Below are 140097 nucleotides of genomic sequence, written 5' to 3'. Positions count from 1 at the left end.
CATGTCACTTTTTGCGTTTTCAGGCCCCGAAAAGCATTTTGAGAGCATGTTGTAACTGAGGCTGTTAGAATTGACCAAAAGCACTCAGAAACAAGTTTCCAAGCCAGAAACATGTTGTTTGGTGAATTCAATAGCAGTAATGCAGTTTCCTCTGGTTTTCCTCACTAGTGGGTTAGATAACAGCATCATGTCACTTTTTGCGTTTTCAGGCCCCGAAAAGCATTTTGAGAGCATGTTGTAACTGAGACTGTTAGAATTGACCAAAAGCACTCAGAAACAAGTTTCCAAGCCAGAAACATGTTGTTTGGTGAATTCAATAGCAGTAATGCAGTTTCCTCTGGTTTCCCTCACTAGTTGGTCAGAAAACAGCATCATGTCACTTTTAGCGTTTTCAGGCCCCGAAAAGCATTTTGAGAGCATGTTGTAACTGAGACTGTTAGAATTGACCAAAAGCACTCAGAAACAAGTTTCCAAGCCAGAAACATGTTGTTTGGTGAATTCAATAGCAGTAATGCAGTTTCCTCTGGTTGTCCTCACTAGTTGGTCAGAAATCAGCATCATGTCACTTTTAGCATTTCAGGCCCGAAAAGCATTTTGAGAGCATGTTGTAACTGAGACTGTTAGAATTGACCAGAAGCACTCAGAAACAAGTTTCCAAGCCAGAAACATGTTGTTTGGTGAATTCAATAGCAGTAATGCAGTTTCCTCTGGTTTCCCTCACTAGTTGGTCAGAAAACAGCATCATGTCACTTTTAGCTTTTTCAGGCCCCGAAAAGCATTTTGAGAGCATGTTGTAACTGAGGCTCTTACTTCTGACCAGAAGCACTCAGAAATACATTTCCAAGCCAGAGCCATGTGGTTTGGTGATATCAATAGCAGCAATGCAGTTTTCTCTGGTTTTCCTCACTAGTGGGTTAGATAACAGCATCATGTCACTTTTTGCGTTTTCAGGCCCCGAAAAGCATTTTGAGAGCATGTTGTAACTGAGACTGTTAGAATTGACCAAAAGCACTCAGAAACAAGTTTCCAAGCCAGAAACCTGTTGTTTGGTGAATTCAATAGCAGTAATGCAGTTTCCTCTGGTTTTCCTCACTAGTGGGTTAGATAACAGCATCATGTCACTTTTTGCGTTTTCAGGCCCCGAAAAGCATTTTGAGAGCATGTTGTAACTGAGACTGTTAGAATTGACCAAAAGCACTCAGAAACAAGTTTCCAAGCCAGAAACATGTTGTTTGGTGAATTCAATAGCAGTAATGCAGTTTCCTCTGGTTTCCCTCACTAGTTGGTCAGAAAACAGCATCATGTCACTTTTAGCGTTTTCAGGCCCCGAAAAGCATTTTGAGAGCATGTTGTTACTGAGGCTCTTACTTCTGACCAGAAGCATTCAGAAACAAGTTTCCAAGCCAGAAACATGTTGTTTGGTGAATTCAATAGCAGTAATGCAGTTTCCTCTAGTTGTCCTCACTAGTTGGTCAGAAATCAGCATCATGTCACTTTTAGCATTTCAGGCCCCGAAAAGCATTTTGAGAGCATGTTGTAACTGAGACTGTTAGAATTGACCAGAAGCACTCAGAAACAAGTTTCCAAGCCAGAAACATGTTGTTTGGTGAATTCAATAGCAGTAATGCAGTTTCCTCTGGTTTCCCTCACTAGTTGGTCAGAAAACAGCATCATGTCACTTTTAGCATTTCAGGCCCCGAAAAGCATTTTGAGAGCATGTTGTAACTGAGGCTGTTACTTTTGACCAGATGAACTGAGAAGCAAGTTTCCAAGCCAGAAACATGTCATTTGATAATATCTATGGTAGACATCCTCTGGTATCTCTCAATAGTTGGTCAGAAATCAGCATCATGTCACTTTTAGCATTTCAGGCCCCGAAAAGCATTTTGAGAGCATGTTGTAACTGAGACTGTTAGAATTGACCAGAAGCACTCAGAAACAAGTTTCCAAGCCAGAAACATGTTGTTTGGTGAATTCAATAGCAGTAATGCAGTTTCCTCTGGTTGTCCTCACTAGTTGGTCAGAAAACAGCATCATGTCACTTTTAGCATTTCAGGCCCCGAAAAGCATTTTGAGAGCATGTTGTAACTGAGGCTCTTACTTCTGACCAGAAGCACTCAGAAATACATTTCCAAGCCAGAGCCATGTGGTTTGGTGATATCAATAGCAGCAATGCAGTTTTCTCTGGTTGTCCTCACTAGTTGGTCAGAAAACAGCATCATGTCACTTTTAGCATTTCAGGCCCCGAAAAGCATTTTGAGAGCATGTTGTAACTGAGGCTCTTACTTCTGACCAGAAGCACTCAGAAATACATTTCCAAGCCAGAGCCATGTGGTTTGGTGATATCAATAGCAGCAATGCAGTTTTCTCTGGTTGTCCTCACTAGTTGGTCAGAAAACAGCATCATGTCACTTTTAGCGTTTTCAGGCCCCGAAAAGCATTTTGAGAGCATGTTGTTACTGAGGCTCTTACTTCTGACCAGAAGCATTCAGAAACAAGTTTCCAAGCCAGAAACATGTTGTTTGGTGAATTCAATAGCAGTAATGCAGTTTCCTCTGGTTTCCCTCACTAGTTGGTCAGAAATCAGCATCATGTCACTTTTAGCATTTCAGGCCCCGAAAAGCATTTTGAGAGCATGTTGTAACTGAGACTGTTAGAATTGACCAGAAGCACTCAGAAACAAGTTTCCAAGCCAGAAACATGTTGTTTGGTGAATTCAATAGCAGTAATGCAGTTTCCTCTGGTTTCCCTCACTAGTTGGTCAGAAAACAGCATCATGTCACTTTTAGCATTTCAGGCCCCGAAAAGCATTTTGAGAGCATGTTGTAACTGAGGCTGTTACTTTTGACCAGATGAACTCAGAAGCAAGTTTCCAAGCCAGAAACATGTGATTTGATAATATCTATGGTAGACATCCTCTGGTATCTCTCAATAGTTGGTCAGAAAATAGCATCATGTCACTTTTTGCGTTTTCAGGCCCTGAAAAGCATTTTGAGAGCATGTTGTAACTGAGACTGTTAGAATTGACCAGAAGCACTCAGAAACAAGTTTCCAAGCCAGAAACATGTTGTTTGGTGAATTCAATAGCAGTAATGCAGTTTCCTCTGGTTTCCCTCACTAGTTGGTCAGAAAACAGCATCATGTCACTTTTAGCGTTTTCAGGCCCCGAAAAGCATTTTGAGAGCATGTTGTTACTGAGGCTCTTACTTCTGACCAGAAGCATTCAGAAACGAATTTCCAAGCCAGAAACATTTGGTTTGGTGACATCTATAGCAGCAATGCAGTTTTCTCTGGTTGTCCTCACTAGTTGGTCAGAAATCAGCATCATGTCACTTTTAGCATTTCAGGCCCCGAAAAGCATTTTGAGAGCATGTTGTAACTGAGGCTCTTACTTCTGACCAGAAGCATTCAGAAACAAGTTTCCAAGCCAGAAACATGTTGTTTGGTGAATTCAATAGCAGTAATGCAGTTTCCTCTGGTTGTCCTCACTAGTTGGTCAGAAATCAGCATCATGTCACTTTTAGCATTTCAGGCCCCGAAAAGCATTTTGAGAGCATGTTGTAACTGAGACTGTTAGAATTGACCAGAAGCACTCAGAAACAAGTTTCCAAGCCAGAAACATGTTGTTTGGTGAATTCAATAGCAGTAATGCAGTTTCCTCTGGTTTCCCTCACTAGTTGGTCAGAAAACAGCATCATGTCACTTTTAGCTTTTTCAGGCCCCGAAAAGCATTTTGAGAGCATGTTGTAACTGAGGCTGTTACTTTTGACCAGATGAACTGAGAAGCAAGTTTCCAAGCCAGAAACATGTGATTTGATAATATCTATGGTAGACATCCTCTGGTATCTCTCAATAATTGGTCAGAAAACAGCATCATGTCACTTTTAGCATTTCAGGCCCCGAAAAGCATTTTGAGAGCATGTTGTAACTGAGACTGTTAGAATTGACCAGAAGCACTCAGAAACAAGTTTCCAAGCCAGAAACATGTGGTTTGGTGATATCTATAGCAGCAATGCAGTTTTCTCTGGTTGTCCTCACTAGTTGGTCAGAAATCAGCATCATGTCACTTTTAGCATTTCAGGCCCCGAAAAGCATTTTGAGAGCATGTTGTAACTGAGGCTCTTACTTCTGACCAGAAGCACTCAGAAATACATTTCCAAGCCAGAGCCATGTGGTTTGGTGATATCAATAGCAGCAATGCAGTTTTCTCTGGTTGTCCTCACTAGTTGGTCAGAAAACAGCATCATGTCACTTTTAGCGTTTTCAGGCCCCGAAAAGCATTTTGAGAGCATGTTGTAACTGAGACTGTTAGAATTGACCAGAAGCACTCAGAAACAAGTTTCCAAGCCAGAAACATGTTGTTTGGTGAATTCAATAGCAGTAATGCAGTTTCCTCTAGTTGTCCTCACTAGTTGGTCAGAAATCAGCATCATGTCACTTTTAGCATTTCAGGCCCCGAAAAGCATTTTGAGAGCATGTTGTAACTGAGACTGTTAGAATTGACCAGAAGCACTCAGAAACAAGTTTCCAAGCCAGAAACATGTTGTTTGGTGAATTCAATAGCAGTAATGCAGTTTCCTCTGGTTTCCCTCACTAGTTGGTCAGAAAACAGCATCATGTCACTTTTAGCTTTTTCAGGCCCCGAAAAGCATTTTGAGAGCATGTTGTAACTGAGGCTGTTACTTTTGACCAGATGAACTCAGAAGCAAGTTTCCAAGCCAGAAACATGTGATATGATAATATCTATGGTAGACATCCTCTGGTATCTCTCATTAGTTGGTCAGAAAACAGCATCATGTCACTTTTTGCGTTTTCAGGCCCTGAAAAGCATTTTGAGAGCATGTTGTAACTGAGACTGTTAGAATTGACCAGAAGCACTCAGAAACAAGTTTCCAAGCCAGAAACATGTTGTTTGGTGAATTCAATAGCAGTAATGCAGTTTCCTCTGGTTTCCCTCACTAGTTGGTCAGAAAACAGCATCATGTCACTTTTAGCGTTTTCAGGCCCCGAAAAGCATTTTGAGAGCATGTTGTTACTGAGGCTCTTACTTCTGACCAGAAGCATTCAGAAACGAATTTCCAAGCCAGAAACATGTGGTTTGGTGATATCTATAGCAGCAATGCAGTTTTCTCTGGTTGTCCTCACTAGTTGGTCAGAAATCAGCATCATGTCACTTTTAGCATTTCAGGCCCCGAAAAGCATTTTGAGAGCATGTTGTAACTGAGACTGTTAGAATTGACCAGAAGCACTCAGAAACAAGTTTCCAAGCCAGAAACATGTTGTTTGGTGAATTCAATAGCAGTAATGCAGTTTCCTCTGGTTTCCCTCACTAGTTGGTCAGAAAACAGCATCATGTCACTTTTTGCGTTTTCAGGCCCCGAAAAGCATTTTGAGAGCATGTTGTAACTGAGGCTCTTACTTCTGACCAGAAGCACTCAGAAATACATTTCCAAGCCAGAGCCATGTGGTTTGGTGATATCAATAGCAGCAATGCAGTTTTCTCTGGTTGTCCTCACTAGTTGGTCAGAAAACAGCATCATGTCACTTTTAGCGTTTCAGGCCCCGAAAAGCATTTTGAGAGCATGTTGTTACTGAGGCTCTTACTTCTGACCAGAAGCATTCAGAAACGAATTTCCAAGCCAGAAACATGTTGTTTGGTGATATCTATAGCAGTAATGCAGTTTCCTCTGGTTTCCCTCACTAGTTGGTCAGAAAACAGCATCATGTCACTTTTAGCGTTTTCAGGCCCCGAAAAGCATTTTGAGAGCATGTTGTAACTGAGACTGTTAGAATTGACCAAAAGCACTCAGAAACAAGTTTCCAAGCCAGAAACCTGTTGTTTGGTGAATTCAATAGCAGTAATGCAGTTTCCTCTGGTTTTCCTCACTAGTGGGTTAGATAACAGCATCATGTCACTTTTTGCGTTTTCAGGCCCCGAAAAGCATTTTGAGAGCATGTTGTAACTGAGACTGTTAGAATTGACCAAAAGCACTCAGAAACAAGTTTCCAAGCCAGAAACATGTTGTTTGGTGAATTCAATAGCAGTAATGCAGTTTCCTCTGGTTTCCCTCACTAGTTGGTCAGAAAACAGCATCATGTCACTTTTAGCGTTTTCAGGCCCCGAAAAGCATTTTGAGAGCATGTTGTAACTGAGGCTCTTACTTCTGACCAGAAGCATTCAGAAACGAATTTCCAAGCCAGAAACATGTGGTTTGGTGATATCTATAGCAGCAATGCAGTTTTCTCTGGTTGTCCTCACTAGTTGGTCAGAAATCAGCATCATGTCACTTTTAGCGTTTTCAGGCCCCGAAAAGCATTTTGAGAGCATGTTGTTACTGAGGCTCTTACTTCTGACCAGAAGCATTCAGAAACGAATTTCCAAGCCAGAAACATGTTGTTTGGTGAATTCAATAGCAGTAATGCAGTTTCCTCTGGTTTCCCTCACTAGTTGGTCAGAAAACAGCATCATGTCACTTTTAGCATTTCAGGCCCCGAAAAGCATTTTGAGAGCATGTTGTAACTGAGACTGTTAGAATTGACCAGAAGCACTCAGAAACAAGTTTCCAAGCCAGAAACATGTTGTTTGGTGAATTCAATAGCAGTAATGCAGTTTCCTCTGGTTGTCCTCACTAGTTGGTCAGAAAACAGCATCATGTCACTTTTAGCTTTTTCAGGCCCCGAAAAGCATTTTGAGAGCATGTTGTAACTGAGGCTGTTACTTTTGACCAGATGAACTGAGAAGCAAGTTTCCAAGCCAGAAACATGTCATTTGATAATATCTATGGTAGACATCCTCTGGTATCTCTCAATAGTTGGTCAGAAAGCAGCATCATGTCACTTTTAGCATTTCAGGCCCCGAAAAGCATTTTGAGAGCATGTTGTAACTGAGACTGTTAGAATTGACCAGAAGCACTCAGAAACAAGTTTCCAAGCCAGAAACATGTTGTTTGGTGAATTCAATAGCAGTAATGCAGTTTCCTCTGGTTTCCCTCACTAGTGGGTCAGAAAACAGCATCATGTCACTTTTAGCGTTTTCAGGCCCCGAAAAGCATTTTGAGAGCATGTTGTAACTGAGGCTCTTACTTCTGACCAGAAGCACTCAGAAATACATTTCCAAGCCAGAGCCATGTGGTTTGGTGATATCAATAGCAGCAATGCAGTTTTCTCTGGTTGTCCTCACTAGTTGGTCAGAAAACAGCATCATGTCACTTTTAGCATTTCAGGCCCCGAAAAGCATTTTGAGAGCATGTTGTAACTGAGGCTCTTACTTCTGACCAGAAGCACTCAGAAATACATTTCCAAGCCAGAGCCATGTGGTTTGGTGATATCAATAGCAGCAATGCAGTTTTCTCTGGTTGTCCTCACTAGTTGGTCAGAAAACAGCATCATGTCACTTTTAGCTTTTTCAGGCCCCGAAAAGCATTTTGAGAGCATGTTGTAACTGAGGCTGTTACTTTTGACCAGATGAACTCAGAAGCAAGTTTCCAAGCCAGAAACATGTGATTTGATAATATCTATGGTAGACATCCTCTGGTATCTCTCAATAGTTGGTCAGAAATCAGCATCATGTCACTTTTAGCATTTCAGGCCCCGAAAAGCATTTTGAGAGCATGTTGTAACTGAGACTGTTAGAATTGACCAGAAGCACTCAGAAACAAGTTTCCAAGCCAGAAACATGTTGTTTGGTGAATTCAATAGCAGTAATGCAGTTTCCTCTGGTTTCCCTCACTAGTGGGTCAGAAAACAGCATCATGTCACTTTTAGCGTTTTCAGGCCCCGAAAAGCATTTTGAGAGCATGTTGTAACTGAGGCTCTTACTTCTGACCAGAAGCACTCAGAAATACATTTCCAAGCCAGAGCCATGTGGTTTGGTGATATCAATAGCAGCAATGCAGTTTTCTCTGGTTGTCCTCACTAGTTGGTCAGAAAACAGCATCATGTCACTTTTAGTGTTTTCATGGCCCGAAAAGCATTTTGAGAGCATGTTGTAACTGAGGCTCTTACTTCTGACCAGAAGCACTCAGAAATACATTTCCAAGCCAGAGCCATGTGGTTTGGTGATATCAATAGCAGCAATGCAGTTTTCTCTGGTTGTCCTCACTAGTTGGTCAGAAAACAGCATCATGTCACTTTTAGCGTTTTCAGGCCCCGAAAAGCATTTTGAGAGCATGTTGTTACTGAGGCTCTTACTTCTGACCAGAAGCATTCAGAAACAAGTTTCCAAGCCAGAAACATGTTGTTTGGTGAATTCAATAGCAGTAATGCAGTTTCCTCTAGTTGTCCTCACTAGTTGGTCAGAAATCAGCATCATGTCACTTTTAGCATTTCAGGCCCCGAAAAGCATTTTGAGAGCATGTTGTAACTGAGACTGTTAGAATTGACCAGAAGCACTCAGAAACAAGTTTCCAAGCGAGAAACATGTTGTTTGGTGAATTCAATAGCAGTAATGCAGTTTCCTCTGGTTTCCCTCACTAGTTGGTCAGAAAACAGCATCACGTCACTTTTAGCTTTTTCAGGCCCCGAAAAGCATTTTGAGAGCATGTTGTAACTGAGGCTGTTACTTTTGACCAGATGAACTCAGAAGCAAGTTTCCAAGCCAGAAACATGTGATTTGATAATATCTATGGTAGACATCCTCTGGTATCTCTCAATAGTTGGTCAGAAAACAGCATCATGTCACTTTTTGCGTTTTCAGGCCCCGAAAAGCATTTTGAGAGCATGTTGTAACTGAGACTGTTAGAATTGACCAAAAGCACTCAGAAACAAGTTTCCAAGCCAGAAACATGTTGTTTGGTGAATTCAATAGCAGTAATGCAGTTTCCTCTGGTTTCCCTCACTAGTTGGTCAGAAAACAGCATCATGTCACTTTTAGCGTTTTCAGGCCCCGAAAAGCATTTTGAGAGCATGTTGTAACTGAGGCTCTTACTTCTGACCAGAAGCATTCAGAAACGAATTTCCAAGCCAGAAACATGTGGTTTGGTGATATCTATAGCAGCAATGCAGTTTCCTCTGGTTTCCCTCACTAGTTGGTCAGAAATCAGCATCATGTCACTTTTAGCATTTCAGGCCCCGAAAAGCATTTTGAGAGCATGTTGTAACTGAGACTGTTAGAATTGACCAGAAGCACTCAGAAACAAGTTTCCAAGCCAGAAACATGTTGTTTGGTGAATTCAATAGCAGTAATGCAGTTTCCTCTGGTTTCCATCACTAGTTGGTCAGAAAACAGCATCATGTCACTTTTAGCGTTTTCAGGCCCCGAAAAGCATTTTGAGAGCATGTTGTAACTGAGGCTCTTACTTCTGACCAGAAGCACTCAGAAACGAATTTCCAAGCCAGAAACATGTGGTTTGGTGATATCAATAGCAGCAATGCAGTTTTCTCTGGTTGTCCTCACTAGTTGGTCAGAAAACAGCATCATGTCACTTTTAGCATTTCAGGCCCCGAAAAGCATTTTGAGAGCATGTTGTAACTGAGGCTCTTACTTCTGACCAGAAGCACTCAGAAATACATTTCCAAGCCAGAGCCATGTGGTTTGGTGATATCAATAGCAGCAATGCAGTTTTCTCTGGTTGTCCTCACTAGTTGGTCAGAAAACAGCATCATGTCACTTTTAGCGTTTCCGGCCCCGAAAAGCATTTTGAGAGCATGTTGTAACTGAGACTGTTAGAATTGACCAAAAGCACTCAGAAACAAGTTTCCAAGCCAGAAACCTGTTGTTTGGTGAATTCAATAGCAGTAATGCAGTTTCCTCTGGTTTTCCTCACTAGTGGGTTAGATAACAGCATCATGTCACTTTTTGCGTTTTCAGGCCCCGAAAAGCATTTTGAGAGCATGTTGTAACTGAGACTGTTAGAATTGACCAAAAGCACTCAGAAACAAGTTTCCAAGCCAGAAACATGTTGTTTGGTGAATTCAATAGCAGTAATGCAGTTTCCTCTGGTTTCCCTCACTAGTTGGTCAGAAAACAGCATCATGTCACTTTTAGCGTTTTCAGGCCCCGAAAAGCATTTTGAGAGCATGTTGTAACTGAGGCTCTTACTTCTGACCAGAAGCATTCAGAAACGAATTTCCAAGCCAGAAACATGTGGTTTGGTGATATCTATAGCAGCAATGCAGTTTTCTCTGGTTGTCCTCACTAGTTGGTCAGAAATCAGCATCATGTCACTTTTAGCTTTTTCAGGCCCCGAAAAGCATTTTGAGAGCATGTTGTTACTGAGGCTCTTACTTCTGACCAGAAGCATTCAGAAACGAATTTCCAAGCCAGAAACATGTTGTTTGGTGAATTCAATAGCAGTAATGCAGTTTCCTCTGGTTTCCCTCACTAGTGGGTTAGATAACAGCATCATGTCACTTTTAGCATTTCAGGCCCGAAAAGCATTTTGAGAGCATGTTGTACCTGAGACTGTTACTTTTGACCAGATGAACTCAGAAGCAAGTTTACAAGCCAGAAACATGTGATATGATAATATCTATGGTAGACATCCTCTGGTATCTCTCACTAGTTGGTCAGAAAACAGCATCATGTCACTTTTTGCGTTTTCAGGCCCCGAAAAGCATTTTGAGAGCATGTTGTAACTGAGACTGTTAGAATTGACCAGAAGCACTCAGAAACAAGTTTCCAAGCCAGAAACATGTTGTTTGGTGAATTCAATAGCAGTAATGCAGTTTCCTCTGGTTTCCCTCACTAGTTGGTCAGAAAACAGCATCATGTCACTTTTAGCTTTTTCAGGGCCCGAAAAGCATTTTGAGAGCATGTTGTCACTTAGGCTGTTACTTTTGACCAGATGAACTCAGAAGCAAGTTTCCAAGCCAGAAACATGTGATATGATAATATCTATGGTAGACATCCTCTGGTATCTCTCACTAGTTGGTCAGAAAACAGCATCATGTCACTTTTTGCGTTTTCAGGCCCCGAAAAGCATTTTGAGAGCATGTTGTAACTGAGACTGTTAGAATTGACCAGAAGCACTCAGAAACAAGTTTCCAAGCCAGAAACATGTTGTTTGGTGAATTCAATAGCAGTAATGCAGTTTCCTCTGGTTTCCCTCACTAGTTGGTCAGAAAACAGCATCATGTCACTTTTAGCGTTTTCAGGCCCCGACAAGCATTTTGAGAGCATATTGTAACTTAGGCTGTTACTTTAGACCAGTAGCTCTCAGAAACAAGTTTCCAAGCCAGAAACAGTGATTTGATAATATTTATGGTATTCATCCTCTGGTATCGCTCACTAGTTGGTCAGAAAACAGCATCATGTCACTTTTAGCATTTCAGGCCCCGAAAAGCATTTTGAGAGCATGTTGTAACTGAGGCTGTTACTTTTGACCAGATGAACTCAGAAGCAAGTTTCCAAGCCAGAAACATGTTGTTTGGTGAATTCAATAGCAGTAATGCAGTTTCCTCTGGTTTCCATCACTAGTTGGTCAGAAAACAGCATCATGTCACTTTTAGCGTTTTCAGGCCCCGAAAAGCATTTTCAGAGCATGTTGTAACTGAGGCTCTTACTTCTGACCAGAAGCACTCAGAAATACATTTCCAAGCCAGAGCCATGTGGTTTGGTGATATCAATAGCAGCAATGCAGTTTTCTCTGGTTGTCCTCACTAGTTGGTCAGAAAACAGCATCATGTCACTTTTAGCATTTCAGGCCCCGAAAAGCATTTTGAGAGCATGTTGTAACTGAGGCTCTTACTTCTGACCAGAAGCACTCAGAAATACATTTCCAAGCCAGAGCCATGTGGTTTGGTGATATCAATAGCAGCAATGCAGTTTTCTCTGGTTGTCCTCACTAGTTGGTCAGAAAACAGCATCATGTCACTTTTAGCGTTTCCGGCCCCGAAAAGCATTTTGAGAGCATGTTGTAACTGAGACTGTTAGAATTGACCAAAAGCACTCAGAAACAAGTTTCCAAGCCAGAAACCTGTTGTTTGGTGAATTCAATAGCAGTAATGCAGTTTCCTCTGGTTTCCCTCACTAGTTGGTCAGAAAACAGCATCATGTCACTTTTAGCTTTTTCAGGCCCCGAAAAGCATTTTGAGAGCATGTTGTAACTGAGGCTGTTACTTTTGACCAGATGAACTCAGAAGCAAGTTTCCAAGCCAGAAACATGTGATATGATAATATCTATGGTAGACATCCTCTGGTATCTCTCACTAGTTGGTCAGAAAACAGCATCATGTCACTTTTTGCGTTTTCAGGCCCCGAAAAGCATTTTGAGAGCATGTTGTAACTGAGACTGTTAGAATTGACCAGAAGCACTCAGAAACAAGTTTCCAAGCCAGAAACATGTTGTTTGGTGAATTCAATAGCAGTAATGCAGTTTCCTCTGGTTTCCCTCACTAGTTGGTCAGAAAACAGCATCATGTCACTTTTAGCTTTTTCAGGCCCCGAAAAGCATTTTGAGAGCATGTTGTAACTGAGGCTGTTACTTTTGACCAGATGAACTGAGAAGCAAGTTTCCAAGCCAGAAACATGTGATTTGATAATATCTATGGTAGACATCCTCTGGTATCGCTCACTAGTTGGTCAGAAAACAGCATCATGTCACTTTTAGCGTTTTCAGGCCCCGAAAAGCATTTTGAGAGCATGTTGTAACTGAGGCTGTTAGAATTGACCAAAAGCACTCAGAAACAAGTTTCCAAGCCAGAAACATGTTGTTTGGTGAATTCAATAGCAGTAATGCAGTTTCCTCTGGTTTCCCTCACTAGTTGGTCAGAAAACAGCATCATGTCACTTTTAGCGTTTTCAGGCCCCGACAAGCATTTTGAGAGCATATTGTAACTTAGGCTGTTACTTTAGACCAGTAGCTCTCAGAAACAAGTTTCCAAGCCAGAAACAGTGATTTGATAATATTTATGGTATTCATCCTCTGGTATCGCTCACTAGTTGGTCAGAAAACAGCATCATGTCACTTTTAGCGTTTTCAGGCCCCGAAAAGCATTTTGAGAGCATGTTGTAACTGAGGCTGTTACTTTTGACCAGATGAACTGAGAAGCAAGTTTCCAAGCCAGAAACATGTTGTTTGGTGAATTCAATAGCAGTAATGCAGTTTCCTCTGGTTTCCCTCACTAGTTGGTCAGAAAACAGCATCATGTCACTTTTAGCGTTTTCAGGCCCCGAAAAGCATTTTGAGAGCATGTTGTAACTGAGGCTCTTACTTCTGACCAGAAGCACTCAGAAACGAATTTCCAAGCCAGAAACATGTGGTTTGGTGATATCTATAGCAGCAATGCAGTTTTCTCTGGTTGTCCTCACTAGTTGGTCAGAAATCAGCATCATGTCACTTTTAGCATTTCAGGCCCCGAAAAGCATTTTGAGAGCATGTTGTAACTGAGGCTCTTACTTCTGACCAGAAGCACTCAGAAATACATTTCCAAGCCAGAGCCATGTGGTTTGGTGATATCAATAGCAGCAATGCAGTTTTCTCTGGTTGTCCTCACTAGTTGGTCAGAAAACAGCATCATGTCACTTTTAGCGTTTCAGGCCCCGAAAAGCATTTTGAGAGCATGTTGTAACTGAGGCTGTTACTTTTGACCAGATGAACTCAGAAGCAAGTTTCCAAGCCAGAAACATGTGATTTGATAATATCTATGGTAGACATCCTCTGGTATCTCTCAATAGTGGGTTAGATAACAGCATCATGTCACTTTTTGCGTTTTCAGGCCCCGAAAAGCATTTTGAGAGCATGTTGTAACTGAGACTGTTAGAATTGACCAAAAGCACTCAGAAACAAGTTTCCAAGCCAGAAACCTGTTGTTTGGTGAATTCAATAGCAGTAATGCAGTTTCCTCTGGTTTTCCTCACTAGTGGGTTAGATAACAGCATCATGTCACTTTTAGCGTTTTCAGGCCCCGAAAAGCATTTTGAGAGCATGTTGTAACTGAGACTGTTAGAATTGACCAAAAGCACTCAGAAACAAGTTTCCAAGCCAGAAACATGTTGTTTGGTGAATTCAATAGCAGTAATGCAGTTTCCTCTGGTTTCCCTCACTAGTTGGTCAGAAAACAGCATCATGTCACTTTTAGCGTTTTCAGGCCCCGACAAGTATTTTGAGAGCATGTTGTAACTTAGGCTGTTACTTTAGACCAGTAGCTCTCAGAAACAAGTTTCCAAGCCAGAAACATGTTGTTTGGTGAATTCAATAGCAGTAATGCAGTTTCCTCTGGTTGTCCTCACTAGTTGGTCAGAAATCAGCATCATGTCACTTTTAGCATTTCAGGCCCCGAAAAGCATTTTGAGAGCATGTTGTAACTGAGACTGTTAGAATTGACCAGAAGCACTCAGAAACAAGTTTCCAAGCCAGAAACATGTTGTTTGGTGAATTCAATAGCAGTAATGCAGTTTCCTCTGGTTTCCCTCACTAGTTGGTCAGAAAACAGCATCATGTCACTTTTAGCTTTTTCAGGCCCCGAAAAGCATTTTGAGAGCATGTTGTAACTGAGGCTGTTACTTTTGACCAGATGAACTCAGAAGCAAGTTTCCAAGCCAGAAACATGTGATATGATAATATCTATGGTAGACATCCTCTGGTATCTCTCACTAGTTGGTCAGAAAACAGCATCATGTCACTTTTAGCATTTCAGGCCCCGAAAAACATTTTGAGAGCATGTTGTAACTCAGGCTCTTACTTCTGACCAGAAGCACTCAGAAACAAGTTTCCAAGCCAGAAACATGTGGTTTGGTGAATTCTATGGCAGCAATCCTCTGGTTTCCATCACTAGTTGGTCAGAAAACAGCATCATGTCACTTTTAGCGTTTTCAGGCCCCGAAAAGCATTTTGAGAGCATGTTGTAACTGAGGCTCTTACTTCTGACCAGAAGCATTCAGAAACGAATTTCCAAGCCAGAAACATGTGGTTTGGTGATATCTATAGCAGCAATGCAGTTTCCTCTGGTTTTCCTCACTAGTGGGTTAGATAACAGCATCATGTCACTTTTTGCGTTTTCAGGCCCCGAAAAGCATTTTGAGAGCATGTTGTAACTGAGGCTGTTACTTTTGACCAGATGAACTGAGAAGCAAGTTTCCAAGCCAGAAACATGTGGTTTGGTGATATCTATGGCAGCAATGCAGTTTCCTCTGGTTTCCCTCACTAGTTGGTCAGAAAACAGCATCATGTCACTTTTAGCGTTTTCAGGCCCCGAAAAGCATTTTGAGAGCATGTTGTCACTTAGGCTGTTACTTTTGACCAGAAGCACTCAGAAACAAGTTTCCAAGCCAGAGCCATGTTGTTTGGTGATATCTAAAGCAGCAATGCAGTTTCCTCTGGTTTCCCTCACTAGTTGGTCAAAAAACAGCATCATGTCACTTTTAGCATTTCAGGCCCCGAAAAGCATTTTGAGAGCATGTTGTAACTGAGGCTGTTACTTTTGACCAGATGAACTGAGAAGCAAGTTTCCAAGCCAGAAACATGTGATTTGATAATATCTATGGTAGACATCCTCTGGTATCTCTCAATAGTTGGTCAGAAAACAGCATCATGTCACTTTTAGCGTTTTCAGGCCCCGAAAAGCATTTTGAGAGCATGTTGTAACTGAGGCTCTTACTTCTGACCAGAAGCATTCAGAAACGAATTTCCAAGCCAGAAACATGTGGTTTGGTGATATCTATAGCAGCAATGCAGTTTTCTCTGGTTGTCCTCACTAGTTGGTCAGAAATCAGCATCATGTCACTTTTAGCATTTCAGGCCCCGAAAAGCATTTTGAGAGCATGTTGTAACTGAGGCTGTTACTTTTGACCAGAATCACACAGAAGAGAATTTAGAAGCCAGAAACATGTGGTTTGGTAATATCTATAGCAGTGATGCAGTTTTCTCTGGTTTTCCTCACTAGTGGGTTAGAAAACAGCATCATGTCACTTTTAGCGTTTTCAGGCCCCGAAAAGCATTTTGAGAGCATGTTGTAACTGAGGCTGTTACTTTTGACCAGAAGCATTCAGAAACAAGTTTCCAAGCCAGAACCATGTGGTTTAGTCATATCTATAGTAGCAGTCCTCTGGTTTCCATCACTAGTTGGTCAGAAAACAGCATCATGTCACTTTTAGTGTTTTCGGGCCCCGAAGAGCATTTTGAGAGGATGTTGTAAATGAGGCTGTTACTTTTGACCAGAAGCACTCAGAAACAAGTTTCCAAGCCAGAAACATGTGGTTTGGTGAATTCTATGGCAGCAATGCAGTTTCCTCTGCTTTCCCTACTCGTGAGTCAGAAAACAGCATCTTGTCACTTTCAGCGTTTTTAGGCCCCGAAAAGCATTTTGAGAGCACTTAGGCTGTTACTTTTGACCAGAAGCACTCAGAAACATGTTTCCAAGCCAGACCCATGTGGTTTGGTGATATCTAAAGCAGCAATGCAGTTTCCTCTGGTTTTCCTCACTAGTTGGTTAGAAAACAGCATCATGTCACTTTTAGCGTTTTCAGGCCTCGAAAAGCATTTTGAGAGCATGTTGTCACTTAGGCTGTTACTTTTGACCAGAAGCACTCAGAAACAAGATTCCAAGCCAGAAACATGTGGTTTGGTGATATCTATAGCAGCAATGCAGTTTTCTCTGGTTTCCCTCACTAGTTGGTCAGAAAACAGCATCATGTCACTTTTAGCTTTTTCAGGCCCCGAAAAGCATTTTGAGAGCATGTTGTAACTGAGGCTGTTACTTTTGACCAGATGAACTGAGAAGCAAGTTTCCAAGCCAGAAACATGTGATTTGATAATATCTATGGTAGACATCCTCTGGTATCTCTCAATAGTTGGTCAGAAAGCAGCATCATGTCACTTTTTGCGTTTTCAGGCCCCGAAAAGCATTTTGAGAGCACTTAGGCTGTTACTTTTGACCAGAAGCACTCAGAAACAAGTTTCCAAGCCAGAAACATGTGGTTTGGTGAATTCTACAGTAGCAAGGCAGTTTCCTCTGGTTTCCATCACTAGTTGGTCAGAAAACAGCATCATGTCACTTTTAGTGTTTTCAGGCCCCGAAAAGCATTTTGAGAGCAAGTTGTCACTTAGGCTGTTGCTTTTGACCAGAAGCACTCAGAAACAAGTTTCCAATTCAGAAACGTGTGGTTTGGTGAATTCTACAGTAGCAAGGCAGTTTCCTCTGGTTTCCATCACTAGTTGGTCAGTGTAGTGTAAAAAGTTAACTCCTAATCCTGCTAATCAAGTAGAATGATTATACTGCATAAGTTGAATAAGAAAACAACGTCATATGACCATCATATAACCATGTTTTATGCATAAGTTCTTATAAGACTGAGTGAGATGCATCTATATGTGTTAAAACACTGTCATACATGTCAAAGTAGTCACAATATGAGTTCACATTGTATCCATACACTAAAGAACACACACATTCAAATATAACCTAACATGCTTTATATAATGATAACACACACACACACACACACACACATTCAAATGTTTGTATTACCTGATGCCCATTAAAGGTTCATATTGTATGAAAGCACATAAGAGCACAAGGGCTGCATAAAGAAAGTCCCTAAAATTCACGTTTTTCAAAAATAAAGTGAAAGCGAATCCGGAGCTAAGGGTGGAAAACTTGGGAAATTCCAGGCTCAAAACGAAAGCATTACACCATTAAAAACAGGCCTGCTCACGATTGGACAAAAAGAAGGAGGGTTCCACCAATAGAAATGGGTTAAAGTGGGATGGATTAGCAGAAAGAGGTGGAGACACTACCCAGTCTCCACCAGCATAAAAGCAGAGGTGCAGAGAAGCGGTTTTCAGTCCGGCTCCGGGACAACTCATGAGTTGTATGTGTTGAAACTTGTGAACACATTAAACTCGATTGCATCGGACTCTGCCTGTCTCCAGTGTTTCTTTAAGTATTAACTAGGATGAACCCAAGGTAGTAGGTTGACACCAGAGGACAACTGAGAAGCAACGCTGAGGACAAGGTCGGGAGCCTCCAGGCCCAAGTCCAGGCACCGATATTTGCCTCGTCAGTATTCCTTAAAGACGGCTCCAGCACACTGTCTCATTCATTGCTGAATGGTTTATTGAGTGTCACACAACGTTTCGGTCTGGACGACCTACATCAGGTATAATAAACAGACAGCATCACACCACTTGCGCATATATATATATATATATATATATATATATATATATATGTATATATATATATACACATAGGCTGTCTCATGTCAACCAGTCAGAGCACTGGAGGAATTAATTGGACTGATGAGCATCAGCCTCAAAGGAAATGATATAACAATAAATTAGAAAAAAATAGAAAAAAGTATACATCATGATAAATCTGAACATCCATGAAGGCCCTTTTAACTCTACAAATGATAAAACAATCGAGAGTAAAACATATATCTAAAGGGATCAAGGGGAAGGATGTATAAATATTCTAAATAAGGGCATCTAATGCCAGTTCAGTGAGTCAGTACACAATTTCTATAAATATATACGATCATGAGGTTTATTTAAAGTGTACAAAGAAGTAAAAAAATATTTAAATATTTAAATAGTGATAAGGACCACATATAAATGGGAAAATCATGTCAGACAAGGGAGAATATTTTACAATGTTTTTGCCAGCTCCAGAATGCACCAACTGGGTCAGGCAGAAAAACAATAAAATAGTGCTCTGATCCTATTTTAACAAACAAAAAACATCCAGTAGGCCTATAGAAAAAATACTAAGAATAATTTACAGCATAACATTGAGTAGCAGTTCATCATTTAGTCCTTTGGGAGACAGAGTCTGTAATGTGAAGATCCAGAATGCCTCCCTTCGTTTTAAGAGCAAGTCATGGTCTCCACCCCTGGGTGGTAACGAAACTTGTTCAATCCCACAGAAGCGGAGGGAGACCACGTCATGACTCATTTCATTAAAATGGACGGCTACTGGATATTCAACATATAAACAACATGAGTGGACGCACATGTTATCACACTTTTTATCGGAAACTTTTTTCCAGGAAGAGGGTGACAAAGATGTACTGTTTTAAAAGTGTTATGGCACTGAGCGCAATTCCCACATCTGTAGTTACCATTAGGTAGAGGACTTAAAAGAGTTTGGTGAAGCTGGTTTCAGGTTCTTTTACTGGAGAAATTTGCATGAACCAGATGGTCTTTTAAATTTTGTCCTCATTTAAAAACAAATAAAGGTGGATCTTTAAAAACAGAGACTAGTTCGGGGTCTGATTTCAATAAGTGCCAGTGTTTCATAAATATAGATTTTACAGCATGACTTTGAGGAGAGTAGGTAGTGACACACGTGACTGAAAAGTTTTTTTCTGGCTCTTATTTAACAAATCGGGACAAGATTTTTCCAGAGCTGAATTGTACGCTTGCTCTATCCATTCATTGGGGTACCCTCGTGAAAGGAATTTAGATTTCATGTCCATTGATTTGTCTATGAAATCTTGCGTGGTCTGGCATACTCTCTTCAGTCTATAGAACTGGCTTTTAGGCAAACCTTTTTTAAGTGGCATGGGATGTGCGCTAGTGGCCGATAAAGTGTTTCTGTCACGGTACAGAGTAGTAGCCAATCCCCCATCGTTAACCATTACCCACATGTCAAGAAAAGGTACTCTCTCTTTGCTGAATTCACAGGTGAATTTTAGATTATTCTTAAAACCGTTAAGCAAGTTAACAAAGTTGTTGAGTTCCTCCAGATCACCTTGAAAGATGCAGAATATATCATCAATGAATCTGTAGTATTTCAACAGTTTGGGAAAATACCTATTTTTTTCCGGGTTGAAAATAAAATTTGTTAAAAAAAAAAAAAATCAGATATAAATTGGCATAATTAGGAGCACAGATTGTGCCTATACTTGTCCCTAAGTCTGTTGAAAAAAGTCGTTATCAAAACTGAAGTAATTATATTTCATTACAAAATTGGCTGCATCAATGATAAACTGATTGGGAGGGTTTTGTGCATGGTCTCGATTTTCTAGATAAAAACTCAATGACTGTAAACCTTCATCATGTGGTATGTTGGTATAAAGGCTAGACACATCTAAGGTGAATAGATATACATTCTCAGGCAGATCAGTTATGGAGGAGATTTTGTTTATAAAATCTGTCGAGTCTTTTATATATGCTGGTAGTGTCTGCACAGCTGGTTTAATAAAAAAAATCAACAAATTCTGACAAAGGAGCTAGTAATGAATTTATCTGTGCAACTACGGGGCGGCCAGGGGGATTTGTTAACAATTTATGCAATTTTGGAAGTGTGTAAAACACTGGTCTAATTGGATGTTGGCAGAAAAGGAAATCAAACTCAGATTTAGAAATCCAACCTCATTCTTTGGCATCTAATAAAAAGACGTGAATTTCTTTTTAGGAATGATACAGTCGTATCTGCAGAGAGTTTTTTATAATAAGTCTAATCATTTATAATCAGTTCGACAATTGGCTTAAAATATCTTGTCTATATTTTTCAGCATCTTGTATACAGATGGCTTCTCCTTTGTCTGCAGATTTAATCACTATATCTTCATCGTTAATTAATTCTTTCAGTGCAATTTTTTCACATTTAGTTAAATTATCAGTGAAACGGTAGGGATTTTTGTGCATTTTTATGACTTTCTGCTCCACAATTCTACAAAATGTGTTTATTGAAGAATTAGTCACATTAGGGCAAAAATTACTCTTAGGTTTAAAGGGCCAGTGTGTAATATTTGGCATGGTTTATTGTCAATCTGAATCTGAATCTGAATATTCTACCCATTAATATGCGATTATACAAGTGTATCATCGCTATAAAATAAAATTCGTTTGGTTTTCGTAGCCTTATAATTATGTTTATATATATATATATATATATATATATATATATATATATATATAGCAAGGGCCTTGCTTTAGAGAGATCGCCATCTTGCGCCGCCATGTATATACGGCAGACCGAGCGGACAATCCAGCCAGCCAGAGAACACGTTTCGCGTGTATAAACCAACAAAGACAGCGGAAGGAAGGAAGGAAGAAGGAGGAGGAAACAGCAGTGTGTGTTAGTAGTTCGTTGATAGAGAGTAGTGAAAAGTTTTTTTAGTTATAAAGTCTGGGAATGGACCACACTTACCACGCAACAGGAGAGAATGAACCCGAACCGTCATCTGCGAGGAAAAGAAGACGCAACTTCACTCCTTGTGATGCACTCTCTGCGGCGCTTTTCCTCCTGATGATATATCTCCCCAACGATGGTAGCACCGAATCCCATTCTGTGCATTCAGCCTCTCTTCTCACCCACTCAGCATCAAACACATGGAGTTCCTCATCTGTATGCTCCGGCTCAAACAGGTATGGCTCTGGGTCTGTGTCCGCTACAAGAAACTCTTCAAAATCGCGTTCAGAGTCGTCCATTGCAGCTACTATAGTCCGGAGATATTGCTAGTCTAAATAAACAGCTGAGCTCTGTTTACAGGCTACGCTGTCAGTCAGTGTACAGGCTGGAGATTGGCGGAGCAGAGAGGGGAGAGGGGTCCCCACTCGGTATGGTAAACGAGTATGTGTGTATGAAGTGTGTCTGTTACGCTAGAAGAGTCAGAGTTTGGGATGGAGTCTTTTACACCCTGGAGTGTTACTGGAGTTTATGGAATGCTCAAATAAACTGGCCTTTTTCCCCGAACGCTCCTCTGGTCTCCTGCTTGTGAGATTCATTACAATATCGTAACATGGTTTAGATTTCTAAATAAATATTCACCTCCTCACTAGATAGACCTACTCCTGAAAAACTCGTGTGCAAGGCTTTTTGTCCCTACGAGGCCACCGTCATTTACCCGACGGGAGGGGTGAGCGAGTGAGCCCTGCAATCTAGAATTTGACCACTGATGTCACTGTTTTCAACCCATTTCACACACTGGCCCTTTAAATGGGGTATAAGATGTAGTCTTGAGAGCGAGGTCATTGTGCGCTCTAAAAAAATATTTTAACTTAATTTGTCTAAAACATTTAAATAATTCCACTTTTAAGCCAAATACATTAGTGCCTCCATTAGGTACAAAAGATAGTGCTTTAGACAAAAGAGATAAATGTTCATCAGAGAGTTATTGTGGTTGTCCAAAAAAGAGCCTCTGGAGGACTGAGGTGTGCTGGAGTTGCTGTCAAAGGTGAAGTCGCTGTCTCTGCAGGAATTCTCTCTTGCTCGTTCCCTCCAGTTTTTCCTGTTTTTTTTTTTGGGATGCCGCTGCTGAGGTCGGGTCTCTTGTGCGTAATGACGCACTTGCCGTCGCTTCAGGGTGATGTTGTTTCTTTGTTTCCCAGTTGTATATTTCATTTCTTTGACAATCTTCAGTGTCACTTCTGTATTTTTTTTTATTTTGGTAGCTTGTAATTTCTCTTTGTACTTGGCTACAGTGTCTTTTATTGGCTTTTCAATCTCCTTGAAGGAATCACCTAACTTTTGTTTCATCGATTCTTCCTGTGCAAGGATTTGGCTTTTAAATTCTTTAGCCTCAGTGGTGACTTGTTCAACAATTAACAGCATTAAGTCTAGTGAGCATTTATTGAGGATTTCTCCCCAACGTTTCACAAAATCCGGGTTGGACTTGCCAATCATCGGAGCTTTCTGAATGCGTAGTCCTCTGGGAATCTTTTTGTTTCTCCAGTTCTCACTCAACGTAGACCCATGCATCAACAGGCGTGTCTCTTTTAGCCATAGTTTCTCCAATTTGAGAGCGCTCAGGGTGCCAGAGAAAAAGCAGTATTCTTCAAAAAGTGGAAAAATCTCTGCACACCCGAACAACGGCAGGTGCGTAGGAGTAAGGCGCCACCCCAAAATATATAAATTAATGAAGGCTCCCGCACACTGTCTCACTCACTGCTGAATGGTTTTTTGAGTGTCACACAACGTTTCGGTCTGGAAGACCTTCATCAGGTATAATAAACAGACAGCTCTCGATTGTTTTATCATTTGTAGAGTTAAAAGGGCTTTCATGGATGTTCAGATTGATCATGATATACAGTACAGGCCAAAAGTTTGGACACACCTTCTCATTCAATGTGTTTTCTTTATTTTCATGACTATTTACATTGTAGATTCTCACTGAAGGCATCAAAACTATGAATGAACACATGTGGAGTTATGTACTTAACAAAAAAGGTGAAATAACTGAAAACATGTTTTATATTCTAGTTTCTTCAAAATAGCCACCCTTTGCTCTGATTACTGCTTTGCACACTCTTGGCATTCTCTCCATGAGCTTCAAGAGGTAGTCACCTGAAATGGTTTTCCAACAGTCTTGAAGGAGTTCCCAGAGGTGTTTAGCACTTGTTGGACCCTTTGCCTTCACTCTACGGTCCAGCTCACCCCAAACCATCTCGATTGGGTTCAGGTCCGGTGACTGTGGAGGCCAGGTCATCTGCCACAGCACTCCATCACTCTCCTTCTTGGTCAAATAGCCCTTACACAGCCTGGAGGTGTGTTTGGGGTCATTGTCCTGTTGAAAAATAAATGATCGTCCAACTAAACGCAAACCGGATGGGATGGCATGTCGCTGCAGGATGCTGTGGTAGCCATGCTGGTTCAGTGTGCCTTCAATTTTGAATAAATCCCCAACAGTGTCACCAGCAAAACACCCCCACACCATCACACCTCCTCCTCCATTCTTCACAGTGGGAACCAGGCATGTGGAATCCATCCGTTCACCTTTTCTGCGTCTCACAAAGACACGGCGGTTGGAACCAAAGATCTCAAATTTGGACTCATCAGACCAAAGCACAGATTTCCACTGGTCTAATGTCCATTCCTTGTGTTTCTTGGCCCAAACAAATCTCTTCTGCTTGTTGCCTCTCCTTAGCAGTGGTTTCCTAGCAGCTATTTGACCATGAAGGCCTGATTCGCGCAGTCTCCTCTTAACGGTTGTTCTAGAGATGGGTCTGCTGCCAGAACTCTGTGTGGCATTCATCTGGTCTCTGATCTGAGCTGCTGTTAACTTGCGATTTCTGAGGCTGGTGACTCGGATGAACTTATCCTCAGAAGCAGAGGTGACTCTTGGTCTTCCTTTCCTGGCTCAGTCCTCATGTGTGCCAGTTTCGTTGTAGTGCTTGATGGTTTTTGCGACTCCACTTGGGGACACATTTAAAGTTTTTGCAATTTTCCGGACTGACTGACCTTCATTTCTTAAAGTAATGATGGCCACTCGTTTTTCTTTAGTTAGCTGATTGGTTCTTGCTATAATATGAATTTTAACAGTTGTCCAATAGGGCTGTCAGCTGTGTGTTAACCTGACTTCTGCACAACACAACTGATGGTCCCAACCCCATTGATAAAGCAAGAAATTCCACTAATTAACCCTGATAAGGCACACCTGTGAAGTGGAAACCATTTCAGGTGACTACCTCTTGAAGCTCATCGAGAGAATGCCAAGAGTGTGCAAAGCAGTAATCAGAGCAAAGGGTGGCTATTTTGAAGAAACTAGAATATAAAACATGTTTTCAGTAATTTCACCTTTTTTTGTTAAGTACATAACTCCACATGTGTTCATTCATAGTTTTGATGCCTTCAGTGAGAATCTACAATGTAAATAGTCATGAAAATAAAGAAAACGCATTGAATGAGAAGGTGTGTCCAAACTTTTGGCCTGTACTGTATACTGTTTTCTATTTTTTTCTAATTTATTGTTATATCATATCCTGACAGATGAGGCTGATGCTAATCAGTCCAATTAATTCCTCCAGTGCTGATTGGTTGACATGAGACAGCCTATGTATATATATGCAAGTGGTGTGATGCTGTCTGTTTATTATACCTGATGAAGGTCGTCCAGACAGAAACGTTGTGTGACACTCAATAAACCATTCAGCAGTGAGTGAGACAGTGTGCGGGAGCCTTCTTTAATTCATATATTTTGGGGTGGTGCCTTCCTCTTACGCACCTGCCGTTGTTCGGGCATGCAGAGATTTTTCCACTTTTTTTGTGTGTGTATTCCTGACAAATAATATGGGACTGGATAAACAATATTGTTTATCCAGTCCCATATTATTTGCCATATGGGAATACTTATAAAACCATCCATAAATATATGCTGATTACTAGTGAATATTAATATGATTAAAATTGTCATTAATCCGGTGCACTGTTTAACATACAATTTGAAAAATATGTGAATAATATTAATGATACTGAGTTATGGCAGTGCAATACCTGTTACAGGTGGCATTGTTCCTGGACATTGATGGCAAATGCAGCTGCACGTCTGGTAAGATCCCCAGTTAATGCACCAGCTCCTCCCTGTGGACACCATATGTTAAAATACAATTAGTGGCAATGCTTATTAACACAATGTTACATTTATCTGTATGTAGGATACATCTGTATTTCATTTTCATTTGAAACAAACAGGCAGTACTGGGTTGGTGTTAACACAACATGCTGTCATAAAAATTTACCTGGTCAAATGGGAGCAGATCAGAAAACAAGGTGACTTTGTGCTAACATATGATCAAATATGCTTAATAAGGTAGTTGTGCAATATTATCATGCAAGATAGCCAACATTAGCATCAGCTTACCTGATGACCAGTACATTGAATCTGAAAATCCTGAGGCTCTTGGTGTAGCATTTCATTTGGAAGGATAGTTGTGTTGACTCCACTGGTGGTCCTTTGTATCCCTCTTGTTTGAGTGGCACAGTCAGAAAAAATTGGTATGTCAAAATGTCCTCCTTCAACCCGAGATGGCTCAGATGTGGCGACTGTCTTTCAACCAGCAGGCAGGTGCCAAGAGGGCAAGCAGATGGAAGCGGACGGTGTTAGCCTATTGGAAATTGCAACTAACGGCAAAATCAAGTTTTGTAAGCACAGCGAGACAAAAATTAAATATACTTGCAAACTAGACGTAGCGCAAACAGAGAGTGTTAATTCCACACTACCACTACCTGGTGCCCTCTGGTCTGCTGTGCTAACGGCCTGGCTCATTGGCGTGGTCAAATATTATAATATATTACAATATAATAATATATTACAAATATTAATGCCAATCCAGAATTTTAAACGGGTATTTAACAACTAACATGTATTTTGTGGTTATAATACCCACAGATGATTTGTTTTATTATCATCATTTAAACTTAGACTGATACGTTGTGCACATACTTCCCCTGTCTGTACTCCTATGGTCGCGTCTGTCACGGTTGGAAGAAGAAGCTGGCCGCCTCTTTGGACTGGATCCCGCAGAGAAAAGGTATGTTTCCTCATGAAAATATATATTGAACTGTTGACTAACCATGTAACTTTGGTGGAAATTTGACAGCAGAAGTTTAGTCCTTGCGACAGCTGTGACCTGGTGCAGCACTAATTTGGCCTCTTGAGCCGATAGGCCAGCTAACTTAGCTAACGTCAGCTTACGTTTTGGTGTTGCACAATGCAATGAGAAGTTTTGCTAATGCTAATTAGCACCAATGCTAACTGTCATACAGTGGAGCTAAAATTGTATAAAGATAGACAGCTAATTTCACTTAGCTAGCGTTAGCTCACACAAAGTCAACATTATTGCACTAGTGAAGGGGGAAACGTTAGCCTTCCCACACCCTGTGGGAAAACCGCTTGTTAGCCCTAACTCAACGTCACTGACTCAAGATCGTCTCCTCCAGTCTGACACTGACGCTGTACACTGTGGTCAAGTGTAGTGTAATGTACTGATTTACTGAAGACATATACTGTACCTTTTATTTGACCTTTAAAAGATATGTGTTGAAGCAATATAATCTGTGCAACTGACAAATTACACACCGGTTTAATATTTCATGTATTCCTATGACACACACACTCATTGCGCACTTAAGCATTGTGGTGGAGAAGTACCTAGGACTCACTGTGAATCATTTCTAAAAATAGCATGAGGATGGGTTCAGGAAACACTAGTGGAAAATTAGGGGAATTACAGCTTGTCCTGAGAATGACCCTAGTAAGAGGAGGCGGTCTTAGATTTAGGAAAAACATTACTCAGCAGAAATATGACACCATTATGGTGGAGAAAAAGTGACTCAGCAGAGGTGGGATATCGTTATGATCAGAGCCAAGTGGGAAGGAGATGACTCAGCAGAAATTCTACGATAAAAGAGCGAGCGCAAACAAAGAAATTCCAGCCTTGCTCCGGAGCTGGGCTCATTTGGGTTGTGATGTGTTTGTTGCCTGCGAGCACATTAAACTCAGTTGCATCTGATTCTACGTGTCTCCAGTGATTTTTTTGACCTCTGAGTATTTGAGTTTTTGATATCTAATGGAAGACAAAGAAAGTCCGTTTGACAAGAGAAGAGCGAGGTCGCGAGCTAACTGGCCCGGCTCGGGACCTTGACTTTTTTGCCACTACACAAGCCAGCCATGGTTCGCTTTTGCTTGGTCAAATCAGCCGCACGTTTTTTTCTAGTGCGCGAATCTACTAACACTTACGGTAATCGTAATGACACGGCTCTGAAGAGCTGCTGGTAGTGACTGTGGGTCAGACTGCAGAGGAGAATTTGAAGGATATTTTCCTGAACTTTGACGTAGAATAAAAAAACGTATTTTCCATAAGTAGTCCATGATTCATATACCGCTGAACTAAGTACTTCCTAGACTACGTGCATGCATAATATGAAGTACTTTTACTGTGTACTTTTTGAGTAATCCTGTGTCAAAATCCTTAACAGATCACAAGATCAAGGATATTTTGCCTAACTTTGACATAGAATAAAACACTTATTTTCCATAAGTAGTCCAAGTAAAAGTACAGTAAAAGTACTTCATATTTTTCATGCATAGATACATGTACACACTCATTTAACTTCATATAACACAACTTACATCGTCAGTGACTGCTGTACCACTGTAAACATGTTGTCTCTCGGCAAACATGAAGCAGGAAGAGAGCGGTTTTCAGAATAAAACAACCTCCTTCAAAATAAAAGCATGAATAACTAACATAACCAACTTGAAGAATTCTTAACAGCCGCCCCCACATTTGCCTTGTAAATGTGTAAAACCAGGGATTCTTCAAGTGTCTTTAGTGTCATCCTGAAGTACAGGAAGCTCAATGAGTCGAGCAACTGGTCTCATGTAGACTTTGTCTTTGACTTTGACCTCCGCTGTTCTGATACATCCATCTGGGCTAGCAATGGCCTTGACGACTCTCCCGATGGGCCACTGGGCTCTCGGAAGTGACGGGTCAATGATCAGCACAACAGAGTCCACGGTGAGGTTCTTTGATGACCTTTGCCACTTTTGCCACGTCTGAAGATTTGGCAAGTAGTTCCTTGTGAACTGAAGCCAAAACTGATCCACCAATGTCTGGCAGTGTCGCCACCTGCGCCGTCCCATACCTGCTGGAGTGTAAACCACCTGAGGCAGAGCCGCATCCCGCCGCCCCATCAGGAGGATATTTGGAGTGATGAGGTCCAGGTCGGCAACATCAGCTGACACGTATCCTAGTGGCTTCGAGTTCAAGATTCCCTCTACTTCCACCAGAGCTGTGTACAGGACATCTTCGGATACAGACTGACTGCCCACTGCGACTTGGAGGCCAGATTTGATGGAACGTACCTCTCTCTCCCATGTGCCACCGAAGTGGGGAGCGTTCGGTGGGTTGAACTTGAAGTCGATCTGGTATTCTGTCAGTTGCTCTGTCAGTTGTGGTTCCATGGCTGCAAAAGCCTCCCTGAGCTCCCGCTCAGCGCCGCGGAAGTTTGTGCCACAGTCTGAGAGCACTTTCTTTGGACGACCCCGTCTGGCGATGAAACAACGAAGAGCAAAGAGGAAGGCGTCCACATCCATCGAGTTCAGAAGCTCTATGTGCACTGCTCGTATTGTGAGGCACTTGAAGATCACACCCCAGCGCTTCTCTGTCCTCCTACCTATCTTCACCAGATAAAGGCCGAAACAGTCAACGCCGGTTGAATAGAAGGGGGGACAGAGGAGTCTGAGGCGCTGTGGGGGCAGATCTGACATCTGCGGAATCTTTGGCTGAGCTCTCCAACACTGACAGGTGGAGCAGTTGAGTTGGTGATGTCGTATAGCCTGTCATCCCCGCAAGATCCAATACTGTCTCCGTAATTCAGCGTAGACCCGTTCTGTGCCCGGGTGCAGTAGACGTTCATCCGTGTCTTTGATGAGAAGTTTCACTGCTGGGTGCCTTGGGTCGAGCACGATGGGGTTGATCTCTTCAATGCTTGCATTCTGCAATCTGCGCAGCCTTCCCCCCACACGGATGAGACATGTTGCAGCGTCCCACTCTGGAGCCAGGCTGAGCAGCTGACTGTGATTTGACACCGGTTTCTGTGTCTTGAGGGCAGCGACTTCTCCTGGGAAGCTATGTGCTTGACATCCTCTCAGCAGCAAGACCTCTGCATCACGATGACTGAGTTGGTCGTGTGTTGGATCTGTCGTTGCCGCCCCATGAGCTTGTCGCGTTGCCTCCACCAGCTCTCTCCATGACCTGTACTGCGTGGCATCAGGGATATTGTCACTGGGCTCCACGGCGGTGAAGCAGCAGAAGGTGATACTTTTCAGTTCAGATGAGCCCACTGTTGGAGCTTGCTCGGGTTTCTTCGGCCAGTGCTCTGCGCTCTGTTTAAGGTATAGGGGCCCTTGACTCCAGCGACCAGGTCCTGCTAGCTCCAACAGTGATTTTCCCCTTGTTATATCGTCGGCCGGATTGGTCGGGCTGTCGATGTATCGCCAAACCTGTCGGTCGGTTAATTCTTGGATCTCCGACACGCGGGTTCCAACAAACACCTTATATCTACAGGAGTCTGATTGAAGCCACTCCAATACTGTGGTGGAGTCAGACCACAGCACCGTTTGTCGGATGGGGAGCATCATCTCAGTTTGTATGAGCTTGAACAGTTGAGCTCCAGTTAGTGCTGCACAGAGTTCGAGGCGGGGTATGGACTGTTGCCGTTTGGGAGCAACCCTGGACCTCGCCATCACAAAGGAGGTGTGGATGGTGTCTCCTGCATCGACTGCCAGGTAAGCCACTGCTCCGTATGCTCGCTCCAAAGCGTCACAAAAGATATGGAGATCATACTTTGCATCTGCACCTTCGGCAGGAAGTGGTGAGTAACAGCGAGGGATGGATACACTGTTGAGATGTTTCAGCTCACTCTCCCAGGCTTCCCAGGCTTCTCGGAGGGCAGGAGGTGTAGTGTAAGATTTAACCACAAATCAGGTAAATGTTTCATTTTGCATAAGTTGATTAAGGTTGGAGTTCATGTAACCATGTTGTATATATCCATGTATGGCAAAGCACTTTTACACAAGTTTGTGTATTCATATATTGAAAACACACACATACCATACCATATATTGCCTGGAAGTGTGATAGTAGACAGTAGTAGTAGGCCGGGAGAAAAAGATTACACCATTAGGACATGCCTGGGCATGTCTGGGCATGTCTGGGCATGTCCAGACGTGTCTGAACAAAGGCAAAAAGGCCTGCCACTAGAGGGGGAAGGCCTAAAAAGTGCTGAGTCAGCAGAAATGTGACACCGATATGGTGGGAAGGACTAAAACTCAGCAGAAATGTGACACCTTTATGATCAGCGCCCAGTGGAAAAGTTTAAGGAAAAGAGATGACTCAGCAGAAATTCTACGATAAAAGAGCGAGCGCAAACAAAGAAACTTCAGTCTCGCTCCGGAGCTTGACTCATTGAGTTGTGATGTGTTTGTTGCCTGCGAGCACATTAAACTCAGTTGCATCTGATTCTACGTGTCTCCAGTGATTTTTTGACCTCTGAGTATTTGAGTTTTTGATATCTAATGGAAGACAAAGAAAGTCCGTTTGAGAGGAGAAGAGCGAGGTCGCGAGCTTTCTGGCACGGCTCGGGACCTTGACTTTTTTGCTTCTACAGAGGTAGGTCAGGATCGTCCCAGCCCCTTTGTTTCGACCAAAGCTGTTGGATCAACACTTTGGCACGCGTTGTGAATGGCACCATGAATCCGAGAGGATCATATTGACTTGCTAACACTTGATAGGCCGTCCTCATTGTCAGTGTAGAGTGCTCAATGATCCGATACTTGTAGCCAAGGGTGTCAGCCGCGCAGTTCCATCTCAGGCCTAAGGTGGGTTCAAATGGGTCAGTACGGCTCTGGCTCAGCCACTGCTCTGTACTTGAAGATCTGGCTTCAGCAGGAAGATGTGCTACCACCGTTGGTTGGTTACTGGCCCACTGCCTGAGGTCAAACCCTCCTTCTGCCAGTAGGGTGCGCAGCTGGTCGACTCTTAGCTTGGCTGCAGTTGCAGAGGGAAAACTTTCGAGGCAGTTGTCGACGTAGAAGCTCTGCTGCACTGATTGTAGCACCTCAGGATGGCTGTCTTGGTGGTTACGAGCATGCTGCTGCACGGCGAAGATAGCACAGCACGGGCTGCTTGTTGTACCAAATGGCAGCACCTGCCATTCGTACACATCTGGTGGATCTTCACAGCTCATGTCCCTCCAAATGAACCGAAGGAGTGGTCTGTCTTCAGGCAGTAGGCGGATTTGATGAAACATTGCACGAATGTCACCGCTCACTGCAACCTGATGCTGCCTGAATTGGATGAGAACACCTACCAACAATGGACCCAGCGTAGGCCCAGGTAAGAGTTGCTCGTTCAGGGAGACGTTTTGGTGCAAGAATGAACAATTGAAGACAAGACGTGATTTGTTATTGTGGCACACAAGACGATGGAGAAGATACCACGCTTCTGCAGACTGTTCCACTTCCTTAGTTTGTAGCTTCTTGACATACCCAGCAGTGATCAGTTTGTTGATCTCAGCTGAGTAGATTGCCGCTCTCTCTGGGTCCCGTTTGAGTCGCTTCTCTGTGGCTCTCAGATGCGCCATGACTGAATGTGTGGAACTGTTGAGCTTGGGTGCTCCCACTTTCCTCAGGAGGGGGGTAGCATAGCAGTGAATTCCTTCAACTTCCAGTCTCTCTGTTTTCGTTTCCAGAAGAGTCATGGCATCCTGATCCTCACGAGAACGGACGACCATTTTCTCATTCCGGAAAGGTAAGACATCAAGTCGCCATAACCTCTCGACATTCCGGTACAGGAGATCATCCGGACTGGATAATGAGGTGAAAAGACATTGTTGGACTGATGTTTGATCTGTCATGCACCTCTCTGCTCCTTGCAGGGCCCATCCTAGGGCAGTGTGGATGGCTATGGGTCCGTCGTTGGATCCTCTGCGGGTTGGCTCCATAGCTGTAATGAGGTGCACATGATCTGAGCCGAGCAACACTAGTGGCCGTACTTTGTTAAATGGCTTCAGTGGTATTCCTCGCAGGTGGGGATGTTGTTTCTGAAGCCTCTGTACAGGGTAGGTTTGCTCCACTAGATCTAGACCTGCTGCTGTGAATGCTCCTTACACTTTGAACCATTTCTGTGGGTTACCTTTGGGGGAGATCTCAAAGTTGACCTTTCACCCTTGGAGGTGTGTGACATCTGTCCGCACAGTGCGTAGGGCCAGGGTCTCAGACTCACCATTCAGCCGGAGCTGCTGGACAGCTGTTGGTAAGATCATAGTGCGTTGTGCTCCATCATCTAATACAGCATAGGTTTCTACTGAATTAGAGTTATTGTGTAGCAGGACAGGAACCACCTTCAGGAGCATTTTGCTGGAGGTTATGCTGGGTGTCAAGTACACTCGGCTCTCTGATGCTCTTGACTGCAGGTCGGTGGAGCAGCACTGAGCAACGCTGTGGAGCACTTGGAGATGGATGTCGCCGCAGTCACCACAAGGTTTCTTGAGGTTGCAAGACTCAGGTGTGTGAGCACGTGCACACTTCCAGCAGCGTTTTCCCTCTGTTATCCACCTGTCCAGCTCTGCTGTTGATTGCACTTTAATGCTGGGGCAGTGGCTGATGAAGTGTTCTTTGCTGTCGCAGAAGAGGCAGTGCACTTTAAATGGCTTCTTGTTGCTAGCTGACATGGGCTTGCTTGAAGTGCTCCGTGGGATGGGCTCTGCACCATGATACACTGCTATGCTCTGACCTTTCCCTTTAAATGGGGTTTTCTCTCTCACATTACTAGCAGGTTTCTCAAGTTGATAGCGTTGTACTAGTCTGTTTGACAGGCGTTGTTGCTGAGCCTTACCTTGTAGCCAACTGTTCAAATCTTGTAGGTTGTAGGGATTGAGGCTTGTGGTGTTGAGCTTTCCCTGCAGCTGGAGATATTCAATGAACCCATCTCTATGATATTTGGGCAGTTTACTGAGTAGACGGTCGACGTGAGAGCAGCAGTTGAGTTCCATCCCCTGAGGCCCTTCCAAGGACAGCAACATACTCACTAAGAGATGGACTCTGAGAGTGAAACTTTGGAAGGTGCGTGCGTCTCCAGACTTAACATCAGGTGTGGTGAGAATGGCTGCTATTTTGCTCTGTGCTAGCTGGTGTGGCTGGCCGTACTGGAGCTGCAATGCGTGCATGGCAGCTGTGTATGGGAATGGCTCATGTCTGCAGGACTGGCCAATCATCTGCGCCTCTGGGAGCTTGAGGTGTTCGAGTAGCACATGGTATTTGTATTTTTCAGTCAATTCAGGATAGGGCTCGAGCAGGTTATCCAAGGCTAACTTCAGGTTAGCAAACTCCATTTCACTGTCTGTGCTGAAATCTGGGATTTTGGGTTTGGGCACACCATATATGGAGCGTGGTTGCAGACTTGCATTGTGTAGAGCTGTAGCCTGGTCTGTGGGTAACTGTAGCTGAACAGTTGGAGAGGTCACTACTGGGGCAAAGAGCAGTGATTGAGGTGGCACTACCGACGATGGCATCGGTGCATATTGGGGTAAACTAGAGACTGAGGGAGACTGAGGGGGAGGATAATTCAGTGCTGTTTGTGGTCTGTGATATGAAGCTGTGGGCTTGTAGGGAGGGGCTGTAGTTGTCAACGGCTGCTGCACCTGCGGCGAGTGTCTGGAGGCAGATTCGCCCTCAGCAGAATATAGATCTGTTACCCGGGGCCGCAGGGGGACTGGCTTCATGGGCTGCTGTGGAGCTGAGGTCGGAGTCAGTCTATTAGAGGAGGTGACTGGATAGCAGGAGATTGAGTGTTCAGGAGAGGCTGGATGTACTAGTGTGAATGCAGATTTTGTTCCTTTAACTACTGCTTCAGGGTTGTAGTCTCTCAGCTCAGCTTCTCTCTCCAATGTCGAAATCACATCTGCTGATGTGTGTCTTTCAGTGTGAGACTCCTTCTCCTCTGCTGATGGGGAATGGCTTTGATAGAGGACGTATGGAGGGAGACGTGGTGGTGACTGTGATTTCATTGGGAGAGATGTAGCACCTTTAACATTGTGATTTTCCTCTTCTTCCTGCAGGAATGAAGTGATATGCTTCAACAGCTCCTGGCGACGACGTTGTCGATGTTCATATTGGCGTAGTTTGTTCGTGACTTGGGCTATTTCAGCTCTTTCCTCCCTCTCACTCCTTGATAGGGATTCCATAAGTTGCCTGAGTGATGTGGTGCTCAGTGGATCACCTGGACTGGAGCTATGTGAGGCTTTGCTGGTCCCAAGATGAAAACCTGCATCTGCTTGTCCACTGTCCGCTGCAGCCGCTGCTCCTCTCTGCTCCTCATCATCGGCGTGGGAGGAAAGGGCAGGCTCATGAGGTTGGTAGGCAAGGATCTAGTCTTCTAGGTGCTTGGGTGTGCGGCGATTCCTTACATTTCGCTCCCTTGCATCAGTATGAGGTTGAAGCGCTGTATCTTCCTCTGATGACATATTCTGCAGCAGTCAATAATCCGGCTCGAAGGACCCTTTGTTGAGGATTTGACCTCTGTTGCTGGATTTCAATGTAACTGACCACGGCAGAGCTTCTGCCAGAAAGCACACGGGTCATCAGTGAAGTTTAAACCTTTTACTGAAGAGTGATGTGTCCAGGTACAATTCAAAGCAGTTTCTGTAAATATACAGAAGAAATAAAGGATTAAGCATGACTGTGCATTGTAAATAATCACTTGTAAATAAATGTAAAATAAATGTAAATAATGTAATATAAACATAAATAAATGTGTTCACATCATATGAATCATGTTATATTCCTGAATGCTCCTTTAACCTCTAAACAGGTAACCTTTAAGCGGGTAAGTACGGTAAACCACAGGTACTACTGAGTCTAACATCAACTGCGGTCAAGCCAGCCGTGGTTCGCTTTTGCTTGGTCAAATCAGCCGCACGTTTTTTTCTAGTGCGCGAATCTACCAACACTTACAGTAATCGTAATGAAACGGCTCTGAAGAGCTGCTGGGAGTGACTGTGGGTCAGACTGGAGAGGGAAGTTGAAGGATATTTCACCCAACTTTGACGTAGAATAAAAAACTTATTTTCCATAAGTAGTCCAACCGCTGAACTAAGTACTTCCTAGACTACGTGCATGAATAACATGAAGTACTTTTACTGTGTACTTTTTGAGTAATCCTGTGTCAAAATCCTTAACAGATCACAAGATCAAGGATATTTTGCCGAACTTTGACGTAGAATAAAAAACTTATTTTCCATAAGTAGTCCAAGATTCATATACCGCTGAACTAAGTACTCCCTAGACTACGTGCATGCATAATATGAAGTACTTTTACTGTGTACTTTTCGAGTAATCCTTTGTCAAAGTCCTTAACGGATCACAAGATCAAGGATATTTTGCCCAAATTTGATGTGGAATAAAAAACTTATTTTCCATAAGTAGTCCAAGATTCATATACCGCTGAACTAAGTACTTCCTAGACTACGTGCATGCATAATATGAAGTACTTTTACTGTGTACTTTTCGAGTAATCCTTTGTCAAAGTCCTTAACAGATCACAAGATCAAGAATATTTCACCCAAATTTGATGTGGAATAAAAAACTTATTTTCCATAAGTAGTCCAAGATTCATATACCGCTGAATTTAGTACTCCCTAGACTACGTGCATGCATAATATGAAGTATTTTTACTGTGTACTTTTTGAGTAATCCTTTGTCAAAATCCTTAACAGATCACAAGATCAAGGATATTTTGCCGAACTTTGACGTAGAATAAAACACTTATTTTCCATAAGTAGTCCAAGATTCATATACCGCTGAATTTAGTACTCCCTAGCCTACGTGCATGCATAATATGAAGTACTTTTACTGTGTACTTTTTGAGTAATCCTGTGTCAAAATCCTTAACAGATGACAAGATCAAGGATATTTTGCCGAACTTTGACGTAGAATAAAACACTTATTTTCCATAAGTAGTCCAAGATTCATATACCGCTGAATTTAGTACTTCCTAGACTACGTGCATGCATAATATGAAGTACTTTTACTGTGTAGTTTTTGAGTAATCCTTTGTCAAAATCCTTAACAGAGGATAAGATTAAGGATATTTCACCCGACTTTGATGTGGAATAAAAAACTTGTTTTCCATAAGTAGTCTATGATTCATATACCGCTGAACTGTGGTATTGCTCCCTTTTTGTTAAGTAAAAGATCAGAGTATTTCCTCTAGCACTGTGTAAATCTGAAACTTGGATTCATGAGTAGGTGTTTTTCCAGTCATAACACCCCAAGCACATACGGCCATGGATACAACTTGAGAATTGAGTTGACCATCAGCCAGCAGACGTTGACTGTGGTTGACTAGGAGCAGAAGAAAAGAGAAGAGTTGAGATAGATTTGCCAATCCTAGCTGACAGTAACATCAAGAAGATGGAGCACCAAAAGATCCAAGGGCTGGGAGACCATGGTGACAAGTATGTGACCTGTATAATGCAGGTAAAGCAGGGGAATGAGGACACAGTCTGTCTTGTTTCCTTTCCAGATTGCCTCTCTGTATGATTTATGGGTAACACTTTACAATAAGGTACACAAAATTAGAGTAGTTACTGAGGAACTAATGAGGAACTAATGAGTAGTTACTGAGGAACTACGGTACATAAAATTAGAGTAAATACTGATGAACTAATGAGGAACTAATGAAGAACGAATGAGTAGTTACTGAGGAACTAAGCTACACAAAATTAGAGTAGTTACTGAGGAACTAATGAAGAACGAATGAGTAGTTACTGAGGAACTAAGCTGCACAAAATTAGAGTAGTTACTGAGGAACTAATGAGGAACTAACTATTACTTAATCATTCCCTACCCTTTTTGTGTACCCTAAAGTAAAGTGAGATATAAAAATGAGTAGGTAATGATTCAGTACTCATTACCTACTCACTTTGATGTCTCACTTTACTTTAGGGTACACAAAAAAAGGATAGGTAATGATTAAGTAATAGTTCCTCATTAGTTCCTCAGTAGCTACTCCTCTGAAATTTGATCATGAGTTAATGAAGAACTGACCATTAACTAACAGTTAGTTCCTCATTAGTTCCTCAGTAACTACTCCTCTGTAATTTGATCTTGAGTTAATGAAGAACTGACCATTAACTAATAGTTAGTTCATCATTAGTTCCTCATTAGTTCATCAGTAACTACTCTAATTTTGTGTACCGTAGTTCCTCAGTAACTACTCATTAGTTCCTCATTCATTCCTCATTAGTTCCCCAGTAACTACTCTAATTTTGTGTAACTTAGTTCCTCAGTAACTACTCATTCGTTCCTCATTAGTTCCTCATTCGTTCCTCATTAGTTCCCCAGTATCTACTCTAATTTTGTGTAACTTAGTTCCTCAGTAACTACTCATTCGTTCCTCATTAGTTCATCATTTGTTCCTCATTAGTTCCCCAGTAACTACTCTAATTTTGTGTAGCTTAGTTCCTCAATAACTACTCATTCGTTCCTCATTAGTTCCTCATTAGTTCATCAGTAACTACTCTAATTTTATGTACCGTAGTTCCTCAGTAACTACTCATTAGTTCCTCATTAGTTCCTCAGTAACTACTCTAATTTTGTGTACCTTATTGTAAAGTGTTACCCATAAATCATACAGAGAGGCAATCTGGAAAGGAAACAAGACAGACTGTGTCCTCATTCCCCTGCTTTACCTGCATTATACAAGTCACATATTTGTCACCGTGGTCTCCCAGCCCTGGGATCTTTTGGTGCTCCATCTTCTTGATGTTACTGTCAGCTAGGATTGGCAAATCTATCTCAACTCTTCTCTTCTCTTTTCTTCTGCTTCCTAGTCAACCACAGTCAACGTCTGCTGGCTGATGGTCAACTCAATTCTCAAGTTGTATCCATGGCCGTATGTGCTTGGGGTGTTATGACTGGAAAAACACCTACTCATGAATCCAAGTTTCAGATTTACACAGTGTTAGAGGAAATACTCTGATCTTTTACTTAACAAACAGGGAGCAATACCACAGTTCAGCGGTATATGAATCATAGACTACTTATGGAAAACAAGTTTTTTATTCCACATCAAAGTCGGGTGAAATATCTTTAATCTTATCCTCTGTTAAGGATTTTGACACAGGATTACTCGAGAAGTACACAGTAAAAGTACTTCATGTTATGCATGCACGTAGTCTAGGGAGTACTAAATTCAGCGGTATATGAATCTTGAACTACTTATGGAAAATAAGTGTTTTATTCTATGTCAAAGTTCGGCAAAATATCCTTGATCTTGTCATCTGTTAAGGATTTTGACAAAGGATTACTCGAGAAGTACACAGTAAAAGTACTTCATATTACTCATGCACGTAGTCTACGAAGTACTTAGTTCAGCGGTATATGAATCATAGACTACTTATGGAAAATAAGTTTTTTATTCCACATCAAATTTGGGTGAAATATCCTTAATCGTATCCTCTGTTAAGGATTTTGACACAGGATTACTCGAGAAGTACACAGTAAAAGTACTTCATATTATGCATGCACGTAGTCTAGGGAGTACTTAGTTCAGCGGTATATGAATCTTGGACTACTTATGGAAAATACGTTTTTTATTCCACATCAAAGTTGGGTGAAATATCCTTGATCTTGTGATCTGTTAAGGACTTTGACAAAGGATTACTCGAAAAGTACACAGTAAAAGTACTTCATATTATGCATGCACGTAGTCTGGGGAGTACTAAATTCAGCGGTATATGAATCTTGGACTACTTATGGAAAATAAGTTTTTTATTCCACATCAAAATTGTGTGAAATATCCTTGATCTTGTCATCTGTTAAGGATTTTGACAAAGGATTACTCGAAAAGTACACAGTAAAAGTACTTCATGTTATGCATGCACATAGTCTGGGGAGTACTTAGTTCAGCGGTATATGAATCTTGGACTACTTATGGAAAGTAAGTTTTTTATTCCACATCAAAGTTGGGTGAAATATCCTTAATTGTATCCTATGTTAGGGATTTTGACACAGGATTACTCGAGAAGTACACAGTAAAAGTACTTCATGTTATTCATGCACGTAGTCTAGGAAGTACTTAGTTCAGCGGTTGGACTACTTATGGAAAATAAGTTTTTTATTCTACGTCAAAGTTGGGTGAAATATCCTTCAACTTCCCTCTGCAGTCTGACCCACAGTCACTCCCAGCAGCTCTTCAGAGCCGTTTCATTACGATTACCGTAAGTGTTGGTAGATTCGCGCACTAGAAAAAAACGTGTGGCTGATTTGACCAAGCAAAAGCGAACCACGGCTGGCTTGACCGCAGTGTCAAATCCGGATAGTTCACAAGTTTATTAATCCAAAACACGAAATAGCCTAACTTAGCCTATAGACAATGCAAATTAACAAAACAAACATACTGAGGTAGCTTGTCTGACATAAATGGACAACAGCAAAGCAAACCAACTGCTTACAACATAAAATGTGGTTATTTTCTATTTTCAAACATAAAACTCGTTTTAGTGTTGAAATCTGGATGTAGGCCAGGTATAAGGTTACCAGTGGCGGTTCTAGGCCAGTTTCAATGGGGGGGCCAAGCTAGGGCCAGTCCTTTTGATACAGGGGCACATACAAGTACGGTCAAATATCTAAGTCTGAACAATAAGATATATATATGTGTAAGGGGGTCCGGGGGTATGCTCCCTCGGGAGAAAATTTTGTATTTGATTTAAAGGCATCAATCTGGTGAATTCTGAGAGCAAAGTTATGATGGCAGAATATGCCTAGATTTCAACATCTTTGTGCTTTTAATGTGTGAAAAATGTTCCATTTTTACTGATAAAAACACTAGTTGTACTATGTTATGGTGAAGGGTTACACTTAAAATACGGTATAAAGTATTAGTGGTTAAACATTTCAGTAATCAAAAGAAAAATGACAGACGTACTGATCTGCCTCTGGAGGGCTATTTTAATATTTAAAATCATGTGCAGACAAAATATTCTTTTAAAATTCTCACACTCACAAGTACAGTTCCAGATACGCAAAACAATACAAAATACGCAAAACGAAAGGAAAACAAAAGGTGAGATTCAAATAAATTACACACAAACAGGCACAAATTACTGCTTTCCTCCCTCCCTCTCGATTTGCAAGTACAGCACCCTGAATCAGAGCATTTCAAAAGCCCTCAGGTAGTTGAATGCCTCTGGGACAGGCCCATTTATAGCAACCCACTGGATCCGTGGCGTGCGCGATCCGGCCGAGGCGCGGGTGCTGGAGCTAATAGCAGCCATTCAAGAAGCTGCTCCACCAGCCGCGGCCTAGAAGCGGCTCGGCGCTCCGCTCCGCTAAAATTACGCGCCGGGTCTATTTCTGACGGCGCGTCAATTTGCACAGACCAAATGAGTCAAACAGGAAGTCAGGCACAGAAAAGACAAGAGTATCCAGTCGATTTTCAAAATAAAAGACCCATGAAAACTGTGATCGTATTTCACATCACTACACAAACATGATGTGGCAGGCATAAGTCAAATGAAAAGGAAAAAGTTTTCAGAGCTTACCTCAATGGTGCTGTGTGTTGCTGTGCAGGCTCAGAGTTGTCTTAAATACAGCCACACAATTCTCTACTGATGTTTTCTGGGTGTTTTCAAGAATGCTCACGAAGTGGATGTCAGTATTCCTCAATATTCCGCTTAGAAATGCGGTCTGCTCTATCAACTCAGGCTCACATTAGCGCTAGGAGAGCGACGTCTGTGGTGAGGCCGGGGAGGGTGAGGGGGAGGGAGGGGGGAGCCGAAGAATTTCCAGTAGGAGCTCCAGCCGGTGCGCTACAGGGTGACGTTCATTTACCGGAGGCATTTTATATCTGGCCATTTTTTGGAGACTGTGGCAGGGCAAATTAGTCAATGTATGGGAAACACTAAACACTAGAAAACTCAGGCCCTTTTCCTTCTTGTGTGGTGTATTCTGCATGATTCACTGGGTGCGCCTCTTTAAGTGGTCCGACCGGCAACCTGTTGAGACGATTTAGTTCCGCGTTCCCCCTCCGACTCCTCGGCGGGGGGGCCACAGGGAGGGCCGGACTCGGAGTTACGGGGGCACTGGCCCTGCTGGCCCCCGCCTAAAACCGCCATTGAAGGTTAAAGTAGAGACGACCACCATCTCATCCTCAATTTTGCTTCGGATGTTGTGGGCAGTGGCAGCATTCGTGTGTGTAGCTTTGAACCGCGGGTCTAGGAGGGTGGCTTTTTGCATTAGCTGTGCAGTGTTTTCATTGTCATACTTCTTGTCGATCTGCTCCAAGATTCCCCGTATAATGTCTGATGTCATCTTCACCTCCGTGTCTTTCTCTGCGAGGGTTTCTGACAGCAGCTTCAACAGCGGAAACAGAGATGACAGGGTGACTTCACTCTCACTTGACATGATGTCTGTAAACTCTGACACCGATTTTAGCCCACCCCTCACAGCCTCCAGTACCGCAATGTCCTGCCAGGTGATGTTAGGTAGGGCATAAGCGTTTCCATTTTTGGGGGCACCCTAAATTGAATCCCAGCACCCCTAAAATTTGAGAGATTTTTTTAAAATTATTTTTTACTGCATGTCCTTTTTTAACAAGCTAGAAAAGTGTGAAAACCATACAGTACTTGGTTGAAACGTAATATTTTAACAATGAACAGAAAAATGATGAATCCGCACACCAAAATGAGCTCCCGTGCATTTTAATAGCGTGACGTTTCGAGCTCTACGCTCTTCCTCAGACTGCAGTCTGAGGCGTGGGCCACCACTGAGTGGAGCCGCAGGTCCACAGCCTGCTCCACCCTCACCAGGTTCACTCAAGCCCTCAAGCAGGTCTTCCAGCACACCTCACCGGGCAGGGAAGCCGCCAGGTCTTTGCTTAAGTTGAGGCAAGGTAAACGCAAGGTTTCTGATTATGCTATTGACTTCCGCACCCTCGCTGCTGAAAGTGAGTGGAACCCCGCGGCTTTGACTGATGCATTTTTTCAAGGACTTTCTGAATCTGTGAAAAACCAGCTGATTTCCATAGATCTACCAGAGGATTTAGATTCACTCATCGCCATGGCCGTCAAAATTGACAAGAGACTCACCAAGCGGGACCAGGAGCGGGGACGACTTCAGGCCCGTTCATCGCCACATCATGGGTGGAGGAGCGACTCCCAGGATCGGCCGAACCACGTCCACCCACCGGCAGCCAGCCTGGTTCCTATCAACCACCCTACGGAGGAACCCATGCAGCTGGGTCGGACCCACCTTCCCGTGGAGGGGCGTCTCCTCCAACAAAGGGACGGGAGATGCTACTACTGCGGACAGCTGGGACACTTAGTGAGTGCTTGTCATGTCAAGGGAGCCAGTGCACAGACTAAGAAGCAGCTCATGGTGAGTAGAAGCTTCGTCATTGGTAATCCTGCCCAATTCCTGCCTCAGGTCAAAATTGTCTCTGACTCTAATTCACTTCTGGTCTCCGTATACATTGACTCTGGTGCTGACGCTAACCTCATGAACTCTTCTCTCATCAGGAGACTGGGGCTCAGAAAGTTCGCTCTTCAACACTCCCTTGAGGTTAAGGTCGTAGATGGCACCCCCTTGGGCAGGATAACTCACCATGCACAGTCTGTTAAGCTAATTTTCCCTGACTTTCACACTGAGATGCTAAGTTTCCATGTTTTCGACTCTGTGGCTCATCAGGTGATTTTAGGGCACCCCTGGCTTAAAACTCATAACCCTGACTTTGACTGGGACTGTGGGAGGGTTACCTCCTGGGGACCCAAATGTGCTGATTCCTGTCTTCCCAAGTCCAGCAATGCTGCTGCTGTTTCTGACCCCATGAACCCTGACCTAGTTAATGTGCCGCATGTTACCATGACTTAGCTGAAGTCTTTAGTAAAACTAAAGCCAAGTCCCTGCCGCCTCATCGTACTTATGACTGTGCCATTGATCTGTTACCAGGTAGCACCCCACCCAGGGGTAGGTTGTTCTCTCTCTTCGCTCCAGAACGCAAAGCCATGGAGGACTATGTAAGAGATTCCCTCACCGCCGGAATCATCCGTCCCTCCTCATCTCCTGCTGGAGCAGGGTTCTTCTTCGTGGAGAAAAAGGATAAGACCCTCAGACCCTGCATAGACTATCACGGCCTCAATGACATTACTATTAAGAACAGGTACCCTCTCCCCCTCATCTCTACAGCCTTTGAGTTGTTGGAGGGGGCTACAGTTTTCACCAAACTCGACCTCCGTAATGCGTACCATTTAGTTCGAATCAGGGAGGGGGATGAATGGAAAATGGCTTTTAACACTCCCACAGGCCACTATGAATATCTTGTCATGCCTTTTGGTCTCACTAATGCTCCTGCAGTATTTCAAAACCTGGTAAATGATGTACTCCGTGATATGCTTAATGTTTTTGTTTTTGTCTACCTAGACGACATCCTGATCTTTTCCCCCGATGAAGAGACCCACACTCACCATGTCCACTCAGTGCTTCAGCGGTTGCTTCAGAACCAGCTGTTCGTTAAAGCGGAGAAATGCAAGTTTCACAAACCCTCGGTCTCATTTCTCGGGTTTGTGCTTGCTGAGGGGGAGGTCAGGATGGATCCCAAGAAGGTTTCCGCAGTTGCGGGTTGGGCCACCCCCAGTTCATGCAAAGAGGTTCAAAGGTTTTTGGGTTTTGCCAACTTTTATAGAAAGTTCATTCGTAACTATAGCACTATAGCCTCACCTCTGCATGACCTTTCCTCTCCTCACAGACCATTTGTCTGGAGCCCCGAATGTGATGCTGCATTTCAGGGCCTCAAGAAGAGCTTCATCTCCGCCCCTGTTCTCATCCTCCCGGACCCCAGCCAGCAGTTTGTGGTGGAGGTAGACGCTTCTGACATCGGAGTCGGAGCGGTCCTCTCACAAGTCAATTCCAAGGATGGTAAGCACCCCTGTGCATATTTGTCCAAGAAACTGTCTTCCTCAGAACGAAATTATGATACTGGGGACCGTGAACTGCTGGCTGTGAAGGTGGCCCTGGAGGAGTGGAGACTGGCTGAAGGGAGCTTCCCAGCCATTTCAGGTTTGGACTGATCACAAGAATCTTGAATATTTAAAAACTGCTAAGAGGCTTAATGCAAGGCAGGCTAGATGGGCTATCTTTTTTAGCCGCTTTAACTTCACACTCTCCTACCGACCAGGTTCCAAAAATGTTAAACGTGATTCCCTGTCTCGAATATTTTCTCACGACCATGTTGATCCTGAACCCAAGACCATCTTACCTGAAACTTGTTTTGTTGCTGTGCTTTCTTGGGAGGTGGAGGGTAAAGTTAAGGCAGTGGCTGAAGCTATCACCATTCCCCCGGAGTGTCCTGATGGCAAGCTTTTTGTGGTTCAGCCCCTCAGGGGGGAGGTGATTCATTGGGCTCACACTAATAAGATTGTCTGTCACCCTGGTATCAATAAGACATTATTTGTGGTGCAACAACGTTTTTGGTGGCCTAAAATGGCTCAAGATGTTACTGATTATGTCAGTGCTTGCTCTGTGTGCCCCAGTAATAAGGTTTCTCACCAGAAGCCCTCAGGAGAACTCAGGCCCTTGCCCATTCCTCAACGCCCCTGGTCCCACATCTCCATGGACTTCGTCATGGGGCTACCCCCCTCTAACGATAACACTGTGGTTCTGACGGTAGTTGACAGGCTGTCTAAGATGGTACATTTTATTGCTCTTCCCAAACTTCCCTCAGCCAAGGAAACGGCTGAGGTCATGATGTTTAATGTTTTCCGGATTCATGGTTTCCCCAAAGACATTGTTTCGGACTGGGGCCCTCAGTTTATCTCGCGGTTCTGGAAGGAGTTCTGCAGCCTGCTTGGGGCCACCGTCAGCCTTTCTTCCGGGTTCCATCCACAGACCAATGGGCAGTCTGAGCACCTCAACCAGGAGTTGGAAACCAGTCTTTGCATCACCGCGTCCCAGAACCCTGACACCTGGTCACAGAAACTGGTTTGGGTCGAGTTTGCCCACAACACTCTCCCATCTGCCTCCACTGGTTTATCTCCATTTCATATTGTTCATGGTCATCAACCCTCTCTTTTCCCCATCATAGAATCGGAGTCCTCGGTACCCTCTGCATTGGCCTTGGTGAGACGCTGTAGGAGAACCTGGGAGCGAGCCCGCCAGAACCTCCAACGGCAGTCCAACATCTACAAGGCAACTGTGGACCGTAAGAGGACACCCGCTCCATGCTACAGAAATGGCCAGAGGGTGTGGTTATCCACCAGGAACCTGCCACTTCGGGTGGAGTCCAAGAAGCTCGCTCCCAGGTTTGTCGGTCCATTCCCCATCGCCAAGGTCATCAATCCGGTGACAGTCCAGCTGAAACTCCCAAGGTCAATGCGGGTCCACCCCACGTTTCATGTCAGTCATGTCAAGCCTGTCAGAACCACTCCACTCTGCCTGGAATAAACCTTGTTTTACTGTGTGTAACCGGTCTGAGTCGTGCATTTGAGCCCTGCCTTTTCTGTGCCAAAGTTTATGACACGGCCTTGCTTTTGTGATGAATAAATACATTTTGAATCATACTTTCTGTCTGTTTATGTATTCACTCTTGTGCAAAATTAGTCAACTTCTGCTACGTCAAGAACTCCGAAATCCTTCAGCCTTTATTATTACTATGGTAATTTTGGTGATGGTGATTAATTTAACTATTAATCAGAGTTCCAAATTGATAGTTTAGTGTATTTTATTATCATTAACTGGCTATCATTTTTCCCTTTTTGATAATTATTATTAATTATTTATGATTTCTGATAGCCATTTTGATACTTTAATTGTAGATCTATTATGAGGTCAGGCCAGTGTTAAGGCTTAGACCCCAACAGTGATGCCCCTGGGATGTCCCACAAGGTTCCCACGCAAGTATGGAAAGTATGGAAAAGTATGGAAATAAATTTGATCAATTTCCAGGTATTAAAAAGTATGGAAAATGAAAAATAAAGTATGGAAAAATATTTATATTTCCAGACTATTACCACTGTTCTAAAATACTGTTAACTAAATTAGAAAATTGGGTATTTCCAAAAATAATTGAATAAATCTGGATAGTGTTTTATGCCGGACCAAGCACAGTTTGTGTGAGAGCAAACGTCTCAGAAAACATACCACCCCTTTTACCTGATTGACAAGTGGTATGTCCAGTCCGCTGCCCCATGACCCTCCTCCAGCCCCCCAGGTATCAAGTTTCACTCCAACACTGCACCTTCGACAAGAAGACGAGTTTCACGTGGTTCACAATGGGTAGATGCAAGTTTTTGGATGGATGCCTTGACAATACCGTATATAAATACTGGTTGGCCAAGGATTCCCAATTCACACACGGAGCTAGATGCAAGCTTTGTGTGAAATTGTTTGACATCGCCAACATGGGGGAGAAGGCGATTCTGAGCCACATGAAAGGAAAAAACACAAATGTCTCGTTACTGCATCGCTTGCACCCAGAGTCCTAACCTTTTTGCCTCAACCCAGACATTGAGCTTACCTGAGTTTTTATTTGCATGCCATTATGGTACTTGGCTACAATCGCCTATTAAGAATAATTAAATATGATGTGAAGTCTGGAAATTAGGGTATGGAAAAGTATGGAATTTTGAAATTCCAAATGCGTAGGAACCCTGGTCCCAACATGGCTTTAAATGTGGAATAATAACATTAATGTATGAAGGATGTAAAATATTTTAATTTTTTTTGAAAAGCCGACGCTACACTGCAATGCTGGCTATAATGTGTAAGAATGAGGTAAAGTAATAACAATAGTTGAAAATGTTCAAAGGGGTGTAACTAGTATGAATGTCATTAAGAAGTTGAATGATGCTTTTAATGTTGAATATTTAAGATAAGATATACTTAAGTGAACCCCAGAGGGGAAATTCAAGAATTCGAAGCTGAAAAGCTGACGCTACACTGAAATGTCAAAAGGTGAAGTACACTGAACAAAAATATAAACGCAACACTTTTGTTTTTTCTCCCATTTTTCATGAGCTGAACTCAAAGATCTAAAACATTTTCTATACACACAAAAGACCATTTCCCTCAAATATTGTTAACAAATCTGTCTAAATCTGTGTTAGTGAGCACTTCTCCTTTGCTGAGATAATCCGTCCCACCTCACAGGTGTGGCATATAAAGATGTTGATTAGACAGCATGATTAATGCACAGGTGTGCCTTAGGCTGGCCACAATAAAAGGCCACTCTAAAATGTTCAGTTTTATCACACAGCACAATGCCACAGATGTCGCAAGTTTTGAGGGAGCATGCAATTGGCATGCTGACTGCAGGAATGTCCACCAGAGTTGTTGCCCGTCAATTGAATGTTCATTTCTCTACCATAAGCCGTCTCCAAAGGCGTTTCAGACATTTTGGCAGTACATCCAACCGGTCTCACAACCGCAGACCACGTGTAACCACACCAGCCCAGGACCTCCACATCCAACATGTTCACCTCCAAGATCATCTGAGACCAGCCACCCGGACAGCTACTGCAATAATCGGTTTGCATAACCAAAGAATTTCTGCACCAACTGTTAGAAACCGTCTCAGGGAAGCTCATCTGCATGCTCGTTGTCCTCATCGGGGTCTCGACCTGACTGCAGTTCGTCGTCGTAACCGCATTGAGTGGGCAAATGCTCACATTCGATGGTGTCTGGCACGTTGGAGAGTTGTTCTCTTCACGGATGAATCCTAGTTTTCACTGTTCAGGGCAGAGGGCAGACAACATGTGTGGTGTCGTGTGAGTGAGCGGTTTGCTGATGTCAATGTTGCGGATCGAGTGGCCCATGGTGGCGGTGGGGTTATGGTATGTTATGGACAACGAACACAGGTACATTTTATTGATGGCATTTTGAATGCACAGAGATACCATGACGAGATCCTGAGGCCCATTGTTGCGCCATTCATCCACGACCATCACCTCATGTTGCAGCATGATAATGCACGGCCCCATGTTGCAAGGATCTGTACACAATTCCTGGAAGCTGAAAACATCCCAGTTCTTGCATGGCCAGCATACTCACTGGACATGTCACCCACTGAGCATGTTTGGGATGCTCTGGATCGGCCTATACGACAGCATGTTCCAGTTCCTGCCAATATCCAGCAACTTCGCACAGCCATTGAAGAGGAGTGGACCAACATTCCACAGGCCACAATCAACAACCTGATCAACTCTATGCGAAGGAGATGTGTTGCACTGCATGAGGCAAATGGTGGTCACACCAGATACTGACTGGTTTTCTGACCCCCCCAGATCCCCCCAATAAAGCAAAACTGCACATTTCAGAGTGGCCTTTTATTGTGGCCAGCCTAAGGCACACCTGTGCAATAATCATGCTGTCTAATCAGCATCTTGATATGCCACACCTGTGAGGTGGGATGAATTATCTCGGCAAAGGAGAAGTGCTCACTAACACAGATTTAGACAGATTTGTGAACAATATTTGTGAGAAATGGTCTTTTGTGTATATAGAAAATGTTTTAGATCTTTGAGTTCAGCTCATGAAAAATGGGAGCAAAAACAAAAGTGTTGCGTTTATATTTTTGTTCAGTGTAGTAGGAATTGTTGGAAAAGTGGTAAGGGGCTTAATTTGCATCCACCTTATTCCTAGCCCTCATGATCCCTTGTGTGAATTATGGGCATGACTTCCGGTGCAGAACCGGAATTGTCGTTTTCCAATGGTAATAATGCGCTAATGGTATGCTAATCCTCTTTCTTGGAGGGAGCAATTGGGAAATAAAACATGTGGAACACATCACCTGGTACATCTCTGATGAAATAACATATTACCTCTGTCGTCTCTGACAGCCATCTCAAAGCACTGGGCATCTTCCTTTTAATGATTAGCTTGCCATCCTATGTTAACGTGTTGTCAAATTTGAGTTTAAACTCTCACAGTAAACATCGACTGAGACTCAAACTGACAAACTGGTTCACTGAACATTTAACATGATACTGTATTAATTTTAGCTCCATGTAAAGTGAATACACAGGATTTTTCCCAGCTAATGCTCCACTCATCTGCCTTAACGACGCAGTTCAGACATTGAACAACATTGTTTTGTGTGCACCCATGTTGCTGTTGAAGCCAAATATTTATCTTAATCTGGTTGGCAGTAATGTTAGAGAAGTGGACAGTGCAAAAGGTACCAGAGCTCCTTGGGGACATTTTAAAAAATGCTAATTTCATATTATTAAATATCTGTTAAAACAAAGCAGTGTTTGCTATATTAAAGGTGAATTACTCAAGAAAAGACCCGCAGCTGGTGGTTAGCCATCAAGAATAGTCACTGGAACAAAAAAAAAAAAAAAAAAAACAGTCAATAGTTTGTTACCACTTCCTCTCTGTCCAGAAGTTGTACCCATTTTTTTTGGATTTAACAGTTTTTATTGATCATGTTGCACATCATTTACAAATGCACACAGTAGCCATTGTGCAATTTCAGAGTGCATTCAACAAAATGAAATAAGCCAGGGGGTCATGACACAGAAAAGATTTTTAAAAAAAAGAAAGAAAGAAAGAAAGAAAGAAAGAAAGAAAGAAAGAAAGAAAGAAAGAAAATAGAAAATAAAAGGAAAAACAAGTATTCAAGGCATATTCAGACTAAAGTCCAGCAGTCACTCCAAGCATCAGATCAAGCATCATCTCACAATCCATTACCACATAAACTGTAATCAAATACAGATTTTAAGTTTGACACAAACATTAATTGTTTGTAAGGCCTTATTATTGGTAGAGGATTTAATAGATTCTAAGTACTGTTAAAACTCTTTGTAAAAAACAGTGAACAGGGGTCTTCTATCTAAAAATTTGCACTTGTGTATATGAAATTTGGTTAGAATGATCAGTAGATTTATCAAATACGCCTTTTCATGCAATTTCCTATCATTGGGGTAAAAACCAAATAAAACATGCTCATACAATAATACAAAGTCCTTGTAAACCATGTCATTTATAAATTTAACAACGTCTTTCCATAATTTACTAGAGAAATGACATTTCCAAAACAGATGAGACACAGTTTCTGGATGGACTGCACACAGAGAACAATTTATATTTAGATATGGTTTAAACTTTTTGAGAAAATGTTTAACTGGATACATTTTGTGCAAAATTTTAAAAGAAATCTCCTTAATCTTATTAGTAATTAAATATTTATGGGGCAATGCCCACACTTTAAGCCAAGGAATGTTACTGACAAAATTACTCCAATAAGTAATGACATAAGGTTTTGTAACAATTTCATTCTGAAATAGAGACCGAATGGCTTTGTTATTATTCTTATGCGTTGTTGAAAAACACACTTTACCACATGGAGCATCATCAAGGTTAACTAAAGAGACATCACTTGGGAATGAGCCTCTGCACAGAGTCACCGAGCCATGTGGGATAGCCCCCATTACCAGAGCAAATTCCTTCGCTGTGACAGGGAAATCATAATACGTAGTAAATTCATCATGACTCATAAGACTACCTTCAGTGTTAATCAGCTGACTTACCAAAAAAATACTTTTGTCAAACCAGTTCTTTAGAAAAAAACTCTTCTTTTTACACAGAATGTCTCCATTATTCCATATATAATAACGCTGTGGTGAGAAGTTATGCTTGTAGATTAAGTTCCATGCCAGTAAAACCTGCTTGTGAAAATTGGACAGTTTAACAGGTATCTTGTTTATCTTATAACTGCAAACTAAAAGGAACGGGAGACCTCCAATTTGGTCAAAAACAAATTTGGGGATAAAGTTCCACATGGAGGACTCATTTTTCAGAAAATGTTTTAACCAGTTGAACACGCTTAAACACGTTATTCAATGTGGAGAAATCCAGAAAGTCAAGGCCACCATTTTTACAAGAATTAACAACAACAGATTTTCTGATATAATGAACACGGTTCTTCCACAAAAACTTAAACAGCATTTGATCAATTCTCTTGGTAGTTCTATTATCAAGATATAGCGAGGATGCAACATAAATAAGTCGTGAAATACCTTCAACTTTTGATAGGAGGACACAACCTTTTAAGGACAAGTCTCGTTGTAACCAACGATTGAATTTGCCTTCAGCCTTTTTAATCATTGGATTAAAATTGAGATCACCTCTTTCTTGATGGTTTTTGGTTACAACAATACCTAGATAGTTTACCTTTTCCTTGACAGGGATACTATTAATAGAGGATACAGCACACTCTTTTAACGCAAACAATTCACATTTCTTTAAATTCAAACAAAGTCCTGAGGCTTTTGAAAATATTTCAGTACACTTAATCGCTGTATCTACCTGTAGAGAGTTTTTCAAAAATAAAGCCATATCATCTGCCAGCTGGCTTAATAAGATGTTCCTACCCGCAACAGATATACCTTCTAGGTCACTCAAAAAACTTGTGCAACAATGAGAAAGAGATAAACAGATACCGGGCAGCCCTGCCGTATTCGACGTTCAAGACAAAATCTTTGAGTAGTACCACCTGTTAACTTCACAGAGCTGTTTCCTTTTGCATAGAGGGTTTTAAAAGCATTGCAAAAATATGTACCAAAACCAAATTTCAGTATCAAAGGCCTTGTAAAAAAAAAAAAAAAATCGAGAAAAAGTATAAAACTATCCTCAGTTATCAGATTAGAGTAATCAATAAGATCAAAGACCAGCCTTATGTTGTTAGAAATGTGCCTGTTACTTATAAATCCTGATTGATTATCGTCTATGATTGTGTCTAAGACTTTTTTAAACCTCATGGCAAATACAATGGCAAAAAGTTTGTAATCGTTGTTGAGTAGACTAGTAGGTCTCCAGTTATCAATCAAAAGAACATCTTTTTTTGGTTTAGGTATAAGACAGATGACACCTTGTGTCATGCTACTGGGAAGTGTAGAATTAGTAATACTCTCTGAAAAAACTTTATGTAGGAATGGTGCAAGCAACTCCGAAAATGACTTATAAAATTCAGCGCTGATTCCATCGTTACCAGGTGACTTGTTAACTTTTAAATGTTTTATGGCATCTACAACTTCTTGTAAAGTGACTGGGGAGTCACACACCAACTTATCTTCAGGGCTAATTGTATTCAATCCATCCAAATGCCTAGAAAATGCAGACATATTATCTACATTGAACTTAGATTTGTATAATGAAGAATAGTAATTATAATAGAACTTAGAAATGTCCTTCCTGTTATCAGTAACAGTTCCCTCAACATTCAGCTGGAGAATAGAATTGTACTTTGCTTGTGACTTTTCTAAATTAAAAAAATAGGCAGACATCTGCTCGCCATGCTCCAACCACCTTTGTCTGGACCTTATGAAGGCACCCTCCACTTTTATTTTGTGCATGTCATCTAATTTACCTTGTAATTCGGCCAACTTTAATCTCTCTTCTTCAGACAGATTTTCTGGAGAGACATTAGCAAGAGCTGTAACTTCGGAGACAACTTTCTCTTCTAAGGCTCTCCTAGATTTAACTAAAATGCTGCCATATTTCCTCAAATATTTTCCAATCTCAAATTTGAGTAACTAGCCGTTGATACCAAAATTCCCTTCCCTTTGAGCTTTGTCCCAGTAGAGAGTAATTAGCCTTTTAAGCTCCAGTTTAACACAACTATGACTCAGTAGAGAACTATTCATTTTCCAGTAAGAGAGACTTTTCAAACAACTCCCACCAGGCAAAAAATTAACATTAATAGTAACAGCTCTGTAATCAGTTAACGGTGTTGATAAAATATCAACTGTAATACTGTTTTTGTCTAAGGATTTTGAAACAAGCCAGAAATCTAAGCTCGACCGTCTGGAGCCATCTTTATTACTCCAGGTGTAAATCTTGCCATCTGGAAATTTCTCCCTCCATATATCAGTCAAATCAAACTTGCTCATTAAAAACTTTAAAGTTGAATTTGAATTTGAGTGATGACCTGGAGGCCACCTATCGTTAACCTCATCCATAACGACATTAAAATCTCCTCCTATCAAAAAGTATACATCAGGAAATTTCGACAACCAATGTGTAAGCCTGCACTCTAAAGAATCAAGTAGCTGATCGTTGTCCTGCTTAGAACTGAAGCCGTAGATATTGCCAACAATTAAAACTATGTTGTTAACCTTTAAAACCAAACAAACAAAGTGGCCAGTAGCATCACAGTCTAGTACAAAATATCTCCTCTAAAACTATTTCTTAAACAAGATACCCCTGCCGAATGTTCAGTACCATGAGATAGCCAAATATCATTTCCCCATTGTGATCTCCAGAAGTTACAGTCATTTACGAGTGAGTGTGCCTCTTGAAAAAATACAAAATCAGTTTTCTGCTGCTTGGTAAATAAAAATAAAGCCTTTCGTTTTACAATGTTTCTTAACCCCCTGGCGTTTAAAGAAATGATAGATAAAGACATGAACAAGAAAAAGAAAGAAATTTTTAAAAAATGTACAAGAGTAGCTTATATATAAGCTTAACCTGTTTTAGCTGTATATAGAAAAAAACTTAACTCTAGGTAAATAGGTCTGTAGAAAGTGCAGCACCATTTGTTATCAAAATATGTGAAAAGAAATTTCACTTTGAAAAAATGTCAGATGTATCAAATAAATCTTCCAAAGGAAATAAAGACCCCTTGTTGCTATAACAAAGCAAAATATACATGAACTAAAGTGACTGGGCCTAATATTAACTAAAGGCCACATAAGTGGTGTATTTACACCCATAACGAGTCACAAACAACAACATTGACCCGCAAAAATTATCATTCTAACATACCAGGTAAGTGGTTATGATAATCAGCACAAGTCAGTTAAGGATAATCTCGCCTTCTCCTTCTATGAAAGCTCTGGCTCCAGCGAAAAACGTCGTCTTCCTCGCGGCGCGAGCCCTCTGAACCTCCGGCCACAGCCTCTGCCTCCTCTCTCGGTCTCCTCTGGAGAAGTCCTCCTTGAACTGCAAGCCTCGCTCCTTCAGACAGAAAGAGTTTTTCGCCGCCTTCCATACCACATCCCTGCAGACGCGCGAGGTGAACTGGAGTATGATGCCCCTGGGTCTGGTGTCCTCATCTGAGTGGCGCTTCTTCCCCAGGCGATGAACAGTGTCGATGGCATCCACGAGCCTGTCTTTCATGGCAGGGAGGATAGCTTGGCACGTTTTGGTAACTTCAAGGCGGACGCTCTTCTGCTGGACGGACTCGGGGACCCCCATTAGCTTTAGGTTCCAGCGCCTTGTGTAGGTCTCGAGCTCATCCACTCTTCTCTGCATGAGCTTAACTGGCTGCTCCACCGTAGTAACACGCTGCTCAAGAGTAGTTATCTTCGCGGTAACCGCTTTCAGGTCGACGACCACACTATCCACCTTGCTATTCAACCCGAAGATTTTCTCCTCAATCATGTCGGATCGGTTGTTGATGAGTTTCAATATGTCGTCAAGTTGAGCGGTTATATCTCTGGTCACAGAGAAGCTGACAGCTTCCTGAGGCTTTTTCTTCACCGCTGGAGAGTCACTTGGTGAAAAAGGGAGCTGCGGGAAGTCATCATCAGAAAAAAATCGAGCCTTCCATGTCACCCGCTTCTGCCGTGTAGTCATGCCCGCCGCTACCTAGTGCAGCTAGCGCCTGTGCTGAGCTAGCTCCCCTTTCACTGTGTGTAGAGTCCATGCGGTCCCGTTTCTTGCCCATTGTAGCTCAGAAAATGTCACCAAGTGTTAACTTACTTCTTCCAAACAAAGAGTCGATAAATTAGTGGAATGGAAAACTTTTCACTAGTCTTTGTTAAAGTTTGGTGCACAACGTCGCGAAAAGCGCCTGTTTAGGCCGCCATCTTGAACGCCCCCCTGGATAAATTCATGCTGCATACTACATGTATGACAAGTACTGAGCACCATGTGTGTATGATATTACAATATGTTACATGCAGTCATCAATCAATCCCTAAAGTAGCAACAGTAGTAAAGGCTGAGGGTGTTGCAAAACAATGAGCCTTAGCGTTTGACAGTTTGCGCTCCTCGGGTGATTTTTGCGTCATTATTACGAAAATGTGACAAAACATAAACAACATCGACACGTATTGATCCGTGCTAAGATCATTACCGATGGTTTTCTTTACGCTGAACGTCTTCCCATATGGTCTAGCGTTAGGATTCTTGGTTTTCACCCAGGCGGCCCGGGTTTATCTCCCGGTATGGGAAGTCCTACTTTTTTTTTAAATGTTCGGTGATTCTTGAACATGACAATGAGTTCACTGTACTCCAATGGCCCCACAGTCACCAGATCTCAATCCAATAGAGCACTCTTGGGATGTGGTGGAACGGGAGTTGCACATCATGGATGTGCAGCCTACATATCTGCAGCAACTGTGTGATGCAGTCATGTCAATATGGACCAACATCTCTGATGAATGTTTCCAGCACCGTCTTAAATCTGTCATGAATAATTAAGGCAGTTCTCTGCTATTTCTCCCATAGAACACAACATGTTTATTAGTGCCTATTTTCCTATTTATAAAGTCTTGCATATCTGTCCACAATAAATGTGAATGATCACATTGAAAGAACAAATTAAATATTGGTTCTCTTTCTGAATTACAAAACGCACATGTATTATCTGCATTAAGCTTAAATCTTTCCAGCACTTCTTTAGCTGGGCAAATTCGATGTAACATAAATAAATAAAGATAAACGATAAAGGATACCTTTCACTTTATTATTGATATAATATTTGCTTAAAATAGAGCGAGCCTTTTTCAAACGTAAATCACCCATGATGGAAGACTAAAATTACTTTGCTGCAACAGGTGTAACACGGTATTTCTGATATGCCTGTTTCTACATGGTTTATGTAGAATATTTCCAATAAAAATATGCCCAAAATATGCAAATACTGTCCACTTCCGTAATATCACGATTCTTTAACAATAGTAAATAAATAAATAAATAAATAAATAAATAAATAAATAATAGCAGATTGTTTTGGAGTAACTAGTACCTTCACTTTCTGAAGAAATTCTGCATATTTTGGTTGCAATCACCCGACTAGTTGCGTCATCACTGGGCGCGGGGACCCACTGTACGTGACGTCAGAACCTCACGACTGACCCACCAACCGTCGTTGGTTTAGCTTGAGCCGCTTTGCCGGTGCAGGTAATCGGTTCCCCCTCCAGTTCGGTGCCAAAGCTCCGGGGGTGCCCATGAACGGCACCATGGCCGCATCCTCACACCGGATAATGTTGGGGCCGCTGGTTGCTTCCATCGACCAGGGCACGAGCTCCACTCGGTTTTTGGTAAGACAAACCGGAGCAGCGGGAGCTAGCTGTGTTATAATTAATGTTTGGCTCATAAACGTCTCAAAGCCGGCGGTGTCCTTGAGTTTATATTACAGCTATTCTGCTCATAATTTAGCCTGCAGTCTTGGAACCACAGTGACTATTTGTTACTGGAGTTTGTTGTCGTTTAACGTCACCAAATTAGCTGTGTTTTGGTTAAAAATGCTGATAATTAGCTAATAGGTCCAGTAATGCTACTACCATTCATTTAAGTGCTCCCTTTAAGCCCCTTAAAGCAGGGATATGTGTCAGACTCTCCTTCTGGTTGTAGCCTTAAGTGCTCTCTCCACTTAGACATTAAAGGTACTTGAGTATTTCTATTTAATGCTGCTTTATACTTCTACTCCACTACCTTATGTAGGCAAATCACTGTTCACACCACATTTATTTGACAGTTTCACATGGGCTACTTTTCAGATTTAGATGATTTATACAAGATCTAAATCAAGAAATATATTATGATGCATTATTATGATTTCAGCTACCCAACAGTATATAAAGTAGTTAAAAATAGCTTCACCTGTATGAGCAGCAACACTTAAGTGATGTACACATTAATGCATCACATTATAATTAAGTGATTTAGATATAAATAAACGTTTATACTTGCCATAAAACTTCAATAGCCCAGGCATCTATATGCTTAAATCACTGAAGTCAACAGGCCGATATTTGGGACAGGTGTCCATATGAGATAAGGCTTTAATTACTTTCACACAAAACTGTTGCTCAGTAAACATGTAACAGATATACAATCAATTTGTTTATCTAAACCACTTACTTGTATAAAAACAAAGCTTTGGATAACCTATCATTAATGAATCATGCATTTGATCTAGTTCTGACAGACAGTGCATCAGAGAGAGAGGGCGTTATGCTACTTGCTACTTTAAAGGTCCAATGTGTGAGATTTAGTGGCATCTATTGGCAGAAATTGTAAATACTAGCCTGTTCATGGCTGTATTTTCATTAGTGTATAATGAATGAGCTGTTTATGTCTATGTAAGAGCTGTGTTCAGAATCACATACTTTTAGTAGGTGCTGTTGCATGCAGTGTGCACACAATCGCGACATACTACTTCATCATAACATTGTACCCTGAACTTTGACCCTCTGCTTATATATCCATAATCTGGAGATAAAACAAAGCACCAAGCTCACCAGAGATAGCTCTGCTGTTGTTACAGTCCAATGTATGTCATTTTAACTTTAAAGTTATAACTGCATACATTTTGAATTCTAGAACATTATGTTCATGACAGTAAAATTAACCTACATATGCACGTCATCTTTATGATTATTTTGTTCACTTAAAAACTTCCTACTCCCATTTTTTATTTATTTCTGACTCTGCGGTGGTTCCAAAAAGAGGAGCAGCTTCAGTAGTGTGAAATAAATTGTGGCGTCCTGAATGTTTCATGAACTCACACTCAGAGGGAACTCATTCAGCGGCTCCTCTGGCAGCAGCACAGCGTCTCTTCCTCTCCTCTCTCACCATGCGCACACAGGACTCTGTGTTGTCATGTGATTTTGTCATAAAGCTTTGGTAATATAAACCTACATGATGCTCGCGGCTCGACAAAAAACTACATATATGTGAATGTGCGATAGTTTTGTTAACATAGCAGCCTGTCACTGGTTACAGCGTGATGATTAGAGGAGGAATGGCAAAGCATAAAGGTCCCTGTTGACATATATACATATATATATATATATATATATATATATATATATATATACAGTACAGGCCAAAAGTTTGGACACACCTTCTCATTCAATGAGTTTTCTTTATTTTCATGACTATTTACATTGTAGATTCTAACTGAAGGCATCAAAACTATGAATGAACACATGTGGAGTTATGTACTTAACAAAAAAAGGTGAAATAACTGAAAACATGTTTTATATTCTAGTTTCTTCAAAATAGCCACCCTTTGCTCTGATTACTGCTTTGCACACTCTTGGCATTCTCTCGATGAGCTTCAAGAGGTAGTCACCTGAAATGGTTTCCACTTCACAGGTGTGCCTTATCAGGGTTAATTAGTGGAATTTCTTGCTTTATCAATGGGGTTGGGACCATCAGTTGTGTTGTGCAGAAGTCAGGTTAATACACAGCTGACAGCCCTATTGGACAACTGTTAAAATTCATATTATGGCAAGAACCAATCAGCTAACTAAAGAAAAACGAGTGGCCATCATTACTTTAAGAAATGAAGGTCAGTCAGTCCGGAAAATTGCAAAAACTTTAAATGTGTCCCCAAGTGGAGTCGCAAAAACCATCAAGCGCTACGAAACTGGCACACATGAGGACCGAGCCAGGAAAGGAAGACCAAGAGTCACCTCTGCTTCTGAGGATAAGTTCATCCGAGTCACCAGCCTCAGAAATCGCAAGTTAACAGCAGCTCAGATCAGAGACCAGATGAATGCCACACAGAGTTCTAGCAGAAGACCCATCTCTAGAACAACTGTTGAGAGGAGACTGCGCGAATCAGGCCTTCATGGTCAAATAGCTGCTAGGAAACCACTGCTAAGGAGAGGCAACAAGCAGAAGAGATTTGTTTGGGCCAAGAAACACAAGGAATGGACATTAGACAAGTGGAAATCTGTGCTTTGGTCTGATGAGTCCAAATTTGACATCTTTGGTTCCAACCGCCGTGTCTTTGTGAGACGCAGAAAAGGTGAACGGATGGATTCCACATGCCTGGTTCCCACTGTGAAGCATGGAGGAGGAGGTGTGATGGTGTGGGGGTGTTTTGCTGGTGACACTGTTGGGGATTTATTCAAAATTGAAGGCACACTGAACCAGCATGGCTACCACAGCATCCTGCAGCGACATGCCATCCCATCCGGTTTGCGTTTAGTTGGACGATCATTTATTTTTCAACAGGACAATGACCCCAAACACACCTCCAGGCTGTGTCAGGGCTATTTGACCAAGAAGGAGAGTGATGGAGTGCTGCGGCAGATCACCTGGCCTCCACAGTCACCGGACCTGAACCCAATCGAGATGGTTTGGGGTGAGCTGGACCGCAGAGTGAAGGCAAAGGGGCCAACAAGTGCTAAACACCTCTGGGAACTCCTTCAAGACTGTTGGAAAACCATTTCAGGTGACTACCTCTTGAAGCTCATCGAGAGAATGCCAAGAGTGTGCAAAGCAGTAATCAGAGCAAAGGGTGGCTATTTTGAAGAAACTAGAATATAAAACATGTTTTCAGTTATTTCACCTTTTTTTGTTAAGTACATAACTCCACATGTGTTCATTCATAGTTTTGATGCCTTCAGTGAGAATCTACAATGTAAATAGTCATGAAAATAAAGAAAACTCATTGAATGAGAAGGTGTGTCCAAACTTTTGGCCTGTACTGTATATATATATAGAGAGAGAGAGAGAGAGAGAGAGAGAGAGAGAGAGAGAGATCACAGGGTACATTTTTTTGAATCTGAATTGCTGAATCTCACTCCGAGTTACTGTTGTTGTTTACAAGCTAAAGAAATGAGAGATCATTTTTGTTTAGCTTTTACTGAATATTTGAGGGCAAACTGTATGGGTATTGGATAAGTGGATGAAGTGATAATAATGGAATTACTTTTAACTTAATTGAAGAACGAAAGTGTCTTTTGTTTTTGTTTTCTAACTCATGGACCAGATGGGCCAGATGTTTTGATTTACCTACTGGGTGTGGCTGATAGTTGAGAGCCAAGAGTTTTTAATTGGCATGAGTCATCTCATACTGCAGGAGAAGTCAAACAAAACACGTGGCCACAGATCTCTAGACTTCACCTTAAAATATGGGGTGAACTTTGTAGATGGAAAGGTTCCAATTTGAGTTTTTAAATCACAGTTTATTAGATGTTATTATCCTAATGTTTAAAACAGAAACTATGACTTCTCATTTGAGTTTAGTAAATGCCACTTGACATGTGCAGAGGTATTTTTGGCTGTGATAATTGTGCTGTGAGGAGGTGATACTAGACTGGTTATGCAGAGTTACACTAACAGTGTGTGCAAAAAGTTGCCACAAAACTGCAGAGTGAAAACACTGCAGTAGAAAATGAAGTATCCCATTACTTTGTTTAAATAACTGTACAGTTTGTATACACAATTATTGAAGGTGTGTCTTAAAATACACCACATGAGGCACGTTCTTCCTGGTGCCAGAGGTTGTGAATCAACTAACCACTGTTCAATTTATACTTGAAAGGCCTGCAGTCTAGAAAATAGGTTTAGGATTCAAAGGTTGGATTCTTTGCCTACTGGGGAAATTAAGAAATCCTGGATACATCACCAAAAAGGAGGCTTTTAGCAGAGTTAGACTGTCTGCATGCTCTGTCATCTTCTTCTGGATGAATAAAGAATAAAGTGATGTGTTGTTGACTTTATTTTCTCTCTTTGAAGGTGTTTAATTCAAAAACTGCAGAGCTCCTCAGTCATCATCAGGTGGAAATCAAACAGAGCTTCCCCAAAGAAGGGTAAGACACATCCAATACAGCTCCTAAAAGATGCACACACAGTGGGTCTCATTCATGAAATGTTAGTCAGTCTGTGAGTGATCTGCGCATAAAAAACCTTGGTGCAGATTCTGTTACGAAAACTAACTACGAAATTACGAAAAGATTGGAGCTAACATATTCATGAATGCTGAAATACAAATTCGTTCTGCTCGTGTTTCATGAATGAGACAAAATGTGTAGATCTTAATTGTTGTGGTTCTTCGTCCTAATTTTCAGATGGGTGGAGGAAGACCCCAAAGAAATCCTGCAGTCGGTGTACGAGTGCATGGAACGGACGTGTGAAAAACTCACCCAGCTCAACATAGACATCTCGAACATTAAAGGTATTCACACATGGGGCTTTAGGCTGCCATCTGCTCTCCTGAAGCAGGTTTTATTTATGTTGAAGAGGTGTTAACATGTTGGTTGAATCCGTCTAGCTATTGGAGTGACCAACCAAAGAGAGACCACACTTGTTTGGGACAAAGAGACGGGGGAGCCCCTCTACAATGCAATCGGTAAAGTTGTTGTGTTTCCTTCATTATTTATACTTCATTTTCATTTATCCTTGTACAGATTTGACATGGTTTACATGTGTATGTAGACACAATGGAACAGCAGATAGAGTTGTTGTAATTGACTGATCTTTGGTCCCTGTTTGTACAGTTTGGCTGGACCTGCGGACTCAGTCAACAGTTGAACGTCTAATTAACAAGACCCCAGGAAGGAATAAGAACCACTTAAAGGTGAACTCCTTCTGTTCTCTGTTGCATCATGACCTGCACACCTAGCAGGTTTTTATTGCTCGTCGTATTGCATGTTTTTTATTTAAGCAATATTGCACCAGAGGGTAATGCGTACGTACCTCGACGTTAAAGCACACCCTTGATTGTAATATTGTGATTATACAGCTATTACCAAGAAACTAAAATTCTTAATCAAAATGTATTCATGTTTAGGGACAGTTAGGTCTCAAAATAAAAAACTTTCAGAAAAAACATCCCGGGGGCTCATTACATCATAAACCTATCAACATGCTTGCATTAATGGAGCTGATTATGTCATTATCATCCTACAGCATAAAACGGGGCTCCCAATCAGCACTTACTTTAGCGCAGTGAAACTACGCTGGCTGATGGACAACGTGGACGAGGTCCACGAAGCCGTTGTGTCTCACCGCGCCATGTTCGGCACTGTGGACTCCTGGCTCATTTGGGTGAGTAACAGTTTGTATGCAGAAGTAGTGACAATCTGGAGCTGACAGAGTTGGTGAAAAACTGACTTTTTGTATGTGTTTTTGATTGCTGTCTGACAGTGTTTGACAGGAGGCAAGACAGGTGGAGTCCACTGCACAGATGTGACCAACGCCAGCAGAACCATGCTGTTTAACATTCACACTATGGACTGGGACCCAGAGCTTTGCAAGTATGACAGCTGCCTTTTGTTGGCCTTCAATTCCACTGTGCTGCCTGCCCTGCTTAAAGCCCAGTTCAGACCAAAGATTCATAACGATGCAGCTACTTGGAATGAGCTGTTCTGCAACATTCTGAAAACCTGCCGGTTCTCACCAATGCAGCTAAATGTGAGGGTGTATCATCTCTATGCAACAACTCTCTGTACTTCAGTTCTGATTTCCAGCTTTTCAGTTTTATCTTGTGGCTGAATATAATTTTTCGCTTCTAAAATATTAATGAGGATAGTGATAGTGAGATACTGGCTACAGTTGCATTTGTAGTAGTGATGAAACAGTGAAAACAGAAACAAAACGAGCATTAGATTGACTGTATTCATAATAAATATATGCATTTGAAGCATTTTAAAGTAAAAATAGACAAGTTTTTGCTTAAAATTATTATGAAGTAAATGCTGATTGCTCTCTGTAGGGGCTATAGAATAATAACACCATCTGCGTTTAGACAGGTTCCCTATAAAGTGCTGCAGGTTTGACCTTTTTTTTTTTTTTTTTTTGTAAGTCAACCCAGAAGTTAGCATCCCCCTGGTTCCTTTGACAAAACTCCAACAGGATTGTTAGAGTTTGAATTATTACAGAAATTAGGCTCTGTTGCAAACACAAGTTTATTGTACTTCAGGGTGTCCGCGGGGTCTTTAAAAGTATTAAAAGTTAATAAATCAAATGTCTGAAAATTAAGGCCCTTAAAAAGTATTAAAAAGTCTTAATTGCGATTTTATGAAGTATTAAATTTTCTTGGCATTCAAGCCTTGACAAAAAGTATCCATGAATGTATAATTTATTTTCTTCCTCGCGACTATTACAAACAACGATGTGTAGGTAGGCACACTCAGACTGCCACTTGGGGCCGTGTGCGTACCTGTGTGACATCAATCAATCAATCAGTCAATCAGTTTTATTTATAAAGCCCAATATCAGAAATCACAATTTGCCTCACAAGGCTTTACAGCATACAACATCCCTCTGTCCTTTGGACCCTCACAGCGGATAAGGAAAAACTCCCCAAAAAAACCCTTTAACGGGAAAAAAAACGGTAGAAACCTCAGGAAGAGCAACTGAGGAGGGATCCCTCTTCCAGGACGACAGACGTGCAATAGATGTTGCACAGAACAGATCAGCATAATAATAAATAAATTAACAGTAATCCGTATGACACAATGAGAGAGAGAAAGAGAGAGATATGCAGGACAGACGGTAATGACAGTAGCTTACAACAACATTAGTGAAAGTAATAATATTATAGTTATAGTTCTGGCTACTGTGGTACAATATGTTGAAAGTAGATATTAATATCCCGCAGTATACATGTGTGACAATAATCATATGTGTATAATAACAGTAGAAGTATGACTAATGACCAATGATGGCAGCATTTGGCAGAACCACGGCAGCAGCACAACCACACACGTAACGCTATCCAGGCACCGCTGCAATACGAGTTATCCTGAGAGACAGTGGAGCACAAAGGCTCCGGAGAAGAAGCCGAGTTAGTGACATCCAGAATGGCCGAGTTAGCAAGATGCAGTAATAGAATACGAGAGAGAGAGAGAGAGAGAGAGAGAGAGAGAGAGAGAGAGAGAGAGAGAGAGAGAAGGAGAGAAGGTGCCCGTTGCATCACGCAACAGCGCATGTCCAGGCGCCAAACAGAGGAGCAAAAGATAATAAAAAATCCATCTCATTTTGTTTGAGTTCTGTTGTATGTTTGTGCTCCATAGATTTAATTTCAAACTACAACTTTTTAGTAAGTTAAAGATGTGTTGCTGCTAACGACAGCTTGAAGTGGCGATGAGGTCTTAAGGTTTTTTTGGAAGGTCTTAAAAAAGTCTTAAAAAGGTATTGAAATTAACCTCAGGATTTCTGCATATACCCTGTACTGACACATCTTGTTCTCTAACTTCACTTTTATGATGTTTTTTAAGCATACTGCAATCAGCAGAAGTAAAAAGCCAATGTAAGGCTATGAAAGAACTACATCAAAGTCCAACAATACCACTTGGAAATGTGGTGATGCTTGGAAATACCACTTTAAACTGAATAATTTCAGAATATCTTTTTATCGCATCATATGATGTTTAGTTTACAGATAAATCATCCAAATAAATAAAACGCATGGAAAGCAGAATTGGCTTAATTATTCATTTCCTCTTATTCCTGTCAGGTATTTTGGTATTCCCATGGAGATTTTGCCCCGAGTGAGGAGTTCCTCAGAAATCTACGGTCTCATGGTAAGCATGCATAAATATAACATCTAGTCTATTTACAATTTCACTACAATGACTGTATATATTAACTGCGTATCCTAATGATTTCATTGTGTCTGGTGTTGTGTTGAAAGAGTGGAATGTCTCCTGCAGCAGGCCACTAATAAGATAATAGTTTGTTGTTTGTTCTAAGTGCATGACGGTTGAAAAATCCTTTTAGGCATTTTTGTTTTTTGTGTGTGTGCCATTGTCTCTCTTCTCTCACTGGTAGAAAATATGTTCTAGCCGGGTAAGTAATACTCGCCATCACTTTTTTCCTCATCATGCAAAGTAGCCTGTCCTGCTTCTCAGTGGCCAAAGTGAATACGCCATCACACAGTGCATTTCCAAGATTCACATGGGGGCTAAACAGCTGTGTGTCACATTACTGAAATTAGACATTTAACACATTTTTACAGGCATTTGGGAGCAAATAGTCAAACTGAAGCTCATCGCTCACTGCTGCTTGGTTGTAACTAACTCATAACTAACATGGCACATTTGCTGTTGTATATATTTGCCACTGATCTTCCTTTATCCCACAACGTGCCCAAAATGTATTTGTATTAGAATAATTATTACCTTTGGCAAAATAAATTCAAAATGTTACCTCGTCTGTTAAAGGTGCTGTTTTTAGTGCACACTAATCTGTGTAAAACATTTGATATAAATCAGAGTCAAGCAGATTTGTAGCTTTGATGTGATATTTGTCTTTTTGTCTTTCTCGTCTGGACTATTAACTATTTAAATTAATGTTAGGAATATGTTCTTATTAACATTAAATCACATCTGAAAAAGAAATACTTTGTTGGTCCTTGAAGTCATGTTGTCACAATACTGGAATTTATAACTCTGATACAATACCTTGAAAAAAAAGTTATTCAATACTTTCTTTTTCTGCCACAGGAAAAAAAAAATGTTACTGAGGTTATACATTTTAAATGTTTTATTAAAAGATAATTATAACAACTTAACTCAAATTTACTAATAAAGCACATTAAAAAACAACTCTCGTCAACCAAAGGGCTGTACAAAAGAAATAAATCCCTGAAAACACATACACGAGAGGTGACATAACTGTCAGGTACACAGCTCATATATTCAGAGACACATGCAGCTACTGGCAGGTACACGCAGAAACTTAATTCCAGATGAATGCTTATGTTGCTCTGTGTCTTCTGGATGTTTCAGTGGCTAATAATGATTGTTGTCAATCACAGACATTAGTGTGTCAAAGACTACATTTACCAGCCTTTGTTCAGTGTTTTTGGACACCGCCAACACGCACACAAACATGAGGGCATGCATGTACGCTCTATTGGAAATGTACTGGATGCTCCCCGTCCCCCATTGCTTGTGTTGTGGCATGCCACTCAGCTGGTTGTTATGGACGCCCACTGCACCATTATTCTCCGCAACGTTCCCAAATCTCTTCACTCTTAGGCACAGTTTTATTTAACTTACTCTGTCTACAGACAGCTAAGGGACACATAGACGGCCTCACGTGTAGGAGTGAAGACATTTCAATGTAAACAGGTTCATACTTGCCCTTAATTTCCCCCTCACTGTTCCAGTTTGGTTCATGTAATAAACTGTGGTAGAATTAAAATCCGTATATTTGTGTTATTTGGCTTCATCTAGTCAAATAACAAGTGATTCCCTTCTGTTTTCAGTGTTCATTGTCAGGTCGAGTAGCTCATAGTGATTAATAATCAAGATGTTTTTACATTGATGACTGATTAAATTGGCAATTTCTGTTGAATAATTGCTATTGATTTGATATTTTAGCTACAAATATGTGTATATAAGTTAAAGGTTATCAGTCTTTATATATTTAATTTAATTCTTAAAAAAAAGCAGATTATTAATTCATTGATATTTAATGCATTTGATATCCTATAGGCCAAAATACTGTGACAACCAAAAATACAACAAATTGCAGAAGAAACAAAACACTTTCAAGATTTTATGTGACTTAAATATTAAAACACCAGTTTACTTATTAAACAAGATTATCTTTTCTCTCAACAGAAATCTGGAGCTCTCTCAGGTATCCCCATTTCAGGGGTATGTTTCTCTCTATTTTTGCTCTCCAACATTGTCTCCACGTACTTTATAATATTGCTGTATAGTATTTCATGAATTTGCAATAGCACCACCTTATTGATTTATGTGTTATTTAAAATCAGTGTCTTGGAGATCAGTCGGCAGCGCTGGTTGGACAGATGTGTTTTCAGGACGGGCAGGCGAAAAATACGTAAGTAGCTTTGGGCTTTTTAGATTTGTAGTTTTTTTATGTACTTCTCTTCAAATGTATGGCTTCGTCTTAGTTAGAAATGAAACTACAGGTTTGATTTTATTATGCGTTTCAGGTATGGAACTGGCTGCTTTCTCCTGCGAAACACAGGACCTAAGGTACCATACTCAAGATGTGTACTTAAATAGTGAGATCCCTGCTCTCTGTGGAGGATGGAAAATGACTTATATCTATAGATAAATGCATACATAAGTGTATAAATGCTTAAAAAATAAATAAATACAGCAATAATAAAGTAAATACAGAAATAAAATAAAAATACAGAAAACAATAAAAAATGCATAAATATATACAGAAATAAATAAATGCATAAATTAATATTTAAGTAAATACAGGGGCATGTAAATAATACAGAAATATAAAATAAAAGAATAAAAAATTACTGAAATATATAAATACATAGGTAAATAAATACAGAAGCAACATTTTTTTACACAAAAAGAAACAATACAATAATTTACAAAATAAATACAGGAATAATGAAATAAATAAGTACAGAAATAAAAAATAAATACAGAAAAAATAAAAGAATAAATAATTGTTGAAATAAATACGGAAATATAAAATGAATACAGACATAAATAAATGCATATATAAATGCTGACATAATTAAATAAAATAATAAATAAATAAATAAATGTATGGAAAAAAGTATGGAAATAAATAAATTGAGCAACGTTTATATATTATGCATGTACCTGTTTATGTATTTATTTATTCATTCTGTTATGTTTATTTATGCATTTCTTTATTCCTGTATTTGTTTATACATTTATTTATTTATGTTTTAAAGTATACATTTATTTATTTTCCTATTCATATATACATTTGTTTATTTATTGATTGATACATAAGCAAAGCGCAAATAGCACTTGTTGCATTTTTCATGTTTCTGTTTTGCAGCCTGTCATGTCCGACCACGGTCTTCTGACCACTGTGGCATACAAACTTGGTCGGGACAAACCTGCCTGCTATGCACTAGAGGTATAGTATCTTAAACACCTGTCATTTCTTTCATGATACACTGTATTATAATCACTGTGTGCTTTAATCTCAAAGCTGATTTTCTTCTGGTGCTTGTTGCCAGGGCTCTGTGGCCATTGCAGGAGCTGTGGTTCGTTGGCTGCAGGACAATCTCGGGATCATCGGGTCGTCTGAGGAGCTCGGTATGTGTTTCTGCAGACAAATCAGATGTGACAAGCAACATACTCATGACTGTGATGTCATTTAATGTAAATCTAATTATCTATAAAGGGACAGTAAATGCAAGCAATAAAAAACGCTGAAACTCTTAGATAGTTATATACCTGTTGGGAAGAGGAGGAGCTAAATATGATCATTGGCAATAATTCATAATTATTAATATTAATTATGGATTATTAAAATATTTGATTAATTAATTAATAACTAATTAATTATTACATAAGCATAAGAATCAAATTAGCCTCACACGGGGCACCAAATGTTGGGAAGAGGAGGAGCTAAATATGATCATTGGCAATAATTCATAATTATTAATATTAATTATGGATTATTAAAATATTTGATTAATTAATTAATAACTAATTAATTATTACATAAGCATAATAATCAAATTAGCTTACAGCGGGGCACCACCGGGAAAACCCGGACCAATGATCAGACGTAAATTCAGTCTCAAAAGTGTTCACTTAGGAAGCTAATTCTAGGGAGATATCAGCAACTATAAGATGAACAGAAGGAGTGGAGCTCAGGCACTGACTTTGTCAACCAGCTTCATCACAGTATACAATGAAAAACCAAAGCAACCTCTCTTTGCAGTATAACAGGGTTTATTCACACTGATGACATTAATTTACAACCAACATCAACATTGCTCTATAAACCCTATCAACTATAAAACATTACCGAATCAACCAGCAAGCATCAAGAAGGGTGTGTGTGTGTGTGTGTGTGTGTGTGTGTGGGGGGGGGGGGTAAATGGTAAATGGACCTGCATTTGTATAGCGCCTTTCTAGTCATCTAGTGACCACTCAAAGCGCTTTTTACACTACGAGTCACGTTCACCCATTCACACACACATTCATACACTGGTGGCCGAGGCTACCATACAAGGTGCCACCTGCTACTCAGTTTTAACACACTCACACACCGATGGAACAGTCATCGGGAGCAATTTGGGGTTCAGTATCTTGCTCAAGGATACTTCGACATGCAGCCTGGAGGAGCCTGGGATCGAACCGCTGATCTTTCGATTGGTGGACGACCCGCTCTACCTCTGAGCCACAGCCGCCCATAGGGGGGTGTGTATGAGAGTGTGGGAGAAAGTGGGTGAGTGAGCGAGAATGTGTGAGTGTGTGTGGTGTGTGTGTGTCTGAGCGAGTGGGTGTGTGAGAGAGAGAGAGGCGTGTGAGCGTAGCAAGATGGCGGCTGTGACGCTGCAAGCTACGTCACGCAATGGCGGCTCGCCAAGAAAGCACACGACTCGAAAAAGGAGGGGAGCCGGTAGAGAGGGAAGTTCAAATTTCTCGGCTCCAAGTGTAGGTTAGTGGAAGAGAGGAAGAGAGAAAGGGAAGCACTCAGCAGTGTGGTCACGCAGGCGGTATTGAGATGCAGTAACCCGTCTGTGTTACGCAGAGACGCGCTCGGCTCAGCTGGTGAGCGGCGTGAATCTGGACATTGAACCAACACAGCCGAAGTACTGATCGATCCCGCGTGCGGGGCGACACAATAGCGGTCCGACGAGGTCGGATCACTACGTATTACAAGCAGACACAAACGGACAGAAGAATAACAGACAGCAGCAACACAGGCAATATTTTTACAATATCAATGCAGCCAAATTCGGACGCGGCGGTCCGTATCAACAAGCCCTTACAAAACTTAAAAAGAAAACACACACTAACTAATATCTGCCCAGAGCTAAAGCCTCTTACTGTTGCAGAAGGTGGAGTGATGTGTTGGTCGTTCCTCGTGCGTCCTTTGTTGCGGCAGAGGTGAAGTGGTTAGCGGCTCACAGCGGCTAACGGGTCCTCGGCGAGGGGGCAAGTCTCTGGCGAGGCGAGTTAATTCCGGCTCGTAGCGGGGAATCACTCGGGGAAAGAAGGGGGTCCTTGTCCTTCTTCTTGAAGCAGGCAGTCCTTGTTATCTACCAAACTTCGCATCCGCGGGCATCCGGGTGAGAGGGTCAATCCGTGGTCTCAGACTGGGCTACTCTGTGTTCCTCGGCGCACAGAGTGAGGGAGAGGAGAGGAGATCAGCTCGACCAGCGAGGGAAATCCGTAGGCCTAAAACGCGTCTAACTGTGCACAGTAATAACTCTTTCTAAAGCGTTCGCCATGTGGGATGAGTTGCTAAGCTTTAGGAACAGTTGTGGATACTTCTGTTGGCTATGAGGATCACAGCCAGAAGCGTTTCCCTCAGGTACGCTTTGTGATGATATACCCCGGCGTGACGTCATCTGTGCGGGGTTGGCCATGGCGGATTTCACCCAATGGGAGCTGTGTATTTCAAGGGACCTCTGCTGGTCAGCTGGGGTGCTGTGTTGGGGGTTGAATCAGCTGATTCACACAGAGAAAGGAGATTCCTTTGTTCTTTTGGGCGCCAACATGTGGTCTCAGGCTTTGATTGTTACATGTGGGCCCAAAAGTTTATGGATAAAGTGTAGGCCTTTGTTAGAAATCCTTGTACGGCACAACAATCCCCAAAACTGGTCTGATGTTTCCTTCCATATTACTTGGATGTTTATATTAAGAGAAATACAGGCAGTGATGTAATGTGATTTACTTTATGGTGTACCCTTTTTTACTCCTTTCCCTTCATGTTTCTGTCTCATTGTAGAGAAGTTGGCTGCATCAGTCGGTACATCCTACGGTTGTTATTTTGTTCCTGCATTTTCCGGTCTTTATGCACCTTACTGGGAGCCCAGTGCAAGAGGGTAAGACCAATAACTAACAACAACAAAGTCAAAACAAGTCTTACTCTGATTAATTTAAGCTTTCTCTGTGTCACAGGATCATTTGTGGATTAACGCAGTTTACTAATAAGAGTCATGTGGCATTTGCTGCATTGGAAGCTGTGTGTTTCCAGACACGGGAGGTGAGTGCTCTTGTCTTCTAAGTGGCAATTTATTAAAAAACTGTCCCTACCAACAGGCATAATACTAAATTTGGGCTGAAAAACATTTCTAATGTCATAAAAAAAAGTTATTTGTTTGGATATTTATTCAATAAGATGTGTAATAATTTGGATATTTTTTTAATGCAGATACTTGATGCCATGAATCAGGACAGCGGCATTCCACTAACTCAGCTCCAGGTGGACGGAGGAATGACGTCAAACAGGCTGCTGATGCAGCTGCAGGCAGACATTCTTTGTATTCCTGTTGGTAAGATATCACAGAGTCACAAGGGATGAGTGTGATGCCAAAGGGAAACTGGTGATGATTTTTTGTCTATGCTCATGACGAAAAGTCCTTATCTAGCCAACACTCTGTTGTATCAAACTGTTAGGGTGCTTCACTGTTCTCTGCTGGCATCATGTGGAATAAATGACAACAAGTTGAATAACATGGAGACCCAGAACATGCTGAAGGGATTACATATCTCGTATCACCTGGGAACACCTTGGGGTCTCTCAGAAGGAGCTGGAAAGCGTTGCTGGCAGGAGGGACGTCTGGGGTACTTTGCTTGGCCTGCTGCCCCCATGACCTAGGCCCAAATAAGCGGATGAAAATGGATGGATGGACATGAAATTTTTTTTTAAAGATATTAGCGATGAGAACACGCCACAGTTTCCTCCATAATTTGCATAAGAGGGCATTTTTTTAAGACAAAAATGGGAGAAATAGCTGCGCCCAAGTCATAGGTTTAGAAAAAAACATCATGGTTTGGCTTGACAATCATATGGGAAGCGAACACTGACCTCCCTGGTGAAAGTCCAAGGTTTGTTGGACCCATCCACCTCCCCTCCCGACTATCAGAACTTCCAGTTGCTACGTTATGAACTGACGCCATCTGTCCGCTTATCATACGTACAGCTGACCTGGACATATTGTAACAAAGGTTCTGTCCAACTGTTACACACTGACGCCGCCCAGCAATGTAGCATAGCGGCGCAAAAGGTGGCTTTTGGTCATTGAACATATGTAGACACAACAGTTGATACTGAGGTCAGGAAAATTATGTCATGCCTGTGTATTGCACCACAAGTCGATAATATAATTATCATAACGGGCCTACTCGTTGGGTTGTTGATTTCCCTAAAAGAATTAACAAGTATTGCTACATGATTGTTATTCATATTGTTGTTGTTACCTGTAATGATTGTACTGATTGTTATTCCAGTGAAGCCGTCCATGCCTGAGACCACAGCTCTCGGTGCTGCGATGGCAGCAGGAGCAGCCGAGGGTGTGAGTGTGTGGAGTCTGAGCCCAGAGGACCTAAGTGAAGTCACCTCCGAGAAGTTTGAGCCTCAGATCAACCCTGAAGGTACAGACAGGAAGCTGCTGCGGCGGTCTTTAACCACCTAGAAAAGTAAGTGTCTTCAGTAGCTGCTGTTTCAAAAGTAAAGGTGTTTCTGTGTGTTTGCAGAGAGTGAGTTTCGGTACGCTCGGTGGAAGAAGGCGGTTCAGAAATCCATGAACTGGGAGACGACAGAGCCTGCTGGTAATGGAAACGGTAGGCACATTCAGAATTGTTATTCCTACGATCTTCTGTAGTCGCACACTGACATTTTTACGTGTAGCCAGCCTTATTGTAGACCACAGTATTTTACAGCTGTACTGAAAAGTTTGAAGCTTTGTTCATAATGTTGACACTCCAATTCTAAATCAAAATTTGAATGCTTTGCAGCTTTTTTTGTTGTATCATACTGGTGACATGTTTGAGGCTTAAAGGATAAGTTCAGTATCCTTTAACCTGGACCCTATTTTCCCATGTTTTCTGTTTTGGTGACTAATGGGAGCAACAATTTCTGAAACTAGTCCAGTGTTGAGTGAGACTGCTGCAGCTGGCAGTGGTGAAACAGGTGATATTTAACCACTCACTGTCAATTATCATCCACTAAAATTGCTTGTTTTGTCACTGACAGGCTCAGATTGTTATTTAAGTGTCTCACAACATTATGGATCAGATCCCTACAGAGATAAACCTCTTTGTTAAAGAGTAAGATCCTTTTTGTTTAACCAGAAACAGCCCCGATATCACCATCGCCAAACCCACCAGACTCTGTTTAAATAAACAGTAATTTTATCATCGTAAAACACACTGCATTCAGAGTCGATGCTAGTAAAATAAAGCTCACAAAACTCATCTTGGTTTGTCTCTCCACTGTTCCAACAATCACCAGCTTTGGTTTGGTTAGATGTGAAAACATGCTGGATTTATACACGGTGTGCTGTGAGTGCGCATGCGCCCGCGCGTGCAGCCTGTTGCAGTCGCTCCTGCTCGTTTTTCTCAGTTTTCTTACTTTTTTTTGCTTTATTAAGTTTGGTATTTGTGCTTGCTTTTTGTGATTGTAATTTTGAAACTGTGCCCTCTCAAAACATGCTGACTGAGAGAGTTGTACTCGTTTTCCTCACCCTGGAATTACTTATTTCATTCGGACCTGGCACCATTGCGCAACAACTTCATGGCCGCATTGTTTACTCCAGAGATCAGCTGATCGCGCTGAGGCCGGCTGGCTTGGCAGCCGGAACATCGGAGATACCAGCTGAACTGTGGAGGAAAACACACAGAGGATGCAGGGGAGGAAGTAAACAGCGGCGGAAAAAAGCAGGGTTGAGACAACGGAGGCTTACGGAGAAGAGAAGATATAAGCCGTGTCTCCCCTCTCTCATCATGGGCAATGTGAGGTCACTGGCAAATAAGATGGACGAGCTGACAGCGGTCGCCAAAAGTCAGAAGGAGTACCGGGAATGTAGTCTGATGTGCTTCACTGAGACATGGCTTCACCAGGACATTCCCGACAACAACGTCTCCATCAGCGGCTTTCAGACTGTTCGGGCCGACTGGGACTGCACCGAGAGCAGTAAGCGCAAAGGAGGGGGGCTTGCTGTTCTCGTAAATAACCGCTGGTGCAGTCCTGACCATATTTCTATTAAAGAACGAATCTGTTGCCCGGACATTGAACTGTTTGCTGTAGGACTCAGGCCGTATTATTTGCCCAGGGAGTTTTCACATGCCATTATTGTGACTGTTTACATCCCCCCCTCTGCCAACCCGACGTCGGCATGTGACGTCATTCACTCCGCCATAGCCCGCCTGCAGACTAAACACCCGAGGGCCTTCATAGCTATCTCGGGTGACTTCAACCATGTCACCATGGCAACAACATTACCCACATTCACACAGTATGTGAGCTGCCCTACCAGAGAGGAGAGGACACTGGACTTGCTGTATGCAAACGCCAAGGATGCATACAGCTGCTCCCCCCTCCCCCCTCTGGGTAGGTCAGACCACAACCTGGTGCACCTCAACCCCTGCTATGTACCACTAGTCAAGAGCCAGCCTGCGACCATGAGGACAGTGAGGAGATGGTCGGAGGAGGCTTATGAGTCACTGCAGGGCTGTTTTGGTGTGACAGACTGGCAGGCACTCTGTGAGCCACATGGGGAGGACATCAACGGGCTCACAGAATGCATCACGGACTACATCAGCTTCTGTGTGGACTCCACTGTCCCAGCCAGGACTGTCCATTGTTACCCAAATAACAAACCGTGGGTAACAAAGGACATCAAAGCCATCCTAAACGCAAAGAAGAGGGCCTTCAGAGCTGGTGACAGGGAGGAGGTGAGAACAATACAGGGGGAGCTGAAGATGAAGATAAGGGAAGCTAAGGAGAGGAACAGGAGGAAGCTGGAGAGGAAACTCCAGCAGAACAACATGAGAGAGGTCTGGAGTGGAATGAGGACCATCACTGGCTTCAGGACTAACAACCACAGAGGAGTTGAAGGCAGCGTGGACAGGGCCAATGAACTGAATCTGTTTTTTAACAGATTTGACACTGCTGGACCTGCCCATCCCCCCCCTGACTCTTCTGCTGTCTGTCTTGGTCAACCTTCTCCCACTCTGCCCTGCTCCTCCACTCCTCCCTCTCACACCTCAACACCCTCCTGCTTGACCCCCCTCCTCCTCCTCCTCACACCTCATCCCCCCGTGGTCACACTGACTGCTCTCTCCATCATGAGGACTACACCCCTCCCCCACGTGTCGTCACCTCCACAATGTGCTTCACTGCTGACCATGTGAGAAGACAGCTGATGAGACTCCACTCAAATAAGGCTGCAGGCCCTGATGGTGTCAGCCCCAGGGTGCTCAAAGCCTGTGCCCCCCAGCTATGTGGAGTACTTCAGCATGTCTTCAACATGAGCCTGAGTCTCCAGAGGGTCCCCTTGCTGTGGAAGACATCCTGCCTCGTTCCTGTGCCAAAGACGTCGCGTCCCAGTGGCTCCAAGGACTACAGACCCGTGGCATTGACCTTCCACATCATGAAGACCCTGGAGAGACTCGTCTTGGAGCAGCTCCGGCCCATGGTCAAGCCACTTTTGGACCCCCTCCAGTTCACCTATCAGCCCCGACTTGGAGTTGAGGACGCCATCATCTACCTGCTCAACCGTGTCTACACCCATTTGGATAAGCCGGCGAGCACTGTGAGGGTCATGTTTTTTGACTTCTCTAGTGCGTTCAACACCATACGTCCAGCTCTACTGGGTGACAAGCTGACAGCAATGCAGGTGGATGCCCCCCTGGTGCCCTGGATTGTAGACTACTTGACTGGCAGACCACAGTATGTGCGCTTGCAACACTGTGTGTCAGACAGAGTGGTCAGCAATACTGGGGCCCCGCAGGGGACTGTCCTCTCCCTTCCTCTTCACCCTCTACACCACGGACTTCAGCTATCGCACTGAGACCTGCCATCTTCAGAAGTTTTCTGATGACTCTGCTATAGTTGGATGTATCACCAAGGGTGATGAGGATGAGTACAGGGCTGTTGTGGATAACTTTGTCACATGGTGTGAGCAGAACCATCTGCAGCTCAACGTGGCAAAGACAAAGGAACTGGCGGTGGATCTGAGGAGGACCAAGACACCGGTGACCCCTGTTTCCATCCAGGGGGTCAGTGTGGATATTGTGGAGGACTATAAGTACCTGGGGGTACACATTGACAATAAACTGGACTGGGTTAAGAACACTAATGCTCTCTACAGGAAGGGCCAGAGCCGTCTCTATTTTCTGAGGCGACTGAGATCCTTCAACATCTGCCGGACTATGCTCAGGATTTTCTATGAGTCTGTGGTGGCCAGTGCTATCCTCTATGCTGCTGTGTGCTGGGGCAGCAGGCTGAGGGTGGCGGACGCCAACAGACTCAACAAACTGATCCGCAAGGCCAGTGACGTTGTGGGAATGGAGTGTGACTCTCTGATGGTGGTGTCAGAGAGGAGGATGCTGTCTAAGCTACGAACTATCTTGGGCAATGTCTCACACCCACTCCACCATGTGCTGGTCAGGCACAGGAGTACTTTCAGTGGGAGACTCATACCACCAAGATGTACCACTGAGCGCCACAGGAAATCATTCCTGCCTGTGGCCATCAAACTGTACAACTCCTCCCTCTGAGTGGCCCTGTGACTATTTCACACACTGCAATAATTTAATCTAACTTGTGCAATAACCCCATTCACCCTGACTGTATATATTCTGTTTGTGTAAATAATCTTGTTCAGTTTACAATATATATATGTATATATATATATTTATTTAAGTTTATGTTTGTTAATAATTCCTGTTTATTTAACTCTATATTTGTTAATACTAATGTTTAAATTTCTTATATTTTCACGTATCTTTCCTCTCTTGCAAGGAGCACCTGTAACATAAACAATTTCCCCTCGGGGATCAATAAAGTATTTCTGATTCTGATTCTGATTCTGAAAATTCCTGTTCATTTAAATGGAGTCTGGTTGGTTTGGGTATGGGGATTTCAGGGCTGTTTCTGGTTAAACAAAAAGGGTCTTACTCTTTTAACAAAAGGTCTGTCTCTGTGGGGACACTTAAGCGCCTTTTACACTGCCTGTTTAAGACGGGAGTATCGTCCTATTATGCCACCTTGTCCTTCTGTATAAAAGGCACAATCGTGTAATGGGAACAGAGTTGTTTAACTTTTAAGCTGGCAGTAGAGGTACCAGCAGTGCTCTAACAATGTCTGTAAAAGGGACAGTCAGCAAGACAGGATCATGGACAGGACAGGTGTAACGTTTTGAAGACCTGTCATTGTGTCACCACTGGAGATTTAAAAAGTAGCTGATAGCAGCTAGCAGCAACTGAAAGAGAAATAGCGACTGAAAATGTCTGCAAATTGGGAAAGCAGTGAGGTATGGGAGCTCCTTACCCTCCAAGCAGAGGACGAGATCAGGACAGAGACGGTTACTGTTAAGAAAGTGCTGCTGTAGTGTATATGTCACACTAGAGGCTTACACTGTTGTGTTACCTGTCACGCTAGTCACGCCTCTAATGCCTCTGGGATGCCGACATGCTGTCTAAAATCTAATAGTCGATCAAACATTAGTCGACCAGAAAAACAAAACAAAACAAAAAAATAAATAAGTGAATGTTAAACTCTATTAGGACCTGCAACGTCAAAATAAACCAAAACCTATATGATTGGACCATGTGGGAATTTAATTTGAAAGGACAGACACAGGAAGTGGCCACGCTCAGCGGTCAGACAGGAGTCAGGTTAATTTACAGTCCTGGTACCGGTTATTCCACAGGCTAGTTAATAACATGTCGGGCAGGAAATCCAAAGTGTGGGATCATTTTGAGAAGGTGAAGGACAAACTCAAGGTGATATGTTAACTCATCTTCATTGGTCGACTACAAATCAAAATCAAATCAAATTTTATTTATATAGCCCTTTACAATAACCAAAAGTTACCCAAAGTGCTTTACAACAAAGCCATAAAACAGTACAGAAAAACAATACATAAAACACAGGTTTTGACTGTGGAAAGTGCCATAGTGCTGCAGGTTATTAAAAGCCTTCCAGAAGTACATAAAAATAGAACAGACAAGATAAGTACACCCGAAAAAAAAAAACAAGACAGTCCTAGTCAGACATTGAAAGCCAATCTAAAAAAGTGGGTCTTCAGCTTCGATTTAAAAAGGCCGAGATCAATAGTGGTGCGAATGTCGGGGGGCAGTTTGTTCCACAGTCTGGGAGCAGCAACAGCAAAAGAACGGTCACCCCACTGTTTGTATCTCGACCTCGGGACTTCTAACAGAAGCTGACCCGAAGAACGCAGGGCCCTACCATGATCACGGATAGTTAAAATCTCAGACAAGTAGGAGGGAGCCAGGCCATTGATGGCATTAAAAAAAAACAACAGAAGTTTAAAAACAATACTAAAACGAACTGGAAGCCAGTGGAGTACGACAGCACAGGGTAATGTGTTCACGTCTGGACGTGCTTGTCAAAAATCGGGCAGCAGCGTTTTGTACAAGTTGGAGACGTGAAATTGAAGACTGGCTGGGGCCAGCGTAAAGGCATTACAGTAGTCAGTCTTGAACTGATGAAAGCATGGATTGCCTTCTCAAGGTCCTGTCGACTGAAAGCGGCCGCTTTGGCAAGGAGGCGGAGCTGAAAAAAGCTTGTTCTAACAACAGAACTAATCTGTTTATCAAATTTCAGCCCATTGTCAAATGTTACCCCAAGGTTTTTTACAGAGGGTTTAAAAAAGGGGCCCAGAGTACCACAATTTGTTGTGAAAACATTTGACATAGGTGGCGTGCCAAATAAAATACATTCAGTTTTGCTGTCGTTCAGGTGCAAAAAGTTCTGCGCCAGCCATCGCTTACATCGGTAATACAATCCAGCAGCTTCGTAAATGCAGTATTTTCATTGGGTCTCATGGGCAAATATATCTGCAAATCATCAGCATAAAAATGAAAAGACAGATTGTGTTTTTTTTATAATTGCTCCCAGAGGTAGGATATACAGTGAAAACAGAATAGGGCCGAGGATAGATCCCTGTGGCACCCCACTAGGGAGGGATGCATGTGAAGAGCAGAGGTCACCAATCATTATGGAGAAGCTCCTATTTGCCAGGTATGACCTAAACCATTGGAGAGCAGTGCCACGGATGCCAACATACTGCTCTAGGCGAGATACAAGGACTGCATGGTCAACCGTGTCAAAAGCTGCTGTGAGGTCCAGCAGCACCAGCACAGCAGGATTCCCAGCATCCACAGACAAAGCAATATCATTGTGCACCTTTAGCAGTGCTGACTCAGTGCTATGTCGGGATCTGAAACCAGACTGAAATTTATCAAGAACAGAGTTCAACTCTAAAAATGCCTGCACTTGAATAAAAACAACTTTTCTAAAACCTTAGAAAGAAAAGGCAAATGGGAGACGGGCCTAAAATTGGACAACACTGAGGGGTCAAGGTGTGGCTTTTTAAGTAGGGGCCTAACCACAGCGTGTTTGAAGGCAGCTGGGACAGACCCTAAGCTAAGACAAGTGTTGATAAAAACAAGCAGACTTGACCCAACAGAATTAAAAACCTCTTTTAAGAACTTGGCTGGAATGATATCTAAGGGACAGTTAGTAGGTTTCATGCCACTAACCACCTTGGTGAAAACCGACAGAGAAATGGTCTCAAACTGCTCGAAAACAGCAGACTGTGTAGGAGGAACACACACATCATCATGGGACATATCAATGTTACTAATGTTCTGCCTGACTGTTGTCACTTTGTCAGCAAAAAAAGAGACAAACTCTTCACAGGTTGTAGTGGAGGCATCAGACAGGACAGTGGGGTGTGGGTTAATAACAGAGTCAATAGTATTAAATAACACTCTTGGATGATGAGAGCTGTTAGCTATAATGGAGGACAGATATCTGGACTTGGCCTCCTTCAGAGATCTCTGGTATGCAGCCAAGCTGTCCCTTAACCAGCCCAGGGATACATGCAGTTTGTCCTTTTTCCACCGCCGTTCAGCCTGTCTGCATTGTTGTCTGAGCAGGCGGGTGTGGTCATTCAACCAGGGATCAGTCTTGGTTTTGGTGTTTTTTTGCCGAAAAGGGGCGATAGAGTCCAGAATCGTAGAACATGTAGAATTAAAAGTGGAGAGTAGGCTATCTGGACAAAGGGGAGGAGCCAGCCCACTGTCAACATGTAGCTGAGAGTCCCTAAAGGCATCCGCAAACTCTCTGGCTGTCAATGAAGTGAAGATACGGTGTCTGCGAGCTGGAGAAACAGGCCTATTGGCAGGTGGAGGGCAGCAAAGTCGAAAACAATGGGGAGGTGATCCGAGATAGCAGTGTCCACTATTTCTCTGAGTGAAACTGAAAGTCCATGAGAAATGACAAGATCGAGAGTGTGCCCATGCTCATGTGTTGGTGCATTAACAGATTGAGTAAGATCAGAGGAATCCAAAAGGCTTTTAAACTCATTAGTATTCACAACAAACATGAATATTAAAGTCTCCACAGATCAATATTTTATCAAACTTTGAGACAAAATCAGATAAAAACTCAGAGAATTCTTGAATAAAATCCTTATTGAATTTGGGAGGGCGATAGACTGTGGCACACAGCACGGGGCAGGCGTGGTCGATCACAAACAGCTGCAGTTCAAAGCTGGAATAATTATTAGCAGTTATCATACGGCATCTGAAGCTCTCCTTGAATATAGCAGCCAGACCGCCACCACGGCCGGCAGCTCGCGGAGTGCTGAAGAAGGAACAGCCGGGAGGGAGGAGCTCCGAAAAGGCGCTGTTCTCACCTGGTTTCAGCCAGGTCTCTGTCAGCAGGAGGAAGTCCAGATCATATGTTGTGAAGAAGTCATTCAAAATAAGTGTCTTATTTGTAAGAGATCTGGTGTTAATCAGCGCCCGTATGAACTGAGCATTGGCCCGTCTGGAGAGAGGAGCGGTGAGCGGCGAAGATTCCGGCACGCAGCCCCGCTGGGTGGTCCGCACTAGCCGACAACACGGGAGCGGCGCTCCGGTGTCCTGGAAAACCGGTCGGAGCCACCGATATCTGTACTCCTTGGAGCTCGCAGATCGTAGCCCCTATAGTCCGCGGAGGATCCGGCTAGTAAACGACAGGGATCGTGGCAGGAAGAAGCCAGGTAAGACTTCAGTTTAATGAGGACTCCACCTCGCTTTCCACGTCTTCTGCGGCGACTGTTTCGAGACAGCCAGCAGGAAAGACGCCGTAGTTGTGGGGGTATGGACACCAGAAACGGTGGCGGTATCTTTGAATGTCCATCAGAGCCGCAGATTGGCCGTTTTTCCAAAGAATCACGGATATTAAGAAGTGTCAGGCGATCATACACCTGCAGCAGTGACACACTCCGTATAACAGACAGCAGACACAAGAAAAACAGCAACACACTCAGCAGAGGGAGACGGCCGGCCGAACACAGAGGCGCCATCATCCTTTCATCGCCACCATCATCCTTTCATCGCCACCTTTCAAAAACATGATGTATCAAAAACATGATGTATCATCTGAAACATGTTAGTGGCCACATGCCCATTAGCCACTTAGCACAATCATTACTGCTTTGCTGACAGCGTCATTAACAGGCGGCTCGCTCAGTGTGTGACGTGCACTTGTAGATAAAATATAGGCCTATATTAATGAAGGTTTTGTATTTCTCTGTAATTTAGCACAGTGTTAACAATGTTACTGATACTATTCTTTCTCACACCTTAAACTCAAACCATTGTGTTGCCCCGCCCAAAATACATAATTTAATAATTAAATTAATATCATAAACATGCGGGCGACTAGTCGACTAATGGCCCTAAATGACGACTATTGGTCGACTAGGAAAATTCTTAGTCAAGGACAGTCCTACTGTTTTGCAGCTGCCGGCTACAGCCTTGTCACTCAACACTGGACCACTTCCAAAACTTGTTGTTGCTACGAGTCATTTAGACAGAAAAACATGGAAGTCCAGGTTGAGAAATAACAAACTCACCCTTTAACCTGTAAGTAATGGACATTTTTAATCCTTGTGCTATTTTATTAATTATCTTTTTTTGTGACAAAATCTGTCCTGCACTCAGAGAAAAGTCAAATTCAAGCTAACCATATAGCACTGATAGTTACAGTCACAGTGAAGTTGCTTTCTTTGAATTCTGACTTTTTCATAGTTTGTTGTTTTGTTGCATAATTGTTCCTCTGTCTGTCCCCTTTGTTATTTTATGATGACCAAAAGGTGAAACTAGTATCTTCAGCAGCGTCCCTCTGGGCTTCTACATCATGGGCAGCATGTTGATGTTAGTTGGTGCCAGATACCTCGCAGGTCAGTGTTGACTTCCTCAGTATTCTACATGTGCTTATTGCGGTTTCAGTCTGAAAAAACTAAGCAAATACATTTAAAAAAATTTGAATAAATGTCTTCATAATGTGTGGTGTATGTTTTTGTTCCATTCACAGAATGTATTGGTTTATGGATTGTTCTTTTTCTGTTGACATCAGGCCGTGACTAGGCTCGGACTCGTGTAGGCTTTGAGAGCAGAGTGGGACAAACACTCTTCTTGCTGGACCACCACTGGTACTCTGGGTTGCACCCTTTTTCCAAAAAGGCATTCCAGGGGAGAGCCGCTTCTGCTGAATCTTACCGGAAAACCAGGACAAGTTTAAACTGGGAGGTTTTTCTTTAATATTGTTTTTATTTGTTAAAGTTAATGCATTTTTCTCTGCAGCAGACATCGGTACGTTAAACATTAATTTTAGCAGGGGTGTGCATGCAGTATTTCTTTTTCTACGATGTTGATATGAGGAACATCTGAACTTATTTATGTAGTCGACATTGTTGTAATGTCCCCACCGCTGTGTGAAGTGAAGTTCGCCATTTAATTTATCGCCACCTGTTGTTTATGTGATGTTGTTCTATCCCTCCACTATGCGCAACAGAGGAAGTTTAAGAGCACTTTATATATTTGTTTTTTTTCTCGTGGGAGTTGTGTACTAACACAGTCTAATGTATGTTTTTTTCTAACACTTGGGATTAAGGCACAGAAGGTTTAAGAATGTAAAATGAAAACAAGGGAGGTCTGATAATCTGACGTTGTTGGGGTTTTTTTTGGAGGAAGTGGTGAGCTTGTTCACACTGTTTCATGTTTTTAAACAGTAAAAATATGTATTGTGTAAAGGAGAAAAGTGATGAAGGGCAATCATGACTTGGCAGACAATTTTTGGTTCACACAGGAAATGTGAAGACTTAAGAATATACATGTATAGCCCTGTTTCCACCAAGCACTTTAGGTATGGTACCTTTGGAACCAAAAGTAACCCTTCAGACATGGCACCTAGACCCTAGCTCCATTTAGTGTTTCCAACTCATGCACTGAGTAACATTACAAGTTAACGTTCCACCTTAAAAGTCGCCGGCAGTCTGCCCATTGAATTCAGTTGTTTTTTTCTCATTTTACTAATAAAACTCTCCACGATATGAACAGTGGTTACATGAGCCTCAAAACCAGCCACAACTCAGCCCTGAGCAGAGTGACTGTCTGCTATTGACCAATCAACAGACTGCAGTGTTCACAGCTCCACCTTTTAGTGTCAGACCTGTATGCTAGGTACTCCGACAGAGGGGGGACAAAAAATGGGGATGGTATGGAATGGTCCTATTGGTACCATCCACAACTTGTCACAGTGGAAACAGAAATTCTCCCAAAGCTTAAAACCAACTACGAAGATCATTAAGGGACAAAAACTGACACAGCTGTTAATAGGTGATTTATTTTGTAGACCAAAATGTTAGTGTAGCTTTTATTTAAGTACATGGATCTACACCCTGTATGATTTTTTTTGTTTGTTTTTTTTGTTTTGTTTGTGAGAACTGTCTTGGGTTATGAAACTGACCAAAAATAAAATCACTACTTTCCACATAACTTATATTTTCTGGCTACATAAAGATTTATTTATCCAAGGAAATTCACAATTGTGTCACTGCAGTGAAGTTCGGCTTTTTTGTATGATAAAATTAATATGGGAATTAATTTAAATTAATTAATTTAATTGTAAAAATTTATTTTAAATTAATTTAAAGGGAGAAAAATAAAAGCATAGAACCAAATATTGCTAAAATAGTTCCCTTTTTGGTATAGTCCTGGTTTGAGGAGTTAAGCTTGATGTCTTTTTGTTCTGTTGCCGAACATTTGTCATATTTGTCTTGGATGGTGGATATGACTTGATCCTTGATGAAAGGTGGAGGCAGAACAGTTATTTTGCTCAAGTGTGTTGGTTAGTGTGTAGGATTCAGGGGCATCTCTGGAATATAATGTGAATTACTTTGTTTTCATTAGTTTATAATCACCTGAAAATAACGTTTGTTGTGTTTTCGTTAAACTTAGAATGAGCCGTTTATATCTACATACTTCCACAAAGTCCGCCATGTTTCTACAGAAGCCCAGAACGGACAAACCAGACACTGGCTCTAGATAGGCCCTTATGTGATTTTGTGTTGGCAGATGGGAGAAGTCTCAGTTCTGCAACACCATTAGATGCCACTAAAGCCTTCACACTGGACCTTAAAGAAATGGTTTTGTATTAGCTCTGTATAGTTTTGTGCAAGTGAAGGCATGAAATCACTGCGTTAAAAGTGCTCTCAGTTTACTAACGGATGTTCATGATTGAATTGAATAAAAGGGAAATGTCATCTTGAGAAGAGAAGCTTTAACTCAAGTGTTTTACCCTGAATTCAGAGACTTAAAATGATGGCAAGCATGAAAGCAAAGTGTACTACCAACTCTCATACACGACCTTTAACTGTTAAATTGTTGGTTTTCGTGACGAGTCGTTTCATATCGAACAATGAAAACATGTCTCCACCCTTTTGCTGCTCACTCTGCATGTCATTTCCTCCAACTCCTTCACAGTGGCATCGGCATTAAAAGGAAATAACGCAAAGCAGTACCGCTCTGATTGAAATGTATAAAATGAGGAAACATTTTGTGGTAATGTCATCACCTCTTATGTACAGAAACGTTTATGGAAGAACAAATGTCATGAAAAAATAAACTTTAGTTCTGAAATTTACCGTTGAACTTTGTTTTTTTTAAATGTGCAAACTTATACCCAGTTGTGGAGGAACTATTCTGATCTTTTACTTAATTATAAGTACTGATACCAAACTGAAAATACTTAATACAAGTAAAAGCCCAGCTTTTAAACTTAAGCAGGTGCTTAAGTATGAAAAGTAAAAGTACTCATTGTGCTTTAAAATGTTTTCTGTGCATGTTTAAATATTACATATGATGTTTTGGGGTTAATATTACTGCTGCATTAATGTGTGTTTTACATTTTACTGCTGTAGCTGCTTCAGATTGTGCACATTTGAACTCCAATATACTGTTAGGTAGTTTAATCTTCAGCGAATCAAATGTAATCATATGTATCAGAGAACAAACAGACATGATGTATCACATGACAAATGTAAGCTTTGCAACAGCCTCTCTTGTTCATGTTGTATTTACAGAGGCAACACAGACACAGGCATCCATCCATATACTCCCAGTGGCCACTTAATTATGTACACCTGTTCAGCTGCTCATTAACACAAATAGCTAATCAGCCAATCACATGGCAGCAACTCAATGCATTTAGGCATGTAGACATGGTCAAGACGACCTGCTGCAGTTCAAACCGAGCATCAGAATGGGGAAGAAAGGTGATTTAAGTGACTTTGAACGTGGCATGGTTGTTGGGGGGCACACTTTGGGCCCCTTAGTACCAACTGAGCATGGTTTAAACACCACAGCCTACCTGAGTATTGTTGCTGACCGTGCCCATCCCTTTATGACCACAGTGTACCCATCTTCTGATGGCTACTTCCAGCATGATAACGCACCACGTCACAAAGCTCAAATCATCTCAAACTGGTCTCTTGAACATGACAATGAGTTCACTGTACTCCAATGGCCTCCACAGTCACCAGATTTCAATCCAACAGAGCACCTTTGGGATGTGGTGGAATGGGGGATTCACATCATGGATGACAAATCTGCAGCAACTGTGTGATGCTATTATGTCAATATGGACCAAAATCTCTGAGGAATGTTTCCAGCACCTTGTTGAATCTGTGACACCAAGAATTAAGGCAGTTCTGAAGGCAAAAGGGGTCATACTAGCAAGGCGTACCTTATAAAATGGCTGGTGAGTGTATTTAATAAGACAGTTTTATGGGAAACTCTGAAGGGTAAAGACAGGAACATATTAAAATGATTTAATCTGTAATTATAATATTAATTTCTAGTTCCCATTTCTGTTTCGTTTCCATAGTGTTATACTCTATATATGTGGAAGGAAAAACAACATCAACTCACGGTGTTGTCCCGGCGTAGTGCGTTTATTTTTAGAGAGAGAATATGCTAACTGTAAATTTCTTATGAAAAGAAAGTATATTTTGAAAACAGTCAATGCATGTAGGACTTGACACGGTGTCCCACAGTGTCTACAACTAACACAACCAGGGTATCTTGCATGTTGCATCTCGACATTGAAAGTCCATGACCAAACGTTGATATGTGACAAGGTTGGAGTGAGATGGAGTGGATGTGTTGGTCAATCAGAGGCAGAGAAAGGCAGAGAAGGGCAGGTCATACCTTTGCCATCCTAGGAAACTCAAATTTGTACCAAGCATGTAGGAGAACTATGATGGCTGACGAAAATGCAAACGGCCCTATCTCACCAGTGTTTGATTTGTCCGTTATAGGCTACTGTAGAACAACATGGCGGACTCTGTGGGGGAGGACCTGCTCTGTATATAGATATAAACAGATTTTTTTTTTAAGGTAACAGAAACACAGTTCATATTTTCAGGTGATTATACACTAAAGAATACATACTTTTAAATATTCTATTCAATTTTTGCCAATATATCCCCCTACACCCTACACACTGGAAGAGAAGTACTTAGTTACATCCAATCACACACTCAAACAAGCACTCAGTGTATCTGGACCAAAGCCAAGCGCAGACTTCTTTCCTGTACGTGGGGAAATCCCAACAAATAATAGCTGTTAAAAAGGGGAGTGGTTTGTGCAACAAATGCAACTTTAATACCTACAATACCATTTAGTGAGCGTTAGGTACATTCAGTTCTGAGACAGCGACGCTTCCTCCTGCAGATGTTCCAGGGGTGACATATAGCTTGACCTTTAACAGGTGTGTAAAACTGTAAATGATTATGTTTTTGTGCATTTATAAAGAAAATATCACATATAAATGTTACAAAACAGAGAGAGTACAACTGCTTCCTTTATGGAAAACAGACAGAAAAATATTTGCTTAGTGATATAAAACCTTTTTTTCTTTGCTATGTGAGTATTAATATTTAAAGTTTGCTCAGCAGTTCAGTTACTGATTGACTTATAAAGGCTGTGGCTTCGCTTATGTGTGCAGTGCACTCAGTTTATTTGCATATTAACTGACCTTTAGTACCTCGTTTACTGTTTTAGGAGTAGACTATAAACTTAATAATGGCATATTGTTTTTAATATGTGCAACTCTTTGCAGATCATCATTTACTTTATACTTGCTTTTCTTTAAAATATTATATCCTAATATAAGTTATAGACCATTTACTGTGTAAATCAGCTTGAAATGTAATGCATAACAATAGTGATCAAACTAAATTTACCTTTTAGCATTCATTCCAGGATCAACTTTAATTCAGTAGCACAAAATGTTTAAGACCTTTATTTTGAAACTGACAGGCCTCGCCCTCTTCACCTGTCAACCAGGAAGTTGAGCCAGGTGTGGGTCATTTTGTGTGGCAGTTGTTCGTCATTTCTGCATTTCTGGTCTTGCGGCGACGTGAAGGAAGGTGCAGGAAGTTGAGTCAGCTATTTTCATATCCCACCTTGTTTCTGACACTTGACTAGGCCGTGTTGACAGCCACTTTACACTCCAGGTGTGTGACACGGTGTTAATAAATGAATACTTAAACATGTTGGATCAAAGAGGGAACGAGACCAGAAGGAGCCAGATTCTGCCCATGGAGACCAGCTTCAACCACAACAATAAAGGTTAGTTCTTATCACTGGTAATCGGATACACACGTTCACCACTTTCAATGTGGGGAATTGAAACCACACTCTCTAATCCTGTTGTTCCTGAACATTTGATTCCACTTGCATTGTTTTCAAGACTCAGGAGAACCAGGAAGTGCTGTGTGTTTAATCTGCGCCACTGCTGGCATTCGAGGGCACGTCACAACATGACTTTGACCCTGTGCTTGTTTTAAACACCAGCTTTAAAGTTTTTATATTAAGCTGTTGGCCTTTTAGCAAAGTGTGTGGGAATACTACGACAGCAGAATCCTCAACGAGGATCTGCTTGTTGTTTTGAGCAGTGTTACCTGACATGTTAATAATCACACTGAACTTTGAATTTATGCCCTTTTAATCCCAATTTTTAGGACGGTGTGACTGCCAAACAGCAGTCTGACAACTCATTTACTATCAGTGGTGGAAAGTAACTAAGTACATTCACTGTACTAAGTGAATACTTAGTAGTTTACTTTATACTTCCGCTCCACCACATCTCAGAGGAAAATATTTTACTTTTTACTCCATTTCAGTTATTTGATAATTTAACAAATTCAGATTAATAATACAAAAATAAATTAAATTTAAAATTAAAATTTAACATTTAAAATAGATGATATTTAAAAGAAAAAATAAATACAAAAAAGAATAGAAAATGCCAAAGACAAGATTTTAAAAGCAGAGGCAATAAATTACGAGGCACCATTACATAAAAGTGGTGATGGTGTTGATGAAATGAGATCAGATGAGATGAAGAGGGAGCTGAGAATCTGGATGTGAAGAGGAGCAGGCTTTTGACGAGCTCATCCTGGGCTCTGGATAAGGTGACTGGAGGTGAATGGGGTGGAGGAGGGTATAATGATTCTGTCTAAAATGCCAGCTGACAGGAGCAGAGAGGAGAACAGATGTAAAGTTTGGCAGCAGCGACATGAATAGCTGAAGGAGATCGTGGCAACATTTGATTGGAGGAAGAGGTGTGAGTGAGATAGAGGGTTAATTGTGAATGGATGTAGCCTAAAAAAAGTCTTCCTGATTAAAATTTCGCTGAGCTTATTCTGAAGTGGGTCATTCTGCATCATGGCTACTTTGCCTTTGTTACTTTGAAGCTGATACTTTTGGACTTTTACTCAAGTAAATTGTGAATACAGGACTTTTACCTGTACTTTTAGTACAGGTAAGTATTAGATCTGAGTACTTCTTCCACCACTGTTTAATTCACTGGAACTTGATGCAAAGTTCAACAATTAAAATTACAGTTTTTAAGGTATTTTTTTTGCTGCCAGAGATGCACCAAGTCATTGTTTTGCATGTCACAAGTAAGTCTCGAATCCCAAGTCAAGTTCCAAATCCTAAACTTTGAGTTTGGAGCCCTGAACAAATCATAATGCGCTCTTTACCACGTCATGCAGTTTTAACAACAGTTTTAAATCATGAATACTTTTTAAACATTTGTATTTATTTGTTAAAACAGGTTTGTTGGAGGTTGTTGTATCTTTATTTGTACAACAATGGGAAATCAGATAAGAAAGACATGATGTAACATGTGTAAAGTTTTGGATCCTATAGATCCATTGTGTACTAGCCTTTTAAACCGGAGGCTACTGTTTTAAAAGTGTACAGACAGTGTCCCAGTGGTCTTCCAGCCCCTTATCAAAGTCTTTAACAGACATGCAGCCCGTACGACGTTAAGCAAGTCCAGGTATTTCTTGAATTAGTCTCTTAGTAGATAAGCAACCCAACGTCCACAGGCGATCAACAGTGACTCCAACATTATTGTCGAGGTATGTCAAAGTCTTGAGTCATTGGTGTTAAAGTTTTTTGATTTAGTCAAGCTACAGTTAGCTTCCCATTGCAGGCTTAAATGGACAAGGAGACAAAAGAGTTTTTAAGGTGGTAAAGCCTGCACTGGGGGACTCTAAAGTGTCTGCCTGAGGGGAGAAGTTGGTACTTGTGATGAGGACGTGGGCAGGGTCTGATCGAATCTTCTGGGCCTGTCTGATAATGGTTTGCTCAAAGATGGACTGAACTGTGGCATGCTGCCTGACTCCCATGTGATCTGGGCCTTCAGTTGGACACTTAGGTCACCAAACCAGGCTGAGATGCTGTACTGCAGGATGCTCTATATGGCATGGTAGGAGAGGAGCGACACTTTCTGGTTGACTCCAAAGACCCTCAGCCTGCAAAGGCAGTGTAAGCGCTGTCTGACCCCGAGTGCAGACCTTATCTATCTGAGCACTCCACGTTAGTTCATGGTCGATGTGTATGCCAGGTATTTTTATGATTCAATCTGGGCCATGTTTTGGTCATGGATAACCACTGGTGAATGGTTTCTACTGCATGTGAGTAATGTGACTGATTTCAACACTCAGCCACTCCTATTCAAGATGGTTTCTCTTTGTTACAAACCTGTTTGCCTGATTAAAGTCTACTTACTGAAACGTTGCAGCATTAAAATCTTTGTTTTGGCAAGTTAGGCAGCGGGCGGGAGTTTTTCTACAAGTCAAGCCGAGTCTAAAATCCTTAAATTTGTGACTCAAGCCCACACCTTTGCTTGCCACCACTTTTTTACATCAGCTCCACTACATTTCAGAGGGAAATACTGTTTCTTTTGCAGATAAATTATTTAAGACTTGACATTTCATTTAAACACCAATTTATTTTGGAAGTATTAACAAGCTGATAATATTATAACACTCACTTCTCCATTTTTCTAGGGTATGAGAACTTTATTTTACTTAAGAGCAATTTTGAATGCAGGACTTTTACTTTTATTTTTGTTTTTACAGTGTATGTGTGTGTACTTGGTGTCACTTAAGTAAAGGATGTCAGCTCCCACGCATGTGTTTGCCAACTACTTCTGATGTATGATGTAAATTTACGATTGTTTAACTGTCACTTTCCCCCCCTCAGGCCTTTTTATCACTGATCTCAGACCGCCTGAGTACGTCCACGCTGTGCACAAGAAGACAGTGAAAGAGCTGCTGCTGATGAGACGCGAGGTGAGTCACAGGTCAAACCGGTATTTGTACAAGAACATGACAAGACAAGTGTAGTTCAAGTTTTATACTAAGGTTTGGATTTCACAGAATATATTGCAATCAACTTATTACTCATGTTTTATCTGTTAATTTCTTCTTGAGTGTGTTGCCTGTCTTGCTTAGTTTACAAGGAGAGACAAAGTTTGTTCAGTATGAGGAAGCAGTAGAGCATTCCTTCACTCCACTGATAGGCAGCAAAGTCCAGGTTCTTAGTATGCATATCATTTACAGCACACGTGGGTGGGTAAAAAAAAAAAAAAAAAAGACTATGCCACATTACAGTCAAGCTTTAGTAAAATAAAAGTGTTTCTATTATATATTAATGACGTCAAGTTTTTAAAAATGATCCCACTATTTAATACTCCGGAGAGGATTCACAGCTGCTTTTGACGGAGATCACAACAGAAATTAATAAACCAAGAAGGTGGTTTGACAAAAAACAAATGATGTTATTTGGAAATTGAAAAATTGATACATATACGTGCAAATGAAGATAGATAATGTTGATATAGAAGTGTGAACATCCTCAGATCCACAGACCCTGGGATGATGTGTTTGCTCAGTGACTGCCTCACTGATGTTAAAAGCTGGATGGCAAAACAATTTCTTCAGCTGACTCAGACAAAACAGAGATTGTTGTCATCAGTCCCCTGTTGGATAATATCAAACCTGTTGCAGGAAATCTTGGAGTCTGGTTTGACAAAGATTGTGCAATCATGTTTTTATCATCTTTGAAATATTTAAAAATTTTGATCCATTTTAACTTTTAAAGACACAGAGACAGTACTACACACATTCATCTCTGCATGCCTGGGTCACTACAACAGCCTCTTTTCCTGCCTGAATCAAAAATCTATTAATCAACCTCAGACTGTACAGAGTTCAGCTACCAAGAGACATGATCACATCACTCCAGTTTCAGTCCCTTTACACTCGCTCCCAGTATGTTTCAGATTTTAAGATTGTACTGATTACTTTTAAGGCTCTTCATGGTCTCTCTCCCAGCTATATCCCCATACGTACCAGGAAGTACTGTGTGGTCCTGCAGGCAGAGGTCTTTTGTCTGTCCCAGAGGCCCATGGGAATCAGGTCAGCCAAATCGGTGGTCTCTTTAATGTCCCTTCTTAAAACATGCTTTTATTTGAGAGCCTTTCCTGATACTGAAAATAAACACTATAAATGATAATAAAGTCCCAATGTCCTACATTGAGCTAATGATTAATTCCCAATGTCTTCAACTGAGTTCTTTCTAAGGAGTTTGTTATTGTTGCTAAAATTGGTCAAATTTGTATGGCATATCAAACTACTAATATTATTCATCATAAATAAACAAGTTTCAACCATAAAATGTGATCAGGTTTTGGACCTTGTTCACTTTTGTGTTGGGATCAGCTGCAGACTGACTTGGCAGATATGGCTGCCTTCTTGTTTTTACATGGATGAGTGTATTGTGGTCTTACTACCACTAGATGGCACAAAAGTGTCTAAGCAGAATGAAATATAAGGTCCAGTAAAACCAAAAATGTAATTTCCTCTAATGAGGACACAGGGTCTCAGGAGGATACACATTACACATATAACCAAAAAGTAGTTTGGGAAAGTTGTTGACAATTTCCTTTTTAAATGAGGCAAGAACACTGAGAAGTAGGAAGAATTATGTAAGTGCACACTTTTCCTTGCTCCTTGTTGAGCATGTCTGTTGATGTTTTGTTTTGTTTTGCTCAAAATATGCTTGGAAATATTTTTCTTTCAGAAATGGAACCACTCACAGGACGAAATCTACCCGGTCCATAAATTCAAATCTCCAAAATCTGAAGCTCCTGTCAGTGACCTGAGTCCTCACCAGTGGGACCCTCCAGGACCAGGAAATATATTTGATATTACAAATCATGTCCCTGCTGCTTCTCCTGAAAATGGACACATTCCTCCACAACAAATGCAACATCAAGCTCTGCAGGGACCAGCGGCTCCGACTGCTGAAGTGAAGACTTTATTTGACTGGCAGATACAGAGAGAGGGACAGAGGGTTGGAGAAGTGTCTCCTGAGACGCTGAGCATGCAAGATGCAGATGGTGACACGTATGTATTATAAAGTTTAGAGCTAAAAGTAACAGATAAATGGTTAAAACAAATGCAAACCGAAACACTGATACATAAACATCATTTGTTTATGTTTTCCATCATTCATTTGTTTTGTTTTTCTTCTCCATCTGTTAGAGCTCTCCACATCGCAGTGGCACAAGGTAAACGGGCTCTGGCTTATGTGCTTGCTACAAAAATGGCTCAGTGTGGCTCTGTGGATGTGAAAGAACATAATGGCCAGGTACAAATTCTTAACAAGCTTCTTCATCTCAATTATTAGCGCACATGTAACGAGACTAACATGTTGTAAAACCCTTCTCTTTGAACACAGACAGCTCTTCAGATAGCAGCCGCCACCAATCACCACTTAATAGTCAAGGATCTATTGGAACATGGAGCACAAGTCGACACTCGTGACCTGTGGGGTCGTTCTCCTTTACACTTGTGTGCCGAGAAGGGACATTTTCTCAGTCTTCAGGTAAGATTTAACTGTGAGTGCATCAACACAAGTCACGTTCAAATGTCACTGATTCGACATCAGTGTAGCACCGACTAAAATGTTGATGCAGCGTGTTTGATTTAAACCTAAAACATTAATTTTGACTCCCTTTTTGAAGGCCTCCATCCGTCATTCAATTTTTACTTTATACTTTTTACTTTGTAATCATATACGATACGTGCGTACCATTACAGGCTTCATTGGTATGACATTTAACATGTGCTGCCAAACCCCAAAACAATTAAGAGACAGTGAATGAAACAAATGAAAAAATCTTTAAAAGAAAATTTAATAGAATCACAGTAATAATAAATTCATGTGTATGACTGTATCCATTTCAGGGTTTATAATGTTTTTTTTGTTTCATGTAATTTGTAATACTTTTTACTCTCTTTACTCTCTAAACTGCTTGTTAAGTAAAAAATACCTCAAAGTTAAGTTGAATTTTAGGGATCGTTATTTTAATTGATTTTTTACTGACATAAAATGAAGATGCCATTGATTACAGCTGAGCAGAATAAGTGAATATTATGTGGGCTTAATTACTCGAAGTTCAATTTTTGAGCAGTCTGCAATGCTCAGCAATCACCACTGGGTGTCATCATATCCCTCATTCCTTTCTTCCATCCCCATACTCCCAAGAAAACAACAAAAAACAAAACAAAACAAAACAAAATAAAGAAATAAACTAAAATCTAAAAAATAAAACAAAGTAAAATAAATAACATTAAAAAAAGTATACTTAACAGTGGCATAAATATAGAACAGTGCAGTCAGTACAGTTGCACTAGAGCCCATGAGGTGGGGGCCCACAGAGAGAGTAGGCCCTCCAACAATGTGTTGGGTGGAGAACGGGCCCTTGTGAGTGATTGTCACCTTGAAAATATGCCTGTGTTCAATGAAGAACTTTTTTTATTTTTGTAAAACAAAATGACATACTTATTCTACAACTATGACGCATGATAGCGTGCACTAGGGCCCATCGTAACTCCTTTACGCCATTGATACTCTCAGCCTTCCATCAGCAGAGTGATCACACTAACAATGACACTTTCACAATCAGCAGTTCATTTCATTTCCACTGGGTGTCCACACCTTGCAGGCTCACAAAAGGGTCTGTGACAACCAATCTGTTAAAAAAAAAAAAAAAGCATTATACCACACCTCCTCACTAAGGTAAACGTTTCTGTCTCTTCTTTGCTCTGAAAACTTTTCTAAATCACTCCAACAACAATGTATTCCAGATTGTTCCTTGTGTTGTAATATATTTTTCTTTCTACACTGTCTTGATTTCTGTTTAAACTTCTTCCCACAGAGCATCTGGAGGACCCTGATGGGCAGTGGGCAGCTGATCGATATTGAAATGTTCAACTATGATGGTGAGTGTGTTTTATTTATGTTAAAACCTGGTATTTATGATGCTTCTGTAAAGTGTCTTTGTGATTAAATGCTGCTGTTCTCTGTCTGGAGGTTTAACCCCGCTGCATGCAGCAGTCCTGTCTCACAACGCTGTTGTTAAAGAGCAGAGGAGTCTGGAGAATCTTTGCTCATACATGGCAAAGGAGCTGGTGCAGAAGACACAGATGTATGTGGAGTGTATAAGAACTCTGCTGCTCATGGGTGCCTCCTGTGGGACAAAGGTAACTATTAAAACTAATCGGGAGAATTTGACTTTGGTCCATATGAGTTTACAGAGTTTTTTAAACTTCTGAGTTATTATAAACTGTTCTGAGCAAAACATGATGCTGAATTTAGCAGCAGACTTCAGTAATATAAAAGAAATAACTTTTGGCATTCATTGTTTTATATGATATAAAGGACGGTAAATCAGTAACACATTCTCAGCCCTAAATTACATATCATTTCTGCAGGATCTAAAAAGCGGACGGACGTGTCTTCACATAGCTTCCGAGGAGGCAAATGTGGAGCTGCTTAACATTTTCCTGGACCTGCCATCTTCACTGTCAGTCGTAAATGTTAAGGTAAGTTGTTTTGTCGTAACAGAATCAAAGTGAAATGAGTGCAACACACACACTGCTGTGTAACATAAAGTGTAACTGTATGTTGCAGACATTCAGTGGGAACACGGCCCTGCACATTGTCAGTTCTCTGCAAAATCACAAAAGTCAAGTGGAAGCAGTGAAGCTGCTGATGAGAAAAGGAGCGGACCCTGGGACCAGGAACTTTGAAAATGAAATGCCGTCTCAGCTGGTGCCTGAAGGACCCACCGGTGACAAGGTACGCTGTGTGAATTCATGACTACAACAAAGGTAATGCTGAAATGTGAGACATTTGAAAACATACTGTAACCTGAGTATACAAGAATATTGAGACAATTAACCAACAAAATAAGTCACATTATCAACAAACATTAATGATTATAAATTATAGTTTGTGTTGTCTGAGAATCTACCCGATCAGTTTGATAGACTGAGTGATGATTTGAGTTCTGTCTTGTTTTCCAGGTGCGGCAGATCCTGAAAGGAAAATATTTTCATGTTTAAATGAAGCTCAAAAACGCTGTCAGTCAGACAGTCCAGTCTATCTTATTATTATTTGCCAAAACCAGGCAGATGCTGGTTGTTTCTGTGAAACATGTCAAATTGTTCATTACCATGTAATGCTTAAGGAGAAAGTGAGGATATTATTTGTGTTTTTGTTGTTGTTTATCAGCCTTTTTCATTTAAGAGGTAACTTTATTAACTGTATTTTTTAACCTTGACTGATGGAACAACAGTTTTTGAAACTGGTCCAATGTAACCAGTCGGCCATAGCACCTTAATTTTTGAAAGCCAAAAAGGGGGTCCAGGTTGAAAAATACCAAACTTGCTCTTTAAGCTGATACATCCAGATTGCTATACAATGAGCTAACATGCTCCGTAAATCTGTATTTGTTGTGTTTTGGATGATGATTTATGATTATTGCTGAAGCAGTCAATCCTGTTTGAAGAAATTTCACTGCTAAATTTTACATTTTTGGTTTATTTAGTTCAGTCGAAAGTAGAAATGTTATGCTGAATATCATTTACATTAGCGGTTAGCATGCTGTAGTTTATTTTAAAATCATTCTATTATGGTGTCACTAAAGTTATGTGTGTGTATAATAATGTACATTTTCCTCAAAGGTTTAATATTTTAGTTCAGGTAGAAAACATAGATGTTCAATCACTGGACTGACATATTCTGACACTACTGTACTGCATTGTTTTGTCAAAACATTGTGTGATGTTATGACATGAAATTTATCACTTGAATCATCAGAAGAGATTTGTTAGTTTTGTTTTGTTGATGGGTATGGGAATGTTCTGCAACAAGTCATATTTTGCCGTACTTTTTCTTTTTTGGTGTTCATAAAGTCAAAATAATGTAGATTACAAAAAGTTATTAAACATTTTATTGTGAAATACATAGTGCTGACACATTTAGAGTAACTTTTTTAGTGAAAAGCTCATTTTGAATTTGATGTTTTTCTTAAATGCAGATGCTTTTCCTACATTTGTAAATGTTTGTTTTAATCTGAATGTCTAAAATGATCAATGTACCAAATGTCTTAGCTTGGGATCAATGAAGGTTTATATCTTAAGTTTGTATGTTTAGCTGGGGTTTGTACATTTAGCTGGGGTCTGTTTCAACTCTGAGTCTGACCCTGAACTGTGAGTTGACTAACCCTGAATTCTGGGTTTCTGAACAGCTGACCAGAGTCAGTTCAGTCAACTCTGAATATGTTCAGTCTGAGTTCAGCTCGTGCAGTGAATGAAAAAAGCCATCATCAAGTCTACGATTCACCATGGCGACATGTCAATAAAAGGCAGAACCTCCATTTTAATTTGATGGACGTAGACATATCAATGCATGAATGTGCTGATTAATCTAAATAAATTGTGTTAATAGGAATGTTATTTTTCTTATAAGATTTTTGTTATGGATCAAATATTGTTGGAAAAGAAAAGCAGCCCTCTAGAAGCCATGATTTTCCTTCATGTTATAAAATGTGTTATTAATTTAGTTTATTTTAAAGGAATAACACACAGTTTTCTCTTTTTATTATGTTCATTCTTGCCAAATTTGTTTAGGCCTATATTATTTTGATATAGCACTCTTCACTGAAAAAACGAAAAAACACAAAGACATAAACAGAGACTACAACATTTGTTCTGATGGAAATAATTGCAACGCCAGTGTTCATGTAGTTATTGTTTTATTTATTAGCTTTTGTACATTAAGTTTAATTTCTGTAATGTTTTTATTTTCTGCCTACAAACTTAATTAAATCACATGTCCAACGTTCTTTTTACTTTAGAGCTAGGTTGCTCTAAGGCCACACTGATTGGCACCGGATACACCTGAGAGGACAAACGGGCTCCTTCTAATCACTGAAGTTACACTGAAAACTAGTCTGAAAATCATTGTCGAACCAACGATTGACATATTATACTATGATATTTTTGATATACTATACTATGACTTTTTTGGACATATTATACCATGACAATTTTTTGGCATGCTATACTATGACCTTTTTATGACCTACGAAACTCTGACCTTTTTTTGACGGACAATACTATGAACTTTTTTTGACATACCATGACATTTTTTTCACATACTATACTATGACCTTTTTTTTTTGACATTGTACCATGACATTTTTTTAACATGCTATACTATGACCTTTTTTTGACATAATATGCTGACTTTTTTTGATATGTTATACCATGACATTTTTTTGACGTGCTATACTATGACCTTTTTTGACATACTATACTATGGCCTTTTTTTGAAATAGTATACCATGACACTTTTTTGACATACTAAACTATAACCTTTTTTTGACAGACGTACTATGACTTTTTTGACATATACTATGACATTTTTTTTTGACATACTATACTATGATCTTTTTTTGACATACTATACTATGACTTGTTTGACATACTATACTATGACTTTTTTGACATATTATACTATGACATTTTTTTGACATATTGTACCATGACATTTTTTTAACATACTATACTATGCCTTTTTGACATATTATACTATGACGGTTTTTTTTGACATACTATACTATACTATGACCTTTTTTGACATGCTAAATTATGACCTTTTTTTGACAGATGTACTACGACTTTTTTGACATATTATACTATGACTTTTTTTGACATACTATACTATACTATGACCTTTTTTTTTGACATTGTACCATGACATTTTTTGACATACTATACTATGACTTTTTGGACATATTATAGTATGACCTTTTTTTTGACATATTGTACCATGACATTTTTTTAACATACTATACTATGACCTTTTTTGACATACTATACTATGACTTTTTGACATATTGTACTATGACTTTTTTTTTGACATACTATACTATACTATGACCTTTTTTGACATATTGTACCGTGACATTTTTTAGCATACTATACTATGACCTATTTATGACATACTATACTATGACCTTTTTTTGACAGACTTACTATTACTTTTTTGACATATTATACCATGACCTTTTTTTGAAATATTATACCATGAACTTTTTTTTGGACATACTATGCTATGACTTTTTTTGATATATTATACCATGACATTTTTTTGACATGCTATACTATGACCTTTTTTTGACATATTATACCATGATATTTTTTGACATATTATACCATGACATTTTTTGACATACTATATGTTGGGAATAGAATGATTTTATGTGTTTTACTATCAGTTGTGTTTCACTATATAAGTTTTAGATATGTGAACAATGAGAATACTGAGATGATTTCAGCTGATCTGAATGTGTTTGCTTTGCAGAAGTGGAGAAGTACAGGAGAGGAAGAGACATGAAGTCTGAGGAGCACATATCGCAATGCTTAGATAATTAGTTTCATATATGGTAAAAAGAATAGAAAGTGATGTACAGATAGTAAGGTACAGCACGTGTAGGGAGTTGTGTTGAGTCAGATTAACATGAGGCAGGGGCGTGGTGTGGTGAAGGAGGAAGTGGAACTGCCAATGAGAAGAGGACAACGCCTTGCGTGCACAATGACACTCTGTTACGCTCAAATATACTGGGTCAGGGAAAGGACAGGAGGTCAGACTTCGTGAACTGACACACCTTTGTTGTTCGTCAGGGACGTGAAGTTGAGACCCAGAGCTCTGTAATTTTATTCCTTTACTGCTTAATAAACTACATTAACTGAGACCGAATATCTTCTCCTATTGCTTCATTAAAGAACACGCAGGACTGAGCTCACACATAGCACATTAGAGAGTAGGATGAGACTCTTAGTCCAACATATACCATGACTTTTTTTGACAGACTATACTATGACTTTTTTGACATATTATACTATGACTTTTTTTGACATACTATACTATGACCTTTTTTTTTGACATATTGTATCATGCCATTTTTTAGGCATACTATACTATGTCCTGTGACTGTTGTCATAATTTATATAAGTTTGTGTTTCCGTGCATGTTTTGTGTGTGTGTTCTGTTTTGTGTATGCAAATAGGTGTGTGCCACAACGGATTGGTGGATTGATTAGCTCCTCGTTCCTGACTGGCTGCAGCTGAGGGTGATCGGCTTTTAAATTGCCAAAATGGCGGTTGTGGGTGAGCTAGCAGGCAGACCTCACCTTCCTCCTCTCCCAACCGGCCACACAGTGTAGTGTTGTAATGTAGTGTTGCAGTACTGTAGTATTATCGTGAACCACCATTTGGTATATATTGTTAAATAGTAGGGGTGGACTGCCAGTTTTGTTCCTCACCCTTTTTCTCCTGTTTATTTAGTTAGAGAGGTAAGTTTTTGTCATTTGTTTCTTATTATTTGGTTAGGGGTTTTTTTTGTTTTGTTTGTTATTTTGGCCTTAGTCGACCCTGACGTTATTTCTCTAAATTCTGTTATTCGATTTATTGTAATAAATCCACATTATTTGTTTGTATCATTGTGGCTATGGGGAAGATGGGGCCTTTCATGTTGTGTCTCAGACACCCCTAGGCTGGGCATAACAGTGCGCCAGAATCTTAAAGCCAAATCTAATATCTTAATGTTAAAGTACAATGATGGCAAAATGCTTGAAAATGTTGAAAAAATTAAATATCTTGGTGTCTGGATTGACTCAGAACTCAATCAATCAATCAATCAATCAATCAATCAATCAATCAATCAATCAATCAATTTTATTTATACAGCCCAATATCACAAATCACAATTTGCCTCACAGGGCTTTACAGCATACGACATCCCTCTGTCCTTATGACCCTCGCAGCGGATAAAGAAAAACTCCCCAAAAAAACCCTTTAACGGGGGAAAAAAAAAAAACGGTAGAAACCTCAGGAAGAGCAACTGAGGAGGGATCCCTCTTCCAGGACGGACAGACGTGCAATAGATGTCGTACAGAACAGATCAGCATAACAAATTAACAGTAATCCACATGACACAATGAGACAGAGAGAGAGAGAGAGAGAGAGAGAGAGAGAGAGATGCAGGTAATGACAGTAGCTTACAACAACATTATTCATTCATTCATCTTCTAACCGCTTCATCCTCTTGAGGGTCGCGGGGGGGCTGGAGCCTATCCCAGCTACATCGGGCGAGAGGCAGGGTACACCCTGGACAGGTCGCCAGACTATCGCAGGGCTGACACATAGAGACAGACAACCATTCACGCTCACATTCACACCTATGGACAATTTAGAGTTATCAATTAACCTAGTCCCCAATCTCCATGTCTTTGGACTGTGGGAGGAAGCCGGAGTGCCCGGAGAGAACCCACGCTGACACGGGGAGAACCACGCCCGGGATCGAACCGGCAACCCTCTTGCTGTGAGGCGAGAGTGCTAACCACCACACCACCGTGCCGCCCCAACAACATTATTGAAAGTAATAATATTATAGTTCTGACTACTGTGGTACAATATGTTGAAAGTATGTATTAATATCTGGCAGTATACATGTGTGACAATAGTCGTGTATAATAACAGTAGAAGTATGACTAATGACTAATGATGGCAGCAGCAGGAGGCATCTGGCAGGACCACGGCAGCAGCACAACCACACACGTCACACTGTCCAGGCACCGCTGCGATATGAGTTAATCTGAGAGACAGTGGAGCACAAAGGCTCCGGAGAAGAAGCTGAGTTAGTGACATAACTCACTTTCAAAACTCATATTGAACATATTGTCAGGAAAGTTAATTTTGGTGTCGGTGTTTTGTATTACAACAAACATTGTTTTACGGTTAGTGTTAAATTAAACCTCATCACTCAGCTGATATTGTGATATTATGTTGACAACCTCATGAATAAATCAATGTAATACAACAGACAAACCAAATGCTGCCAAAACTGTCTGTCATTTACAACAGACTTTGCAGATTTATACTAGGCTGCTCTTTTTTCACACACCATTGTACAATGTTCTACACTCTAGGATGGCTACCCCTAGACATGAGACGCCAATTTCATTGGTTTCAATTTATTTTTAAATGTATTAATTTTAATTATCCTTATTGTTTGAAACAATTTCTCATCCCCTGTACATCAAACTCTTCATTAAGAAGTTCTGATCATTTACTTTTTCAAGATCCTTTTGTAACTAAGGAAGTTGGCAAAAAAGCTTTCATGTTCTGAGCACCCTCCGAGTGGAATAACTTACCAGTAACTATTCGTTCCGTGTCATCATTTCCCTTATGTAAAAAATTCTGTTCTCTCATCTCAAACCTAATTGTTTTTGTTTTCATTAAAACTCTCGCTGTTTTGTTTTGTTTTGCCTTGTTTTGCTGCTATTGTGTATTTTTGATTTTATTAATTTGGTAGATGAAGGTTGTAATATTTTTTTGTTGTCTCTGTTGTTTGTTTTGTTTGGTATCAGATTGTTTGTCAATGTTTGTTATGTAACCGTTATAGTGTATATATGTTGTGTGTGATTTACTGTCAGTCTTGATTTGTTTGTTAGGACCCCCTCGAAAACGAGATGATGCATCTCAAGGGGTTTATCCAACCCTACCAACCCTACAATAAATTTCTTCAATAAAAGTCATATATTGGAAAAATCATAGTGTAGTATGTCAAACAAATTGCTAAACAGGTCATATGATAGTATGTCAAAAAAGTAGAGTATGTTGAGAAAAGTCACAGTATAGTATGTTGAAGAAGGTCATATGACCTTCTTCAACATACTATACTGTAGTATAATATGTTGAAAACTGCTTAAAAGGTCAGAGTAGAGTAAGTCGACAAAACTGCTAAAAGAAGGGTTAGTATAGTATGTCCAAAAACGCCATAGTAGTGTGACAAAAAGAAATTAGAGTATGTCAAAAAAGATGCTACAACAGTCATAGTAACAGTTATAGTATGATATGTTAAAAAAGTCATAGTATGTTGAAAAAACTGCTAAAAAAGGCGAATGTCAAAAAAAAAATGCTAAAAAAGTCATAGTATAGTATGTTAAAAAAACTGCTAAAAAGTCATATTATAGTATGTAAAAAAAAACAGCTGAAAAAGTCATAGTATAGTATGTTAAAAAACTGCTAAAAAGTCATAGTATGTTAAAAAAAAACTGCTAAAAAGTCATAGTATAGTATGTAAAAAAAACAGCTGAAAAAGTCATAGTATAGTATGTCGACAAAAACTGCAAAAAAGTCATAGTATAGTATGTTAAAAAAAAACTGCTAAAAAGTCATAGTATGTTAAAAAAAACTGCTAAAAAGTCATAGTATAGTATGTTAAAAAAATTGCTAAAAAGTCATATTATAGTATGTTAAAAAAACTGCTAAAAAGTCATAGTATAGTATGTCAAAAAAAAACAGCTGAAAAAGTCATAGTATAGTATGTCGACAAAAACTGCAAAAAAGTCATAGTATAGTATGTCGACAAAAACTGCTAAAAAAGTCATGGTATAGTATGTTAAAAAAAACTGCTAAAAAGTCATAGTATAGTATGTTAAAAAATCCTGCAAAAAAAGTCATAGTATAGTATGTTAAAAAAAAACGGCTAAAAAGTCATATTAGTATGTTAAAAAAAAAACTGCAAAAAAGTCACAGTATAGTATGTTAAAAAACTGCTAAAAAGTCATAGTATAGTATGTTAAAAAACTGCTAAAAAGTCACAGTATAGTATGTTAAAAAAAAACTGCTTAAAAGTCATAGTATAGTATGTTAAAAAAACATGCTAAAAAGTCACAGTATAGTATGTTAAAAAAAACTGCTAAAAAGTCATTGTATAGTATGTGAAAAAAGTCATAGTATAGTATGTTAAAAAAAACTGCAAAAAGTCATAGTATAGGATGGTAAAAAATGCAAAAAAAAGTCATAGTTTTTTGTTAAAAAAAATGCTAAAAAAACCCCTCATAGTATAGTATGTTAAAAAAGTCATAGTATAGTATGTTAAAAAAACTGCAAAAAAGTCATAGTATAGTTTGTTAAAAAAAAGTCATAGTATATTATGTTAAAAAAGCTAAAAAAGTCATAGTATAGTATGTTAAAAAATGCTTTAAAAAAGTCATAGTATATTATGTTAAAAAATGCTAAAAAAAAAAAAAGTCATAGTATATTATGTTAAAAAATGCTAAAAAGTCATAGTATAGTATGTTAAAAAATGCTAAAAAAAAAAAAAAAAGTCATAGTATAGTATGTTAAAAAAGTCATAGTATATTATGTTAAAAAAAAGCTAATAAAAAAAAAAGTCATAGTATAGTATGTTAAAAAAGTCATGGTATAGTATGTTAAAAAAAACTGCAAAAAAGTTATAGTATAGTATGTACATCTTGTTATATGGTCATCAGTGACTTCAAGAGCAAACAACTCAAAACATATCTTTGTAACATAGACTATAGCTCACAGCTTTCCTTCATATGTGAGGTTAGGTTAGGTTACTTTATTCATACCCGTAGGTAGATTTGTTTTGCAGTGAGTCAACATCCATTCATCCATACATACAGTACAACATTAACCATAACAACCAAAAGAGAAAAACATGATAAAGATAAAAGATAAAACTGCTCCATAGCTCAAGGCTACACCAATAAACACACAGATTTCCTAGGACACAAAGTTACCAAGATAAAAATAGCTATTGAACCAAGGATATAATAAATATAATAAAATGTATGTTATGTTTGTGTATATGTATTTTTTATTACTTGATTAATTATTGATTGATAAATTTATTTATTATTTTCTTTTCTCCTTGAATGAGTGTTGTATCTTTTTTTTTGGTTCACCTTTCTTTTTTACTATCTATTGAAGCACACATACACACTTGATACACACTAGACTCATGTCAGCATCACTCCCCACTAGAAATTAGAAATTATGATATAGAAATAGTGATAAATAATAAAAATAACAAAACGTACAAGTAATAAATAAGTGAATAGTGGCTCAAAGATAATACTTGGGGGGACTTGGTGATCCTTCCGCGCCAGGCTATGCAGAGGAGGGAGGCAGGGCAATGTAAGAATCAGGGGAAGAAAGAGTAGGGTTTTATTTTTATGGTACATCTAGGTAGGACAGTATAGAGTTTAATTTACCCAACTGTTAATTTAACTCATTTAGCTATTGTCCCTCCTTCCAACCAACGAACGCAAACAATATGACGTATTCCTCTTTGTTTCTTTTTAACTTAAGTTTCCTTGATTTACACCTATACCTTCTGATCCAGGCTATGCAAAGGAGAGAGGCAGGGCAATGTACGTAGTAGGTAATGTAAGAATCAGGGGAAGAAAGAGTAGGGTTTATATTTTGATGGTACATCTGTAGGTAGGACAGCTGTAGAGTTTTATATATATATATATACACACACACAAAACTAACAAAAAGTTGTATATAAATAATGTAGATTAGAAAAATTCATTTATTGTGAAAGACAGTGCTGCAGGTAATTCAACTCAAAAAATTAGGTCTCTCTAAATAGTTAAAAAATAATCTTGAATACATTTGTTTATGAAAAATATATTCTTTTCCAACACTTTGTCAATGTTTGTTTTAATCTGAACGTCTCAAATGATCAATACACCAAATTTATCGGCTGGGGATCAATAAGGGTCTCTCTCTTCTTAAGTTTGTTTATGTCAAACCAGATATCACCTGGAAAACACTTATTTTTAACTATCTAGATCTATAAATCACCTTTTAGAAACATTGCTTCTTTGACCTTATGGTATGTCAGCTGTGATGTTTCAGCTGCCGTTACTCCATCCCTCACTCCTTTCTCATGCTATGCCTCGCCCTACAGGTTGTGTTTATACCACACACAACTGGGTGAGAAATTTGTGAGGCTGTGTCACATAGAGGAGAAGGAAAGGGTGACACAATCCAAAAAATTCACCAAAGAAAGACATAGTGAAAGTCTGACCTGACTCAAACAGCTCAGAGTGTGTAACAGATCAGTCAAATATTCAAATTTATTTTTGGATTTGTTTCCAAAACATCAACTGACATGATTACAGTCTTCTTCCAGTTAAACCTGGCCTGTTTACACTGTCAACACCTGGAATAAGGAGGCACTAACAGAACACATTTACAGTTGGATGATGAAATTCCAGAAGGATTAATGTACAGAGTGATGGCAGCAGTCACAAGCAGTCCAGGGAATGATCTTCTGTCAACAACTGAACGATGATGATATCACGTCAAATATAAATACAGTAAAAGATGATGAAGAGCCATGATAGTTTTAACTTGAGAGTCTCTTCTCTTGGTCTCGGCTGGCTCAATCCAACACAAACACCTCAGCTCTGAGATCCTCATGTCCACGTGGACTTGCTTTGACTCATTTCTTTTTCTTGTCCTGCGTGCCAGTGAACCACTGGTCCAGCAGCTTCTTGCTGTAGTAAATCTGCCAGCCGTGCACCTGCACAGCGATGACGATCACCAGGTACATGACCGACACGGCGGAGAAGCCAAAGATGAAGCGGTAGGCTTTGCCGTGCCGATAGAGCTGCTGTGCCACAGGGAACATTTCCATGCTGCCGTAGATCAGCGGGGCCACACAGAACAGCCCGGCGCTGATCATGGAGATGACCAAGTAGCTGATGTTGTTGCGAGGCAACGCCAAGAAGCTGAACACTGTGGGTATTAAACTCAGGAGGTAGGGGTACTCCCACTGATATGGAGAGGCTACGACCTTGTGGGACACCAGGCTTAGCTGGCTCACTGTCACCTGAGAAAAGATGAACACAGAGTCACAACTAGCTCAGCTGTTACAACTGTCAGTCAATCTCCACACTTTTATTTAAGTTCTACAATTACCTGAGCTGCCATCAGCACCCAGATCAGCACGTGGACAATGTTGAGTTTACGGATTTCAGACTTCAGGGCAACACTGCACAATGCAACAGATGGTACAGTCAAACACAAAGCAGTAAGATTTATGAGTTCATTGAACTCATAGATGCATTGATGATGAATTCTCTTAATCAAATTATAACAGACCTTTATGTAATATCTAATTTTACCTCACATACTTTCATAAAACGACACACTGAAATAAGTATGACCGACAAAGAGGCCAAAAAAAAAAAAAAAAAAAAAAAAAAAGGGCACCTTTTTTTCAGCATTTTGATCTTGATAAAAATGGAACTGGACATACCATTGCTTATCTTAATTATATGGATGAAACAGAGCTACTGATTTTCCTCCGATAGAAATTTGAATTTTTTCCTCTGTACACAAATACAAAACACCATACAGACATCTCGCTCACCATCGGTTACCCACATTAACATGGCCTCCCTTTGACCTACCATAGTTACATGGCAGTTTTCCATAGGACAACTTAAAAACATGAGCCATTTGTGTTGAGATGTGAATATAAATTAGTCCCAAAGCAACGGAAAGATGCAACAGATCTCAAGAAAAGGGTAAATTATTCCAGTAAGATATCACTCCATTACTTTCATGTTTGAATGAACCTACCTCATTTGATAGTGTGAGGCAACCCGCTCCCGGTGCTGATAGTCGCTGCCATCTGTGCCTGTTGCTCTCGGACCTGCTCGAGAAGCCATGGTGGATATCTGGAATAAGTTGTGACATAGTTGTTTTAATGGGGTCCATGTCATTGGTTCGACAGCCCATTGGTTCGACATCCCATTAGTCCGACTGTCCGTGGTGCTGACCGGCTTGAGGCGGAGCAGGCTCACGGCTTATGTGTTTGTCACTTTCTTTTTCATTTTAACCCACACCATGATCTTTTCCTGACCCTAACCAAGTGGTTTTTGTGCCTAAACCTAACCAGACCTTAACCACAGGGCATCATGATGATTTCGGAACGGACTTCGGAACAATGAGTTTAATATGGTCGGAACAATGGGCTGTCGAACCAATGGGCAGTTCCCGTTTTAATGTCAAACTCTAAACCATTGATAGCCCGATGAAACAGAGATGAAGATAATATAAAATAGTGCGCTGCAGATTGCATAGCATTACCACAAACAACACAAAAACATGAATCACCAGCTTCAGTAAAATCAAACATTAACGTTGTAAGCTTCACAGCTGCAGCACTACTGTGATTCTTCCATGCACTTGTCATTTGCTAGCGTTGCTAACTTAGCATAGCTAACGTGTAGCAGATGCCTGACTTGTCATGTCCTCTTGATTAACGCGTCAGTCCAAAGTGTATCCGCAAAAGCTTCGCTTCACTTCAGCAGCAATCATGAATGGTGACAGGTTGAGTTAAATAGTCTGTGAATGGCATAAGACAGCTGAGCTACCAAGCTAATGCTAGCTAATGGTTAGCTACTTTAACGTTAGGTCACACAGACGGGCGTGTTAGCTTGGTAGCTTGAGATAAATAGCAAGCTAAGTTGCCAAACTGTCACATAACATTAGTAGGGCACATACGAGATTAACTATAGCACTTACGCTTTATTTGTTGTTGCTCATAAAAAGCATTAAACTGTAGAAAGGCTGCGTTAACCGATGAAACAGGGAAACAGAGGTTAGCAACTGCAGCAGGAGGGGAAACTGGAGGAAGTATGACGTTTAAACTCTGATTGGCTAGGCTTATTCTCGCGTTCTCTCGCAAATTCCCGTTACTTCTCGCCCAACCAGCACATGGAAAACATTCAACACAAGGGATCACATTTATTACTTTGTTACAGTGACATATTGGATAATTTGAGACTTGATAATTGTGCATTGTAACTATTCAATACTGTCAATGTCTTTTCCTCAATTAAAGGGGGGATTTCTTTCCCTTTTTCCCCAATGTGGAGTTGGTAAAAAAAAATGTCAAATCTAATGTGGGCAGCGGTGAAAGGTAGCAAGTACTGTACTTAAGACTTAAGTACAGTTTAGAGGTAATTGAGTATTTATTTTTATGCTACTTTATACTTACATGCTAGGTTTGGCTCCATATATTATCAAATTGTTTCTCTTTGTTGCTGTCTCCCAAAATTGTCCTTTCAATACACAGATAATATTTGGTTTTCCATTCTTGAAGTATAGATGCTTCCTCATTTTTCCAGTTTTGCAATATGTGCTTCTTATAAACTTATGGTGAGAAAAGCATTTGCCATCCTGTTGGGTATCTTTAATTTCCAAACATTTTGAAAGAGACAAATTGGTGGTCAAAAAACTACTGCACCATTGCAAGTTCTTAAAATCCATCTTTCAATATTTTCCCCAAGTCTCTCTAATTTTCTCACAGTAAATGGCATAAGGGAGTCACTCTGAGAACCACATTTTTAACATTTATCTGAGGTGCCAACACCACTGGTAGTCATTTTTGCTGGGATAATGAGGCACATAGTATATGACACCAAATGAAAATCAAGTCAAGACAAATGGTTTTATTTCTTTATTAAACCAATATCTAACAAATCAAAGCAACAAAATTCACATATTTTAGGCACAGTTTCCTATTTAATGCTGTGCACCATTGTCCAAAGCAAAGAAAAAAACCAGGAAGAATTTTTTTTTTCATTCCAAAATGGCACATCCAGTTTGGAGAAATAAAGTACAAAAAGAAAGTAACGGACACATGTTGGTATAAATGGGTGTGAGTGTGAACATATTTTCGAATATTAGCGTTGTGTTTTGCCACAGAATGTGCACTTTCTGCATTTTGGAATGAATTCCATCATTTACTGTCAACACACAGAAATTAACACAATCCCAAATAATCAGTAGTCAAACAAATAAATTACAGAGAATACTGACAAACTGACAAAACCCTTCTTAAAGAATTCATGTCTATTACAATCAAAACAAGACAAATCATGACATCAAATGGTCGAAAGTAAAGAATCAAAAGATAGTTCAACTGCCAAATTGTGGACAAAACTGTTCTGTTGTGGAGGGAGATATGGTATGAAATTAGACTGAAACTCACCCAAATACTTCTTTCACTGTGAGATGAATATGTAAAAATTGTATTAAGATTTTGTCGTATTAAAAAGCTGCATTTTAAGATAACAAAAAAAGACTAACAATAATTTAATAACTGTATCATGACCCCAAATACATAACCCAGCATTATGTGGTGATAGCTGTGAGTAAATGCATTGCACAATGAAACCAATATGTTGTTATGTGCCCAGTATACAGTATATAACTGTAAAGCAAAACATGAGTGAATACAATTCTGCAACATAAAGCCTCATAGTTTCAGGAATTATTCCAGCCATGACATGAACACTGATATATTGTGTGTGGATGGATATAAGAATAAATGCACAATGTAAACATACAAGAATTATGACAACTGAGATATTTGGTATTGTTTTTTACCTCTTCTCTCCACAGCACTCACAAGAAACTTTTCATTCATCATAGCCAGTGACCAGAATACACTTTCCATTATTTCATGACTCTATATCTTTCTGAGACTCCATTGTTGTAACATGTGATGCATATAATGCAAAGAATTATTAAATGAAGGATGTTGCTGCTGTATATAAAAAAGATGATCTTGCTACCACACATTGTAAACCATTTAACTTGACCTACACTGTACCTTCGAGACTGCAGTAGTTTTACCATAAATATGGTAAAAGATACCATCAATGTGTCATTACTGTTGCCTTGGTCTATACACGTTTCTTACACTGGGTACAGTAAGTATCCAGAGAACGTGGAGTGGACATACTGACCAGCATAAAGTCCTGCAGCCTGGTCAGATGGCAGCTGTATGTGCACAGTGTCTCCTTGACGTAACGGGAGTACGGCACTCCCCGATGCCTGATCCAGCAAGCCCTTTTTGTATTCATCATATGTGTACATCACTGGCTCATTGTTCTTCATCAGTGCCACCCACACATTCCCCCCTTTGCAGTGGACGTGGTAAGCAAAGTAGTAGATCCCTGGGACGCTACAGGTGAAAATACCATTTTGGGGGTTGTAGTCCTGGTTGCCGTTGTGCAGGAGTTTGTCAAAGATGACAGGAGAGCCAACAGGAGGGAACGGATTTGTGAGCTTAGCTGTGAACGCAGGCATCTCCACAACGTTTCCACCGATGTCACCTCCATTCTTTGGCTTTTTGTAACCTTGTTTTTGGCCAGTGTATGGGCCGCTTACAGGAAGGATCTGTCCGAGATCAGGAGATGCAGCAGGTAGTCCTGGAGGACCAGGGGGTCCAGGTTGTCCTGGTTGTCCTGGAAGTCCAGCGGGGCCACTTGTCCCAGGGTTACCTTGAGGTCCAATTGGACCGGGAGGTCCTGGCTTTCCCTCACCAGGATAGCCAGGTTTACCAGGCAGACCTGTTTCACCTTTTTGCCCTGGCAGTCCAGGAGGTCCAAGTGGTCCCCCTGGTCCTATAATGCCTGGGATACCTTGTGGTCCCTGGTAGCCTTGGTCTCCAGGTTGTCCCACCTCTCCTCTTGGTCCAGGTAATCCTGCAGCACCAGGGGCACCAGGTAAACCCCTAAGACCTGGTTCTCCTTTAGGGCCAATGGGCCCTTGAAAACCTCTTGGTCCTGGTTGTCCACCACCACCTCCCAAACCTGGTTGTCCTGGAAGACCTGGAGGCCCCATGTCACCCTTCATTCCTGGATTTCCTTTTTGTCCCATGACACCATCCTCTCCCTTTTGCCCTGGGAAGCCAAGACTGCCTGGAGGCCCTATCGGACCTGGTGGGCCTGGAATACCACTGGGACCTGTGGAACCAATGACCCCTGGAGGACCTCCATGACCTTTATCACCTTTTAGGCCTGGAGGTCCAGGAAGACCAGCATGTCCCTTGTGACCCTTAGGTCCTGGAAACCCTGGCTTACCATAACCTGGCAAGCCTGGACCACCTGGTAAACCAGGAGGGCCTGTTTCCCCTTTTCCTCCAGGAGGCCCTGGTTGCCCTCTGAAACCATCTTTTCCTGGTTTTCCAATCCCTGGCAAACCTGGTGGTCCTGGTTGGCCTCTCTCACCCGGCGGCCCTGCCAGTCCTGGCTCTCCAGAAGGACCAGACTTCCCTGGTATCCCAGGTTGTCCAGGGAGACCATTCAGCCCAGGTTTACCAACCCCTTGTAAGCCCACATTTCCAGGTGGACCTGGGGGTCCACTAGGTCCTTTCAAACCTGGCAAACCAGGTTGACCAAGTCCTTTGTCTCCTTTGGGGCCCGGAGGACCAGGAAACCCAGGTGGACCTTTTTGGCCAGGCTCCCCTGGAGGACCCATATGGCCAGGCAACCCCTGACCTCCTAGTTTTGAAATCCCTGGGAGTCCAGGGGGACCTGGGAGCCCTGCAGGCCCAGGAAGTCCAGTTGGTCCTTCACCACCAGTAGGACCGAGGTCGCCTTTTGGTCCTGGTAATCCGGGTCCTCCAGGTTTTCCTGGCAATCCTGGCATGCCAGGTTTTCCGATTCCTGGGTAGCCTTGAGGACCAGGAGGTCCTGGCTTTCCTGGTAACCCTGGCAATCCTTGGCCTGGTAGGCCAGAGGGGCCCTGTGGTCCTGGTGGCCCTGTTGGTCCCGGGGGGCCCTGAATTCCTTGTGGTCCCTCTCTGAGACCTTCCCCACCAGGAACAGGGGGAGGCGGACCTTTGGCCCCTCTGGGGAATGTTTGTCCTGAAAATAAAAGGGAACATTTGGTAGATATAATATAATGTAGAATATTGATTAAATAAATCAACAGTGATCAATGAAATACAGCAAGCGTTGTGATGGATTATCAACAGTATTAAGAAGTTTACATGAATATTTAAGAATATGTAAAATATTTATCATGATTGTAATACTGGTTAATGATTTATTTATTAATTTATTTGAATTTGAAAATAGATTATGACAGCCCCATTAATGGTAGTAAATTATATCAGCCCTAAATTGATCTTGCAAAGAGTATTTCAGGTTGCATTTTGGCAGTCTCATGTCACCTCAGAGTGATTGGATTTGAAGATATCTTTGAGGCAAGTGTCTCCTTCACAGGAGTTTGTCAATTCTTCTTCAAGTCTTGTTCAAGGATTGGTATATATTGTCTATCTTAGCTGGTAGGTATTAAGTGACAACTAAATTACTGGTTTTCCACTAACTAGCTGACCTCACCTTTGCCTTCAGTCAGCAGCCTCTCTTTGCCCAGTGGCAAAGGCAGTTGAGGAAGCTCTTTTCCATACTGAGGCAGTAATGGCCCATCTTGGCCTTTGTAAGGCAGGTGTGGCATCTCGTTCCCCAAAAACTGCTGCTGGGGAAACCCATCATTGTACTGAGGCAATGGCTGGTGCTGCTGAGGTGGCTGTTTATGTCCATAGTATGCCCCACTGTGGACCAGGTGTAATAAAGACAGTTGGAACACTGTGATGAGTAGACAGAGAGAGTGGAGGGGGGCAGCCGCCATTTTCTGCATTGGAGAAGAAAATAAGTACAATATAACAGATTATGACATCATAACACATTTAGACAATTGTGCAGTCTGGTGGTTAGTTTAATGCCACTAGATTGTTTCATAACTGATAATTAACTGTATTCAAAGTGATATTTAGTTGTATTCTTGTCCACAAATTTGAAACGTTCTGTGTAATTTTAATTATTTGTTGGCAACTGCGTTCATTTCATAGCAACACCTTGATCCCTGGTTTTAAAGTGGTACTTTGGGAGACTTTAAAGGGAGACGTCAAAGCATCATAGGCCAAGATATCCTGACGTTAGAGGGACAGGTCACTCCAAAATCAGTATTTTCCCTCCCACCCGTAGTGCCATTTATCACTCTAGGGTGTTTTGGTGTGTGATGCAGAGTGTTGGAGATGTACGCCTTCTCTCCAGTATCATGGAACTTGATGGCACTCGGCTTGTGGCGATCAATGCGCCAAAAAACTACATTTGAAAAACTCAACAGCAATGTCTCTTTACAGAAATCATGACCTGGTTACTCAAGATAGTCCACAGACCTTGTTTTGAGCAGTTTTAATGAAGGGACTGTTTTCTTTCTACTGAATTGCACCCGCCAATGCAACACTGGACATAAGGACGCATGCATCTACTGCTAGCTCACCTAGCACCACTGAGCTAGCTAATGTTACAGCTCAGCCATGGAGGATGCCATTAATATTTAATGTCCAATAATGTAGATAGAGGCATGATTCACCCTGTGTGGTGGTACGGTTGGCATCAATTAAAGGCGGAAATGCCCTAAAAAATATCTTTAATATATATATATATGTATTGTAGTGTCCCTTAACAATGAGGCTATGAGGCATGAACTCATTTTGCTGGCTTTTTATTCCTTCACTTTAAAGGGCCAGTGTGTAAAATGGGTTGAAAACAGTGACATCAGTGGTCAAATTCTAGATTGCAGGGCTCACTCGCTCACCCCTCCCGTCGGGTAAATGACGGTGGCCTCGTAGGGACAAAAAGCCTTGCGCACAAGTTTTTCAGGAGTAGGTCTATCTAGTGAGGAGGTGAATATTTATTTAGATATCTAAACCATGTTACGATATTGTAATGAATCCCTCACAAGCAGGAGACCAGAGGAGCGTTCGGGAAAAAGGCCAGTTTACTTGAGCACTCCAAAAACTCCAGTAACACTCCAGGGTGTAAAAGACTCCGTCCCAAACTCTGACTCTTCTAGCGTAACAGACACACTTCATACACACATACTCGTTTACCATACCGAGTGGGGACCCCCCCTCCCCTCTCTGCTCCGCCAATCTCCAGCCCGTACACTGACTGACAGCGTAGCCTGTAAACAGAGCTCAGCTGTTTATTTAGACTAGCAATATCTCCGGACTATAGTAGCTGCAATGGACGACTCTGAACGCGATTTTGAAGAGTTTCTTGTAGCGGACACAGACCCAGAGCCATACCTGTTTGAGCCGGAGCATACATATGAGGAACTCCATGTGTTTGATGCTGAGCGGGCGAGAAGAGAGGCTGAATGCACTGAATGGGATTCGGTGCTACCATCGCTGGGGAGATATATCATCAGGAGGAAAAGCGCCACAGAGAGTGCATCACAAGGAGTGAAGTTGCATCTTCTTTTCCTCGCAGATGACGGATCGGGTTCATTCTCTCCTGTTGCGTGGTAGTGTGGTCCATTCCCAGACTTTATAACTAAAAAAACTTTTCACTACTCTCTATCGACGAACTACTAACACACTCTGCTGTTTCCTTCTCCTTCTTCCTTCCTTCCGCTGTCTTCGTTGGTTTATTTATACACACGAAACGTGTTCTGTGGCTGGCTGGATTGTCCGCTCGGTCTGTCGTATATGCATGGCGGCGCAAGATGGCGACCTCTCTAAAGCAAGGCCCTTGCTATATATATACATATACACATATATATATATATATATATATATATATATATATATATATATATATAAAAGCATAATTATAAGGCTATGAAAACCAAACGAATTTTATTTTATAGCGATTATACACTTGTATAAACATATTAATGGGTAGAATATTAAGATTCAGATTCAGATTGACAATAAACCATGCCAAATATTACACACTGGCCCTTTAACACAGGCTACTGTGGGCCACGGCCAGTGGCAAAACAACAAACCTGTCTGCTTTAGCAGCAACTTCAACAGCTCCTGCTCCTTGGCTACACACACACACAAAACTAGAGGAATAACAGCCCCATCCTCAAACGTCTGCCAATTATGGGTGGTTAACTCACACAAATCACTGTTAGTATTGACTGACAGGCTTCACAGCATCTCAACACACGTTAACTGCCGTTACAGAAAATTCAGTGCAGCCATAACAGACCTTTTACTGTAGGTGAACATAACACAGTTTTAACAGTATCCTAGATCCTACACTTCCCATAATGCACCAGGATAGTATCTTTCAAACTTCAGACCTTCAGTTTGTAATGAAATCTTTCTGATTTCCATTTAAATGGTTGCTGATGTTCCTTCTCTCACCACTTGAGGTCGCTGAAGTTAATCATTCACACTCCAGTAAGGCAGAAATAAGAGCTAGGTAAGAAATCCTGTAGTCTGTAGTATGCTGCTATAACCACTAGGACATTCACTGTACACACCATTTAACCTAAAAGCAGCCATCATGTTAGTCTACGACCAGCAGGCTGTGCTCTTCGATCTTACAGCTGACTGAAAGTATGAAACCCACTGTGGTCAAACCAAAAAAGAAACAAGACCCCTCCACTGCCTCTTGTCCGTCCTTCCCCTTGTTTACACATCTATTCAAACATACTATGTAAAAGCCTCAGAGTCTCATATCCTTGAGGTGAATTACACGAAGCACATGCTGCTAAAACATATATCGTAATTAAGAGGCCCCGCAGGGGACGTGGTCACTTTTGAACATAATCCTCAATCCTTTAAACATGTCTGTGCTAAAGAGATTGGCTAAGTGTTGCCAAGAGCACAGTGTGAAAACAAACAGTGATGGGTGAATGTATGTTTTCCTCCGCCATGGTATTTGTATGCCCTGAAACAGTACCAAAGAGATCAAAGTTTTTGGAAACAAGACTTGCTCACATTTTTCTGGGCAATTACTAAAAAAGCAAGTAAAGTAGTGTCAGACCCAATGTGTCTACTGTACAGTATTTTTAGCACACTATTCCTAATCTGTGTAGTTCATCTGCACAATTAGTGTGTTAAAGACAAGGGTGTAGGTTTCATTTAAACACTGGGAGGGACACATGAAACGGGGGGTTTGGGGTCCTCAGCAAGAAAAATGTTGAGTATTAAACACTTAATTTCCCGCATTCTGGTGAATTTACATGAACTGCATTTTGTACCAAATAGCAGAAATCAACAGAACTGTACTTTCTTTTATGTTTTTTATGGTCACTTTACAGCCACAGGTTCCACCATGCAAAACAACAAATTCTCTTACTCTCAGATTTCTCCTCCTCTCAAACTCAAGGTCGTCGCTCCCTCTGGCCTGCGCCTCCTTCGTCTGCTCCTCTACTTCCCCTCACTTCAGGTCACTTTTTAGGTCGCTTTTCCAAGGCATGAGTGGGACGGCGGCCATGCACGGGATCCAGCCTGGTGTTAGCTGCAGCCCTGCTGGGCCCTGTGAAAATATGAATGTCAGCTTCGATGAATGTCCGGTGGTGACCTTTCGCAGAGGCCTGGGGTTTGTAACACTGAGCTGCCATCTCCACCTGGTAGACATATTTTGGCCTTGATACAGTTATGCTGAGACACACCTCTTTCCCTGAGGAATGTAGGGAAGGAGGTATTAAAAATAATAATAATAGAACTGTAAAGTTATAAAACTGTACTTTTGCAGCCTGTATAGGGAGGAAACATCCTCAGCTTTTATACTTGGTTTTGTAAGAGAACTGAAAAGTCTAAGGCAAAAATGTTCAACTTGTCTGGTGTTTTTAAAATGATAACAAAATAAAAGTGTGAATGAGAATGTGAAAATACAGATACACAGAAAGGAGCAGAATTTACAAGGGAACATATCAAACATAAGGGAGTTTTTTTTTGTCACAACACTGCAAATGTACTATCTTTACACAGTAAATTCACAATAAAGAAAACCTCACATGAAGGACCTAATGATTATTTTAAGACCACAGTTAGTTATTTCCATCACACCCATCCCAGTGAACTCAGAGGACTCTATAAGTAAAAGATACTGTAAACAATGTATAGATCCAGCACCATGGACAGAGCCTGCAGGCAGTCCACCTGTGAGACTGTAAAGTCTGTACACTCTGTAACTAACCTCTGATCTGTTTCACTGTTCATCAATTCAATATCCACAGCAGCAGAATAGTATTTATATTATATCATACACTCTATCATATTATATTTTACATTTTAAAGCCAAACAGTAATAGGCCCATATTTTCCCTCAGCCTGTTTCACTACAATCCAAAATAAAAAGATTTATTATAAAACAAAAGCAGAAATCAATAAACAATTATCATCATCTAATCAATTAGATTTAAAGAATTAACCAGTAAAACGCTGGCACTGCACATTTCTGCAAACCATGCACATTTGAACCTTTCACATGTAATGACTACAATGAAACTTTAGGTTACAAATTTAACATTTTTACTGTGATAACACTGTGGTTAACATGCACATGTAGTACACTGTTACTAAAACACCCGCTTTTGTTGCTACAAACACAACTGAACATGTCCCAGACTGTTGTTAAATTACACCTGCTTTTGATGCTAGAAACACAACTGAACATGCCCTCAACTGTTGTTCAAAAATATAGACTTTTAATGCTACAAACACAGCTGGACATGTCCCAAACTGTTACTAAAAAACACCTGCTTTTGTTGCTTCACACACAACTTGACATGTTCCAAACCTTTCTTCAAAAAATGCCTGCTTTTGTTGCTACAAACACAGCTGGAAATGTCTCAAACTGTTGTTAAATTACACCTGCTTTTGATGCAAGAAACACAACTGAACATATCCCAAACTGTTGATTAAAGAATGCCTGCTTTTGTTGCTACAAACACAGCTGTCTCAAACTGTTGTTCAAAAACATAGACTTTTAATGCTACAAACACAACTTGACATGTCCCAAACTGTTGTTTAAAAATACCAGCTTTTGTTGGTCTTGAACAGTGGTTTGCTGCTTGGCAGCTGTTTGGCAGCTATCTCACCCTGATGACAAACTCAGCTCATATACGTGTACTGTGAACTATGTCATACATATGAAATGTACAAATATAACATATCCGTGGTTTGCAGAAACATACAGTGCCAAAATTTTATACTGGCGACTGGGCTGCCAGCTCAACCTTGGAGCTGTCACTGTCACTGTAAGAAGGCCAAGATATATGGGGGGCCTTAGAGAAAGGGACTAACTGTGTGCTTTTAAATTCCTAATGAATGTTTTGTAGAGAAACTGGGCAATAAAAAGTTACAGGCAGACATTTTAAAAGCTTAAATTGAAAACAGCTTGTCAACTGACTAAAACTTGGTCGTTTAAGTGTTTCAGTGCCACATACAGCTATTACAACCAGACTAAACAGCTTTTTTGTATGTTTTCCCAAACCCCAGCACCAGAGCAAATCATTTGTTAAACATCTTTTTCAGATATAAAACCAGCAAGGGATCGATCTGCATGTATTGATCTTTTAAACTGAACATGATTTCACACATGGGGATGTTAAACTGATCATCGCTGTGGTCAAAACTCCTTACACTCCTACAATGAAACCTATTCTCTGCAGACTAAAAAGGGAACATATGCTTGGCGAGGAAACGAGACGACCTCTGTAAAAACAAGAAGTCAGCAAAACAAGGAGGACAGACGGGCGCTTTGAAACACATGTTTCCTCCAACCTCCAAGGATACGTCAAGTCTTCATGGCTCACAGAGATGAGGTAGACAAAAACACATCCTATTCCATTTACTGGACGAGATGCATGAGTAGCAGAGCTCGTTTGGGAAGTTGGATGCAGCTTCAGAGCTTCATCAGACCTAATGTCTCAAAGACTCAAAGGTAAGGGTTAAGGACATTATTAACCACTGGGTCTTTGCTGGAATCAGGTCTATTTTTCTTTACCAGATTTTTGCTGCTTTTTGAGACAGTGTTTCAACTTTTTGTTCAATATCTAACAGTCTGTATCGTTTTATTCATGGATAGATTGCTAAACGGGCCAACCTGGCAGAGGCCCAGGGGTCCAGAGTGGCAGAGTCCCCAGGCCTTCACCTGCAAAATGTCACTTGAAGACACATGCACCAACCGGACCACAAAGACACATAAAATGAGATGCAAAACAGCTGTAAAGAGACACAAAGAGACTCACACAGACTTAGAAAAAGGGATAAATCAACCACAAAGAGACTCCAAAATGACTACAAAAAGACACAAAACAACTACGAACAGACAAAAAATGATGAGAAATATACACAAAACTACAGAGAGATGTGTATATGTTTTTGTGTTGCCTAAACCAAGTAATAAAAGGGTTTCTTTAAAGAAAAATATATCTAAAAATGGTAGGTACAATAAGTTTCAGCATACACCTTTTATTAATTCTATATTGTTAATATCCTTTTTTCCCTTTTAATTTGTTTTGTCTCTTTAATTTAATACCTTATTGCTATTTATTCCTCTTAATGTGTATTCTCTAAGGGAAAACTGTGAATCAGGACCAAAATAAATTACTGCAACAACTACTACTGTGCCCATATGCTATGACAAATTCTACCTGTGCCCAATTATATTAAGTTTACAAAGTGATCCCACAACTGTGAGTCCAGAATTAGGAGTTTCTTCATACTGAATCTTGTGAAACTGAGTCAAAACCATTATACATAGAGAATAGAGAATAATAAAATGCTACCAGCACCACAAACTGGCGAAACATTAATCATTTAAAAATATGTTGTGTACCTTGCTGCCAATAAGGAATGTCTGCCTGCCTGTGGTATTGAATACACAAACATGGTGTTTGTTTTTAAATAGCAGTGGTTAAAACGACTCCACTTTAATATTTCCATTGTTATGCCTAAGTTCCTCTCACAAGTGATGGCAAATGTGCTGTTATTACAGCTGCAGCTGGAAACCACTCCTGTGTCTGTGTTTATTAAAGCTGTAGTTGGTAACTTATAAAAATAACTCTGTCATTTTTGCTGGAACTGTCACTAAATCCTGACATGAGAGGGATAATTTATGAAAAAAAATCATCTTCCTCTGCCCCCTCACAATAGAGTACCCCAAGGATGAAGTTTATCTGTAAGCTGACACTGAAGTTACCATTTAGATGATGTGGCCGTGTCGCTGGGGGCATTGTCCTTGTTATGTACCTACCTGTTTGTATTATTTATTCATTTTAATGTTTGTCTTATGGTCCCTTATGTCTTAAATGTGAACTCTTGCAATTGTTTTCCAATGAGGTATATTACTGCAAATGGCAAATAAACTATTGCACTGGGTCCCTCCTTATAAAGCCTATGGGAATTTTCCATTGGATTTTGAATTATTGTCAAAAATAAGCTCTGTGGTAAACAAATGTTTATGATACTTACACATTTTGCTCAGCAACATAACCTTCACAAATGAACACTACTTCCATGATTATTGAAGCCTAAATGCAATCGCCAGAAGTAAAAAGCTAATTTTAGGCTATAAACTAACTACTCTACGGTTGCCTGACCTAACATCACCACCATAATAAGACCGTAAAGTAGGGACGCACACTAATATTGGCATGTGATTGATGTCAGCAGATACTGGCTTTAAAATGAAATATTAAAATCGACCTACATACTTTTTATTATTTGCACAACAAATGAATATTACATACATTAAAAAGTATTCTGTTTCATGTCTCCATCTACTGGAGGGCCATAACAATAAGAGTATGCATGCATAATATGATGTTAATTACATGACAGAAGACCAGAAGTGCTAAAATGCTAACTCATGTCTGGGTTTTAGGTCTCATTCCTGGCGTATTCTGTGGCAGTGATTTTCAAACTTTTAATGCCCCAGGCACATCAAAGGACAAGCCAAAATCTCAAGGCACACCTATATTTATTATCTGTGCACAATATCTTCTGTAACTTGTGTTATCACTCTTATCATGACATCAGACAAATAGGAAAAAAATAAGACAGGTAGGTTTTGTGATACTGTCTACTGACAGTTTTTTTTTTTCTTTTGTTTTGGGGTAGGTCGTCTTCACTGGGGCTTTGTTGCAATCTCCTCCGTACAATAAAGCGATCCATTGTCCCACTCACAACTTTCACCTTTTAATTGTTATCATCCTGCACACTGGCTGCCAATCAGAGCTTTTGATGGGTCACACACTTACAATTCCCATGCGCTAACGCTTTTTGAATTAAATTTAATTAAATTACATTTTTTAACTAGAGTTTGTCTCTTTTTTAGGTAACGGGTGCACACAACATACTGATACAGTCAATTAAAAATTCATTCATAACTTTTTGTTCAAGCCCAGCTGAATACTGCAATAATAATGTGTGGTTATCACAAAATCCCACGGCACATCTTGATTGGCATCATGGTACACCACCAGTTGAGAACCATTGTTTCTAATGGCATTTGCAAGAATTTACCACAACTGAAGGAAAACACCCAATCAAAGCCAAGGAGTCTCTAACACAGCTGTCAATCATGTCAATCACTGCTCTGAACTGTGGTCAGTGTGTCAAACTAAGCAGTGTTGATCAAATATCAATCAAAATTCTGTTGCTACAATGCTTATTTCTCACCTAAAATGCTGTCAGAAACATATTTTAGTGTACTGTTTAGCTGTAAAATGAGAAAGGTTGCTCCAGCCAGTGGGTGGTGCTGTTTTCAGCATGGCAGCCAGGTCACAAACTTTCTCATTTTACAGCTAAACAGTACACTAAAATATGTTCCTGAAAACATTTAGATTTAGAAATGCAATGCAATAACAGAATCTTGATTTATATTTGATCAGCACTACCTAGTTTGACAGTTTGATCAAAGTTCAGGAGCAGGGATTGACATGACTGACAGCGTGGTAAATTCTAGCAAATGCTATTAGAAACACTATAAGAAAGCATGTACTATTGTCAGGATTTAGTGACAGATTTAGCACATTAAAAAAATATATGTATATATTGTTATGAAAGTTACTAACTACTGCTTTAATGTCTTTTCCCATATGCCCAATCAACACACTTTCACTTCGTGACATATCAACGTTTGGTCATGGATTTTCCACGGCAAGATACGACATGCAAGGTACCCTGGGTGCATTTGTTGATGTTCTGGGGTGCCATGTCAAGTTCAGCCTGTTACGTGCATTGTCTGTTTTCAAAATATACTTCAGTTTTCACAAGAAATGTACAGTTTGCATACAGCCTCTTTCAAAATATACCCAACATTGCAAATGAATGTTTTTTCTCCTTTCGACAATAGATGCACGCGGTTGCGTTTTGCCAACACACACACACACACACACACACACACACATGATTAGGTTCAGGAAAAAAGAACAAGGTTTGGCTTCACAATCTCACAGGAAGCGAATACAGACATCCTGGGTAAAAGTCAGTGGTTGTTGGACCCATACACCGACCCACCGGGAGACCAGGTTGGCCAAGTCCCTTGTATAACATTGATTCCAGCTTGGCACTGCCCACCCCACCTCCTTGTTGAGTATCTGAGCCTTATTGGAGCAGCACCCAGTCCAGCTCTCTACTTTAGGAGATGCAATTCAGGTGAGCAGTTACATATACAGTACAGGCCAAAAGTTTGGACACACCCTCTCATTCAATGCGTTTTCTTTATTTTCATGACTATTTACATTGTAGATTCTCACTGAAGGCATCAAAACTATGAATGAACACATGTGGAGTTATGTACTTAACAAAAAAAGGTGAAATAACTGAAAACATGTTTTATATTCTAGTTTCTTCAAAATAGCCACCCTTTGCTCTGATTACTGCTTTGCACACTCTTGGCATTCTCTCCATGAGCTTCAAGAGGTAGTCACCTGAAATGGTTTTCCAACAGTCTTGAAGGAGTTCCCAGAGGTGTTTAGCACTTGTTGGCCCCTTTGCCTTCACTCTGCGGTCAAGCTCACCCCAAACCATCTCGATTGGGTTCAGGTCCGGTGACTGTGGAGGCCAGGTCATCTGCCGCAGCACTCCATCACTCTCCTTCTTGGTCAAATAGCCCTTACACAGCCTGGAGGTGTGTTTGGGGTCATTGTCCTGTTGAAAAATAAATGATCGTCCATCTAAATGCAAACCGGATGGGATGGCATGTCGCTGCAGGATGCTGTGGTAGCCATGCTGGTTCAGTGTGCCTTCAATTTTGAATAAATCCCCAACAGTGTCACCAGCAAAACACCCCCACACCATCACACCTCCTCCTCCATGCTTCACAGTGGGAACCAGGCATGTGGAATCCATCCGTTCACCTTTTCTGCGTCTCACAAAGACACGGTTGGAACCAAAGATCTCAAATTTGGACTCATCAGACCAAAGCACAGATTTCCACTGGTCTAATGTCCATTCCTTGTGTTTCTTGGCCCAAACAAATCTCTTCTGCTTGTTGCCTCTCCTTAGCAGTGGTTTCCTAGCAGCTATTTGACCATGAAGGCCTGATTTGCGCAGTCTCCTCTTGACAGTTGTTCTAGAGATGGGTCTGCTGCTAGAACTCTGTGTGGCATTCATCTGGTCTCTGATCTGAGCTGCTGTTAACTTGCGATTTCTGAGGCTGGTGACTCGGATGAACTTATCCTCAGAAGCAGAGGTGACTCTTGGTCTTCCTTTCCTGGCTCGGTCCTCATGTGTGCCAGTTTCGTTGTAGCGCTTGATGGTTTTTGCGACTCCACTTGGGGACACATTTAAAGTCTTTGCAATTTTCTGGACTGACTGACCTTCATTTCTTAAAGTAATGATGGCCACTCGTTTTTCTTTAGTTAGCTGATTGGTTCTTGCCATAATATGAATTTTAACAGTTGTCCAATAGGGCTGTCGGCTGTGTATTAACCTGACTTCTGCACAACACAACTGATGGTCCCAACCCCATTGATAAAGCAAGAAATTCCACTAATTAACCCTGATAAGGCACACCTGTGAAGTGGAAACCATTTCAGGTGACTACCTCTTGAAGCTCATGGAGAGAATGCCAAGAGTGTGCAAAGCAGTAATCAGAGCAAAGGGTGGCTATTTTGAAGAAACTAGAATATAAAACATGTTTTCAGTTATTTCACCTTTTTTTGTTAAGTACATAACTCCACATGTGTTCATTCATAGTTTTGATGCCTTCAGTGAGAATCTACAATGTAAATAGTCATGAAAATAAAGAAAACGCATTGAATGAGAAGGTGTGTCCAAACTTTTGGCCTGTACTGTATTTTACCAGCCTATCAGTAGTGATGGCTGGGGTTTCCATCGCCACCGTGTAGCTCTCTGTTGTGTGTCGCCAGAACCAAAAGGACCATGGGTGTTGGCTGTCATAAAATGCATTGCTCTTCACTGAGTTCTAACTTTGCATATTTGCACATTCTCTATTACTTTGTACTGTTTCCCTGCTTTGTCTTATTGTTGCAACATGTGACTGACAGAACGATATTTCATCCTACTGTGTGTGTGTATTTGGATGGTTCGACAATAAATATCTCCTCGACTCGACATCCTAAATCATCATCAATCATTCATCCTGTGCATGAACTCTGATGAAAACTCCTCAGACACCTCCTCATCAGAGTTCATTCATCCTGTACATGAACTCTGATGAAAACTCCTCAGACACCTCCTCCTCCTCCTCGCTTGATGACAATCCCATGCAACAAAGATTGCCTGCCTCAGGATGGATGCTGCTGGTTCCTCTGAACATCTTTGCCAACACTTACAACCACAGCCGGCCCCGCTTGGTGATGAGCCACAAGTCTTTTATCACCTCCAGATTGGCTTTGAAAATAATCAAATTTCCATTTCTCCTCTGTGTTCCTCTCCTGACTGATTCCAGATGGGGGACTCTACCGCTTGATAAACAAACGATGAGGAACAGAGGCATGTCATTGCTTACAGATACGGGTGCCAGTCTTAATTGCTAGTGGTCAGGCCTGGCTTTTGTGTTTTAAACTGATTGCAGAGGGTCTTTCTTTTCCAATGAGGGTGGGCGGCTTAAAACAAACTGTCATCGTACCTAAGTGAAGACAAAATAATGCAAAATACATGCAACTATTCAGCCAGTGCAGCGTGAAAACGTTTATACACACACACAAACACAAAGGAATGCAATGATCAGCTGACAGAAGTAGCATCAGCGCCAAGACAACATCTGGGGAATGCACCTGTGTGTGTGCGCGCGACTATTTTGCATGCATGTGTGAGTTGTTGCAGTTATTACCTAACCTTTATAGGAAAAACACCTCTGCTGTGATTCTCTTGGGCTGTGACCATCTGTGCTCACACTGCAGCTTCTGCAGGCAAGTGTCACAAGAGATAAATCCATCAGCAGAAAACTAATTGGCAACGTTGATACATTTTTTCTTGCAAAAATGCTGCATTCTTTGAATCATATGATAATACATTAAATATTTTTCTGGTTACTTTATATGCATCTTTCTACAGCTTATGTAATCACTTTTATAAAAAATACAATTTTTATGCAGGGCCGGCCCTAGACTTTTTGAGACCCTGAGCAGGATTTGGTTTGGGGGTCCCCCTCATTGTAGTGTGTTGCCACTTTACATGGCACTGAACCAATTTGTATATTGTATTAGTTAAGCATTGACGGAATATTCCGGCAATCCGTGTTTTCACTGTTATAAGATAGGGGGCCGTGTTACACATCTAGTGAAATAGAACAGCATTGCCACGTCCAAAAACAAACAAAGACAAAGATCTGCTGGGAACTGGAAGAAGATTTTCTTTACAGAAATATAGCCACTTGCAAACCGCAAGAAAATGCTGGCGCAGATGGAAAAGTGTACGGTTTGCACAAGCCGTGGAGATGTTGATGGAGTCAGACTCCGATAATTCCTGTTTTGATCAACATTTTGAATCTTATTTGAATCATAAGCATTAAAGCGTTGTGTTGAATTGGATGAATTACAATGTGCCGTGACAACTTCTCGTTTTTACTCACAACCCAGATGGCGGTGGTTCAGTTGACAGGGACTTGGCTTGGGAACTGGAGGGTTGCCGGCTCAGGTCCCTGTGTGGTCCAAGTATGGAGTGTGGATTGGTGGCTGGAGAGGTGCCAGTTCACCTCCTAGGCATTGCTGAGGTGCACCTGAGCAAGGCACTGAATCCCAAAGTGCTCAGGGAGCCTTTCCAATAGCAACCCCCCCGCTCTGACATCTGTCCATTTAATGCATGCATATGTCCTCTTTGTGCATGTGTGTGTATTTCGTGCCTGTGTGTAATTGACAGAGTGAAAAAATCTGTCCAATCTGGTCCAATCATCAAATGTGAAAGAAAACCAAAGGAAACACTGCTACAATAAAAATTTGGCAGCATCTCAGTGCTTCTGTAAGACCTGCTTAAGTTCAAACCGAGCATCAGAATGGGGAAGAAAGGTGATTTAAGTGACTTTGAACATGGCATGGTTGTTGGTGCCAGACGGGCTGGTCTGAGTATTTCAGAAACTGCTGATCTACTGGGATGTTCACACACAACCATCTCTAGGGTTTACAGAGGATGGTCCGAAGAAGAGGAAATATCCAGTGAGCAGCAGTTCTCTGGGTGAGAATGCCTTGTTGATGCCAGAGGTCAGAGGAGAATGGCCAGACTGGTTCAAGATGATAGAAAGGCAACAGTAACTCAAATAATCACTGGTTACAACCAAGGTCTGCAGAAGACCATCTCTGAACCAACAACATGTTGAACCATGAGGCAGATGGGCTACAGCAGCAGAAGACCATACCAGGTGCCACTCCTGTCAGCTAACAACAGGAAACTGAGGCTACAGTTCACACAGGCTCACCAAAACTGGATAATAGAAGATTGGAAACACGTTGCCTGGTCTGATGAGTCTGGATTTCTGCTGCTTCAGTCAGATGGTAGGGTCAGAATTTGGTGTAAACAACATGAAAGCATGGATCCATCCTGCCTTGTATCAACGGTTCAGACTGGTGGTGGAGGTGTAATGGTGTGGGGGATATTTTCTTGGCACACTTTGGGCCCCTTAGTACCAACTGAGCATGGTTTATACACCACAGCCTACCTGAGTATTGTTGCTGACCATGCCCATCCCTTTATGACCACAGTGTATCCATCTTCTGATGGTTACTTCCAGCAGGATAACGCACCATGTCACAAAGCTCAGATCATCTCAAACTGGTTTCTTGAACATGACAATGGGTTCACTGTACTCCAATGGCCTCCACAGTCACCAGATCTCAATCCAATAGAGCACCTTTGGGATGTGTTGGAACGGGGGATTCACATCATGGATGTGCAGTGGACAAATCTGCAGCAACTGTGTGATGCTATCATGTCAATATGGACCAAAATCTCTGAGGAATGTTTCCAGCACCTTGTTGAATCTATGCCACCAAGAATTAAGGCAGTTCTGAAGGCAAAAGGGGTCAGACCTGGTACTAGCAAGGTGTACCTAATGAAGTGGCCAATGAGTCGTAAATTTAAAACTGATTGAAACTTCTACCATGCAGGCATGCAAGGACATACTGAATGTTGCAAATGAAATTTAATTTAAATCATGCAAAGTAGGTGGCATATTGTCAAAGAATAGCTTGTCAAGATACTTAACCCAGTTTGAGTTGATGCTTGTTCTTGTCTTCATTAATTTTGTTTTACTTATCATACCTAATACATTCACAAAGTGTGATTTATTTTATTTTATTTTTCAATCACAGAGTCCTGGGTGTGTTTGTTTCATAGGGTGAAATGAATTAATTATTGTCCGTCTTGCCTGTCCCTCAGCTTATTGATTTGACACAAAGCCAGCAGTGAGGCTGATGGTTCAACAGAGGGCGCCAAACTCTATTTTTGATTCTGATTTCAAACCCATCAATACTTGTATCAGTCTGTCCTGTTTACTGATGTTTTCCACAGACTGGGTGGAGGACTAAGTCTGCTTCCAGCACAAGATGAAGGCCAAATTATTTGGACAAAGCCTGTTTGCTGGCTTACGTCAACTCTTCTCAATCAGATATATTTCTGTTTTTAGTGTAATTAACACTGGACTTCGGTTTTTGTGCATCACGCCTGCCATTTTCCATGTGCAACAGTCTCTCACTACGTTATTCTGACAAACCACAGGTTATATTCTGAGAATATTCTGGACCTCAAGCTGTTTTTCTTTTCTGCGTTCACTGCCCTCTCTGTCTCCGAGCAGGTGATTTATCCCGGCCTCAATCATCAAGAAACATTTTTGTTTCCCCTATCTCGATGGGAAGGGAATATCACTGCGTTTTCTTTGTCTGCTCCAGTTCATCTCCAATCTATTTCGCTCTTTTACAGCATTCCTTCACACCTACTCGATCTCTTTGCAGGACGAAGGCCGGAGTCGCCTTTTGGAGACGTACACAGCCTCAAACAAGGCAGACGAGACGTCAGGTGACATTTGTGCGGATTGAAAAGCCTCATTTTAAGGTGGGAACAAATTTCAAACTGATGTTCCAAATAACCACGAGAGGCAGTAGCCCCTGGATGAGTTTCAAATTGGCAACCGCAGTGTTTGCTCACTGCTCCTCTAACCTTTGACATACACGTACGTACATGCACATAATTGCACCTCCACCTCCCTAACACTCACACACACATACACAGACACTCCGTCCGACCTCTTCACCCACCTCACTGACAGATTTTCCCTCTCCTACAGCTCTGGGAACCACAAGTCACCCAGTGTCTAGCCACAGTTTTCATTTCAGGCAAAAATCGGAGCGGGAGGAGAATTATTTTCCTATTAGCTTTGAGTTCTGTCAAAACAGAGTATCTGGTGTCAGTGGACGGCATTTAATAGCACTTCAGAACTCAGAAGCACTTCAGGTTTTTACATACTTTTACAGAAGTTGCTCATATGTTCAGAGAGAAAAAAAAATCACTGGGGAACAAGGATGGGAAGAATGCATTTCTGAATCTGTAGACATCTTATTTTACACAACATGTTTCACTATCTCACACAGCAGGAAGGAAACACTTGTGAGGCTTTTCAGATTTTTCAAAACTAAATCCAAGTTTTTTTGCCTGAACCTCGTGCGGTTTCGCCCCTTTTTTTTCTTGCTCTCTCTCATATTTGCACTGGCTCTCAAAGGGACACTCCACTAGTGAATGATTATTTTTATAGGCAATAACAACATCTGGCCAATAATCAGATCTGATCACTTATACTATGCTTAAACCACAGACTCCAGTGGGGAATTCTGCAGTTTGCAGCTGCATAAATATATTTTATGTACTGTGTAAATCAGAAAAGAACAGCCCACGCTGTGCGAGAGGCCACGTGTTGTCTCTTTTCTTCTGTTTTTGACCTTTCCAATGAACAGCAGGGGAAAGTAACGACGTACATTCACTCAGCTACTGCACATATGTTCAATTCTGAGGTACCTGTACTTCACTTTGTCTATTTAATGCCATTTTATACTTTTATTTCTACATTTGAGTGGAAATACTGCACTTTTTACTCCACTAGAGCTTATACAGATTTTACATTAAAAACATATAAACTTATAAAATACAAGAGGCTGTCAAAGGGATAGTTCACCCCAAAATCACAAATATATTTGACATATTATTACATTATTATCCCATATTTCATCTTTCCCTCTTACCTGTAGTGCTATTTATCCATCTAGATTGTTTTGGTGTCAGTTGCAGAGTGTTGGAGATATCGGCCATAGAGATGTCTGCCTTTTCTCCAACATAGAGGAACTAGATAGCACTCAGCTTTAGATGCCCAAAGCAGATGTAGTTCAGTAGAAAGAAAATAGTTCTGACATGAAACTGCTCACAGCAAGGTCTGTGGATTATCTTGAGTAACCAGGTCATGATTTCTGGAAAGAGACATTGCTGTTGAGTTTTTGAAATGTATTTTTTGGCACTTTGAGCACCACAAGCTGAGTGCCATCTAGTTCCATTGTATTGGAACGAAGGCAGACATCTCTATGGCTAATATCTCCAACATTCAGTACATTTACGTGCACAGTTAAGTTGAGCTGTGGTTATAGCTTGACTAGGCCATTTAATTAGACTACTGTCCTTGTCCCAGTATACAAGCACGGGAGGGGAATCAATTTATTGATTGAAGGATGTCTGACTCCGCTACAATAGGTGGCAATATGCCCCCTTTCAGCTTGGTAGTATTGGATCTTTTTCTGGTTGACCAGATCAATCAATTTAACAAACGACTTAGCTACAGTTAGCTAGCAGCAAACTAGTACTATGGTACTTTGCAGAACTTTGCAGTTCTGTACATTTTGTCCGTCCAAAATGCATGGCTCTGGATGTAGATTTCACCATGTTATTACCGCCTTCTGCTTCTGTTACGCATTAAATGCTTTCGACTTCAGGGTCAAAGCCCAGGGCAGTAACTGTGGAGCATGCTCAGAGTGCCTCAGCCAGTTTGGGTCTTTCTGACAGTATACATGCAGGATCAGTTAGACTCCCAGTCGCATTATCTGGATGTGTTAGTCCAACTAGCATGTTTACATGTATTTTAAAAGTCAGGTTTTAGTTACTAACACAATCAATCAATTTTCTCTAATGTCATGTAAACGTTCTGACTAGGCAACTCAAACCAAAACAATCTAGACTGATAAATACCAGTACAGGTAAGAGGAAAAATAAATATTTCTGATTTGGGGTGAGCTGTCCCTTTGAAAATTAAACTTGTTATTCCCAATCTTTTGGGCTTGAGATCCCTTACAAAAAGACAGTGACTTGTTACATTTAATGAAGTTGTCAGTAGTTCCACCAAAAAGACATTCCCTGTCTTTGCTTCTCAGATGGTTTTATTAAATCTATTGTTTTAGGCCCCAAAACGTGTCATATTATCCAATATTTCACAAAAAAGTAAAGTCCAGATATTGAATATGAATTGAAGTTTTTTTTTCTTCTCTGCCCCATTAAGTATCTCACAACCTCTCAGATTTAACTTGTGACCAGCGTTGTGTAGTAACGGATTACATGTAGTCAGAAGCATGTAATGTCATTACAAATAAGTAACTACAATCAGCCCAGATTAGGTTTAAAAAATGTGTAATTAGATTACAATTAGTTACACTGTCAAGGATTACTTGATTACATTTTTGATTACATCTTTAGATGTCCAGTCTGTAGGATTTAGTGGCATCTAGTGGTGAGGTTGCAGATTGCAACCAACCAACCAAAACTTCCCCCGAGTGCCAGTGAGCTACAGTAGCAGAAACAAAAACTTAAAAATTTTAAAAGTCAAATGCCACTATCCAGAGCCAGTGCTTGGTTTGTCTATTCTGGGCTACTGTAGAAACAACATGGTGGTCTTTGTGGAAGAGGACCTGCAGTATGTAGACATAAGTGACTAATTCCAAAATAACAAAAAGACAGCAATTCTTATTATCAGGTGATTATAAACTGATGAAAACATAATTATTTATATTATATTTAATTTCTGCCAATATATTCCCTGATATCCACCACCAGGGGGAGGCAACCTGCATTTACACTTGATAAGCCTGCTACGAGGTGCAATATTTTCAGTGTCTCATTCTGAAGTAATCCAAAAGTATTAATTACAAAAACTGCCATGTAATTTGTACACAGTAATTGTAATCAGACCCAAACCTTGACCCTGGAAACAACTGGACTATTTTACCTAATTTATATAAAATAGTAATTCTTAACCTTGACCGCTGCAACAGTAAAATGCTGCTTACACATTGATGCAACACTCTAATGTCATATATGATAATGCATCAGTCACTGGGGCCATTTTTCTGCAGACTGAGAGCTTCTCCTGGAGCCTTCAGCCATTCTGCTCCCCGCCTCTGGAACTCTCTCCCCCATGACATTAGCAATATTGACTCCCTTAATACTTTCAAATCCCTTCTGAAAAAACACCTTTTCAAGCTGGCATATTAGGTCTGATTTAATGGAGACACATATTGAGACTTGCACTGATGATGATTTTATAATGATGGTTTTATACCTGATATTTAGTGCTTTCAAAGGTGCAATAAAGAAAATGCATTATTATTGTTATTATTATTATCATTATTATTATTATTATGCTGTTGTTATATTTTGCTGCTATTTCTTCTGTACTCTTGGTACTTCTGCTTGTAGAAAGGATCTCAAGACTTCACCACTGCCAATGAACAAAGACACGAAAATGCCAAAAAAGCTGCGTCACAAATTGACCACAAATACCTTGTAAAATTTCCAACATAAAGATTAATGCTTTTGCAATTCAAACACACAGGACATGAAAAATAAAGTACGAGTGAGCAAATGAAACCTTCCAGCGGAGTCGTAACTTTGGAGGGTGAGAGCAGGCCAATATTAAAAAAGGAGGTGGTGATTATTTCTGGCTTTAAAAGAGGGTTTCTTAGAGTTTATTACTGACACTTTGATGATGATTTCCCCGGAGCATTTGCTAACTAGATCTCTACGTAATGCACACACTTCCACAAGTGATCAGTCATGAGCCTTTTAGCGGGTCTGTTCTTGCAAACTCTCTACTTTCTTACACACATATCAATTTATTGAGATCATAAAATGGCCTGGGATCATTTAAGGCTTGCTGCAACACGCATGCATCGTCTGTCCAGTGACAGTAATGGGATATGACGACTGTCCTGGGAAGCTTAATGCATTATACAGTCACACCGTAAAATATGCCACTCAGAGAAAAAATATGATCCTCCCTTTCCCTACTGTCCAGATGTTTCTGCAGTGCAGTATTTACAAGGGATAATAAGAACTACGACTCTGTCTCCTTAGGAGTTTAGATAAGAGATACTTTGCAGTAAATCTACAAAATTTAAAGCTGTAATTCCAGAGTGATGTTTTCAAACTAAACTACCATACGGATGGCAGCTAATGTAAGAGATTAATCACTGACAGAGACATGTAAATGATAAATAATGCAAAATTGGCCCAACTGCAGAGTCTGAAAGTGATTTATAGTTCATATTTTGAGACATTTCTAAGGCCGCAGTGTTCTGCACGGTAGCAGGAGAGTGTTTGGACACATGGCCTCAAGTCACAGAAGCTGCAGCTGCGGGATCCCCCTGAGCTGCATAAACACTTCCTGTTCAGTAGGTGAGAACTGTCTGAGTGCGAGACTAAGAGAGAAAACACTGTCAAGACACATTAGCAGAGTGACAAATATATAAAGCCACAGCCTGCTGACAGAAGCACAGGTTTTCCTGTGCAGTCTGGGGATTCAAACGTGGAGCTTCGAAACAAATTCCCTCTGCGAACGTCAGTGCTTCTGCAGCATCTGCTCAAGGTTTCAGTGTCTCAACAACAAGAAACAAACTTTATAAAAGACATTCAACACTCTGAAACAAAGGAACTTAATGCAACATTTTAAGTGTTCTCACTTTCTTGCTGAGAGTTAGATGAGAAGATTGATACCCGTCTTATATCTGTACACTAAATATGAAGCTACAGCCAGGGCACCGTTAGCTTAGCTTAGCATAAAGACTGGCAACAGGGGGTAACAGCTAGCCTTGCTCATTCCAAAAGGTACAACACTGTTTCACATAGAGTTGTCAAAAAACTGATACTTAAGCAATATCACATGAGAGGGAGTGATGTTGTATTGTGATATCGTCACGGCTGTGATTTGGTCGTAGGCATGAGGCCGCAGACTGAAGGTCAGAAAGTCATTTGTAATTTTAACTAGTGCTGTCTCAGTGCTATGATGCACTCTAAATCCTGACTGAAATTCCTCAAATAAATTATTATCATGGAGAAAATCACACAGCTGGTCTGCGACTACTTTCTCAAGGATCTTCGACATAAAGGGAAGATTAGATATTGGTCTATTTTATTTGTCTTCCGCCAACAAAAATAGTTCCCTCAGGACTCCGCTGTCACCGTTGCTATGTAACGCAAACATGGTGCGCCAGGCACTTACTCTTTATACACATTTATCTGCACGTTTCCATTAATTGTGCAGCCGGTGAAATAAGTCTGTGGTGACTGCATGGTGGACTGTTGCTTCACAGGCACAGCCGACTCTGCCTTCTGATCTGACAGTATGTTGCTTTTCTCCAAGTCATTGAGCTTCGCTGATGACACACTGACAAAGCTTCTCCTCTCCCTCATCTTCCTTTGATGACCATTCACAGTTCAATTCAAAACTTATTTTAGGAAATAAATCCAAATTTTTGGCTGTTTGACAGTGGATGAATTAATTAGCCTACAACGCAACTGCTGACCTAACTGACACTAACCGTCAGTTTTGATTTGATTGTTGATTGCAATCAGCTGTGAGGCGGAGTGATACATACACAGTGAAATAACCGTGATGTTGTACTCCAATATCATCACGGTTTTACTGTCTCTCGACCAATCAGATTGCAGGGCCGGAACTAACGGTTGTATAATCAGATACTAATCATTGTAGTATTGGGTATGACACTTATTTTGGGATAGTAGTGATACCAACAGGGCCTTCTTTGCCTTCTCACTGACACACACACACACACACCGCTGCAGTCAGGCATGCATAGTCCCCTCCCCTCACTACCAGCTGTATTCGCTAGCTGTCATGAACAACACTGTCAGCTGGCCTGTGTCGCCAGCATAACTTAACATGGCAAGTGCCGCTGCTGCAGGGCTTTTGTGACCAGTTTTATTGAAAATGAAAAAAGCAAAAGTGCTGTTTACATACGAGGTAAACAACCAGGGAAAGGCTAAGGATGTTGATAAGCCTGTGTGCAAACAATGCTACAAAGAGGTGGCAACGAAGTCGAGTAGCACAACAAACTTGGCAAAGCATCTTAAGGACCAACACTGCGGCCTTTATGAAGAATTTTGAGACATTAATAAAGCTTCTATTTCAACAGCATTGAAGTATTTATCATAAATGTTAACGTTAATCTAGCTGGCGGAACACATAACGTTAGCTGTTTTATTATTAGCTGAGCTGACAGCCAAATTAGCCATCTGTCATGCTATTGTTAGGCTAGTAGCTAATGGCTAATAAAACGACTAACGTTAATGTGCGAGCTAGGCAGCCAGCGTTATCAGTCCTGACATCTGTAACGTTAATTAGCATAGAAAGTCTAAAAACACTGTTGTCATTATTGCTTATTTTCCCACTTCCTTCAACAACCTTAAAATTTAGTTGTCATTAATATCTTACAGTAAGCTTGTGAGTAAGCTTGTTTTTTTTACACTTCCTGTTGCAACTTAAGAATATTGTTGTGACTAATGTTAGTCTTATCTCCATTAAAAATATATTTCATGCCTCTTATTTTTTTGTCATTCATCCTCCTGTGCTATCAAAAATGGTATCGAGTATTGACTATTTTTCGGGGTATCAAGTTAGACATTCTAGTATCTTGACAACCCTTGTCTCACGGTAATACATTGAATGGACATGACTTCTTAACAATTCATTACGTGGTGGGGGGCACAAAATGTGTTAGGTGGTGTTAGGTATCACTTAAAATAACTATCTGCAAGTGGAGGGGCAGGGGACGACTCTTGAAGCGACCTGGGCTCACTCTTTGTCATGACATCTTTTATGTCTGTCTACAGCTATCCTGTTAATAAAAGCTAAAAAATGCCCAAAAATAATCTGAAATAACTACCTGCGGCACGTAGGTGATGTAAACGTATGTAGGGTCTCTCTCCTGAGACCCTATGTCCTCATGTAAGGACATCACATTTTGGGTTTACTTGAACTTTACTTTACTTTTACTTTACTTTACTAACACTTTTTAGTGCCATCTAGTGGTCGTATGAGCACAATACACTAATCCATGTAAAAAATAAGATGGCAGCCATCTCTGCCAAGTCAGTCTGCAGCGGATCCCGACACAAAAGTGGACAAGGTCCAAAATCGGATCACATAGTATGGTTGAAATTTGTTTATTTATGATTAATAATGTTTGTAGTTTGATATGGAAACAAATTTGACCAATTTTAGCAACATCAACAAACTAAAACACTGTTAATTAAGAAGTGCTCATTTGAAGACATTCAGACTTTATTATTGTTGACAAAATTTAGTTTTTTATACTTATCAGAACCTACTGATCCTAAATCTTAGGAGAAATTAAAAATGCATACCAAACAAAAGTTCGGGTCTCAGGAGGATAAAGTGCCAACATGAAGTATTTTGCCTAGTTACATAAAGTAACTATTTACTTGAAGTAATTAGGAAAAGTAAAGTTTTACATGGGACACAAACAGCAGTGTTCTGTTTGAAAGCAGTGTTGCCAACTTGTTTTACAACTTTTTAGCTAGATTTATTTCTAAAAAGCAGCTAGCGACAAATTTAGCGACTTATTCAGACCATCAGTGAAAAAGAGAGATATATATTGGAATATCATTCCCATGCATGCTGCACAGATTAATCACAGTGCATGGCTCTCCACCTCTCTTATCTTATGCCATGCAGTTGCTGTGGGACAGGCAGGAGGGAAGGAGCTGCTGCTAGCCATGGGAGTTCAGTTGTAGTGAGTTTCCATTGTTATGCTTATGTTCTCACTTTCTGGATTAGAAGTGTGAGAGAGTGGTGCACTATAGTATTAGTGCCGTAGCTATCATGCTATATAAATGTTTCATTGAGATTCTTTCTATTGAATTTGCTATTTACACTCAATCCACAACAAAGGTCCTCAGTGACTTCGCATGGGCTTTGTTAGCGTGTTGGAAGCATGTCATTTTAATCCATTTTGCGCCCACCACCACATAATGCATTGTTATGACTTCATGCCCATTTCAGACTGGGCTGAAAAGTAACAAAATCCACCATCCAACACCTCCAAAGCTCACTTATTAACATGTTCTGTTTGTTAGTTTAATCTGTACAAAAGCTGGAGCGCAAAAAATGAAACATTTTGAAACATCTCTGCTTTTTGCCTTGAACTGAAGGGTTCATAGCATCAATATGCTTTTCATAACATGCTTTTTTCCCCCAAAAACAGTCAATTCCTGACAAGCAGATTGTTTTGAAGGAACCTACATAACATTTTGGAGTGGTGAAGCCTATGTGCGGCCAAACCTCAGAGTTCACAGGAGAGGATCCAGCTCCCCTCAAGCCCTTGGACATGCACACAAAAGCGGCTTTGAGGATTTGAAATCTCTAGGTTTCTTCAACCTGATGTTTGAAGTTGAATGTAAATGAACAATAAACAATATTCAGTTTCCTAAAACTAGATCATAACCTAAAGATCCCCTAAATATAAACGGATTGTTTGTCGAAGTGGGGAATCAACTTTCCTCTTCCTAATGTGGAAAAAACATGCAGTCCTAGAACAATATAACAAACACCCCTTAAAAAATGCATGCATCTTGGTTGGTCTGGGCATGATACCACTGCAGATAAACAACCCATAACCTTGTCCCATAGCAATCAGGCATTCACCAAATGCTTTCTGCCCCAAATCTCAAAGCTCAAGATTTCCTTGATTTCAGCTTTCATGACCTCTGCACATCTGCTGCACGGTGTTTTTGTGTGTTTCCACGGTGCTGCTCCCACATTTTGCTGATGCCAACAGTCCTTTCAGAACACCAGGGATTACACTACGAGTGTTACGGTAATCAAAATCCATCAGCAACTTAATTACACAATAATTATTTAACCTCAACTACGCGAGCTAACCACATTTTCCCCTAATTAAGAGTTTTCTCTCTGAGAAAGGAAAAACATGATCACTTTAAATTCAATTTAAAGAACTGAGAGTTAGAAACAGCTGCAAGAAATCTAACAAGGTTTCTCTCAGTCCCATAAACACTGACCTTTGTGGTATCTTAAGTTTTTATTAAGGTGCTTATCACCTCAGCTCATCAGACCGGCCTGTGATGCTCATTAGCTAGAAGCACATTTTCGTCTGCTCACACCAAAACATGTCTGCTTTCATTTTACAGTGAGCTACTTTTGCACAGCAGCGATTGGAACACATTTCCACCCACTTTCAGCAGAAAACAGAAACAGCAGCTTCACTGTGGACATGTTTAACATCGTGATAAATCCACATTGAAACAGGGATTCCCAACTGTTTCCTGGCAGGTGCACACGCTTCTGTACAGTATGCATGCAGAGAAGTTGACTCAGGCTATAAAGAAGAACACTGAAGATGGAAAACACTCAGTTCTGCACGTTTTAGGTTGAAGATAGGAAGAAAAAAAGTTGCCTAAAAGATTTCCTGAACCCCAAAACTTTCCATCTCTGACTCATTTTTGAGAGGCAACATACTGCCAGGGAGCTTCTTTCTAAAACTGACTATTCTCTTATTTATGTGGGATAGTTTAAACTACAATAATTTAACACTGAATCCTTTTCTTCTTCAAACATTAGATAAAAAAGTGCCTCCCTTTTCCCCTCTGTGTTGAAAGACATGCAACTGAAATCTCCAAAATGTCAAGACATCCCATTAAGTGGTGCTAAATCCTGTCAAGACCGTGCATTTATTTTAACAAGCTTAAGCCTGAGTTATTCTTCCCAGGTGTCTCTTTTGGAAGTTCTTTGCATTTGGAAAACTGTCAGACGTTATCTGCAGAGACTTCTGTCAGCACAGGCTTCACAGCAGTGAGCTTTGTGAAGCAGGATGTCTTATGAAACATTTTCTTTGAAACTTTTCCTCACGTGCCATCCCAAAAGTTACTTATGTGCTGCTCCAAGAATTCAAACAGGACATGATTTGTCAGTTTTTTTTCCCCCAAGAGAAAGGGGAAATGATTCAGTCAAGCCACTGCAATCAGACAACCAAGCAAGACAAACACATCACAAACTCAAACCATGCACCAAAAAACCTAAACATGGTGGCCATGCCAAACAAAACATCATCAAATCCTGCTGTGTCAGTGGTGACGCATCACTTACCTTTATATGTGCTGCTGCTGCTGCTGCTGCAGGGTGGAAGTATCACAAAGCTTTGAGGGACAGACGCTGAACAGCAGCTCTGGTGAGGGTTTGGCTTTTATCTGCAGGTGGGTGGAGCTGCACGAGCTGAGAGAGGACAAGCACTGGATCTGTGCATGAGAAGGAGGGAGGAAAACAGAAAAAAGGATAACAGGATCTGTGTGAGAGAGAAACCACTACTGGAACTGCATGTTTGCTGCATTAAAAGTTATTGTAGAGGGAAAGAAACTAAAGCAGAAGAGGGAGTCTGATCAGCTGCACGACTATAGAGCAACAAGGAGGAGGATTCTCGTTTGACTTGGACCTCTTGCTGCATTCTTTGCATGCAGAAAGATTTGAGGGCAGGGTCTCACTTTGGTTAGCTGGCTGAGGTCAGGATTTAGCTGAGAGGAGAGGTTTTTGTGACAGTATACACACACAGTAGTTGATAAAACTGTCTAACCACAAGGCCCATTTAGAAGCTGTTCGGGAGATTTCGATTGTGTCTTACGCCGGAGAGTTTTCCCATGGATTTGTAGATGATTACATTTCTGCTTTCAAGATAACATGGCAGAGAGAATGGTCCACAGTTATCCCAGATACAC

The 140097-nt window shown here is 40.9% G+C and overlaps 4 protein-coding genes across 7 annotated transcripts; 2 read left to right on the top strand and 2 right to left on the bottom strand.

Moving 5' to 3' along the window:
- The first annotated feature begins 56205 nt into the window (after positions 1 to 56205).
- On the top strand, positions 56206 to 85033 carry LOC125884982 (glycerol kinase-like). 2 transcript variants are annotated; one of them, XM_049570324.1, is made up of 21 exons: positions 56206 to 56430; positions 60869 to 60942; positions 61201 to 61307; positions 61404 to 61481; positions 61630 to 61709; positions 62042 to 62179; positions 62279 to 62388; positions 64593 to 64659; positions 64907 to 64924; positions 66706 to 66741; positions 66864 to 66931; positions 67047 to 67089; positions 67895 to 67975; positions 68079 to 68157; positions 70811 to 70907; positions 70984 to 71068; positions 71237 to 71357; positions 72316 to 72459; positions 72562 to 72648; positions 82203 to 82289; positions 82466 to 85033. In XM_049570324.1, the coding sequence occupies exons 1-21, from the start codon at positions 56338 to 56340 to the stop codon at positions 82474 to 82476; spliced, it is 1704 nt and encodes a 567-aa protein (XP_049426281.1). In that variant the 5' UTR covers positions 56206 to 56337; the 3' UTR covers positions 82477 to 85033. The 2 variants fall into 2 exon arrangements, with proteins under 2 accessions (XP_049426281.1, XP_049426282.1); XM_049570325.1 differs by lacking the exon at positions 64907 to 64924.
- A 2734-nt stretch (positions 85034 to 87767) lies between these two features.
- On the top strand, positions 87768 to 99863 carry nfkbiz (nuclear factor of kappa light polypeptide gene enhancer in B-cells inhibitor, zeta). 3 transcript variants are annotated; one of them, XM_049570336.1, is made up of 11 exons: positions 87768 to 88023; positions 90955 to 91043; positions 92088 to 92171; positions 92836 to 93161; positions 93300 to 93405; positions 93496 to 93642; positions 94979 to 95042; positions 95134 to 95303; positions 95535 to 95645; positions 95734 to 95901; positions 99475 to 99863. In XM_049570336.1, the coding sequence occupies exons 1-11, from the start codon at positions 87945 to 87947 to the stop codon at positions 99505 to 99507; spliced, it is 1377 nt and encodes a 458-aa protein (XP_049426293.1). In that variant the 5' UTR covers positions 87768 to 87944; the 3' UTR covers positions 99508 to 99863. The 3 variants fall into 3 exon arrangements, with proteins under 3 accessions (XP_049426293.1, XP_049426292.1, XP_049426294.1); XM_049570335.1 differs by lacking the exon at positions 99475 to 99863 and adding an exon at positions 96129 to 97557; XM_049570337.1 differs by lacking the exons at positions 92088 to 92171; positions 99475 to 99863 and adding an exon at positions 96129 to 97557.
- A 5641-nt stretch (positions 99864 to 105504) lies between these two features.
- Positions 105505 to 108659, bottom strand: LOC125885025 (protein jagunal homolog 1-B). The gene is made up of 4 exons (XM_049570389.1): positions 108534 to 108659; positions 107586 to 107683; positions 106920 to 106992; positions 105505 to 106830 (listed from the first exon to the last, which is right to left on the bottom strand). The coding sequence occupies exons 2-4, from the start codon at positions 107672 to 107674 to the stop codon at positions 106441 to 106443; spliced, it is 552 nt and encodes a 183-aa protein (XP_049426346.1). The 5' UTR covers positions 107675 to 107683; positions 108534 to 108659; the 3' UTR covers positions 105505 to 106440.
- An 811-nt stretch (positions 108660 to 109470) lies between these two features.
- LOC125884974 (collagen alpha-1(VIII) chain-like) lies at positions 109471 to 139743 on the bottom strand. Its single transcript, XM_049570313.1, has 4 exons — positions 139475 to 139743; positions 116912 to 117091; positions 113147 to 113438; positions 109471 to 112669 (listed from the first exon to the last, which is right to left on the bottom strand). The coding sequence occupies exons 3-4, from the start codon at positions 113433 to 113435 to the stop codon at positions 110715 to 110717; spliced, it is 2244 nt and encodes a 747-aa protein (XP_049426270.1). The 5' UTR covers positions 113436 to 113438; positions 116912 to 117091; positions 139475 to 139743; the 3' UTR covers positions 109471 to 110714.
- Between the last annotated feature and the right edge of the window lie 354 nt (positions 139744 to 140097).

The sequence above is a fragment of the Epinephelus fuscoguttatus genome, linkage group LG24 (assembly GCF_011397635.1).
Source record: "Epinephelus fuscoguttatus linkage group LG24, E.fuscoguttatus.final_Chr_v1".
Classification (NCBI taxonomy): Eukaryota; Metazoa; Chordata; class Actinopteri; order Perciformes; family Serranidae; genus Epinephelus; species Epinephelus fuscoguttatus.
The sequence above is the reverse complement of the archived record's forward strand: the minus strand, read 5'-3'. Positions and strand labels throughout refer to the sequence as shown.

Coding starts and splice junctions, on each gene's coding strand:
- LOC125884982 (XM_049570324.1), top strand. CDS start 56,338: ATGAACGGCACCATGGCCGCATCCTCACACCGGATAATGTTGGGGCCG. Junction 61,482..61,629: donor GCCCCTCTACAATGCAATCG/GTAAAGTTGTTG, acceptor CTGTTTGTACAG/TTTGGCTGGACCTGCGGACT. Junction 68,158..70,810: donor CGGGTCGTCTGAGGAGCTCG/GTATGTGTTTCT, acceptor GTCTCATTGTAG/AGAAGTTGGCTGCATCAGTC.
- nfkbiz (XM_049570335.1), top strand. CDS start 87,945: ATGTTGGATCAAAGAGGGAACGAGACCAGAAGGAGCCAGATTCTGCCC. Junction 88,024..90,954: donor CTTCAACCACAACAATAAAG/GTTAGTTCTTAT, acceptor TCCCCCCCTCAG/GCCTTTTTATCACTGATCTC. Junction 93,643..94,978: donor GACATTTTCTCAGTCTTCAG/GTAAGATTTAAC, acceptor TTCTTCCCACAG/AGCATCTGGAGGACCCTGAT.
- LOC125885025 (XM_049570389.1), bottom strand. CDS start 107,674: ATGGCTTCTCGAGCAGGTCCGAGAGCAACAGGCACAGATGGCAGCGAC. Junction 106,993..107,585: donor GCCTCACACTATCAAATGAG/GTAGGTTCATTC, acceptor TGCATTGTGCAG/TGTTGCCCTGAAGTCTGAAA. Junction 106,831..106,919: donor GGGTGCTGATGGCAGCTCAG/GTAATTGTAGAA, acceptor ATCTTTTCTCAG/GTGACAGTGAGCCAGCTAAG.
- LOC125884974 (XM_049570313.1), bottom strand. CDS start 113,435: ATGGCGGCTGCCCCCCTCCACTCTCTCTGTCTACTCATCACAGTGTTC. Junction 112,670..113,146: donor GCTGCTGACTGAAGGCAAAG/GTGAGGTCAGCT, acceptor TTTTATTTTCAG/GACAAACATTCCCCAGAGGG.